At 43.6% G+C, this 131,541-nt stretch overlaps 1 protein-coding gene across 2 annotated transcripts; it reads right to left on the bottom strand.

Moving 5' to 3' along the window:
- Positions 1-19,021: 19,021 nt before the first annotated feature.
- LOC134349094 (CD99 antigen-like protein 2) lies at positions 19,022-100,728 on the bottom strand. Of its 2 annotated transcripts, XM_063052963.1 has the most exons (12): positions 100,464-100,728; positions 46,210-46,272; positions 41,559-41,585; positions 40,249-40,305; positions 38,294-38,332; positions 34,773-34,826; positions 31,819-31,893; positions 28,329-28,352; positions 25,080-25,103; positions 23,029-23,142; positions 22,849-22,911; positions 19,022-20,857 (listed from the first exon to the last, which is right to left on the bottom strand). In XM_063052963.1, the coding sequence occupies exons 1-12, from the start codon at positions 100,522-100,524 to the stop codon at positions 20,814-20,816; spliced, it is 645 nt and encodes a 214-aa protein (XP_062909033.1). In that variant the 5' UTR covers positions 100,525-100,728; the 3' UTR covers positions 19,022-20,813. The 2 variants fall into 2 exon arrangements, with proteins under 2 accessions (XP_062909033.1, XP_062909034.1); XM_063052964.1 differs by lacking the exon at positions 28,329-28,352.
- Between the last annotated feature and the right edge of the window lie 30,813 nt (positions 100,729-131,541).

The following is a 131,541-nucleotide window of genomic DNA, read 5'->3' as shown; positions in this document are numbered from 1 at the left end:
CATTCAACTTCACTTGCCCCATCAGTGAAATGTTCCCACAACCAATGCACTCATCTTCATCTTACGTTTTAAATATTTATTGCTTATTTATTATTATTCTTTTTGTATATGCACAGTTTGTAGTTTTCTGTATTCTAGTTGAGCACCCTAGTTGGGCGGTCTTTCGTTGATTATGTTATAGTTTCTATTCTATAGATTTATTGAGCATGCCCACAAGGAAATGAATCCCAGGGTTGTATATGGTGACATATTTATACTTTGATAATAAAATTTACTTTGAACTTTGGACTTTGAGAAATTAAGTTCAAGACTCAGGAAGTTATTTTTGCAGGTTTATTAAACCTCAGTTATATTGCATTCGGTTCTGGCTGCCCCGTAATGGGAAGGACGTTAAGGCTTTGGAGAGGGTGCAGAGAAGGTTTGCCAGGATGCTGCCTCGATTAGAGGGCAAGTGCTATAATGAGAGGATGGATAAACTTGGGTTGTTTTTATCTGCAGCAGCAGAGGCTGAGGGGAGATCTGATAGAGGTTTATAAGATTATGAGAAGCAGAGATACAGCAGCCAGGCAGCATCTTTTTGTCAGGATTGAAATTTCTGATACAAGATTTAAAGTGAAAGGAGCGAGTTTAAAGGAGATAAAACGTAGAACGTAGAAATCTATAGCACATTACAGGCCCTTCAGCCCACGATGTTGTGCCGATCATGTAACCTACTCTAGAAACTGCCTAGAATTTCCTTACCGCATAGCCCTCTATTTTTCTAAGCTCCGTGTACCTATCTAAGAGGCTGTTAAAAGACACTATTGTATCCGCTTCCACCACCGCCGCTGGCAGTGCATTCCACACACTCACCACTCTCTGTGTGAAAAACTTACCCCTGACACCCCTCGGTACCTATTTCTAAGCACTATGCCCCCTCATGTTAGCCATTTCCGCCCTGGGAGTAAGCCTCTGGCTATCCACATGATCAATGCTCCTCATCATCTTATACACCTCCATCAGGTCACCTGTCATCCTCCGACGGTCCAAGGAGAAAAGACCAAGTTCACTCAACCTATACTCATAAGGTATGCCCTCCAATCCTGGCAACATCCTTGTAAATCTCCTTGGCACTCTCCCTATAGTATCTACATCCTTCCTGTAGTGAGGTGACCAGAATTGAACACTGTCCTCCAAATGGGCTCTGACCAAGGAGTTATATAGCTGTAACATTACCTCATGGCTCTTGAACTCAATCCAATGGATGATGAACGCCAACACACCATATGCCTTCTTAACAGCACTGTCAACCTGCACAGCAACTTTGAGTGTCCTATGGACATGGACCCCAAGATCTCTCAGATCCTCCGCACTGCCAGGAGTCTTACCATTAATATTATATTCTTCAAGTTTGACCTACCGGAATGAACCCCACTTCACACTTCTCTGGGTTGAAGTCCATCTGCCACTTCTCAGCCCAGTTCTGCATCCTATTGATGTCCTGCTGTAACCCCTGACAACCCTCCAGACTATCCACAACACCGCCAACCTTTGTGTCATTAGCAAACTTACTAACCCACCCTTCTACTTCTTCATCCAGGTCATTTATAAAAATCATAAAGAGGAGGGGTCCCAGAACAGATCCCTGTGGAACACCACTGGTCACCAACCTCCATGCAGAATACGAACCATCTACAACCACCTGTGGGCTTTCTGTGGGCAAGCCAATTCTGAATCCACAAAGCAAGGTCTCCTTATTTTCTGAAGGAGCCTGGCATGGGGAACCTTATCAAATGCTTTACTGAAATCCATATACACCACATCCACTGCTCTACCTTCATCAATGTGTTTTGTTACTTCCTCAAAGAATTCAATCAGGTTTGTAAGGCATGACCTGCCCTTGACAAAGACTTGCTGACTATCCTTAATCAGATTATGTCTCTCCAGATGCTCATAAATTCTGCCTCTCAGGATCTTCTCCAACAACTTGCCCACCACTGAAGTCCATACTCATTGATCTATAATTTCCTGGGTTATCTCTAGATATGTGACCATTTTATTTTCACAGGGCTGCTAGTGGAGGGAAACACAATAAAGTTGTTCAAGAGTCTCTTAGGCACGTGAATGTTAATTTGGGCACTTGATTACTAATGTAATTAGTTTGGCAAAACATTATGGGAGAAAGATTCTGTTCCCGTGCTGTACAGTTTTGTGTTCTAGGGAGGCTAAAACACAAGTGGTCAGGAACATGGTCAATTCAATTCAAATGCTCTGAGGTACATGTGCAATGCCCATTTCTGCACTGACATTGAACCCATGAACACTACCTCACTACTTTTTTCATCCATTTACAGTTATTATTATGCGTTGCATTGCAATGTACTGCTGCCACATTACAACAAATTTCACGATGTATCAAAGGCTCAAAGGTTCACTTATTATCGAAGCATATATTCATGTACAACTTTGAGATTCGTCTTCTCCAGATAGCCACGAAACAAAGAAAGAATATGAAAGTCATTCAGAGATAAACATCAAGCCCACCCCCCCCACACAAAAAAGGACGGCACCCCAATTATCAGCCCCCAACCCCCCTCCCCTGCACAAAACGGAACAAGAACATCAACCCCAAACCCCCCTCCTCTCACACAACATAATGGAAAAGGAATGGGTGAATAAACACGGAGTATAAAAGCCATAAGTCTGAACAAGTCTACAGTTCACAAATGCCATAGTCCAACCCATGAATGCAGAACCACGAAACATCCTCTGCCTCACTGAAAGAGAGGAACACCACATGAGGCAGAGGCCTACCCTCCTGCCACAGTGAGCCGCTCAATGATAGGCCACTCGCAGACAAGGCAGTCGCAGTCGGCACTGAGCTAAACTCTCGCTCACCTTCCGATTTCAAACTTCCAGGCTCAACATGCCAGTGATATTAAACCTGATTCTGAAAACCCTACCTGCAGCAACTTCACAGACACGCAGTTACAGACAGCACACAAATTATACAAAAGAAAGACAAAAACAAACCAAGCCAGTCCAAAAAAAAAGGCACAATCAATAGAAAAGTCCAACTTCATGCAAGAGATGGTTCATGGTGTTCCATCACTGAGTTAGGATTAGAGCTATCCAAGTCTGTTCAAGAACCGGATGCTAGTAGGAAAGTACATTAGCTGTTCTTGAATTTGGTGGTGTGGATCTTCAGGCTTCTCGAACTTCTGTCTGATGGTAGCAGTGCAAAGAATACATGTCTAGGACCCTTGATGACAGATGCCACCTTCTGGAGGCAGCACTGTGTTGTCGGTACTGTCAGTGGTAGGAAGAGCTCTGCCCATGATTGCTGGGCTGTCTCTCTGCAATCTCTTGCAATCCTATACGATGGAATTGACGTACCAGGACATAACGCTACCACAAACTTTTGCATTTCTAACTCCCTTTAAACTCAGCAGGTCCTCTGAAAAACTTACTGCACTACTGTGTAACGTAGAATGAAAAAGTGAAATAAAAGTGTGTTTAGTAATAACATTGGTTGGTCTGGAGAATTTGCTTTTTAAGTCCTGAGGATGTTAGCTTATTGAAATCGTAATGGTGAGTTGAAACTGCGAGGATCAGAGCGTTTTATATTCTGCACTCAGTGCTCAGTTTTTAGGTACACCTACTCGTTAATGCAAATATCTAATCAGCCAATCATTTGGCAACAAGCCAATGCATAAAAGCACGCAGACATGGTCAAAAGGTTCACTTGTTGTTCAGACCAAACTTCAGATTGGGGAAGAAATATGATCTAAGAAACTTCGACTGTAGAATGGTTGTTGGTGCTAGACGGGATAGGTCAGAATCTGCTGATCTCCTGGGATCTTCATGCACTACAAACTCTACAGTTTACAGAGAATAGATTCAAATACATTTATTATCAAAGTATGTATGCAGCTCTGAGATTCATCTTCCTGTAGGTAAAAACAAAAAAAAAATCGGGTGAGAAGTATTCTATGGGCAAAAAATGTTTCTTTGACAAGAGAAGTCAGAGGAGAATGGCCAGCAACATACTTAAAATGCTGGAGGAACTCAGCAGGCCAGGCAACATCTATGGAAAAAAGTACAGTCGTCGTTTTGGGCCAAAACCCTTTGGCAGGTCTGGAGAAAATTTGCTGAGGAATAGATTTAAAAGGTGGGGGGAGGGGAGACAGAAACACCAGACAATAGGTCAAACATGGAGGGGGAGGGATGAAGTAAAGAGCTGGGATGTTGATTGGTGAAAGAGACAGAAGGCCATGGAAGAAAGAAAAAGGGGAGGAGCACCAGAGGGAGGCAATGGGCGGGCAAAGAGATAAGATGAGTGAGGGAAAAGGGTTTGGGGGGGGGCATTACCAGAAGTTTGACAAATTGATGTTTATGCCATCAGGCTGGAGGCTACCCAAACGGAATATAAGGTGTTACTCCTCCAACCTAAGTGTGGCCTCATCATGGATATATTGGAATGGGAACAGAAAGTGGAATTAAAATGGGTGGCCACTGCCAATGGTTAGATTGGTTCAAACTGACAGGAAGGCAACAGTAACTCAAATAACCATGCAGAAGAGCATCTCTGAACACACATGTCGAACTTTGAATTGGATGGGCTACAGCTGCAGACGATCACAAACATAGACTCAGTGGCCACTTTATTAGCTACAGGAGGTAACTAATTAAGTGGCTACTGAACATAACCAGAGAATTTGCCTTGATTTTCTATAAGCAACCTTGTGATATTCACTCCCATTAAGTGAAATGCAACCGAATATCAGAAGGAGCATATGGATGGCCAATGTGATACTGATTCATTGTCTTTCCCCATGTGAATTTCTAACCAATTGTTTCCAATTTTCTTTTCTTTTTGAAGGAGCAATCTCATTTCCTGTCAAACAAATTTCTCTCAGTTCTCAAGGAGAGAGAAAAATCAATGGACTATTGGAGAAGTTTGAGTTAATAAACAAACAATCATTGATTTGTTGGCAGGAATAAAACTGATAGATGTTTTCCCTGAGGTAACAGAAAAGGGTAATGAAAGGGAATCAGGTCAGCTAAACTACACTCAGTGGCCACTTTATTAGTTACCTCCTGTACCTAACAAAAAGGCCTCTGGGTGTATGTTCATGATCTTCTGCTGCGGTAGCCCATCCACTTCAAGGTTCAATGTGTTGTGCATTCAGAGATGCTCTTCTGCACATCACTGTGCTGTAATGAGTGGTTGTTTGAGTTAATCTCTCCTCACTGTCAGCTTGAACCGGTCTGGCCATTCTCCTCTGATCTCTCTCATTAACAAGGTGTTTTCACCCGCAGAACTACCACTCACTTGATGCTTTTTGTTTCTTGTACCATTCTCTGTAAACTCTAGAGAGTGTTTGTTGTATGTGAAAATCCCGGGAGATTAGCAGATCCTGAGTTACTCAAACCACCCCATCTGGCACCAACCATCATTCCATGGTCAGTCGCTTAGATCACATTTCTTCCCCATTTTGATGTTTGGTCTGAACATCAGCTGAACCTCTTGACCATGCCTGCATGTGTTTATGCGTTGAGTTTCTGCCAGATGATTGGCTGATTAGATATGTGCATTAACAAGCAGATGTACAGGTACACATAATAAAGTGGCCACTGTGTGTGAACAGATTTTAAAAATATAAATATAAAATGTAAACAAAGTCCTACATTAAAGACTGATGAGTAATTCAAGAAGTGAAATGAATTGGTCATTGGTCACATAGATAAGGAATCAAGGGAGTTGAAAAGATGAAAAAGCAGTGACCCATGTTAGACAGTTATTTTTCACATGGTTAGAAAGTTGTTCTTTTCCCAACAGGTGGTGTTATTTTAATTTATGGTTATGGCTAAATTAGGTAAAATAACAACTCTTAAAAGACTCACACACAAAATGGTGGAGGAACTCAGCAGGTCAGACAGCATCTATGGAAGTGAATAAACAGTTGACTTTCCAGGCTGAAACCCTTCTTCAGGACTGGAAAGGAAGGGGGAAGATGACAGAATAAAAAAGTGGGGGAAGGGGAAGGAAGAGAGCTTGAAGGTGACAGGTGAAGTCAGGTGGGTAGGAAAGGTAAAGTGCTGGTGAGGGAAGTATCTGATAGGAGAGGAGAGTGGACCATAGGAGAAAGGGAAGGGAGGGAACCCAGGGGGAGGTGATAGGCAGATGAGACAAGGTAAGAGGCCGGAGTGGGAAATAGAAGAAGAAGGGAGGGGGAGAATTTTTTTACTGGAAGGAAAAATCGACATTCGTGCCATCAGGTTGGAGGATTCCCAGATGGAATATAAGGTGTTGCTCCTTATATTCTTAACCTCCTAAAATATACTTGAACAAGAATTTGGACTAGAAAGGTTTAGGAAGTGAAAACACTGGCAAATGGGTCTGGGTTGGCTGGGATTGGATTCCTTCTTGCCTGCCAGTGACCTCCCATTTCCAAACCAAAATTTACTTTTGATGCTGCATTTTTGTAACTCCCATCAGGCCCCAGTTAACCATCAACCCTCTGCCTATGTTGATCTTTGGCCCAGAGTACCTTAAAGTTGATCTCTTGCCCCAATTCTTGCATTACTTCACCTCTTGAAAACAGTAACCTCCAGCCCCATAACCCTGCAGGGTCTTCAATTACCACCTGATACCCAGCTTCTCTTCCTGCCCTCCACCCTTCACAGCTATGCGTTCAGCTACCTAATCTCCAGATCAGAGGTTCCCAACCTCTCTTTTGCCATGGAGCTTTACCATTAACCAAGGGGTTTGTAGACCCCAGGTTGGGAACTCCTGCTCTAGACAGAATTTTCTACATCTCCCTCCTCCTTTAAGACAATCATTAACCCCTACAACAGGTGGGATTTCCCAGTGGCCACAGGTTTTAATTCTACTTTCCATTCCCATTCTGACATGTCGGTCCATCGTCTCCTCTACTACCACAATGAGGCCACTCTCAGATTGGAGGAGCACCACCTTATCTTCCATCTGGCCTACTTCCAGCTTGACGGCATGAACATTGAATTCTCTAACGGCCGGTAATTTCTCCCTTTTCCCCCTTTGTTCTTTTTCCATTCCTATTCTGGAGTGAGTGCAGACACACCAAGCAGTGACACACCAGACAAGGTCATATGATTCCAAACTGATCATTACATAATATCTCTCTGGTACAGTACTTCCTACTCCCTTCTCCTTTTCACAACAATGACTTCCTTCTCCCTGCTCCCTTCCCACTTTCAGTCCATAATAAAGACCTGTATCGGAATCAGGTTTATCATCACTCACATATGCCATGAAATTAGGTTTTTATGTGGCAGCAGTACAGTGCAAAACATAAAATTTCTGCAGTACTGTGCAAGTTTTAGGCATCCTAGCTATATGTATGTGCCCAAAACCTTTGCACAGTACTGTATCAATCTATGTACATAAGCTAATCTTATGTATACACAGCGACACGCAATTACTTGTACATTGTACTTCATAGGATTGTTTTATATTTATTGTGTTCTTTATGCTTATTGTGTTTTTTTAAAATTCTGCATCAGATCCAGAGTAACAATCATTTTATTCTCCTTTACACTTGCATGTTGAAGAATGACAATAAACAATCTTGAATCTTGAAATCTGGAATCTAACTATGATTGACCATATTCAGCTGGGATTGATGTTCGAATCTGCGATCATTCTTAAGTCCCCAAATGAGTGAGCTTCCTGGAAGTGCTTCAACTTTTTATTCACCAATATACTTCTGACAAAATCTGTCATACAAAAATAACATTGTTTCTCTCTCTCTCCACAAAGGTTGCTTTTTTTTTACTGATACCTACAATATTTGGCTCTTGAAGTATTGTAGTTTCCCTCCCAATATCAACAATCCTGCCGCAGACCAGAGGAAACTACTTACACATCACGCAGTCCTTTCAGTTTGAAATGAAGTGCTCTTCCTCGCAATCTTGCATCCCTTCAGCAGTTCTGGCTGACTGCGCAACATCATCAATATTGGCACCTCCAGTCTTTATTAAATTGGAAACCTTTCCATCTCTATGACCTTTATGTCATTAAACGTGTTTATATGGTGTTGAGGACCCTTTAAGATCCGAAAGTAACGTGATTGGTTTCTTTTGTTAACAGATGCCCCCTTTAAACCAAAACTCATCTGTGTTGGAATATTAAGTCAAATGTGGGAACATCAAAATGAGAGTGTGAGAACACCAAGTGGAGTTATTGTTTAAATCGAAGCAGCTGATGCAGAGCATTCCATCGCTATGGTAATTGAAGAAAAAAGACATTCTTATCAAATGTGAGGAGTTAGTGTGAAGCTGGTATCTTCAGCAGCTTTATGATTTGTGGGGGGAAAAAAGAGCTGATATAGCATTTTCTCTAGCCAACCATCCCTTAGTAAACGGTATCCTTATGGACATTTGAAAGTTTTTATACATGATGGTTATTTCTGAGGTAAGTATGTCAGTTGGATGCAATTTAAACTTAAACTGGTGAAAAGCTCGTGCGTGTGGTGACTGGCAAGATGATTGTGATGTCAGTGAATACGTCAGAATTGTGATGTCGTTAATCTACATGGAAATGTAAACAAGTTTGACTATGCTCATTGGAGATTAGACCTGCAATAAATACCACGTGGTTAAGTTGGTTTTAGCTCTTTTGTGACACATCATCATCATCATCATCATCAGGTGCCATACCCAGTCTAAGCTTTGACTGCCATGGCCCACACACTCCTGTTTCGGGTCAAGTGGATCAATTCATTGGTATTCATTTCCAGTTCTCTGGCTGCTGTCTCCATCATCATTTGTCTTTGCCTTCCTCTTGCTTTCTTCCCTTCAATCTTTTCCATAATTACCGTGCATTCTAACTCCTCTTTCCTAATCACATGTCCAATAAAGTCACGTTGCCTTTTCATGATCTCATACATTATTTCTCTTTTTGTGCTTGCTCTGTTCATGACATCCTCATTAGATATTCGTTTCGTCCATGATATTCTTTGCATCCTCCTCAGAAACCACATCTCTGCTGCTTCAATTCATTTCCTCATGTTACTAGATATTGTCCAACATTCTGAGCCATATAACATAACTGGATAAATGTAACATTTCAGTACTCTGAGGCGGGTTGTCATGCCTAGTTTAGTGTTGGTCAGTATACTCTACAGAAACAAAATTCCCTAAAAGTGGCGTCACAGGTAGATAAGGTCGTAAAGAGAGCTTTTGGTACATTGGCCTTTATTAATCAAAGTATTGAGTATAAGAGCTGGAATGTTATGATGAGGTTGCATAAGGCATTGGTGAGGCCGAATCTGGAGTATTGTGTTCAGTTTTGGTCACCAAATTACAGGAAGGATATAAATAAAGTTGAAAGAGTGCAGAGAAGGTTTACAAGGATGTTGCCAGGACTTGAGAAACTCAGTTACAGAGAAAGGTTGAATAGGTTAGGACTTTATTCCCTGGAGCGTAGAAGAATGAGGGGAGATTTGATAGAGGTATATAAAATTATGATGGGTATGGATAGAGTGAATGCAAGCAGGCTTTTTCCACTGAGGCAAGGGGAGAAAAAAACCAGAGGACATGGGTTAAGGGTGAGGGGGGAAAAGTTTAAAGGGAACATTAGGGGGGGCTTCTTCACACAGAGAGTGGTGGGAGTATGGAATGAGCTACCAGACGAGGTGGTAAATGCGGGTCCTTTTTTAACATTTAAGAATAAATTGGACAGATACATGGATGGGGGGGGGTGTATGGAGGGATATGGTCCGTGTGCAGGTCAGTGGGACTAGGCAGAAAATGGTTCGGCACAGCCAAGAAGGGCCAAAAGGCCTGTTTCTGTGCTGTAGTTTCTATGGTTCTATGGTTCTTCATTCTCGTAAAGGTGTCTTTTGCCATCCCTATTCTTCTTTTGCTGTCCATGTCGCACCTGCCATCTGATGTCACCCAGCTTCCTAAGTAGCAAGAGTTCTGTACTTGTTTTATGTCTTCCCAGTTTATTCTCAGCCTGCAGATAGGATTCTCCTTTTTTTTGGATATCACCATATATTCTGCCTTTTTGCAATTGATAGATAGACCCACTTTTGAACTTTCTTCAACAACTATATCAATTAATTTTGTAGTTCTTCCTCCGTACTTGCAATTAACACAGTGTCATCCACATATCTAAAATTATTGATGTTTTCACTGCCAACTTTGAATCCCAAGATGTCTCTTATTTTTTATAATATTGTTTCACTGTACACTTAAAAAAAATCAGGGGAGAAAACACACCTTTGTCCAACACCTCTCTTGATTATCATAAACTGACTCACTTCTCCATCTATTCTTACAGTGGCAGTTTGTTCCCAGTACAGATTACTAATTAGGCGAGGTCTTTCAAATCTAGATCTAGAGTTTTCTGTAATACTTCAACTAACTTATTGTGCTTCACTTTATCAAATGCTTTTGTGTAGTCGATAAAACAAACAAACAAATCTTTTTGCACTTGAATAGCTCGTTCTGATAGCTACAAGAAACGCAATATTGATGTTAAGGATACTATCAGAATGAGCTATTGTGCAAAAAGATTTATTTGTTTTTTAGTGACATATACATATTTAATAAGGAGTTGTTTTTATTCAATGTCTTTCATGGTATGTGCCAAAGCACAATGAAGAATAGTTATAGTGTAGGAAACAGAGCATTGATTAATCAATTTGTTTATTTATTCATCCATTTATTTCCCATTTCAATTCAACTTGCCATTTTCATTTGTCACACCATGACCTCCTCTACAGCCAGAATGAGGCTACTTTCAGTTGGAAGAGCATTACCTCATATTCCATCTGGGTAGCTTCCAATCTGATGGCATGAACATCGATTTCTCTAACTTCTGTTAACACTGGACTACAATTTTTCTAAGTGCTGGTTCCTCAAAAATTTTCATGGTTATGGGAGACACATTGAAGTTGAGCACAAATATAATTACGAACCACTAGTGACAAGTAGGATTTTGGAGAAACAAGAAATTAACTTTTATTTAATATAATGTGTTTAATTGCATAACACTGCTGAAACTTTGCAATAGTTTAACTAAGCTAAAATTGTTTTGTTGATGATTTTCATTTGTACTCAGTGTCTGAGGCTTCTCGCTTAAGTGTCCAAATATAATCAGGCAGGATTGATGGATTCCAGTTGCTCTGATACCATTTCTCCATGACCACAATGTCCTGGTGAAACCTTTCACCATGTTCATCGCTGACAGCACCAAGATTTGCAGGAACAAAGTTAAAATGGGAACGCAGAAAACATTCATTAGTGACATGTGCTTCATGGTTTTTTATGCTTGAAACATGTTGTCAACCAGCTGCACGTAGTTTGGTGTTCCATAGCTGCCAATAAAATTTTCAGCAACATCTTTGAATGCCTTCCATGTGATTTTCTCCGGTTCCACTAGAAGTTGCAAATCATTGATGATCTGCTTGATTTATGGACCAACAAAAGTGCCTTCATCAATCTTGACGTTAGTTATTCAGGGTAACATCTGTCTCCTTCACGGAAGATTTTGTACCTGATGACAGCTGATTCCATCCTTGCAGTCTTGAACCCAGTAATTCTGCTTTTGCCTTTGACAAACCCAAGTCTCTGACCAGGTCAACCTCCCAGTGGCCACACATTTTAATTCCACATCCCATTCCCATTCTGACATGTCTATCCACGGCCTCCTCTGCTGTAAAGATGAAGCCACACTCAGGTTGGAGGAACAACACCTTATATTCCGTCTGGGTAGCCTCCAACCTGATGGCATGAACATCGACTTCTCTAACTTCCGCTAATGCCCCACCTCCCCCTCGTACCCCATCTGTTACTTATTTTTATACATACATTCTTTCTCTCACTCTCCTTTTTCTCCCTCTGTCCCTCTGAATATACCCCTTGCCCATCCTCTGGTTCCCCTCCCCCTTGTCTTTCTTCCCGGACCTCCTGTCCCATGATCCTCTCGTATCCCCTTTTGCCTATCACCTGTCCAGCTCTCGGCTCCATCCCTCCCCCTCCTGTCTTCTCCTATCATTTTGGCTCTCCCCCTCCCCCTCCAACTTTCAAATCCCTTACTCACTCTTCCTTCAGTTAGTCCTGACGAAGGGTCTCGGCCTGAAACGTCGACTGCACCTCTTCCTATAGATGCTGCCTGGCCTGCTGCGTTCACCAGCAACTTTGATGTGTGTTGCTTGAATTTCCAGCATCTGCAGAATTCCTGTTGGTTGCACTCAGATTGCGTTATTGGATGAGGTCACTTGTCATAAAGGGTTCAAAATCTGTAACAGTATCAGTGTCATTTTCCTGACTCATACAGCTTCATCCTCATCTGCCTCCTCTAAACTCCATGTCTCTCATGGCTTTGCTACTGAAAGACTATTGTCATGCGGCACAGGTCTCATGGCTGAAGGGAGATTAGGGTATTCAATGGATTTCTGATTTTTAGCAGAGAAACTAGACACACTAGTCAGACAGACGTAACAGTCTGTCAAATGCTCCTTCTTCTCTCACTGCATCATTGTTACAGTGAATGGCATTGACCTCCGAGTACCTCTGATGCAAGATCTCAGATTGACAGTGCGTGTTGCACAACACATGTGAGGAATCCAGGCTTTGTCTTGGTCACAACGCACACATAATGCTGGAGAAACTCAGCAGGCCAGGCAGCATCTATGGAAAAGTGTACAGTTGACATTTTGGGCTGAGACTCTCAACCCAAAGCATCAACTGTACTCTTTTCTGTGGATGCTGCCTGGTCTGCTGAGTTCCTCCAGCATTTTGCATGTGTTGCTTGAATTTCCGGCATCTGTAGATTTTCTCTTGTCTGTTGTTTGTCTTGGCCAACAATCTTATACCCAAAGTAGACCTCATAGGCTTTCTTAATAAGAGGAATCATCCACTTTGGGACTTGCCACAAATATAACAGAAGCTATCGCTGCTGTTACAATATTGGCGAGACATTTTGCTGTCACAAATACTCCTGAAAATGTAATTATTTTATTATTTTTTTTCTTTTTGGCTAAGAAAGAAAAAAAATTATTTTATTATATTGAGTACACACAATATGCTATGCACATCAACGTGATCACAAACTGATATACATGTAAACGTGATGCGTAGAACGGTGTGTGCGTGAACCATTTATAGCCTTTCTGAAACCTATCCTGCCATGCAGTATCTGCCCTGCCAAAGCATACCTGGGCAAGATAGAAAACTTTTCAGCTTACATTGTGGGCAACATCTTAATTGACTTAGATTATGCATTGAAATAACAAATGGCTTAATTAGGAAAGGGAAAAAAGATTATGAGAGAAAACTGGCAGGGAACATAAAAACTGACTGTAAAAGCTTTTATAGATATGTGAAAAGAAAAAGATTGGTTAAGACAAATGTAGGTCCCTTACAGTCAGAAACAGGTAAATTGATCATGGGGAACAAGGACATGGCAGACCAATTGAATAATTACTTTGGTTCTGTCTTCACTAAGGAAGACATAAATAATCTTCCGGAAATACTAGGGGACAGAGGGTCCAGTGAGATGGAGCAACAGAGGGAAATACATGTTAGTAGGGAAGTGGTGTTAGGTAAATTGAAGGGATTAAAGGCAGATAAATCCCCAGGGCCAGATGGTCTGCGCGGTGAAATCATCAGACAAAGTCAGCATAAGGTACACCCAAAAATGTTCAGGAAGCAAAATCTTTGTTGTACTGTGTAATTTATCCCTCTCCCTCCTCTCTTTTTCCATTTCTAATTCTGGTAACTCTCACCTCTTCTCCTCACCTGCCCATCTTTCCCTCTGGTTCCCCTCTTCCTTCCCTTCCTCCCATGGTCTAGTGAACTCTCTTTTCCTATCAGATTTCTTCTTCTTGAACCATTTATCTTTTCCACCTATCATCTCCTAGCTTTTTACTTCATCCTCCACCTCCCCCACTCACTTACTTTACCCCTCACCTGGTCTCACCTATCGCCTGCCAGTTTGTGCTCCTTCCCCTCCACCAGTATTATTCTGGTTTCTTTTCCGTTCATCGCCAGTCTCAGCCTGAAACATGGACTGTTTATTCCTCTCCATAGATACTGCCTGAACTATTGAGTTCCTCCAGCAGTTTTCCTGTGTTCCTCGAGCTTTCCAGCATCTGCAAAATCTCTTCATCTTTACTGGAAGAAAGAGAGGAAAGAGGCAGTTTGGAGGAAGAGGTGGTTGGGATTAAATTGCTCCAGTACCTCGTGCATTATTTCAAAGTTTAATTGAATTAACACTTTGAACAGTACAACACAGTACAGACCCTGTGGTTCATGATATTCTGCCAATCTTTGAACCTACTCCAAGATCAATCTAACCCTTCCCTCCGACACACCTCATCATTTTTCTATCATCCATTTGTCTATCTAAGGGTCATTTAAATGGCCCTAATGTATCTGCTTCTACCACCACTCCTGGCAGAGTATTTCACACACTCACCACTCTTGTGCAGTAAACCTACCTCTGGCATCCCACTATACTTTTCTCCAAAATTGTACCCCCTTTATTACCAATTTACGTCCTGGGGAAAAGTCCACTCCAACTATACCTCTTATCATCTTGTATGTGCTTTCAAGTTATCTCTCATCCTCCTTCTCTCAAAAGGGAAAAACCCTAGCTCACTCAACCTATCTTTATAGGACATGCTCTCTAATCCAGGCAGCATTCTGGTAAATTTCCTCTGCACCTTCTGTAAAGTGTCCACATTCTTTTAATAATGAGGTGACCAGAACTAAATACACCAAGTGTGGTGTAACCATTTTTTATAGACCTGCAACATTACTTGTGGCTCTTGAACTCAATCCCTTGACTAACATTGGCCAACTCACCATATGCATACTTTACCACCTTCTAACGTATGTTGCAACACTGAGGGATTTACAGACCTGGACTCTAAGATCCCTCTTTCTCCACACTGCTAAGAATAGTGCCATTCAAATTCAACTTTCCAAAGTCTATCACTTTGCACTTTTCTCAGTTGAACTCCATCTGCCACCTCTCAGCCCAGCTCTGCATCCTACCAATGTCCTGCTGCAACTTACGACAATCTTCTACACTACCCCAACCTTTGCTATAGCTGGGTCACAAACCAATGGTACAAATACTATTTCCTGTTCTGGGTTCAAGATTTATCAGTATTAGTACTGAAATTTTCACCTTTATTCTTATCTTTCATGATCTGAAAAACATTTCTCCTCCGCCTTTCATAAGATCAAAGACATACGAGAAGGATTAGGACATTTGGCCCATTATGTCTGCTGTTATTCCATCATGGCTGATTTATTATCCCTCACAAACCCATTCTCCTGCCTTCTCCTCCTAACCTTTGACTTCCGTACTAATCAAGAATCTATCAACATCCACTTTAAATGTACCCAATGACTTGACATCCACAGCTATCTGTAGCAATGGATTCCACAGATTCACCCCTCTCTCGCTGAAGAAATTCCTCTTCATTTCTGTTATAAAGGGACATCCTTCTATTCTGAGGCTATGACTTCTGGCCCTAGACTCGTCCACCATGGAAAACATCTGCACCACATCCACTCTATCTAGGCCTTTCAATATTTGATAGGTTTCCATGAGATCCCTCCACTTGTTCTTCTAAATTCCAGCAAACACAGGCCCAGAGCCATCCATCCCTCCTAATAATTTGGCCCTTTCATTCCTGAGATCATTCTCGTAAACCTGCTCTTGTAATGCGAAGGGATAGTTTACTTGCTGGTTGAAAACTGCTTCCGCCTTGCTGTTTGTTGATTGGCCCATTCAAGGGATGGCGCAGCTTTCCCATTGGTTGCCATGTGTGCCACAGCACCTCAGGGCTGTAAGAAGAGTTTGTGTGGGAGATCCATAGGCTTTTCCTTTGTCACCACGGGCTCCTCTTTACACTGAGTTTGTGACACGTGCTGAAGAGCCATTGGGAAAGTGTGCTACAGATATGGGAGGACCCACACACACACACATTGAACTAAGTATCGGTTCAATGTTTAGTTTTGTAGTTGCATAACTTGAGACTTAATGAAATACCTGTTGAGTTTTGAAGTGTTACTGAATATTTTGTGTTGTAGTTTTTGTAACTTAGATATTTGGTCAAATATTAGATGTTTTGTTTGTAAATAAATGGTTAATGTGCTTACTTCATAATTAGTGTCTTCTGCCCCACTTACCAAACTAGTGAACCTGCTTCCTTGTAACAACCCTCTCCAATGCCTGCACATCCTTTCTTAGTTAAGAGGCTCACAATACTCGAAGTGTGGCCTGATCAACTCCCCACCCCTTCTCCATTGCAATTGAATAAAGAAACTTGTCCGCCAATCCCAAGTGTGTAACATAAACTGGAATGTTTCTAAGTCCACTGGTACTGCAAAATTAATTTTGCTCAGAAAAAGTAAAACAATTTGTGTGACTGCCTTCTCAATTATTATGGCTGGAATTTGAATTCTTTAGGTTGAGGGGAAGAAGGGGATCAATGGACGGGAAAATACACCACACTTAAAATAAAGTGAACTTCAGGAGAAAAATATCTCCTTTCTATGACTCATTATCAACAACTCTACAGTTGGCACCGTTTCAATATTTGGTTTCCTGGGCATCCTTATTTTGCACGAGAGAGAACCATTTCTCCTTCATTAACAAAAAGTGTCAGCAGAGGATATACTTCTTACTGCAGTTGGTAAAATTCCACCTTCTCCAGAACATACTGGTGCAATTCTACACTGCCATCTTATCCTTGCATCAGATATTACCCTCTGGTTTGATGCAGCATCCTCTCAGTACTGTATATGAAACCTACAGTGAATCGACCAAGGGTTATTAGTTGCAGTCTACCATTACTACAGGACCCATATGTGTCCAGAACAAAGAAGTGGGCTGGAAATCATTGTGGACACTGGCCACCCGACAAACTGCCTTTTCCAAATGCTCCTTTATGGGAAGTGCTTTAGAGCTATTAAAACAAAAACTTCAAGCCGTCTTAAAAGTTTCTTCTTCCAGGCACTTAATCTAATCAACTATTATTCTAGTTAGCTCCTACACTGCACTGCAGAGTAAACTTTAAACAACTTGTTAAAATGTTGCTTAAATTGTAAATACGTGCTGCTTTTTATGTACTTACATTTTATTCCATTTCTGTACTTTAACCTCTAACTTTTATATGTAATTCTTTATTCTTGATTGTTAAATGTTGTTGATTTTTGTTGCATGGCACACTAACTTTCTTAGGCATCCATTAGTTTTTGCGAGACCATGGATCTGCGCATGGAAAGTCTTCACTCTCCAGGGCGCAGGCCTGGGCAAGGTTGTATGGAAGACCAGCAGTTGCCTATGCTGCAAGTCTCCCCTCTCCACAACACCAATGTTGTCCAAGGGAAAGGCATTAGGACCCAGACAGCTTGGCACCAGTGTCGTCGCAGAGCAATGTGTGATTAAGTGCCTTGCTCAAAGACACAACATGTTGCCTGGGCTGGGGCTCGAACTCACAACCTTCAGGTTGCTAGTCCAATGCCTTAACCACTTGGCCACGTGCCCACACTGACACGACAGCAAATTCCCAATTAATATAAATATATATGGCAAATAAAGTTAATCCTTGAGAAGGTTCAAAGTTCACCATTCACCCAAATTGGAATTAACCCAGAATCCCCAAACATCATCTTCACTCTACCTCCCCCCAATATTTCGATGTTATCAAAATTCTAAAGATTTATAGATTGGACCGTGGACTGATGCTCAAACTAACTATAGTTCAAATTGGTCTCCTTCAGTTTTCTGTGCTTTACCCAATCTTTCCCAATGCCGATGGGTGGCTTGGGGGTTTGATTTTGGTGTCGTTGCTGTTTTCCACGTGGAGTGATGTGTTAGTTTTTTGAGTGTGAGAGACAGGATGGGGATTTGGTGTTCTAGCGGCTGTTTTCTGTTTGGAATGATCTGTTAGTTTTTTGTGTGTGAGAAAGGGGTTTGGCGGTTTGTGGTTTGATGTTCTTGTCGCTGTTTCTCCATGTGGGTGATGTGTTAGTCTTTTTTTGTGTGTAAGGGAGTGCATTGGGGGTTTGCAAGCTTTTTTTTTGTGCAGGTGGGGCTGATGTCTTAATGACTTCCATGATTTTCTTTGTTTCATGGCTATCTGGAGAAGACAAGTTTCAGAGTTGTATATTGCATACATACCTTGATAAAGAGAGAGATGCTGCTTGCATACAACACTCCTTCAATCGACATCTTCTGGGTAGATCATAAACCCATATATTACACTTCTTTTACACCTTTTACATTTGCTTTAGGTCTTGGATGTGATTCTGGAACTGTTGGAGCCTGTGATGTGCAGTTTGGAGACTGTTTGGGGTGTTTTAGACTCTGACAGCATTCCAGGAGGGAGAGACATCATGTGTGAACCTCATGACGAGAATGCTACAGGATAGGGCATTAGCCAATGTTCGACTTAATTTCGCCGATTAAAAGCTTCCATTGTCCGCGATTAAAGCAACAAGGGAAATAGAAACATCTAGGCGAATGCGGAAGGTGAGCGCTGGCTGCCTGACAAGAGCTGCAAATATCGCTCTGCTGCCAGAGAGGGGAGACCATCTTTTGATCACTGGTGGGATCGCCCTGCTGCCACAGAGGGAAAGGCATGCCACTGTGCCCGAATAATGTTACCCAGGTTTTGTGTGTTTTGGATGTGGGCTTGGACTATAGACTTTTTTCAATCTGATAGTTTTTTTATATTCTGCGTTTTACACCCATCTACCTCGTTTTTTGTGTGAGGGGGAAGGTGACTTGGGGGGGTCAATATGCCTGTTCTGTTTTTGTTCATTCATTGTGCGGGGAGGAGGGATTTGGGGGTTGATGGTCATGATGCTGTTCCTTTCTTTCTTGGTTTTGTGGCTATCTGGAGAAGAAGAATTTCAGAGTTGTATTCTTTGATAATAAATGAACCTTTGAACACGGCCAGCTCCTAGCACCAAATCAAAAGGAGAGCCCACAGGAATATCTAAATTCTTCTATTTATGAAGAATCCAACAAATTTACACAATTACCAAAACAGCAAATGCACAGCACTTCAGGTCTTTGAATATACAAAGAGTGGAAATTAGTTCTGTTATATCGGCTAAACATGGAACATAGAACATATGCACACTGAAGAGCTTCTGAAACTCACATCTAGTAAAGGCAACAAAACAGTTCAGAGATCAGTGAGTTTATTGATTGACGCTGCATGGAAACTGGCCCTTCCGCCCATGCTAACCAAGTTGTCTTAACTGAGCTTGTTCCATTTGCCTGTGTTTGGCCCATATGTATCTCAACCTTTCCAATTCCACGTAACGGTGAAAAGTATTTTAAATGTGGCAAGTGTACCCATTCCTACCAATTTCTCTGACAGCTCAGTCCACATTCGCACCACCCTCTGTATGGAAAAGTCTGCCTCTCAGGTTTTTCCCTCCCACTATAAACTGCCCTCTAATTCTACACTCCCCTGTCCTGGGGGGTAAAGACTGTGACAAACCCCTCCCACACCCCCCGCCTCCATCCCCGTCTGTGCCCCTCATGATCTTATAAACATTGAAAATGACCCTTCAGCCTCATCAAGAGTGTCTTCAGTTTTTCCCTGTAACCAAAATCCTCCAGACCCAGCAACATCCTCATGAATCTTTTTTGCATTCTCTCCAGCTTAATCACATCTGTCCTAAGGCAGGACAACCAGAACTACAGAATCACATATTGATGATGCACAGAAGACAGATTTCTCCACTTTTTACAAATATTTTGGCATGACGTTTTAGTATGATTACTCAAATATAAGAAAACATTCTGTAAACTAGACATTACAACAACTCCAGGGTTGTGAACCATACACCCTTCCATTGTGTACACTTGCAATATTCCTCACATCTAAAAATATCTAAAGTCCAACATTTAACAGAAAAGCTCATGCACATCAATTAATCTACAGAAGATGTTTTATACAGTCAAACAATTTTATAATGCACAAGAGATTCTGCAGATGCTGGAAATCCTGAGCACCACACATATAAAATGCTGGATAAACTCAGCAGGTCAGGCAGCATCTACAGAAGGGAATAAACAATCGATGATTTGGGCCGAGATCTTTCATCCGGACTGATGAAGGTCTTAGTATGAAACGTCGACTGTTTATTGCTCTCCGTAGATGCAGCCTCCTCCAAGAGGACCACAGCCTTGTCACAGGTGTTGGAGGCTTGCGTCTCTCAATGGCCCAAGAACTATGTTGCCTGGAGTCAGGCCCTTGTGCTTTAGGCCGTGGTAGGGTCACCCATGCCAAACAGGTCAAAGGGTAAGGGCTAGACTAAGAGTGGTCCACTGGTCCTCCAGGTTTTGGGGTTCAGCTCAGGGCTAACAACCTTGACTGGTCAAAACGTAATTGTCACAGGAACAGCAATGATGAATCCTTCTATACACTGATGGAGGACCTTCATTGCTGCCCTAAATGCCAGTGGTGTAACAGGCAACACGTAAGATTAGATTAGATTATGAGGACACGCAGTCCTCTTTTATTGTCATTTAGTAATGCATGCATTAAGATGCAGCCAGACCTGCTGAGTTCCTTTAGCATTTGTGTGTAACTGTATCAAATTTAGCTGTTTGGGGACATCAAAACCTTTTACAAACATCTTTGAAATCAAATGTGAAAATGAATTCACATTGTTTCAGAACAAGATTCTGAAGTGGAAAGACAAGTGAACAGGAGATAAATCTGTGGTAGGATGTCAAGTGTCTGGTTGGACCACACAGCCATTTACTTTCTGATATTTTCTCCACTGTCAGCCATCTTCTAGGCATTGGTAGCAGGCTGAGACTGCAGAAGAGTGTTATAAGCTGCAGAACACAAAGAAGAAACCAATTAAAGCAGATGTACCAAGTACTGAGGATGAAAACCCTGTTTAGGGCTTCCTATCCCTCAAAACTTCATCAAAAAAGTCATATACTGTATGCAAGCAATGCAAGGAGTATTGTTGGTAAGACAAATGAGCTTCAAGTGTGGGTCAGCACATGGAATTATGATATTGTCACCGCTAGTGAGACTTGGTTGCATGGAGGGGTAGAACTGATGAAGGGTCCTGGCCCAAGACATTGACTCTTTTTATTCCTTTCCACAGATGCTGCCTGACCTGCTGAGTTGCTCCAGCATCCTATGTGTGTTATTCAATATTCCAGGGTTTCATTGTTTTAGACATGATAGAAGGGGTGAACAGTGGCATTACGCATCAGGGGAAGTCATGGCAGTGCTCAGACAGGACAGACTGGAGGACTTATCGCCAAGTCCACATGGGTCAAGGTGAGGAAGAAGAAAGGGATGACTACATTATTGGGGTTATATTATAGACTGCCCAATAGCAGAATTTAAAGGGACTAATTTGCAGAGAGATAGCAGACAATTGCAAGAAAAATAAGCTTGTGATAGAGGTGATTTTAACTTTTCACATATTGATTTGACTGGGACTCGCATGCTATAAAAGGATAGGATGAGATAGTATTTGTCAACTGTGTTCAGAAAAGTTTCCTTAGAGATCCCAACTGGAGAGAGCACTACTGGGTCCATTAGGGAATGAGACAAGGTAGGTGACAAAAGTGTGTGCAAGGGTTCATTTTGGATCTATTAGTATTAGGGTAATTATGAAGGTTGGGACTGGTCCTCGGATTGATATTCTAAATTGAAGAAGGGCCAATTTTGGTGCCAGGTGTGGATTAAGACAGGTTGTTTTCCGGCATAGAGATGCCTTGTAAGTGAAAGGACTTCAAAATTGAACTATTGAGAGCACTGTCTGCATGTTCCTGTTGGAATAAAAGACAATATAACAAGTTTAGATAACCTTGATTTTCAAAACATACTTCAGGCCCTGGTTTGGAATGACATGGAGGGATATGGCAGGTGAAGGCAGCAAGGAGCAAGTGAGGTACTCGAGTGGTATACTTATGAAAGAAATCATGTGTCTCTCTTCAAAAGGAATTCATGAGGGCTAAATAAGGCATGGGGTTGCTCTGGAGACAAGGTGGAATGGAATTCCGAGGGCTTCTACAGATATCTTAAGAACAAAAAGATGGCAACAGACAAAATTGGTCCCTTGAGGTATTTAACACATCCTCAGCCACAAATGAGGTATCAGAGGACAAGAGGATAGCTGATGTTGCTCCATAGCTCAAGAAAGGCTCTAAGAATAAGTCAGGGAATTACAGGCCAGTGAGCGTTACAGTAGAAGTGGGTAAATTATCAGAAGTTATTCTGAGGGGCAGGATATATGAGCATTTGGATAGACAGGGCCTGATATGTGATAGTGAACATGGCTTTGTGCGTGGTAGGTGGTGTCTAAACAATCTTAGTTTTTTTTTTGAAGACGTTATCAGGAATGTTAATGAAGGAAAGGCAGTGGACATTATTTACATGGAATTTAGCAAGGCCTTTGACAAAGTCCTGCATGGAAGGATGGTCCAGAAGCTAGGCATGGCCTTCAGAATGAAGTAGCGAATTACAGTGCATTCATCATTGGCTTTGTGGGAGAGTGGTTGCCTCTCTGACTGGAGGCCTGTGACCAGTGGTGTGCCAGAGGGATTGGTGCTGGGTCCAGTGTTGTTTGTCGTCTTTATCAATAATCGGTATGATAACGTGGCAAACTGTACAGACAAAGGCACACAGGAATTCAGTTTGAAGTTTATAATCAGACCAGTCATGGCCTTATTAAATGGCAGAGGTTCTGGGGGGCTGAATAGTGAATTAGTAGTCCGTGCACAGTGATTTTGAAAGGGGGGGGGAGAAATGGTGGAAGTGCGGGGGGAAGCCCATCATACTCACTGTACAACTGAGTACTTACACTGGGGTTCCTCTTGTTGGCCTTGAGCACTATTTTGCTTCACGTTCTGTTCGCCGGAGCTCCCTGGTGAAATAAAATTCGAGCTGAAGCACTTTCTCAGGCTTAAATTCGTTTTGGGATAATGGATATCGAGAAATCACTTGCACCGAGGGGTTCATCTCCCCGATCCTGTATTCCTACCTGTTAGGCTAAAGCAAAGCTTCTTCTTTTGGTAGAGAATGTAGCTAGACACAGCTCCTACCACGGACAGGAGAACACCACTAATTATACCAGTTAAGGTACCAGTTTTGCTTCCTGTATGTATATATTTTAAAAAAAGAGGAAAACAAATGAGATTTTCTTATATAAAGAAACTATCCCATTCACATTATTACATTACTGGTACAGAATGATTTCCTGTTAAGCAGTCCAACACAAGATGGCAGCAAATGCATGCTTACATGCACAGGTGCATGGAATTGAAAAAGCAAAAATAAACTTCTAGAAATTGAAAACAAACAGGAAATGCTGGGAAAATCAGTCAGACAATATCTGTGGAAAGAAAACAATTGGCATTCTGGGTGAGAGAAAAACTTCTGACAGGTCTGCAGATAGAAAATGTTAAGTTTTGCTTTCCATAGATGCTGCTTGACCTGTTGAGTCTTTTTCCCAACATTTTCTGTTTTTTGTTTCATCGATAACATATACAATGTGTTCTAGTTAACTGGATCATCATTTAATCATAGCAGCTGTTTATTTGGGACAACTCTTAAAGAACAAAAACAAATCAAGAGAATAACAGGGATTCTCTTTACTTGGGACACTACGCCACTTAACTGGAACAGGAGACTGTGGCCAGACAGTTGCTAACTTGCATCAGAAACTGTGCTTGTGTGGCCATTAGGTACTACAATGTGCTTAGGGTGAACAGTTTTTATTTAGAGTCAGTTGTGTGTGCTTGTGTTATGTTATCCATTCGGCCAGACAGGAGATGATTCGAAAAAGTGAGCTTTGATAATTCTATATTTTTAAAATTTCAGAAACTTGCCATGAAAAGATTTGACACTAGCCAAAAAAAATTACCCTACTGGACCAAATTAAAAGCACACTGGATGAATTCCTCCATTAATAACTATTAGGAATTTATACAGTTTTATGGTATAGCAGTAGTATTGGTGATGTTCTAATTTGCTCTGTATTTAAGTTGTTACTCAACTAAATAGTAAATTGTTTTATTTTTACACAATTTTAACTATTTCCACGAAACTTCAGCTAATTGGTAAAGCTGCTTAATTGGGCCAAAATGTACTGATCCCAATTAACCGAATCCACTGTATTTATTGTTTTTTTTAATGCTTATTGTGTTTTTTTATGCTGCATCGGATCTGGAGTAACAATCTTCTTTAAGGCATTCCATTTAAAAAGCTGGTTAACGTCACAACAAATCGATAAACTCAGTACAGCAGCGTGTTGACTCTGCAAACAGCAGATGCCCTTCTCGTCTTCAGATTCACTTCTTTTTAAAATCACATATACACAAAATACATCATTTACATTAACAACCAACACTTAAGGATGTCATGGGGGCAGCCCGCAAGTGTCGACACACACTGCTGGACCAACACAGCATGCCCACAACGTACAGCAGAACACAAGCAAGAAAGCAACAACGGCAAATGAATAGACAGAAGAAATTCTGCAGATGCTGGAAATCCAAAGCAACACACACAAAATGCTGGAGGTACTCAGCAGGCCACACAGCATCTATAGAAATGAGTAAACAGTCAATGTTTAGGGCAGAGACCCTTCAACAGTACTGGAAAGGAAGGGGGAAGACACTAGAATAAAAAGGTGGGGGGGGGAGAAAAGAGGGTGTCTGGAAGGTGATAGGCGAAGCTAGGTGGGTGGGAAAGGTCAAGGACTGGAGAGGAGAGTGGACTATAGGAGAAAGTGAGGGAGGTAGGGACCCAAAGGGAGGTAATAGGCAGGTGAAAAGAGGTAAAAGGTCAGAATGAGGAAACAGCAATACAAGTCCCTTTCCGCACTCACTCACACATACTCCTCCAAACACTGGACAGGCCTCCAGTACTCCAGCAGACTTGCAGAAAGCAAGCCTCTGACTCCCCCAGTGCATTCTCAGACTTGTAGTCCCAGGGCTTTGACCATCGGTATCGACCTATAGGGCTAACCAATGTCTTATCAAAGAACCAATGTTTAAACAACTTTATATAAAGTTATGCTTGTAGCCATACCTTGATCGCTTTCTTGGCTTGAGCCTAGAAACAAAAAAAAGTATTAGATCTTCCCAGGAACGAAAATAAAGGTGGGCAATTAAATTAGTAATAGTTTATTATCATCACATATCAAGATACAGTAGAAAGCTGTATGCCATCCAAAAATAGCATTCCAATCACAATACACCGAACAGTGCAAAAGGAGAAAAAAAAATGATCAGAGAAAAAGACGACTATATGGTTGTACAGTTATACGGAAGATACGGTGCAGTTAGACAACTAAACTGGAAAGTCCATGATAAAATAGACTGAGCAAGTGGTCATGGTAGAACTGACAGTTCCTTGGGAAGACCGGCTGAGGAGGCATTTGAGCGCAAGAAAGCCACGTACCAGGAGCTGGTAGAGCAGTGCCAGGGACAAGGGTGGAGGGCACGATGCCAGCCTACAGAGGTGGGGTGTAGCAGTTTTGCTGGCTGCTCACTGGGCAGAACCTTCTCTCTCTCTCCTTGGCGTTACAGGACAGCAAAGCACAGAGCAGAGACTGCTGAGCAAGCCTCCAGATAGCCATGTGACCCGTGGACCAGTGCTGATGGGACCCAAGCCAGGGCCTGATCATCCCCAGGTGAAAGTGATGTTGAAAGACCAAAACACCCCCCACCCACCTTGGAAGTTTTCATGTTTTATTGTTTTACAACACTGACTCACAGTGGATTTAATTTGGCTTTTTTTTTTGACCCCGATCAACAGAAAAAGACTTGTGTCATTTTAGTGGAAACTGATCTCTACAAAGTGATTAATTAGAAATATAAACACAAAATAAATGATTGCATAAGTATTCACCCCCTTAAAGTCAGTAGTTAGAAGACGCACCTTTGGCAGCAATTACAGCCTTGAGTCTGTGTGGATAGGTATCTATCAGCTTTGCATATCTGGACACTGCAATTTTTACCCATTCTTCTTAACAAAACTACTCAAGCTCTGTTGGATTGCATGGGGATCATGAGTGAACAGCCCCTTTTCAAGTCCAGCAACAAACTCTCAATTGGATTGAGATCTGGACTCTGACTTGGCCACTCCAGAACATTAATTTTGTTGTTTTTAAGACTTTCCTGTCTAGCTTAGGCCATACGCTTGGGGTCTTTGTCTTGCTGGAAAACAAATCTTCCCCTAAGTTGCAGTTCTCTTGCAGACTGCATCAGGTTTTCCTCCAGGATTTCCCTGCATTTTGCTGCATTCATTTTACCCTCTATCTTCACAAGCCTTCCAGGGCCTGCTGCAGTGAAGCATCCTTACAGCATGATGCAGCTACCACCATGCTTCATGGTAGGGTTGGTGTGTTATTGACGATGTACAGTATTTGTCTTACACCAAACATAGCATTTGGTCTGATGGCCAAAAAAAAATCTCAAATTTTAGTTTCATCAGAACACAGAACCTTCTTCCAGCTGTCTTCAGAGTCTCCCACATACCTTCTGGCAAACTCTACCTGAGATTTCATGTGATCCCCCCCCCCCCCAAAACAGTGACTTTCTCTTTACCGCTCTCCCATAAAACTGCAACAGGTGAAGCACCCGGGCAACAGTCATTGTATGTGTAGTCTCTCCCATCTCAGCCACTGAAGCTTGTAACTCCTCCAGAGTTGTCATAAGTCTCTTGGTGGCCTCCCTCACTAGTTCCCTTCTTGCATAGTCGAGTCACTCAGTTTTTGAGAATGGCCTGCTCTAGACAGATTTACAACTGTGCCATATTCTTTCAATTTCTTGATGATTGACTTAATTGTACTCCAAGGGACATTCAGTAATGTGGAACTTTTCTTGTATTCATCTCCTGACTTGTGCTTTTCAATAACCTTTTCATGAAGTTGCTTGGAGTGTTCTTTTGTCTTCATGGTATAGTTTTTGCCAGAATACCTACTCACCAGCTGTTGGACCTTCCAGATACAGGGATATTTTTACTACAATCAATTGAAACACCTTGACTGCACACAGGTGATCTCCATCTAACTAATTTTGTGACTTCTAAAACCAACTGGCTGCACCAGTGATGATTTTGTGTGTCATATTAAAGGGGTGAATACTTATGCAATCAATTATTTTGTGTTTTATAATTGTAATTAATTTATATTACGATGTAGACATTTGTTTTCAACTGGACAAGAAAGTCTTTCTGTTGATCAGTGTCAAAAAAGCCAAATTAAATATTGTGTGATTCAATGATATATTAAAAAAAACATGAAAACTTTCAAGGGGGCTGAATACTTTTTATAGGTACTGTACAGCTAGGGTGCCTAAGATTTGCACAGTACTGTAGTAATTTTATGTATTGTACTGTACTGTGGTCACAAATGAAAACAAATTTCATGATATACGTGAGTGATGATAAAGCCGATTCTGATATGGGTCTCTGTTGTGAACAGAGAGTGGGAAGGGGAATCAGGTTGGGAAAAGGGGGAGACGGAAGGGAGCAGGAAGCACCAGCAAGGCATTTTGTAATGATTAATAAACCCATTGTTTGGAATTAAATGACCTTGCCCAGTGTCTCAGGGCGGGGTGTATCTGCACCCACGCCAACCCCTCGATCCCCCCGCACTCCTTCTCTGCCACCTGTCCACATCCCTCCTGTGACACTCCACCCTCACATTCCCAATATGCTTTCTTTCCACCAGATTTACAAACTCGCTCTCCGCTACATGTTGACAAACACAGTACTGTGCAAAAATCTTAGGCAGCCTAGCTACATATATATGTACCTATGACTTTTGCACAGTACTGTAAACAAAATGAGGGGCATAGATAAGGTTTTCTCCCCTTAGGTTAAGTAGACTCAAACTAGAGGTCATAGTCTTAGGGTACAGGTTAAATATTTTTGGGGGAGCTTCTTCACTCAAGAGCAGTGGAATGAGCTGCCAGCAGAAGTGGTGGATGGGGGGGGGGGAGTACAATTACAATAATTAAGTTTCTTTCTTCCTCTCTGCTTCCATCAGGCAGGAGATACAAAAGCTTTAGAAAACTCTTGACACACTTTCCCCTATGTTCAGTGTCTACAACCAGACAATAGTCACGCTGTGGTGACGCAATGTCATATTAACGTTCATCATGTGACTGATGCAACTCGTGGAAGAGTTCACCTACACACTTCAGCACAATGCTCCAATGTAAACTGGAAAGAAGTGGGAAGGAAATATTTGCAATTCCAGTCATGCAAAATGGGCAGAACAAAGAAGTTTCCATGCTCAATTACAAGCAGTTAATCGAAACAGGTACATACCTCCTGGAGGCCCACCTGAACGGCCTATACAAAAAGAAAGCAAATCCAGTCAAAAAAGATCGACATGAACAGAAGGTTCAACCCAATCTTATTGACTAAACTTTTAAAACTGACAATATCAATCATTATCTCCCTGTTTGAGTATCCTCAACGCTCCAAGAGGACACATTATGGAATGCCAAGTGGTAGAGCCACACATGCAATGCAGCAAGGTCACGGTCATACAGCCATCGAACTCGACAGTACAGAAACAGGCCCTTCGGCCCATCAAGGCCGTGCTCCCCCAGTCCCATCAACCTGCACCCAGACCACAGTCCTCCTCACTCCTTCCATCCATGTACCTATCTGAATTTCTCTTAAATGTTGAAATCAAACCTCCACCCACCACTTGTGCTGGCAGCTTGTTCCATGCTCTCACCACCCTGTAAATAAAATCGTTCCCCCTCATGTTCCACTTAAACATTTCACCTTTAACCCATGACCTCTAGTTCTAGTCTCACCCAACCTCAGTGGATAAAAAAGCTTACTTGCATTTACCCTATCTGCACTGAAATTATCAACATCGGTGTTGACAGCAGAGACAACAGACAATAATAAACCTACAACATTCTTCAATAAACACAAAAGATTCTGCAGATGCTGGCAATCTTGAGCAGCACACACACAAAATTCTAGAGTATCTCAGCAAGTCAGGCAGCAACTATGCCCATCTGCCTTCTGCCCCCTTGCTTTTCAGTCCTGAAGGGTTTTGGGCCAAATCACTGACTGCTTATTCCCTTCATAGACATTGCCTGACTTGCTGAGTTCCTCCAGAATTTTGTGTGTTTTGCTCAACGTTCTTAAATAAACTGATAGACGAATGTCAGAAGATTTTGGTGAGGATAAGGTTTAAAGGGAAGGTTTGATTTGAGCACAGACACCACTCCGAGTTGATTGGAGTGGCACACAAAAGGAGCTGAAGAAATTTAGTGAGTCCGAAGCATCTATGGAAGGAAATGAACAGTTGAAATTGAATCAAGATCCATCATTCTGTCCTATTTAGCCTATGTAGGGCATGGGCGTGGGGTTAGAGACACAAGACTGCAGATGCCAGAACCTGTAGCAATGCTACATTGTGGGATATCTGGCAAAAAGTAAAGCTCACAGTCGGTAGGGGGAGATGTTCAGCTGCCCCATTGGTAAGTGTGAATTATACTTTATCGTCGCCAAAACAATTGATACTAGAACGTACAATCATCACAGCGATATTTGATTCTATGCTTCCCACTCCCTGGATTACAAATATTAAATATTAAAAATAGTAAAAATTAGTAAATATTAAAAATTTAAATTATAAATTATAAATAGAAAATAGAAAAATGGAAAGTAAGGTAGCACAAAAATAACCGAGAGGCAGGTCCGGATATTTGGAGGGTATGGCCCAGATCCGGGTCAGGATCCGTTCAGCAGTCTTAACACAGTTGGAAAGAAGCTGTTCCCAAATCTGGCCGTACGAGTCTTCAAGCTCCTGAACCTTCTCCCAGAGGGAAGAGAGATGAAAAGTCTGTTGGCTGGGTGGGTCGTATCCTTGATTATCCTGGCAGCGCTGCTCCGACAGTGTACAGTGTAAAGTGAGTCCAAGGACGGAAGATTGGTTTGTGTGATGTGCTGCACCGTGTTCACGATCTTCTGCAGCTTCTTTCGGTCTTGGACAGGACAACTTCCATACCAGGTTGTGATGCACCCTAGAAGAATGTGTTCTACGGTGCATCTATAAAGATTAGTGAGGGTTTTAGGGGACAGGCCAAATTTCTTTAGTGTACTCAGGAAGTAAAAGCACTGTTGGGCCTTCTTGGCAGTGAACTCTGCTTGGTTGGACCAAATCAGGTCATTTGTGATATTGAATTAACTGCAAGTTGCATCTAAACCTCCCCAAAATCCAACTGGAAAGAGGAATGGCCCTAGCCAGAGAGCAGAGAATCTGTAGAATTCATTGCCGCAGATGGCTGTGGAGGCCAAATCATTAGGTAAATTTAAAGTGCAGATTGATAAGTTCTCATTTTGGGGGACTTTGGGGTTCATGTTGCATATGTTCCTGGATTCTGGTTACTCTTTTTTTGCTTCTTTAGAGCAGTTTGATTTGGGTGATCAATGCCCTGATCGCACATTGTGTGTTTGATGTTTCCTTGAACGGATTCCATGGGGTTTCTTCGTCTTGTGGCTGCCTGTGGGAGGATGAATCTCGGAGTTGTATTCTGTGTACATACTTTGAATCTTTGGGCATCAAAGGTTACAGGGAGAAGGCTGGAGAATGGAGATGAGAGTGATTGTAAATCAGCTGAGATAGAGTGGAGAGAACTAGTTGTCAGTCAGAATAGAGTCGAGTTCAATTACATGAAGCACTGTCACAAGAAAGTAGCATCCATCAGCAAGAATCCCCACCATCCAGGCCATGGTCTCTTCTTGCCGCTACCATCAGGCAGGAGGTACCCACACTACCAATTTCAGGAATAGTCATTACCCCTCAACCGTCAGGCTCCTGAATCAGCATGTATAACTTCACTCGCAGCACAATTCTGAACCTACAGACTCACTTCCAAGGACTCTTTTCAGCTCGTTTCCTTGATATTATTTTTGTTTCATTTGCACAGTTTGTCTTTTTTCACTGTTTGCCAGTCTTTCTCAAGTCAAGTCTATTGTCATTTAACCGCATATGTGTATATAATGTATTTGAAGACGAGACAACGCTTTTTCGAACCAGACTTTAAAGCACATAACACACGATAACTTTTGAAGGCAAGGATAAAACCTACATATGAATCACACATAAATAACAAACTGAAGTGTATTAATATTAAATATTGTAAGGTACGGAACAGATTAACCAGTGACATTTCGAATGGGATGCGGCTGGGAGCTAAGAAGTCTAATGGCCTGGGGGAGGAAACTGTTTCTCATTCTGACCGTTCTTGTTTTTATGCATCGGAGTCTCCTGCCTGATAGCAGAAAGTCAAAGAGGATGCTGGATGGACAGGTAGGATCCTTAATAATACCAAGGGCCCTGTGCATTCAGCACTTCTGATAAATAACATATGTATGGTTTTTTTATACGTTTTATTGCACAGGTTATTTTTCCTGTAAATGTCTGCTAGAAGACAAATCTCCATGTAGCATAGGGTGACATATACGTACTTCCATAACAAGCTTACTTTTAACTTAATTTTAATTGTAACATTACTGATTCTGATGTACGTCTTCAGTTTACAAAGTTATTTTTCATAATAATGATTAATGTGCTACCAAAGGTATCTACTACTTCACCCGGCCTTTTATTCACAAAACTTACCTATGAAATGTTTTATCAGACAAATCCCTTTCACAGATGAGTATAGATTTTAACCATAGTGTTAGTCAGAATAATCTCTACTTGGAACATCAGCTAATATGTAATTTAGAATGATACAAACTTAGCAGAACTCATTCAGACACAACCAAATAAAGAAAATGTTACCTTTAGAACCAGTCTTGTCAGGTTTATAATTGCCACCAGCTACATCTGCAAGATCATCATCCCCGAACTGATGGCCTGCACAATTAAAGGCAGAAGATGAAGCGCATGCTCTGGAGGCAATAAAAAAATGTTTTCACTGCAAAAAAATGCAAGTACCACTGGGAGACCAGGACATGATGGATGTGAAGAAGATACTTTCTCTTATGTGAGAATCCACAAAATAACAAAAAAAAGTTGTCCATTTCAGGAGTAGGGCAATTTATATTTTCATTGGAGGATCACAAGACCTTGAAACATTCTTCCTCAAAGGGCAACTGAAGCAGAGACTTTAATATAGTATCAGAATTTTTTTGTTTAGATATCTACAATTGGGCCACCGTGATACCATAGTGATTGATATGAAACTATTACAGCTTAGGGCATCAGAGTTTGGAGATCATTGTGTGTACCAGATCATTGTCCATCTTGTGAAGTGCATATGTTTCCTCCAGATGCTCCAGTTTCCTCCCCAATTTCAAATATGCGACTTTTAGTAGGTTAATTGGTAGGTTTAAATGGTAGGTTGCTGGGTGGTGGAATGTCCTGTTCCATGTCCTACCTATATGAAAGCTGGGTAAGAGTGGGAAAGTGAGGGAATGTTGACAGGACTGCACTGCAGAAACAATTGGCTTTTCTCCAAACTCAGGGAAGGAGAAGGAGAAAGAAGATCAGAGTACGTAAACACCCAACATGCTCTACAAGACAGTAATAGGACCATGATCAACTGAGTCTTTGCCTCAACTCCATTTATCCCACTCAGATAAGCGTTCAAACTGAAGCCAATGCCAACCTAGAGCATTCTCAACAGCCGTCCATGGGTCCATAAACCCAATCTTTTGGGGGAAAAAACCTTCTCAACTACAAAATTTCTTCAGATGTACTGTGGAGCTTCTTCCTCTCTGCCGTCAGAATTCTAAACAGACCATGAACTCTATCTCACATTTGCATTAATTTTATTTATACTGTACACTTCTGATTGTAACTTAAAGAAATTTCACGTATTGTGCTGCTATCTCAGATAATAAACATAATAATCAATAGTCAGTAATAATAAATCTGATTCTGATTAGGAGGGGTTGCCAGTAAATACGACACTCCTCTGCTCAAGCTCTACTGATAACCAGTATGACACACACCAAATGCTGGAAGAACTCAGCAGTTCAGGGACCATCTATGGAAATGAAGAAATATTCGAGGTTTCACGCCCAAAACGTCGAATGTGTATTCATTTCCATAAATGCTGTCTGACATGGTGAGTTCCTCCAGCAATTTTGGTGTGTTGGTTGGATTTCCAGTGTCTGCAGGATTTCTCGTGTTTATAATTAACCAGCACAGTTTGTAGATTTTCACTCCCTTCAGAAGGTGTATATGCTTACAAAGTAAAGGACCTGGAGCGGGATGCATTCAGGGCCATCCGGGAGGCTGAGCACTTCACTGATGTGTCTTTTACTCAGGTGGTCACAGCCTGAATTCAGGCCTCAGATAGTAGATCACAAACATGAGAAAGTCTGCAGATGCTGGAAATCCAAAGCAACACACAAAATGCTGGAGGAGCACAGCAGATCAGGCAGCATTTATGGAACAGAGTAAACAACTGACATTTTGGGCTAATACTCTTCTTCATGACTGAGTAGATGGGTAACCACCAGAAGTAATGGGAGTAAGCATTCAATGTAGGGTTCCCCTGTGGCTATTCCCCTCAGCAATAAGTATATCCCTTCGGATACTACTGGGGGATGATCAGATGATCTACAAGGGCACAGCATGCTGACTTTAGCCTACTTTATCATGTACCTACAAGTACCCTGAAACACCATCTTAATAATGAACTCCAACAATTTCCCAACCATGAAGTTCAGGCTAACTGGCTGATAATTTCCTTTATTCATCCTCCCTCTCTTCTTAAAGACTGGAGTGACATTTGCAATTTTCCAGTCCTCCGGAAACATTCCAGAATCTGGTGATTCTTGAAAGATCATTACAAGAGATGCTGCTACTGAACAAGTTCTAATATACACTCACTGGCTACTTTATTAGGTACACCTGTACAGCTGCTCATTGATACAAATATCTAACCAGCCAATCACGTGGCAGCAGCTCAATGCATAAAAAGCATGCCAACATGGTCAAGAGGTCCAGTTGTTGTTCAGAGTGGGAATAAATGTGACCGAACTAACTTTGACTGTGGAATGATTGTTGGTGCCAGACGGGGTGGTTTGAGCATCTCAGAAACTGCTGATCTCTTGGGACTTTCATATTAGATTTTATAGAGAATGGTGCAAAAATTTAAAAAATATCCAGTGAGTGATAGTACCGTGAGCGAAAATGCCTTGCTCATGACAGAGGTCAGAGGAAATAGGCCAGATTAGTTCAAGCTGACAGGAAGGCAACAGTGGCTCAAATTTATTCTTTATTTATTTAGAGATACAGCACAGAACAGGACCTTCCAGCCCTTAGAGCTGCGCTGCCCAGCAACCCACCAATTTAATCCTAGCCTTATCACAGGACAATTTACAATGACCAATTAACATACTAACTGATATGTCTTTGGACTGTGGGAGGAAACCAGAGAACCCAGAGGAAACCCACATATGCTCATGAGAAGGAATGTACAAACTTGCTCGCAGAGGGTACTAGAACTGAACTCTGACACTCTGAGCTTTAATGGCGTTGCATTAACCACTATGCAGCCATGGTGCCCCATCCTTTACACCAGTGCTTTGCGGAAGAGCATCTGTGAATGCACAACACTTCAAACTTTGAAGTGGATAGGCGACAGCAGCAGATGACCAGACTAGGCTCCATCCCTGTGCCAAAAAGTGGCCACTGAGTGTACTGGTCAATACACCCCTAGCATGCTCACAGGTTAGCAGACATTCAGCTCAGTAGCAGAAGGTCAAAAACATGTGGCTTACCTGATCCACCACTGCCTCCTGGCTTATAAGGGGACTTGGTTGGAGTGTACTTGTCTGTCAGAAAAACAAGGTTGCAGATTAATCAAATCCAGTCTCAAGTGCAGATTAAATAGTGCAATTGTCTCATTTTACCCCCAAAAATTGATGAATTAGAAGTTAAAATTGCACCTGCCACTTCACTGAATGTACATTTTAACATACTGTACTCATTTAAATAATAATGTAAAGTATGCCAATTTTTGGAGAAGTACATAGAAAGGAAAGGGTCAGAGCAGGGGGTTCACAGGTAGGGGTTAATGGTATAAAAAGTTGGTTAATGGTAGGGGTCCATGGCATAAAAAGTTTGGGAACCCCTGGTTTAGTGAGCTGGGACTGGCTCAGGAAGACAACCTTGTCTGCATGAATAAGTTCAGCCACGTTCTGTCCAGGATAATTTAATAACTCTACAATTCCAATTATTCCAAATAAATTAATAGTCATAGTCATACTTTATTAATCCCGGGGGAAATTGGTTTTTGTTACAGTTGCTCCATAAATAATAAATAGTAATAGAACCATAAATAGTTAAATAGTAACATGTAAATTATGCCAGTAAATTATGAAATAAGTCCAGGACCAGCCTATTGGCTCAGGGTGTCTGACCCTCCAAGGGAGGAGTTGTAAAGTTTGATGGCCACAGGCAGGAATGACTTCCTATGACGCTCAGTGTTGCATCTCGGTGGAATGAGTCGCTGGCTGAATGTACTCCTGTGCCCACCCAGTACATTATGTAGTGGATGGGAGACATTGACCAAGATGGCATGCAACTTGGACAGCATCCTCTTTTCAGACACCACCGTTGGAGAATCCAGTTCCATCCCCACAACATCACTGGCCTTACGAATGAGTTTGTTGATTCTGTTGGTGTCTGCCACCCTCAGCCTGCTGCCCCAGCACACAACAGCAAACATGATAGCACTGGCCACCACAGACTTGTAGAACATCTTCAGCATCGTCCGGCAGATGTTAAAGGACCTCAGTCTCCTCAGGAAATAGAGATGGCTCTGACCCTTCTTGTAGACAGCCTCAGTGTTCTTTGACCAGTCCAGTTTATTGTCAATTCGTATCCCCAGGTATTTGTAATCCTCCACCATGTCCACACTGACCCCCTGGATGGAAACAGGGGTCACCGGTACCTTAGCTCTCCTCAGGTCTACCACCAGCTCCTTAGTCTTTTTCACATTAAGCTGCAGATAATTCTGCTCACACCATTTGACAAAGTTTCCTACCGTAGCCCTGTACTCAGCCTCATCTCCCTTGCTGATGCATCCAACTATGGCAGAGTCATCTGAAAACTTCTGAAGATGACAAGACTCTGTGCAGTAGTCGAAATCCGAGGTGTAAATGGTGTAGAGAAAGGGAGACAAGGCAGTCCCCTGTGGAGCCCCAGTGCTGCTGATCACTCTGTCGGACACACAGTGTTGCAAGCACACGTACTGTGGTCTGCCAGTCAGGTAATCAAGAATCCATGACACCAGGGAAGCATCCACCTGCATCGCTGTCAGCTTCTCCCTCAGCAGAGCAGGGCGGATGGTGTTGAACGCACTGGAGAAGTCAAAAAACATGACCCTCACAGTGCTCGCTGGCTTGTCCAGGTGGGCGTAGACACGGTTCAGCAGGTAGACAATGGCATCCTCAATTCCAAGTCGGGGCTGTTCCTAAAGCCACATTCAGTGGCCAATATGGAGTTCAAGTTTATTGCCATCTGACTGTACATATATACAACCAAATGAAACAATGTTCCTCCGGACCACAGTGCACCCACCACTCATCACACACAGCACAAAACATTATCACAAATAAGTTAATGAAATATAATTGAAAATGTAGTGCACAGTACAGGTAAACAGCTTGCTGTCCTAGTGACAGGACCTCGGTGGTGACAGGATATTAATTAGTCTCACAGCCCGAAGGAAGAAGCTGTTAGCCAGTCTGACAGTCCTAGTCCTGATGCTCCTGTACCTCCTTCCTGTCGGTAGTGAGTCAAAGAGATTGTGGGATGAATTGCTACCCTTTAACGTTTGTTTCAATCTAAAATCAACATCCCAGTTTACAGTAGTGCAACAATGACCTCCCTCACCTTAAAAAAACTAATTATACGAGAGTTATCACTTTGCCCAATGATTTACAAGTAGTCAGGAATCAATACTGCAAGCTGGTTTAAACCTGGGTAATACCATACTGCAGTAAAACTCAATGCACTAACCAACCCTTCAGAAATCCCAACGGTTCAGCATCTAAAATACAACGTCCACAATTTATGCTCACCAGGTCCTAGTTCCTGTTCTCACCTTATCTGGTTCAGTTGCCCACCCTCCCTTGACACTTTCTGGGTTCCATTTCTCATACTCCCTGTCAATTTATTGGGTTCACTTAAATGTTGTTCTCACACCCCTTCAAAAGGCAAATTAAAAGGGTGCTGGAGTATTAAAACGACATACAATTTAAGACCAGACGACACAGCCTCAGAATAGAGGGACATCCTTTTAGAAAGGCCAGGAGGAGGGGGAATTGTTTGAGCCAGTGTGTATTTAATCTGTGGAATTTGTTGCCACAAGACCATAAGACAAAGGTGCAGAAGTCAGCCATTCGGCCCATCGAGTCTGCTACGCCATTTTATCATGAGCTGATCCATTCTCACATTTAGTCGCACTCCCCTGCCTTCTCACCATAACCTTTGATGCCCTGGCTACTCAGATACCTATCAATCTCTGCCTTAAATACACCCAATGACTTGGCCTCCACTGCCGCCCATGGCAACAAATTCCATAGATTCACCACCCTCTGACTAAAAATATTTCTTCACATCTCTGTTTTTCTGTTCATTTCTGTTTTTTCCCCATTTCTGTTGCGACAGGCAGCTGTGGAGGCCAAGCCATTAGTTGATAGATTGGTGATTAGTCAGGGCATGAAAGGATACGGGGAGAAGGCAGCAGATTGGGGTTGAGAGGATAAATGGGCCAGCCATGATGAAATGGCAGAGCAGATTCAATGGGATATATGGCCCAATTCTACTCCTATATCTTACGATCTTATTATCTGGAAAACGTGCCAATCTGGCACTAATGTCCTACTATGCCAGAAGCTCCACTCTTGTTTTGAGTTTAAGAACAAAGAAATGCCCAGCTCTTTAATGGTGCCCTCCTGCAGAAAAGACACCAGAGATAGATCTTACCAAAGTACCATGCACCTTACACCAGACTGACAATCAAGACATCTCTCACTACCTGGAAGGCAGGGAAAATTGTGCTTTACAATTTACCGGAGTGGGGAAAAGGATCAATGGGGAAGTGGTATTGTCCCATGAGGAATGCCGAAGACACCTGTGGCCTATTTTACCCAGCCATGAAGCTTCACACAGCTAGATTGCCACACCCCAGTGATGTACTGCCCATTTAAAGGGTTTCCCCTGGAGATTAAACAATTTACTGTAGAGGTTAAATAACCACATGTACAAACCAATTTGAAATAGTTGTACCTACCTTCACCGTTAACAGCATCACTCAAATCAAATCCATCAACTGAAAACAAAGAGGAAAAATGAAGTTAACAATGTTTTGGAATGCCCCATCCTTTCTCCCTCCCACCCAAACACAACCAAGTTACCAGTCCACAGCCATACTCCCCTTTGCCCCACTATCCCATCACAACATTTCCAGGACCAGAAACCCTTCAAACATTCTGGACCACAAATTGTTTTTATTGCACTGTGACTTCTAAACCAATGTATTCAAGTTGAGGACTTGAGCATTTAATCAATACTTTTTTTTTACCCATAGTCAGACATAGTTTCAGAAAGGTTGTTCTAGGTCTAATTCTAGTGCACTCCAAATGAACAGCTACTTGGGAAGTGTAGTCATTCAGACAAGTTAATACACAATGTCGTCAGTGTGGGAAGAGTTCACAATTTTTCTATCTGACCAACAGGACAGCCCCCACTCCTCTGGTGTCCTGTACAACCCTTACACTTGAGCCAACATCACTAAACAATGTTTATTCTTTATTGTAATTTGTAGAGGCTTGTTACATCTCCAAGAGTGATACAGAAGGTAATGATGCCATCTCACTGCTCCAGCAACTAGTTCAATTCGGACCTAGTGCGCTCTCACTGTGGAGTTTGCATTATTCCCCCTCCATGTGTATCCCCAGTTGCTCCGGTCTCCTCCTGCATCCCAAAGACCCGCTGGTTGGAAGACTGGCCACTGCATGGGATAATCTGTAAGGGGTCTGTACGTCCTCCCTGTGGAATGCGTAGGTTTTCTCTGGGTGCCCTGGTTTCATCCTACAGTCGAAAGACGTACTGGTTAGTAGGTTAAGTGGTCATTGTAAGTTGTCCCGTGGCTAGGGTTAAATAGGTAGGTTGATGGATGGCATGGTTCAAAGGGCCTACTCTGCACTGTATCGCAATAAATAAATTGGTGGATTAGCCGGAGAATCTGGGTGGTCTATATATGTGCAAAAGAAACTAGGTTGCCAAAAAAACACATAGGGGAGGGTAAATGGAAATTCCTGGAGAACAAACTTAACCAAATGGTTTAATAATGGCTATACTTCATTAGGAGTTTGAAGAGATTTGGTACGTCAACAAATACACTCAAAAACATCTATAGATGTACCATGGAGAGCATTCTGACAGGCTGCATCACTGTCCGGTATGGAGGGGAGCAACTGCAGAGGACCGAAAGAAGCTGCAGAGGGTTGTAAATTTAGTCAGCTACATCTTGGGTACTAGCCTACAAAGTAACCAGGACATTTTCAAGGAGCGGTGTCTCAGAAAAGCAGCGTCCATTAAGAACCTCCAGCACCCAGGGCATGCCCTTTTCTCACTGTTACCATCAGATAGGAGGTACAGAAGCCTGAAGGCACACACTCAGCAATTCAGGAACAGCTTCTTCCCCTCTGCCATACAATTCCTTAATGGACATTGAACCCTTGAACACTACCTCACTTTTTTTTTAACTATTTGGTATTTCTGTTCTTTTGCACAATTTTTCATCTAATTAATATATGCATACTTTATAAAGTATACTGAATAAAATTTACTTATTTATAAATTATTATTTTTTTCTTCTGTACCATATAGCCTACAGTATAATAAGGGACTACTTTATGTTTTAGTAACACATCGTTGAATGCGCTATTAGGCGCATATTGATCTGTACGTGTGTGCCGAGCTCGGTTTCTGCCAGTAAAGAACCATGAACCTTAGCTCCCGTCTCCAACGTTTTTATTAATAGCATTGTTGCGTAACCAGGCCAGATACACAACATCTTCTATACTATGTATTGCATTGAACTGCTGCTGCTAAGTTAACAAAATTTGCGTCACATGCCGATGATAATAACCCTGATTCTGATACGAGTATAAATTATGAGAATTGTAATTACACATCGAAAGCACTACATTGACCAAAATAGCAGAGAGATGAGCAACTCACCATCATCCTGCTTTGGATCAACAGGTTTCTTGTCATCATCAAAATCTAAATCCAATGCTATACACAAAACAGAAAGAGAAAATTAATGAAAGCATCTGAATAAAAGAACCATGCATGCTGAAAAGTCATCTGGTGCACAGGTTACCCCTAGAGTCTGGAGAAAATGGGGGAAGTCAAAGGGAAGAAATGGTTGAAGGTGTGGACCACTTCTGCCAGACACAGCAGGGTGGTGGTGGAGGGGACCTGGTTGGTTCTTTTATTGAGAAAGAAACAGACAACTTCAAAACCTTCTGGATGGGAGAATGGAAATGCATAGGAACTGGATGTTCGCAGTGAAAATGAGACGGTCATCCAGGGAATTGAACGTTATGAGGAGACAGAGCATGAGAAGTGTCACGGATGTAGGTGAGAAAGGACTGAAACAAGGGGGATAGAATGGAATCGATGACACCAGTCTAGTGAGGCAGGAGCAAGCAAAGACAGTGGGCCCACTGGATATCGTGGATCTTGAGTAGGAGGTCGAAGTGAGCAGTATGGGGTAAGGGAACTATGAATCTGGTAGCAGTAGATGGAAATTCACCAGAGTTGATGAGGTCAGTGATGGTGTTGGAGACAGTTTTCTGATGATCCAGAGTGGGATCCTTAAGGGGTAGGTAAGAGGACATGTCTGAGAGTTTTTGCCTGGCCTCAGCAAGGTGCAGGTTAGTCTACTGCACTACAACAGCGCCCCCTTTGTCTAAGGGTTTGATAGCAAGGTTGGGATTAGTGCGGAGAGAGTGGATGGCGGTGTGTTCAGAGGGGCCAAGGTTTGAGGAGGAGAGAGCAGTGTTGAAGTTGAGCAGTTGTTGCTCCAAGCTCACAAATTAACTTGTTAAAAGAATCCAGATTCAGATTTATTTATCACAAGTGTCGTTTGCATTAACAACCAACACACCCAAGGAAATGCTGAGGGACAGCCCACAAGTATTGCCATACACTCCAGCACCCACACAGCATGCCTACAATGCTTGGGCAGGACAATGCAGAACACAACAAGTAACAAAACAAATACATCCCTCTGACCCACACAAAATACACAGTTCTCTAACCCCTGCTTAAGCCTCCAATGAGCTCATAGATTCAATAAGAAAAGGGGTTTGGTTTCTATATACACAAATATTATTTGGATTCCTGCAAAACTTTTAACCTTGATAAAATGCAAGTACATTCTTCAAAACTAATAACAAGAAGTGAAAAGTTTTTTAAAATTAGCTCAGCATACAAAGGGTAATATATTTAAATCTTTAGTGCACAAAAACAGAAATACTTACGAACATCGGGCAATGAAGGTTTTGTAGCTGCAAGGAAAAGAAATAAGTTTTATAATTGTTTCAATTTTATTTTAACCACATATCAAGTGTCCTTCTAAATTGTAGACAACAATGTTTGCATATCAGAAACACACATGGGTGATGCCAAAAGGCTCGATAAACTGATTAGAAAGGCTGGCTCTGTTATAGGAATCAAATTGGACACACTGGAGGCTGTGGTAGAACAAAGGACCCTCCGTAAAATCATACAGAAACATATAGAACAACCAATTTGCCAAAATGGCTGAATTCAGCATACAGTTCTGGAGGGTGCAATGTATTAGACAAGCTGTTCCTCAAGCAACAGTGTGAAGAGGATAAAGACAAAGAAGTATTATTGGGATGGGATTCCAAATCAAAGTGACAGGAGAATTCGGCTATTTTGCCCAGTGACTCTACTGCGTCGTTCCCGCATGGCTGATTTATTATCCCTCTCAATCCCATTCTTCTGCCTTCTCCCCGTAATTTTTGACGCCCTTACTAATCAAGAGTCCATCAACCTCTGCTTTAAATGTAGCCAATGATCTGACCTAAACATCCATCTATTGCAATGAACTCCAGAGATTTATTAAATATAGGAAGAGGAAAAGAAATTCTTCCTCAGTTCTGGTCTAAAGGGACGTCCTTTTCTTCCTGAAGCTGTGAGACTTCTGAACACCTATTACACTTTATGACTGCACCCAGAGCATTATACTGCTATATATTTAACTATATATTGTATATGCTCTTTCTGTCAAATTTGTACATTCACAGAATATAATAATTTTTTCTATTATCTATGAACACTATTATCTGTGCTGTACAAGATCTATGTACTGTGCTTTCCACCTTGGTCCCAGACAAACTTTGTTTCGTTTAGTTGTATACATGTGCACCATTGCATGACAATAAACTTGAACTTGAAATATTCTGAGGCTGTTTCCCTTGGTTCTAGACATACAAACATAGAAAATAGGTGGAGTAGGCCATTCAGCCCTTCGAGCCTGCATCGCCATTCAGTATGATCATGGCTGATCATCCCACTCAGAACCCTGTACCAGCCTTCCCTCCATACCCCCTGATCCCCATAGCCACAAGGGCCATATCTAACTCCCTCTTAAATATAGCCAGTGAACTGGCCTCAACTGTTTCCTGTGGCAGAGAATTCCACAGATTCACCACTCTCTGTGTGAAGAAGTTTTTCCTAATCTCGGTCCTAAAAGGCTTCCCCTTTATCCTCAAACTGTGACCCCTCGTTCTGGACTTCCCCAACATCGGGAACAATCTTCCTGCATCTAGCCTGTCCAATCCCTTTAGGATTTTATACGTTTCAATAAGATCCCCCCTCAGTCTTCTAAATTTCAACGACTGTAAGCCTAGTCGATCTAGTCTTTCATCATATGAAAGTCCTGCCATTCCAGGAATCAATCTGGTGAACCTTCCACTATAGGAAATATCCTCTCCACCCTCACTCTATATTTGGTAGATATCAATGAGTTCCGTTGGGTCATCCTGGTGGAGAGAGTGCAGGGATTTTGCCAAGTAGATACCCAATCTTGTTTGCACTTTGTCCAATGTAGAGTTCATTCACTCTCTTCCGATCTCTAACCCATGCTGACATTCTCTTTCATTCTCTGCCTTCCTCCACTCCCTACCTCCCCCAGCAACTTGCAACAAGTTTCCTTTCTAACTTCTCCACTTCTGACAAAAAAAACTCTAAATTGTTAACATTTTTAACCCTTCTCTCCACAGAATCTGCTGGAAATATTCTTCAAGCACTTTTTTTTCCCTGCTTTCCAGCACCAGCTTTCTGTTTGGCATTTCCTTTGAAAGGGGAGGGGCTCACAGAAGATAGATTTCCTCACACCAAGTTCTCTCACGTTCAGCCACAAAAACCAATCAGCACATGATGAGGGATGAAATTATCTGCCAGCTTCACTTTATTTCTCCCATGTGGTTGCATCTACCGGTTTTTGTTGCCACCCTCTATGACACTGTGTCCAATTGCTATTGGCCTACTTATTCCCTCCCCGTTCTCTGTATCCACCCATCACCCACCAGCAGTCTTAACAACCTCACCCTCTCTGCCTCCCCTACAAGGCTCTAGGTGCACATACCTCTCTCTTTCCATCACATACCACTCATCACCTCTGTCACAGAGTACGCTGGCAAACTGATGAACACAGATCCAGAGGAACAACAGACTCCCATGTAAAGAGAGAAACTGGAATTTATACGTAGGAATTCCAATGTTCGACCGAGTGACACCACGAAGTGAATCATTCTCAACACAAGGGCCCTGCAATTAGTGCTAATCAGGAGTCCACTTCAAATAATCATAGTAAGCAGAAAACCCTGACAAGTCAGAATAAATTTGACAATATTAAACAGAAACCACAAGGGTTTAACGGCTCTAGTTGAGACAACAATTAACAAAACACAGGTGTTCTAGAAACCTCAGATGTCAACACTCTACGGCTCACCACACAGGCCCACAGGACTCATGACAACCTAACAGAGCCTTTCCAGGCATCCTAATGCACAGTTTCAACTCAAAACATCAACAATGCTTTTCCCTTCCACAAATGATGCTCAACCGTGCTGAATTCCTCCTAGTTTGTTGTTCAAGACTCCAGCACCTGCAAGACTGGTCTCTCCAGACATGGTCACATCCTTCCTTCTTGCTTCTGTACACTGGTCCCAACCTGAAACATCGGTCATCCTTTTGCCTCCACAGATACTTCCTGACCACTGAAGCAAAGAATGCCACAGCACAGAACAGGCCGTTTGACCCAACTAGTGCCAAACCATTAAGCTTGCTTAGTCCAATCGACCTACCTCCCAACCATGTACCTATCCAAATATCTCTTAAATGCTGAAATCAAACCTGCCTCCACCACTTCCTCCAGCAGCTTGTTCTACAATCTCTTCACACTCTGAGTGAACAAGTTCCACCTCGTGTTCCTCTTAAACATTTCACCTTCGAGCCATGCCTTCAAGTTCAAGTCTCACCCAAGCTCAGCTGAAAATCCTGTTTGCATTTCCCTATCTATACCCCTCAAAATTTTGTATACCTCTGTCAAATCTCCTCATTCTCCGTTGCCCTAGGGAATAAAATCCTAACCTATTCAACTTTTCCCTATAACTTAGGTCCTCATGTCCTGGAAACAGCCTTGTACATTTTCTCTGCACTCTTTCAGTCTGGTTCCTCCAGAAGTTTGTGTTTTGTGCTCAGATTATAAATAAGGACCTTTAATTTTACTCGAACCCCCACAATTTGTAAATCAAACTCTTTCTACAACTCATCCAAAACAGAGATGAGGAGAAATTCCTTTGGCCAAAGCATGGTGAATCCGTGAAATTCATTGGCACAGATGACTGTGGAGGCCAAGTCATTGGGTATATTTATAATGGAAGTTGATAGGTTTTTGATTAGTAAAGGTGTCAAAAGTTATAAGGAGAAGACAGAAGAATGGGGTTCAGATGGATAATATATCAGCAGTAATGGACTAGTAGAAAAGACTCAATGGGCCAAATAGCCTAGTTCTGTTTCTCTGTCTGTTGGTCTTATATAAAGCTGCAGATTTATCAAATGCATCAATCAAGATATTGAAACAAAAACCCTACCAAATAGTTCTGGTTAACACGCGATGAGGATATATAAATACACAAGAGAAAATATAGGACTGCACAGGACATTCATCAGGATGTTGTCTCAAAGTTGGTGAGAGCAAGTTTGACTTGAAGTTGAGTTGGCTGTTGTGGTGGGACAGAAGGAAGACCTGACTGAGAGGCATAGAAAGATAGACTCAGTGGCCTCTTTATTAGGTACACCTGTTCGTTAATGCAGGTATCTAATCAGCCAGTCATGTGGCAGCAACTCAATGCATAAACGCATGCAAACATGGTCAAGAGATTCTGTTGTTGTTCAGACCAGACATCAGCATGGGGAAGAAAATACGATCTGTTGGTGCCAGACAGGGTAGTTTGCACATCTCAGAAACAGCTGATCTGCTGGGATTTTCACATTATTTAGTTAACAGAGAATGGTGCAAAAAGCAAAAAATACACCCAGTGAGTGAAAATGTCTTGTTAATGACAGAGGTCAGAGGGGAATGGTCAGACTGGTTCAAGCTGACAGAAAGGCAACAGTAACTCAGATAACCATGCATTACAACAGTGGTGTGCAGAACAGCATCTCAAATCTTGAAGTAGAGGAGCTACAGCAGCAGAGTACCATGAACAGATCCTCAGTGGCCACTTTATTAGGTACAAGAGAGATATATAATAGTGGTCACGGAGTGTATCATCTTTATCGCAAGGCAGTTATGCATAAATGTACAAGGCACAGGAACAGGTAAAGAGTACTGGGTTTAGAGGGGATCTGACATAGTCTTTTTCCCCCACCTGGAGGGAGTTTGGAAATTGGAATGTAATGCCCAACAGGATGGTAGAGCAAGGTACTCTCACAACTTGATAAGTACTTGAAATGGAAAGATATTGAAGACCACGGACCAAGAGCTGGCAAATAAGATTAGTATAGATGGGTAAGACAATGATCACCATAGACATGGAGTCAAGGGCCAGTTTCGGTGCTAGATGACTCAATATCGGTAAAGTTATTTATACATACTTGGTGCTTTAGTTGGATCATCATTTAATGCATCTTCTAGGTTTAAACCGAAATTGTCATCGCCTGAGTAATGAAACACAGGATTGAAATTAATTTTCTTCAAAACAATCACTGATATGTTTAATACCAACCGTAGCAACGAAAGAAAACTACGTCATCAGGATTTGCTCTCCGAGTCGTGGAACACTATAGCACGAAAACAGGCCTTTCTGCCCATCTAGTTCATGCTGAATTAAAAGAAGGAATCGGAGACGCATCCACCACTTCTGCTGGAAGCTTGTTCCACACTCTCACCATCCCGAGTGAAGATGTTCTCCCTCATGTTCCCCTTGAACATTTCACCATTCACCCTCACCGGAAAAAGCCTGTTTGTGTTTACCCTAACTACATCCCTCATAATTTTGTATATCAAATCTCCCCTCATTCTCCAACACCCGGGGGAATAATTTGGGATAACTTGTTTGGCATAAATGACCCATTCCTAAATTGTTTAGTACTAATGAAGTCACCATGATAAAAGACAAAAAGAAAACCAATGGGATCTATATTTGGATGTAAATGAAGTAATTAATTCTGCTGTCACTATTACAATCTGGGGATTTTAGGTTATTTTATATGTGAAAAAAAAACAAGTTAGACAAGCAGTGAGCAGGATATGACCATAATACTCTTCTCCTGTCGGTGGGGGATTTGTATATCAAGGAACAGTACAGCTCCAGTAAACATAGGAAATCAGTGGTTCAGCTACTGTTACACATTAGACATCTTTGCTGTCATGATGAAGGGTCTCAGCCCAAAGAATCAACTCCTTATTCCTCTCCAGAGATGCTGCCTGACCTACTGAGCTCCTCCAGCATCTTGAGTGTGTTGCTCTGGATTTACAGCACCTGCAGAATCCCGTGTTTAGACATCTCAGCCGATGGCATGTGTGAGCTCTCCAGTGTTATAGAACATAGGACAGTACAGTACAATTTAGCCCACGATAATCTTCTGACCTCTTTAGTCCTTCCACCCTCCAACCAAAAAGCCTTCCATTTTCTTTTATCCATGTTCTTAAATGTCCCTAATCGTCACGGTAGATGCTCCACGCACCTACTTTTCTTGTTTTAAAAAAAACTATCTCAGGATCTCTCCCTCCTTGATTCCCTTGTTCATTTGCCCCCCTCCACTAATCTCCCTCCTGGCACATATCCCTGCAAGCGACGGAAATGGTACATACACTTGCCCATTCATCTCCTCCCTCACCTCCATTCAGGGCCTCGAACAGTCCTTCTAGGTGAAGTAATATTTCACTTGCGAATCTGTTGGGGGCGTCTATTGTAGCTGGTGCCCCTGTGGGGTTCCCTCTACATTGGAGGTAAACTGGGGGACCGCTTTGTCGAGCACATATGCTCCACCTGGTAAAAGCAGAATGTCCCAGGGAATAACCATTTTAATTCCTATACCCATTTCTACATGTCTTGTCCATGGGCTCCCCTTATGGTATGATGAGGCCACTCTCCGGGTGGAGGAGCAACACCTCATATTCCATTTAGGTATTTAGCACGAATATTGATTTCTCCTTCCGCTAATCTTTTTCTTTTCCCCTCCACCTTTCTTTTTCTTTTTCCCCACTCTGGCTTCGTACCTCTTCTCCTCACCCACCTATCACCTCCCCTTGGTGCCATTCCTTCTTCCCTTTTTCCCAGGATCCTCTCTCCTATCAGATGCCTTCTTCTCCAGCCCTTTCCCTTTCTCACCCACCTGACTTCACCCATCACCTTTTACTGTGCTCTCCCTTTCCCTTTTCACCATCTTTTTATTCTGGATTCTTCCCCCTTCCTTTCCAGTCCTGATGAAAGGTCTCAGCCCAAAACATCCACTGTTTATTCCTTTTCCTAACTGCTGCCTGATCTGATGAGCTCCTGCAGCATTTTGTGTGTGTTACTCGGACATCTCCCCTATGCTTCTCTCCCAACACCTTAAAGTTCTACACACAAAATGCCAGAGGAACTCAGCAAGTCAGGCAGCATCTATGGAAATGAACAATACATTTGTGCCCCCTTGTGCTTATATATGATAAATGACATATTATAAACAGGAGAAACTCAGTCCTTTATCTCATTCACTGTTCATAGAAGCTTGTTGTTCAGACAAAAAAAATCTGTAATGAACATTACTTCATAATAGTGGCAGCAGATTGAATACTTCATTTACAGAATGTTACATGAACATGGTAAGTTCTGTTCATTTCATTAAGGCCAAAAGTTGTGCCACGATCATAGAATGACCCAGAATTCTTCACAGCTCGACGACAATGTTTAGAGAAGTCTCTACCGCAGGGGTTCCCAACCTTTTTTATGCCACAGAGTCTTACCATTAACTGAGGGGTCCATGTTGGGAACCTCTGCTCTACCATAACCAAGGGCAACTGTACAAACTTATTTATTAGGATACAGCACAGAATAGGCCCCTCTGGCCTTGCAAGCCGCAAAGCCCAGCAATCCCCCAGTTTAATCCTAGTCCTATCATGGGACAATTTACAATGACCAATTAACCTACCAACTATTTCATCTTTGGACTGTGGGAGGAAATTGGACCACCGAGGAAACCCACACGGTCATGGGGAGAACATATAAACTCTTTGCAGGCAGCAGCGGAAATTGAAGCTGGGTCACCTGTACTGTAGCGCAATGTGCTAACCACTATGTTACCATGCCACCCAACTTAAGGGCATCTTAAGTAGCATGTACAAAAACTGAGTGCATTTACGATCTCCTTCTTAGCAAGAAACAAAGACAGATGGCATGGATCATACAAAATGTGCTGAAACTCAAGCTTTGTGGATAGATAACAGATGATGGAATAGGTTCAAATTCAAACGATTTTCAAAGTACATTTATTAACAAATTATGTATAAATTATACAACCTTACAGGCAGCCACAAAGCAAGAAATCCAATAGGACCTGTTAAAAAAGACCAACGAGCACCCAAAGCGCAGGGAGAGGCAATAAAAAACACAAATCGTGCAAACAATAGAAGCAAACACAGCATTCAGAATGATAGTGAGTCCATAGACACGAAGCCTGGAGCAGGCCCACAGCCTGAGCCACAACACAGTGGAGATTGGAGCCAACATCACAGAACCAGACTGACCCACACCTCTGGTCCCGACACCCTGCATTTCCAATCCACCCGGCCTGGCGCTTAAATCGTCCAAACGCCACGTTGCTCCCCACACGAGGATCCACATCGATATGCTCTGGGCCTGGACCCCGCCGCCGCCTTAAGGCCCATACCCAAGCTTTCCAAATCGGCCCAGTGCTTAGGTCAATTAGACTAGAAATATTCTTCAAAAACAATACTGCTGAGCAGAAGCCCTCAACCTGTGGCTGCTGAACAAGAGAGAAAAAAAACTTTTCCCCTGAGTTTTGTTTGGACTCCAGACTTTGATTGCTAATTAAGTTTCATATCATGCACACACAAACAGGAAAAGATACAACATTACTGCACAATACAGGCCATTCGACCCAAAATTTTGTGCTGAGCTACCCTTAGATCAATCTTACCCCACCTTCCCACATAGGCACATGGATGATAGTACAATGCAGGGCTATCTAAAGAGAGTTTCTTAAACACCCCCAAATGTATCTAGCTCTACCACCACCCCTGGCAAGGCATTCCACACACCTACCTGTCTAGGTAAAAAAAAACTACCTCTGACATCCTCCATGTACTTTGCTCTGATCAGCTTAAAATTATGCCCCCTCACTTTAGCCATTCCTGCCCTGGGAAAAAAAACGTCTCTGGTTGCCCACTCGATCTATGAATTCTCCATTAAGGGAATAACTCCTTAGGGGAAAATGCATGCTCCACTCGAGTGCTGTTCTCCAATCCAAAGTTGCAATATGGGGTGGGAGGTGCTAGGCAGGTGCTACAACTTTCCTCAGAGTGACCTGCAAGCTAGCAGAGGGAAGGAGTGATAAAGTTTTAAGTGGATTCTCAGATTCCTGTAAATAATGGTTAAGGCTGAGTCTGTGTATTCTGGTTTGAGAATAGCTGCAGCATGTCCGAGCAGCTGCTGTTTGGGGTGAGATAAGGATTAAAAGCTCACAAAAAACCCACAAGAGGATGTCTTCTGGCTTTTCACACCTTTTGGTTTCGACAGGGGGTGGAGACAAGGCAGGACCTTCCTTACACGCCTTTCTTAATTTCAGTAGAGTCTCTTATCTAAATTATTAAGTTCTGCTGTATTTGAGTACCCAGAATGTCTATTGATCTGACTGCCTTACATCCTTGACAGACTCCCTCTCCCCTTCTTCAGCGGCTCATCTGAGACAGTGAATGGCGATGAACTATTCCCGAAGACGTGCTCTTTCATGCAATACTCCGTGATGTCATTTTCCAGGTTGTTGTCTCGATACCAAAGAAATCTCAGGAAATTTCTCTTCCAGCCTGACGACAAAGCAGTGGAACATCTGATATATGTCCACTGTGATGGCAATGGAGTCCTTACAAAAGCAGATAAGTGTCACAATGGCGGGGCATTGGGAGCAAGGGTGGACCCAAATGCAAGACACATCTTGTTTGGTTACTTAGATTTAGTTTATTGTTCGATTCCAAGAGAGCAAAGCAGAAGCAGGAAGAGCGAACAGGATAAGGACTCGGGACTACAACTAGGCTGGGACCAAGGGTCTGGACTTGGACTAGGAATCGGCTCCCAGAACTAGAGGAGACATGAAGAGGCTAGGGTATGGACTCCGAGCCTGAGACTGGGCAAGGACCTAGTACCTCGGTCTTGCCTCGGGCTTGGACCCCAGAACCAGGCATGGACATGACATGGGCTAGGGACAGGAGGAACATGGGAACACAGAGCCTCGGTCTCGGGGGAGCAGGTACATGCAACCATGGACACATACACAGAACAGAGAGCCGGGACCCCTCCTTGGGTACAGGACATAGGGCCGGGACTCATGACCCTCCGCAGGGCAACGGCAAGACGGCCAGACTTACCCCACAGAGGCAAGGACAAGACCAACACGAATGAACACCAGACAGAACCTATCTAGCTCCGGTGATGGAACTAGACCGAAGTGCAGGCAGGGGCTGCAGACGAGGGCTAGAGTCCAGAGGGGCAGAGAAGGGATTCAGACAGGGGGGTAGGACAGGAATCACATACCACTAGGGTCAGGACTTGGAAGTGGTATTTGGATGCCGCAGGGGCCAGGACGTGGTGCTTGGAACCTCCGGGTAGTGGCAAGCTCTAGACTCGGCCCAGGAGCAGTAGACAGCGGCTCCTGATTCTCTCTGGTGGGTTAACTGACGGACCCACCTTGATGAGGAAACTTTGCAGGCTAGCTTTGGCGAGGTAACTGGACAGGGTTGCTCCGGTGAGGAAGGGCGAATTACTGGCACTCGCTTCGGGCGGAGAGTAGGCTTGCTCCGGCCAGATGACATTGGCACGCCGTGACTTTGCAGACGCTCCCGCACCGAACGGCTGAAAGCCGGAGACTATAAACTACCAGTTCAGCCGAGTGTTAATTGCCTCTAATCACCAAAGTCGAGGGACACGGGAAAACAGGGAATCAACAGTCCAGACCGTAACGTAAACAAGGTAAATTTAAAGGGACCCCGATCCAGACCATGACAATAAGTACCCTAAGAAGACTGTTGTTGAGGTCCGGGCCAGTCAGGAGGACCTGATTCAGTGAGACTCCCTTATGTTGAGCACTTGAATCAAAGACCACCCAAATCTGGCCTGGTTTCTTTGGTTGGTAAAACCCCAAAGCAAGGGAGGTCCCAACATTCTTCATCTCTTCCAAGGGGAGGAGCTACCTCTGCATGGCCATTCTGGAATATCTTTTCCATGAATGGGATCAAATGATCCTTCAACTCAGGCTTCTTGTTAAAGGCGCGGCGCAGTGAAGAAAGACGGTCTGCTGCTTGTGACCTGTTGTTGGGAAGGCGAAGTCGTGGCTCTCTGAATGGCAGGGGAGCTACCCAGTTATTCTCCTCATCTTTATAGGCTCCCTGTTCCATAGTCTTCAGAAAGAGTATATCCTCAACTGAAAGGGCCATCTTGTTATCATCTTTTGTCTGTTGAAAGACACTACATCCCAGGTGGTCTCCGTAGTCCTCACATGTGGGACCCTCCACATATGCGGAGAGACCTGGGGCCTTGCTGTTGTACCACTTTCCCTTTACGACATAGCGATTAGGGCACGGTTCAAAGACGGAGTGGCAGCCATTTTCCAGAGTGTTGGTATAGTAGGTGCTCACAGTGGCTGGCTTGTGGAGATTTCCTAGACAGACGTCGCCAACAATTATCCATCCCAAGTCCAGTTTTTGAGCATGGGGGGGGGGGTCATGTGGCCCGTTTATCTGTTTCCGTACTTTATGGATGCTCTTCCGAGCAGGATCATGATGGGAGCCTGAGGGTCGAGCTCTGGGATCTTTTGCGCCAGAGGTTTCAGATGAGCATGATGCAGTGCTGCATCCGGTGTGGGGATTTCAGAGCGATTATTTGAAATCGCACTGCACTCAGTATTGGTAGAGAGAGAATAACCTGCTGGTCCACGGATTCCACCTGAAAGCCATGCACTCTTCTGCCTGCTGTCTCAACCACACGGCTTGAGGGAGTAAGGAGAATTGTGGCCTTTGATATTGAAAAGGTCAAAGAACTCAGACATTACCGATGAGCGATTACTCTGATCGTCCAGTATTGCATATAACCGGATTGCTTTTTCCTGCTGGCCAGCTGGGTAGACTTTCACGAGGCAAATCTTTGAGCACGATCCCCCCACAGACCTGTGTACAGCTTGAGGAAGCAGTAGCTTCTTCAATATTGTTCCCTTTCTCCCGCCATGTGCAGGGATTTGGGCCTTTGAGGACCAAGGAGCAGGTCCAGGGTGCAGGGCTGAGTTGTGACTCTCGCTTCCACATTCAGCACACTTTATGCTGCTGTCACAATTTTTGGCTAGGTGTGCTGATGATGCACAGCATTTGTAGCAGATGCCATGCTGCTTTAAGAAGGCTTTCCTTTCCTATTTTCGATGGACTTCTCCCTAAATCCACGGCATTTTTGGAAGGGGTGCAGTTTATTGTGTAAGGAACATTGTTTAGCAGGATCCACTTTACTCTTGCGTGTTGTGTCAGCCAAAGAGGAGGTGTAAGGAGACACTTCAGTCTTGTGGACTGAGATTGGAGGCCTCTGACTTAAAAGCTCACTTCCCCATCACTGGAGGGTCAGTACTGCCTGGAATGAGAGATCATTTCGCATCTTGGCTTGCTGACAAACGAACCACAAAATAGGCAAACGGTGGAAAGGGAACATTATGCTCTTCCTTGAACTTAAAACCATGTGACAGCCATCTCTCTTGCAAATTATATGGCAGCTTCTGTATGATGGGGTTGATACCACGGGCTGTGTCTAAGTAGGCGAGTCCCAGCAGGTCCCCATCAGATTTAGCGGCTTCAAGCTCCATTAACAAGTCACCTAGCTCTTCTAACTTCCTGTGGTCCTTGATAGAGATCTTAGGGAAGCTATCCACTCTCCTGAACAGCGCACTCTCAATTACCTCTGGCAACCCATAACACTCGTCAAGTCTGTTCCAAGGCACTTTGAGCTCTCTCTGTGGTGATGGCACAGCTCTTATCCTCCTCACATGTTCAGCTGATTCAGTACCTAGCTACTTCACCAAGAGGTCCATCTCTTCACTGTCTGTAAGGTTTAGACCTCGTATGGCATTCAGGAACGATTCTTTCCAAGCCCTGTAACTCTCAGGACGGTCACTAAACTGCAGAAGCCCTGAGGACACAAGTTCGCATCTTGCAAAAAACCTGAAAAAGTTCGACATGCTCTGACTATCAGCAGGGTTAGCCTGTTGGGCCTCTGCATCCTGGTGTGCTTCAGGATGATCTTCATTATTAGATACCTCTGTGTAACTCGTGCGATCCATGGCTCCCCTTGAACTCCGCACCATCTGGGGCTTTCTACCCGAAGGGTGTGACATGTGAGCGTCAGTGTGCCTTAACTGACTTCCAATGAATGAAATACGCTCCTGAGGATGACGGCCATGACTGGGCTCACCATCCTGAATGTGACACTGCACAGTAGCTTTGGGTGCATGCTGTACAACAGTGGCTGGTTGACTAACTGTTAGTGGAGACTCCTTCTAATGTAATGTAGGCTTTGCCTGCTCTTCCACATACTCTTTTGTGCACTCCACTGGATCATGGGTTTGAAGATCAATTTTGGAGCTGAGGTCTTCATTTTGCTCTTCCATGGCTGCCCCCAATGCTTCAGCTCATCTCTCCCGTTGAAGGGCATCAAGTGATGCCTCTAAGAGTGCTCGTTCCATTTTGATTTGGCGTTCCTTTTCTGCAAACGCTGCCTCTGCTTTAGCAGCCTGGGCTTCAGCACGAGCTGAGGCTGCGGCTGCACTGGTGGAGGAGCCATATGATCGTCTGGATGAAGACGAACCTGAGGCACGAGACCTTGTCCGTAGTGACTGAGATCCTGATGATTTTTTTGTCCGACATTTTGAAAAGAGAATTGCCTTCGTATTCCAGAAAGTGTTGTTTTACTACCCTGACCTCTTCACACGCTTTGCATGAATTGACAGGCAGATGAACTCCATCCCCAATTACTACACTGACAAAAGACGTCCCAAATTGATGTTCTTTAATGTAACAACTGGCGGTAGGGTAAAACTGACAGAAAGAAAAACATACAATCAAAAGGTGTCAAAATTCCCATTATGGTAAGTACAAGGCAAGCATTAAGTGTACCACAAATGATACAAAATAATACGCAAGATACTGTATACAAGTTCCAAATATATCGTAAAGATAGGCTACTAGTAAGCAAGATGTTGCTACATACAAAGTATCTTACGCACATTGCTACATACAATGTATCTCATGCACATTTTCTCACTACAGGTTAGCCAGAACATGTGGCCCGCCTGAATATTCCATCTGTATCTTATCTGCACACAAACTGTTCAAATATCTCTGATTTGTGGAAATATGCATATACATCAAAAAATAATAAACCCAAAGATTACTTTTACATACCGACGATGCTTTCAATGACCTGACCGTCAGGATGACATCAGATGAAAAGGCACAAGCTCTCCCTCAACTCTACATGGAGAACTATCTCAACGCCTACTATTGATGTCATCAACTAGAGACACAGATCACATGACCTAAATGACTGCTATACAAAACTACCAGCAAAGGGTGCTAAATGACAAATAAAGTAACTGACTACTAAGGCAGCACACACACCATTACTTAAGTTAAGTAAAGATGATCCAGGAAAAAGAAAACAATTATCGTAGGTTATCAGTATGCTTAAATAAGAATTTGGGTAATGATATTTGGCCTTTGGGAGGAACCTGGGATATAGAGTCATGTGAACGAAAAAGAACTGTGGGAAGAAATGGAAGTTCCTGATTAAAGAATGGAAAGATAAAGCTGATACCAAATGAAATAATACTTTACTGGCCAGATAGAGAAACAAAGAAAACAGGCACAGGCAGATATGGACAGGATTGGCAGTGCCGCGTGCGAGAACTAGGGCAAATACGGGGTCCCGAACCCATGTCTGGCATACCGACCCTGTTTGAGGATAGTGACCGCGATGAGGATGGGACACCCACTGTATCCCCCACCTTATCAGGGGCCGAGTGCACCCAGAGCTCCTGAATCCCAATCCTCCCAGTACTCAGATACGGTGGCCGCTCAGGTAAAACAGCAGTGGCAGGGAAGGGGAGGCTCTCTATACCCTGAGATCCAGTAAGGGAATACCGAGGATTATTCCGAGACAGGGAGGGAAGAATCCAATAAAACCCTAGAGTTAATGGCTCCACAGAGACGGTTGCCCACCCGAATATGGCCCAATCCACGAGCAGCCGAGGAGGGGCAGCCCCCAGTAATTCCTGTGTATGCAACCTGAAAGCCTCAGGAAATGATAACGATCATGAATCAGGCCCCAGATAGAAAAGAAATACCAACACAGTTTGCTCAGTAGGTCTGCAGTACCATCTATACAAATGTATAATGTGACCCTGCAAAATTTATTCCGTCTCTGCTGCGTGATGAGGGGCGGAAATGGAAGGCAGAATCGAGATACCAAATCTATCAGGAGTTATAGGTGGGAATCCATAATAAGAATGAAAAGACAGACCAGATTACAGACAATCGGGAGTGATTTGTGGCCTGCAACGGCATTTTCACGGGAGACCAAGCCTCTAATGATGGGAATCCATTCCACCAGCACCCCCCCCCCGCCACCAATTTAATGCCTTACCAGTTAGGTTAGCCAACACGATTAAAACAAGTGCTATGGATTGGCCTGAAAATGATCAAAATCGAATACAACGAGCTTTGACATATTGTTGAGACCCAGTTTTTGAATCCCGATCAACCTCAGAGGGAACTAATATTAAAGGTGAAAATGTTCAGCAGGAAGAAGGACGCGAGCGGGCTAAATCTGGGGAATCAGAAACGGGAACCGAACAAAGGAACGCACATATTCACGTCCGCAGCCACTGGGGTGTAATCTAGCAGAATGAGACTTGCTCTGTCCGTTGGAAGTCGAGATTCTATGCACGGACAAGGGTATCACCCTGGGACTAGTGAACAACTGACAGCTTCCCCAGTTGCCACCACCCCCCCCCCCAGTAGTGGGCATTTAATTTGGACTCTACTTTGTTTGAACCCCCTCTGCCAGAGGCAGACCCTCATGTGACTCTGTGCTATGACCCTACAGAATGCTCAACTGAGGAAAGCCAGCATTATGCACCCCTCGAGGGACAGGAGTTCCCAGTCTTGGTGAATGGAGAGGTTAAAAGAGGAGAGGGCAGTGCATTACTGGCCGAAGTTCCGGATCTCCTTTGGCGACAGACAGGACTGGTGGTTCCTCATACCACCGTCAGGCTTTGTCCTGGGTTCAAGCCAAAGAGCCTGGGTTCCTTGCCTACACCCTGATGAAACAAACCTCCAGCACCGAGGGAGACTGGTAAGACTTGGCCACGGGCCAACTCCGATACTGGAAGGAGTCAAAGGTGGGGACGGGACACCTGGTAAGACACTCCTTTAAAATTGACCGAACCCAAGACGTTGTACCACATCTCTGGGAAATTTCCGGCCATGAAGTCAGCCGCACCAACTGGCAACCCCCCCGTCCAGATCACCGTGAAAGAAGGACAGACTCTTCCATCCCTTCTGCAATAGCCCCTCAAGCCCGAGGCAATGTTTTATGAGGATGGAAGCACTTTTGTGGATCCAGCAGGGAAATGATGCTCTGACTATGCGATAAGTGACAACTGAACAAGTCCCCTTTGCAGTAGCTGTCTCCACCCAGAAAGCTGAGCTACTTGCTCTGACTCGTGCCTGTATCCTAGCAACAGACTGAAGTGCAGTCTAACAGCATACTTAATTCTGATTTTGAAGAATCCACCACAGAACCAATTCTTTGTAGAAGACCTTAAAAAAAAAACGCTAAGTCATAAATGAAGATGACTTTGAAGAGGGAGTCCACAACTATTTGGAACAAAATAAAAAGAGCCTGAATGAGGGCTTCAGTGGAGGAGCCAAAGGTATAAGCCTAAGCTGGAATCCTCTTTGATTAATGTTTTGAATTTTAAAATGAAAAAGCCTGTGAAAAAGAAATCTCAAACAGTTTAAAGTGTGAACTTTTACATAGACTCCCGTTATGCACTGACTATGGAACTTTGGGGATTCCTGACTTCCTCTGGGGTTCTCCCCCCCCCCCATTAGTAGTGCTACTTTGTAAACAACTTACTCACCACTCTACAGCTACATTGTGTTTTGGCTATTATTAGATGTGCAGCCTATATTGGGGAATCTGATGAGATATCTAAGGGCAGCGCTAGGGCTGATGCAGCAGCTAAACAGACAGCCTTGAATCTCACACTTTTAGTCCCCTTGGGAGCCCAGCAAGCTCTTATTACACAAGATCTAAGGAACGGTATGCCAGACATAGGGGAAATATATAAGATCCATGGGGACGCCCCTGAAGGAGAGCGCAAACTGCAGTCCCAAACGAGTTACCACCTTGAACCTCAGACCAATTTCTGGGTGACCCCTGCAGGATAGGTTTGTGTTCCCTCTGTGTTCTTATCTATCTTGATAGATTATGTAAATAATTGTACACACTTGGGCAAGGAGGGAACGGTTAATATCTTGGTGGCACCCTGATTTCCAGGAAGCAGCTGAAAAGCGAACCACAGCATGTGAAAAAACACAAACGCTGGAAAGGGATGCCCTGTGGTTCTGGAACCAACCCCTTGCCTGGTGGACCTTTTTCTTGTTTACAACTTGATTTTATAGAATTACCTAGAGTACATTGTTGCAAATATTGCTTGGTAATAGTAGATGTATTTAGCAGATAGATAGAGGCTATACCCACTACTGATAATACTGTTGTAAAAATATTACTAAGAGAAGCGATTCCTCATTATGGATTACCTGAATCAACAAGCTCAGACAATGGATCTCATTTTATTGCTAAGATAAATGAGAAAATCTGCAAAGAACTAGCAATAAAACAGCAATTTCATGTTGCTCACCATCCAAGAGCAGCTGGTATAGTGGAACGAGCAAATGGAACCTTAAAGAATAAGCTAACTAAACTTATGCAAGAAACTGGACTAACCTGGCTTAAGGTTTTACCTCTGGCATTGTTCATATGAGAGTTACATCCTCGACTAAAACTATGGAATCATCTATGGAAAGCCTTTGCGTACCCCATGGACACCGGGGTTAACTTGTCCCCTCCCTGATAAAATAGATATGCATACTCTAGGGGAGGAAATGGGAAAATATTTGTGTAAGCTGACCAAAATTTTCCAAAGTTTGCATTCACAGGTTGACCAGGCCAACCAAGAGGACGAGGATCAAGCTGAAGGGGACTATCCCACTGTTAATCCTGGAGACTTTGTCTTGATAAAGAACCGGGACAGAAAGAAATTGGACACTCGGTGGAAAGGACCCTATCAGGTGCTGCTGACCACACCCACGGCCGTGAAGGCGGAAGGGCAACCAAGGTGGATTCATCGAACCAACTGTAAACCCATCATTAAGGAAGTAAGAGAAACGAAGGAGGAGTAATATCATGATGATTGTACTAAGGTTACTTTTTGTACTATGTACCCCAAGTCTCCAAACAAATGCTTTCCTTTCTCTATGCCACACATATGCAAAACAAATAAGGCAGTCGGCTTGTTGGGTATGTGCCAGATTACCCCAGCATGCGGAATCAGGAATGCCCTTGGAAGGAGTACCTTTGAATAGTAGTGAGATGTCATCTGTGAGATTTATGAATTCTTTGAGTAAATCCTCAGACCCATTTTTGGATCAATGGTGGATATCAGTATGTAAAGCAACCCAGAATTGTGGGTGCCCTCTATTTTAAGGGATGCCATTTACGAATACCTACAGAAGTGGCTAAGAGACCTCTTATAGAACATGTCCATACTCTGAGTAAGGTAAATAGGACCTGTTATTGCCCTACTGGAGGAATAGAGGAAACATTTTTGGGAAATAGCTCTTGTACAGAAATTAGGACTGACCCCCCCCCCCCGCCCCCGTACGCAGTTAATGGAACTTATTGGGTATGTGGTAAGAAGGCATCTCTATGGCTCTCAGGGCCTTATGATGACAAGGGAACTATCATGGCAAGAAATTGGACGGGATGTTGCTACTTAGCTTGCATAGTACCCTCTATATATTCATTAGCCAACACTTCTCACCATACTCAGCTAGAACGAAACAGAAGAGGAATTACAGAAAGCGAGAAATTTTGGATGACAGCTTTTCCTTTCTATGGGACAGCCTGAAATTCGCGAGAAGTAATCAAGTTGGCAGCCGCAGTGGAGGAGTTGGTGAATAGCACTGCTGAGGTTTTAACTGATGTCCAGACCCAGATTAATGATTTAACTACTGAAATAGTAGCTCTGAGGATGGTAGTTTTACAGAATAGGATGGCATTGGATTTATTGCTAGCAGAGAAAGGAGGAACATGTGCTGTCATAGGAAAGGAATGCTGTACTTATATTCCAGATGAGACTTCTAATCTCATCTATCTCAGCATATCACTCAGGAAATGCCCAAAATTAAGGGAATTGGAGAAAAGATGCATGGGTTTACCGATGGTAAGGGAACCCATGGCCTTTTAACATTTTTGAAGACTTCTGGGGAATGCTTCTGCACGTAGCTATGATAATAGTTTTAATTATAACCATAGTAATTCTTATAAGATATGTTAGTCCCCTTCTTATAGCTTGTTGTAAATGTGATGGATTACTTTAGGTTATCATGGAATGATAAAAGGAGGGAATGATAAAGTTTTAAGGGGATTCTCAGATTCCTTTAAATTTTGAGTCTGTGTATTCTGGTTTGAGAATAGCTGCAGCATGTCTGAATAGCTGCTCTTTGGGGTGAGATAAGGATTAAAAGCTCACAAAAGCCCACAAGAGGATATCTCCTGGCTTTTTACACCTTTTGGTTTCGACAAGGGGTGCAGATAAGGCAGGACCTTCCTTACATTCCTTTCTTAATAATTTAGATAAGAGACTCTACCGAAATTAAGTTCTGCTCTATTTGAGTAGCCAGAATGTCTATTGATCTGACTGTTCTTTTGTTTTGAGATGTTAAAGGTTCAATCTGTCCTGCTAACATGTACATGCTGAGTGTCCAGACAAGGACATGCAGGATGTGAGAATTAACTATACTCTGCTCTCTGTTTACCTCTGCCTGATGTGATTAAGTATTCTTTGTTTACCTCTGTTTTAGGTGATTAAGTGGCCTTTGTCTCAGACTATCACTGTTGTTGGGCTTTCGTGACAAAGGTGATATAAAAAACTCTATCTCTTGTGCTTCGAGAGAGAGACTTCTGTGGCTGACCCTCTGTGAATGCAGATGGAAGGTTCTTGCTTGTAGCTTGCTACTAATAAAGGTGAAAAAGAATCAACTGTGGTACTTGTTTCATTACATCGGGTTGATCACCGTTGACAGGAGCATCTTACCTCCTTTGGTAGAGATGCATCTATACCATACCACCCTCAGGGGTTACGTGCAAAACACAAAAAATATTCTGGCTTCTCACCCTTCCTTTCCAGTCCTGATGAAGAGTCTCAGCCTGAAATATCGACTGTTTATTCACTTCCATAGATGCTGTCGGACCTTCTAAAATCCCCCAGCATTTTGTGTACATTACTCTCGATTTCCAGCACAGAATCTCATGTTTATACATAAAAAATTTACAAGTTGCAATAAAGAAACAAACTAAATAAATCGTGCAAAAGGGGAAGAGGAAGGTATTGTTCATAGTTTTATGGATCATTCATAAATCTGACGGCAGAGAAGAAAATGTTGTTTCTAAAACATTGAGTGGGCGAACTTAGGCTCCTTTACCTCCTCACTAATGGTAGTAATGAGAAGGCGGCATGTCCTGTATGGTGAGGGTACTTAATGATGGGTATTGCCTTCTTGAGGCACAACCATGTTAAGATGGTGGGGTGGGTTATCCCCATTATGATGATGGCTAAACCTACAACCCTGTGCAGTCTCCTTTGATCCTGTACAGTGGCTCCTCTGTACCAGACAATGATGCAACCAGTCAGAATTCCCTCTATGGTATAGCTTCAGAAATTTTCTAGTCTTTTGTGACATACCTAATCTCCTCAAACTCCTAAAAGCAATGTGTTAAAATGTTGCATCAGCAATGGCGATCATAATGGTGAAGTATTGGTAAAAAGCATTGACCTAGTTTACATGACCCTCAAGGATGATAATCTACTATCAATTATGCATGGGATTGGAGATCATTTGTAATGCACCTGATTGATCATTACCCTTTGACCGAGGAAGCCAATTTAAATCAGAGGGAGTGAGTGGCATCTCTGCAGACAACACTCCACAGCCACAGGATCTGACAGAAACACAGGAGTTTGAGAAGGTTTTAAATGTCGTCAAAGACTATAGCGAGTTTCTACAGATGGACTGTGGAGAGCATTCGAACTGTTGCATCATCATCTGGCCACTGCACAGGATCAGAAAAGGCTGCAGAGAGTTGCAAACTAAGCCCACTCTATCACGGGCACTAGCCTCCTCATGGAAAGGAATATATTTGACGTGTCAGGCGGAGATCTTTCAGGACCGAGGGGTCTCAGTCTCCTCATAAGGCGGCATCCATCATTAAGATGCCCCATCACCCAGGACATGCCCTTTTCTCATTACTACCAGAGATACACACTCAACATTTTAGGAATGGCTTCTTCCCCCTAGCCAGATTTCTAAATGGTCACTGAACCAACCCATGAGCACCACCTCACTATTTTTGCACTACTTATTTAATTATTTTACACACAGTGCATCTCTTATTGTTATTTAGAGTACTCTTCGTATTGCATTATACGGCTGCCACAAAACAACATATTTCACGTCCGAAGTATATCAGTGATAATAAACCTGATTCTGATTGTGAAAACAAGCTGTTCTGAATTGCTATATAGACTGTGCCTGGTATCTATCAGAGCATGCTCTCCAATGCCATTGAACAAGAATACCATTGTTCATGATATGCACAATGAACTACTTTTGGATACTTTTTATCCAGGCTTTGTTAGAACACAGATAGCTGATTAATGGAGACTGTATTTTAGAAATATGAAGCACAAGAATTTAAACATTAAAAACAAACAAGATCCTCAAAACACTGCTTCATCTGTTAAATGTACAGAAACGAAAAGCTGTGGTGTTTTTTTTTTACAAAATAAGTCCCTCATATTCTGGATTAAAGCTACAATAAAATATTTTCCTCCCAACACTTCAATCTCAGAAACAGAAGACTTGCTAGGAGTCAGCAAATGAAACTAAATCAATTTCAGTTATTTATTTCCAGCCCTTTGAGCCACGCTGTCCAGCAATCCCCCAATTTAATCCTACCCTAATCACGAGACAATTTACAATGATCAATTAACCTACTAATCAGTACATCTTTAGACTGTGGGAGGAAACTGGAATAAGACCATAAGACCATAGGACAAAGGAGCAGAAGTAGGCCATTCGGCCCATTGAGTCTGCTCCACCATTTTATCATGAGCTGATCCATTTTCTCCTATTTAGTCCCACTCCCCTGCCTTCTCACCATAACCTTTGATGCCCTGGCTACTCAGATACCTATCAATCTCTGTCTTAAATACACCCAATGACTTGACCTCCACTGCTACCCGTGGCAACAAATTCCATAGATTCACCACCCTCTGACTAAAAAAATTTCTTCGCATTTCTGTTCTGAAAGGGCGCCCTTCAATCCTGAAGTCATGCCCTCTCGTACTAGGCTCCCCCATCATGGGAAACAACTTTGCCACATCCACTCTGTCCATGCCTTTTAACATTCGAAATGTTTCTATGAGGTCTCCCCTCATTCTTCTAAACTCCAAGGAATACAGTCCAAGAGCGGACAAACGCTCCGCATATGTTAACCCTCTCATTCCCGGAATCATTCTAGTGAATCTTCTCTGTATCCTCTCCAACGTCAGCACATCCTTTCTTAAATAAGGAGACCAAAACTGCCCACAGTACTCCAAGTGAGGTCTCACCAGCGCCTTATAGAGCCTCAACATCACATCCCTGCTCCTATACTCTATTCCTCTAGAAATGAATGCCAACATTGCATTCGCCTTCTTCACTACTGACTCAAACTGGAGGTTAACCTTAAGGGTATCCTGTACGAGGACTCCCAAGTCCCGTTGCGTCTCAGAACTTTGAATTCTTTCCCCATTTAAATAATAGTCTGCCCGTTTATTTTTTCTGCCAAAGTGCATAACCATACACTTTCCAACATTGTACTTCATTTGCCACTTCTCTGCCCATTCTTCCAATCTATCCAAGTCTCTCTGCAGACACTCCGTTTCCTCAGCACTACTGGCCCCTCCACCTATCTTCGTATCATCAGCAAACTTAGCCACAAAGCCATCTATTCCATAATCTAAATCGTTGATGTACAATGTAAAAAGAAGCAGCCCCAACACTGATCCCTGCGGAACACCACTGGTAACCGGCAGCCAACCAGAATAGGATCCCTTTATTCCCACTCTCTGTTTCCTGCCAATCAGCCAACGCTCTATCCACGTATGTAACTTTCCCGTAATTCCATGGGCTCTTATCTTGTTAAGTAGCCTCATGTGTGGCACCTTGTCAAAGGCCTTCTGAAAATCCAAATATACAACATCCACTGCATCTCCCTTGTCTAGCCTACTGGTAATTTCCTCAAAAAATTGTAACAGGTTTGTCAGGCAGGATTTTCCTTTAAGGAATCCATGCTGAGTTCTACCTATCTTGTCATATGCCTCCAGGTACTCTGTAACCTCATCCTTGACAATCGACTCCAACAACTTCCCAACCACGGATGTCAAGCTAACAAGTCTATAATTTCCTTTTTGCTTCCTTGCCCCCTTCTTAAATAGCGGAGTGACATTTGCAATCTTCCAGTCCTCCGGAACCATGCCAGGATCTATCGACTTTTGAAAGATCATCGCTAATGCCTCCGCAATCTCCACAGCTACCTCCTTCAGAACACGAGGGTGCATTCCATCTGGTCCAGGAGATTTATCGACCTTTAGCCTATTCAGCTTCCCGAGTACCTTCTCTGTCGTAATTGTGACTGCACACACTTCTCTTCCCTGCCACCCTTGAGTGTCCAGTATCCGGATGTCTTCCTCAGTGAAGACTGATGCAAAATACTTGTTCAGTTCCTCTGCCATCTCCTCATCTCCCATTACAATTTCTCCAGCATCATTTTCTATCGGTTCTATATCTACTCTCACCTGTCTTTTACTCTTTATATACTTGAAAAAGCTTTTTCCCCCAGAGGAAACCCATGCATTCAGGGGGAGAATGTACACTGGCACATGTCAGGGGTGTGTATTTAGCCCACTGTTCTAATCTCTCTACACCCATGACTATGTGGCTCAGCATAGCTCAAACAGCATCTATAAATTTGCCAATGCTACGATTGTTGGTAGAATTTCAGATGGAGATGAGAGGATGTACAGGAGCAAGATATACCAAGCAGTTGAGTGTCGCAGCCATAACCTTGCACTCAACATCGCAAGACCGAAGAGATGATAGTGGACTTCAGAAAAGGTAAGACAAGGGTACACGAACCAATCTTCATAGAGGGATCAGAAGTGGAGCGAGTGAGCAATTTCAAGTTCTCACTCTCTGAGGATCTAACCTGGTCCCAATATGTCAATGCTGCTACAAAGATGGCAAGTCAGCGGCTATATTTCATTAGGAGTTTGAAGAGATTTGGTTTGTCACCCAACACATTGAAAAACTTGTATGGTTGTACTGTAGAGAGCATTCTGACAGGCTGCATCATTGTCTGGTATGCAGGAGGCTACTGCACAGGACTGAAAGCTGCAGACAGTTGTAAAATTAGCCAGCTCCATCACGGAGTACTAGTCTTCGTAGTATCCAAGTCATCTTCAAGCAGCAGTGCTTCAGGAAGGCAACATAGCCCCATAACCCAGGGTTTACCCTCTTATTGTTACTGTCAGGAAGGAGGTACAGAGGCCTGAAGGAACACACTCAGTGAATCAGGAACAGCTTCTTCCCCTCTGCCATCGATTCCTAAATGGACATTGAACCCGCGAACACTATCTCACTTTTTAAAAATATATATTTGTTTTTGCACTGATTTTAAATCTTAATATACATATATACTTACTGTAATTGGTTTACGTATTTATTTTTGTTTATTTCTACATCGTGTATTGCACTGAACTGCTGCTACTAAGTTAACAAATTTCACGACACATGCCAATGTTAACAAACTTGATCCTGATTCCTTACAGGCAGGCTGATGCGGGAATTGAATATAGGTCATTGGTACTGTAAAGCATTGCGCTAACGTGCCGCGCATATAGCATACCCACAACTCACTAACCCTAACCCATTTGTCTTTGGTACATGGGAGGAAACTGGAGCACCCAGAGGTAATCCACGCAGTCATGGGGAGAACGTGCCAACTCCTTACGGACTGCGGTGGCAATTGAACTGATGCTAAAGATGCCACGGTAGAGCGTTGCGCTAACACCATGCTGCTGTGTTGACCTGTACACAAGTTTATAAAATTTGGTTCTAATGAATTGGAAACCAAATTTCTGAAAATCACCATGCTCAACATCTGTCATGTTGTGCATGCAGAGAACTAAAAGAGAACACAAGACTTGTTAACATTTTTCATCAGCTGATTAGCATTTGCCAACATGTGCAAAAAGCCCATCCCTGCCACTACCCGAGTTGCTCCAACACTTCTTGTTGATTGTCAAAGACTTTCAAGTATCAGGAGGAGGGGAGGAGAAGATGCAGCACGCGCGGCCACTCCGAAATGATATCGTATTTGTTAAATAGGTACTGTGCACAATCCTGATTCGATGGAGACAGACATGAGAAGCATGGAGGAACATCTGGAGAAACTTCTGAAATGCCCACTTCGCTGCCGCTGCTACTGTGCGATCAAGGATCTCCGGAGGGGGAGGCCCCAAATCCTCAGCTTTGCCTATTGCCTGTTGCTGGGGCCGGGGTCGAAGCACTCGGAAAAGATGGTGCTCGGTATCGGAGGCTCGAAGTTTTCGGACGGACTCAAGAGTCGGCTGTGGTTGGGTGCTTCCAGGGTGCTGTATCAGCAAGTTTGCAGCGCTGGAAGCTCATGGCAGAAGAGAGTTTCTCTTCCTTCTACCATCTGCGTGAGATTATGGGACTTTCAAGAGACATTGAGATTTTTTTTTTACCGTGCCCATGGTCTGTTCTTTATCAAATTACGGTATTGCTTTGCACTGTTGTAACTATATGTTAAAATTATGCGGTTTTTGTCAGTTTTTTTAGTCTTGGTTTGCCTTGTGTTTCTGTGATATCATTCTGGAGGAACATTGTATCATTTCTTAATGCATGCATTACTAAATGACAATAAAAGAGGACTGCGTGTCCTCATAATCTAATCTAATCTGCAGTCTCTTGTGTCTAACCTGGAAACATCTCAATCTCCGGAATTCACAGCCCATATCACTTTCATCTCAGAGATTACAGAATAGCACCTGTGGATCAATAATTACATCCAGCAAAAGATTGAGATGGCATAATGGATTAATAATCAAAGATTGCAGGATGACAATTACAGAGACAGGAGTTCAAATCCTGCCAAAGTAGCTGAAGAACAACAACATCTAACCAAATCTTGAAGCCTCCATTGGTCAGGGTTGACCATGCATGTTGCGTCCCAGCTGTCTAGATAAGCAAGCCAGAGCAGTACGATATGGAGAGCAAGCTGTTGCCCATGCAGCAGGCTTCTCTTTCCATGCAGTTGATCAACCCAAAGGAATGGCAGAGACCGAAACAGTTTGGCACCAGCAGTGTCACAGGAGTGACCAGTCAGCATTGAACTCAATACTGACTGCCTTAGGGACTCCAACTCTAGATTCTTCCCTTGGGATATATTCCCAAAGCCTTCCCCATGAGCTGGTACAGCCACAAGAATACTTCTTCCAGATGAGCTACCAATTATGCCTGATGAGTCCCATCTGCCCAATTAGCTAAATCACTAGTTTAATAATTTAGCTTCCAGAATATTGCTAATTGCATGGGGGAGGTTGTGTAGAGATGCAGGGCAATAGGAACCAGGGTACCAGAGCAGATAGTGAAGTGGCTGTGGAGACATGTCGTTAACACCACAGACAAAGTCAGGAATTAAAAGTCAAGCATGGTGGAATTATGTTTCGAGTTGCAAATATTTCAATGCAAGAAATATTGTAGGAAAGGTGGATGAACTCAGGGCAAGGATCAACAGCTGGAATTACAATATTATAGCCATTAGTGCGACTTAGCTGCAGGTGGGGCAGGACTGGCAGATCAATATTCCAGGGTTGTGTTGTTTGAGGCGTGATAGAGCAGGAGGGATTAAAGGGGGAGGGACAGAGTTACTAATTAGGGAAAATGTCATGGCAGTGCCCAGTCAGGACAGACTGGAGAACTTGTCTAGTGAGGTTTTATGGGTGGAACTAAGGAATAAGAACAGCACAGCCACATTAATGGGGCTATATTATAGACCACCCAACAGTCTGAGGGATTGAGAAGAACAAACTTGTAGAGAGATCTTAGACCTTTTCAAGAGACACAAAGGTTGTTATTGTAGGTGATTTTAATCTTCCACATATTGACTGGGACTCCTATACTGTAAAACGGCTAGATGAGATAGAGTTTGGTAAAGGTGTTCAGGAAAGTTTCCTTCATCAGAAGTAGAGGTTCCAACTAAAGAGAGTGTGATTCTAGATCTTCTGTTAGGGAATGAGACAGGGCAGGTGACAGAAGTTTGTATAAGGGAACATTTTGCATCCAGTGACCACAATGTCATTAGATTCCAGGTAATTATGGAAGAGAACAGGTCTGGTCTGCGGGTTGGTATTCTAAATTGGAGAAAGGCCAACTTTGATGGTATCAAAAAAAGATATGGCAAGTGTGGATTGGGACAGGCTGTTTTCTGGCAAAGGTGTACTTGGTAAGTGGGAGGCCTTCAAAAGTGAAATTTTGAGAATACAAAGCTTGTATGTGCCAATCAGGATAAAAGGCAAGGATAACAGGTTTAAAGAAATTAGTTTTTGAGAGATATTGAGGCCTTGGTTAAGAAAACAATAACAGATTTAAGCAAGTAGGAACAAATGAGGTACTTGTGGAGGATAAGGAAGGTATGAGAACACAAAGAAATCAGAAGTGCTTAAAGAAGACATGACATTGCTTTAGCAAGACAAGGTGAAGGAGAATTCTAAGGGTTTCTACAGATAAGTAAAGAGCAAAAGGATTACAAGGGACCATATTGGTCCTCTGCAAGATCAGAATAGTAATCTAGTAACTCTTATTCTACATATGGATATGTTATCTTGATTATTTTGATGTATTTTCTCTGTTGTTGATTTTCAATAATAATTAATAAAAAGATTTAAAAAGAAAAAGAAATTGTTGGGGCCCTAGCAGAGATATTTAAATCATCCTTAGGGACAGATGAGGTACCGAAGGATTGGAGGATGGTTAATATTGTTCTGCTGTTAAATAAAGGCTCTAAGAATAAACCAGGAAATTATAGGCCGATGAGCCTGACATCAGTAGTAGGGAAGTTATTGGAAGTGTTACGTACCCCGTAACCGGGTTGCCAAACCAGCAGAAATGGATCACTCAGTTGGAGTCTGGATTACTGGAACTAAGAAAGTTTTATTTAAGAAATAAGCAACACAGTACTCTAATAGTAAGGATATAAATGCAACAGGTTAGCACTGAATAAACACACATGTACACAGAACTAGGATAATAGGATCAATCAAGTTCTATCGCAGTCTAGGGGTAAAATGTTCAATCACAAGTGACAGAGTTCAGTTCGCAGCAATCGTTGTTGTGCCGTTGAAGAGAGAGAGAGCGAATGCTGATATTCGAATTGGATTCAACAGACCTTTGATATTCCTCGCAGTTAGCTTTCGGGCGAGCTCTTTGTAATGTCTTCTGAGGTCACCAACTGTGACCCCTCCGTTTCAGATACGATCGTTCCTCTGCGGTGAACCCGGCACCCAGGCAAGGGTGGACACACACCAGGTTCCCGCCGACCGAATCTTTCCACCCTGTGCGTCTATGGCTGGTCCCACGACCAGCCCTCCAAGACTCCCACCGACTTGTGGGGGCGCACCGCTTCCAGGGTCTCGATACCTCATGGTGTCGTGAGTGGTGTCTTGTGTGGTGTCTTGTGTGGTGTCTGTTGCCTTAGCGAACCCATCCCTTTTTATCCCCCCTGTTGGGGTATCGCCTGTCCATCACTTCAAACAGTTCAGGGTTCAAAAGGAGCCGGTCTTGACAATACCCAGACCGGTGTCTCCTTCCGTTAAACTCTCTCGTTTCTTCATTAACATTTCCAAATGCTGCTCCATTGTCTTACTTATCTCTCTCTCCTGAAGACAGGTGGCAGATCAACTGTTGATCCCACTGGTGATAGCACAGGACAGTCCACATCTTAGTCTATGTGTACTTTCGTCACAGAAGGTATTCTAAGGGACTGGATGAGTATTTGGATAGACACGGACTGATTAAGGATAGTCAACATGGCTTTGTGCGTGGTAGGTCATGTATAACCAATCTTGTAGTTTTTTTGAGGAAGTTGCTAGGAATACAGGTCTATAATTCATTGAAAGTGGCATCACAGATAACTAGTCATAAAGAAAGCTTTTGGCACATTGACCTTCGTAAATCAAAGCACTGAGTTCCAGAATCTGCAGATTTTCTCTTGCTTGTATTGAGTACAAGAGTTGGGATGTTGTGTTGAAGTTGTATAAGACATTGGTGAGGACTAATTTGGAGTATTGTGTGCAGTTTTAGTCACTTACCTATAGGAAAGATGCAAATAAGATTAAAAGAGTAAATTTTCTCTGTACAAGGATTTGCTGAGACTGGAGGACCCGAGTTATAAGGAAAGTCTGAATAGATAGAACTTTATTCCCTAGAACACAGGAGAATAAGGGGAAATTTGACACCTGCACCAAACCAGAGCACTTCATTCCCCTCCTGGTGTCTATGTGGCCATTTACACAACAATATCATTAACAAAAACGCTGGAGACTGGAGTTATGTTAAAAGGGTTCTTTACTAACTGAAACCGAACTGAACACACACATACAGATCAATATGCGCCTAATAGCACATGCTCAATAAGGTATTACTACAACATAAAGTAGTCCTATATTATACAGTAGGCTGTATGGTACCCCTCCCATCTCAAATATCTATCCAAACCTCTCTTAAATCTTGCAGCTGAACCCCTATTTACCACTTCAACTGGCAGTTCATTCCACACTCTCACCTCTGAGTGAAGACATTTCCCCTCAGATTCCCCGTAAATATTTCACCTTAACCTATGACCTCTATTTCTAGTCTCATCCAACCTATGGGGAAAAAAGCTTGCATTACCCTATCCATATCCCTCTTAAACTGTACACCTCTAACAAATCTCCCCTTATTCTCCTGTGATCCAGGGAATAAAGTTCTAAATCAACTTTTCCCTGTAACTCAAGTTCTCAAGTCCTGACACCATCCTTTTAAATTCTCTGCACTGTTTCAATCTTAATGATATTTTTCCTGTAGGCAGGTGACCAAAACTACATTCAATACTCCAAATTCAGCCTGAATGTCTTCTAATGTCTTTTTTTAAGAGACTCCTGGATAGGTACATGAAGCTTAGAAAAATAGAGGGCTATGGGTAACCCGAGGTAATTTCTAAAGTAAGGACATGTTCGGCACAGCTTTGTGGGCCGAAGAACCTGTATTGTGCTGTAGGGTCTCTATAACTTCAGAGTATTGAATACAAGCAGTTGTGTTCTTTTTAAACAAAGGCCAATGTGTCCAAAGCTCTCTTTATGACCCTATCTACCTGTGACATCACTTCCAATAAATTATGGGACTGTGTTCTCATATCCCTTTGTTCTACCACATCCCTCAGTGTTCGACCGCTCACTGTGTATGTCCTACCTGGTTTGTCCTGTCAAAGTTGAGGCCAGATGTGGGAGCAGAGGATAGAGAGAGGCTTATGAGGGATAAGAATAACTGGATAAAGGAGGGGACAGGAAAGATGAACTACGGTGGAAGAAAGCAGCAGCCCAGTTGGATAGTTATGTCTGATGGACAGACACAGGAAGGTGGAAGAAGGGTGAAGTATTTTTCTAAGGAGGGAAGGATAAAGAATGTGAACAGAGGTAATGAGAGAACCTGTGGGGGAGGTGGGGAGGAGGAACTGGGAATGAAAACCAGGGTGTGTGGGTTCCTCAAAAAAAATCAGAAAATTCAAACATTCGTACCGTTGAACTATAAGCTTGTCAATAATAGAACAAAAGGAGTTGTTCTTCTAGCTTTTAGTTGGCCTCACCATGGCAGTGGACGGTACCGACAGGTCAGTGTGGGAACAGGAAGGGGAATAGAAATGACATGTGACCATGAGCTCAGATTGGCTGTGGTGGACAGATCAAGGAGCTGGCACGTGGACATTTCAAACTGCGGTGAAGATCAGTCAATTAATTACCAAAAAGGCAAACAACAGGAATTCTGCAGATGCTGGAAATTCAAGCAACACACATCAAAGTTGCTGAGCAGGCCAGGCAGCATCTCTAGGAAGAGGAACAGTTGACGTTTCAGGCCGAGACCCTTCGTCAGGACTAACTGAACCCTTCAGTCACTAACTCTTCCTTCAGTTAGTCCTGACGAAGGGTCTCGGCTTGAAACATCAACTGTACCTCTTCCTAGAGATGCTGCCTGGCCTGCTGCGTTCACCAGCAACTTTGATGTGTGTTGCTCTAATCACCAAAAAGCACTGCTGTCCCAGAAGTGTCCCTGGAGAAATGTCATCTTGTTAATATTAGTAGAATAATATTTCACATTTATAATGTGCAAGCCTTCCTAAAGAACCATGGTATCTTCTAATCAGAGTAAATCTTGCCTCTCGAGCAAGTAAAAGTGGTCTCTGTTTAGAAACTCTGCTCACTATAGTCCAAACTCAGCTGCTCAAGCTCTAATAGGGTATGCACAATCCCCACGCTACATGTACACACAAGCCATGTCGCCAGGTCCCTGTTAAGATAAAATCCTCTCTTTATCACTGGGTCTGTTAGGAAGCTCAAGAACTAATGGTTACTATACACAGAATGTCCTTCACTGTAGAGCTACAAACGACGAAGCTAATCTCTGATTTAAGCATCAAGTTGTTATTGTGGCATTGGAAATGAGTTACTGCCCCAGCCTATGCTCAGTTTCAATGATTTATTTCATTTACACCGAAACATGCAGGGAAATGTGTCATTTGCGTTAACAACAAACACAGCTCTAGGGCCGGGACCTGTTCTGGCGCCAACACAGCATGGCCACAATGCTTGGCAGAAAACAGAACTCAACAAAACTCAATCCCTACTAAAGAAGGTCAACAGACCATGGGCCTGCTCAATAACCCTATTAACCTGCACAGCAACTTTGAGGGGTCTATGGATGTGGACCCCCAACAGTCCTATGTTCCTGCGCACTGCCAAGAATCCTGCCATGAACCCTATATTCTGCCTTCAAATTCACTCTTCCAAAGTGAATCATTTCACACTTCTCCTGGTCGAACTGCATTTGCCACTTCATAGCCCATCCTGTCAATGTCCCACTGTAACCTTCAGCAACCCTCTACACTAGGGCTTCCACAGACCCCTTGCTTAATGGTGTTGGTCCACGGCATAGAAAAAATGTGGGAAGCCCTGCTCTACACTATACACAACCCTTGTATCATCTGCAACCTTATTAACCCATCCTTCCTCTTCCTCATCCAAGTCATTTATAAAAAACAAAGAGCAGGGGTCCCAAAACAAATCCCTACAGAACACCTCAGCAGAATATGCTCCACCTACGACCACCTTCTGCCTTCTGTGGGATAGCCAATTCCGAATCCACGTGTCGAGTTTCCCTGGTTTCATGCCTCCTGACTTCTTGAATGAGCCTACCATGGGAAACCTTATCAAACACCCCATATACACCGCAGTTTTTTAGGCATGATTTATCTAGTCTATGGTTTTGTTTTTAAATTGCCTGTTCCTTTTCCGTTTTGTTGTGCGAGGGAGGGTGTTTGGGGGTTGATGTTCTGTTAGATTTTTGTTTGGGGGGAGGTCTTGATTTTGGGGAGGGGGTTGATGCTCCTGTTCTATTTTCTGCAGGGGAGGGGTGTTGATGATCAGGATGCCGTTCTTTTTTATACAGAAGGGAGGGGTGGGGTTGATGTTCCTCTTCGAATAACTTTCATGTTTTTTCTTTGTTTCATGGCTAGCTGGAGAAATAGAAATTTCACAGTTGTATATAGATACAAGCTTTGATAATAAATGAACCTCTTGAACCTATTGCTCTACTTTCAATGTGTTTGCCACAATCTCAAATTCAATCAGGCTTGTGATGCATGACCTGCCCTTCACTAAGCATTGTTGACTATCCCTAATCAGAATACCAAAGCAATTGTCGACAGCACGACAACCACATGAGATGCTAAAATCCATCTTGGCTTTCCTGGATTTAACCCTGAACTGGAGAAAGGACACAATTCTCTGTATTATAACCACGTCCTTGAACATTGTTCAAAGTTAAAAGTAAACTTATTATCAAATAGATAGAGTGGATAGCCAGCGCCTCTTCCCCAGGGCACCACTGCTCAATACAAGAGGACCAGGCTTTAAGGTAAGGGGTGGGAAGTTCAAGGGGGATATTAGAGGAAGGTTTTTTACTCAGAGAGTGGTTGGTGCGTGGAATGTACTGCCTGAGTCAGTGGTGGAGGTAGATACACTAGTGAAGTTTAAGAGACTACTAGACAGGTATATGGAGGAACTTAAGGTGGGGGGTTATATGGGAGGCAGGGTTTGAGGGTCAGCACAACATTGTGGGCTGAAGGGCCTGTACTGTGCTGTACTATTCTATGTTCTATGTTCAAAGTACATATACATCACCATATACAATGCGAAGGTTTGTTTTCTTGTGGGCATACTCAGTAAATTCAATAACCATAATAAAATAAATGAAAGACGGCATCCAACAGGATGTACAACCAACATGTAAAAACAACAGACTGTGCAAATACAAAAGTCATTACCAAAAACACATAGTACTGTGCATACACTCACTCCCATGAGCAACAGATCTCAGTTCCACTCCTCTCTACTTCTACTAAGTGGTCTTTCTTATTAGTTTTGTGTGCTTTTGATGCCATTCATTAAACCACTGGAAATACTGTCACCGTATCCAGTGAATTTTGTATCTTTTATGCCTTAAAGACAAAACTAGCTCACAAGAGATTCTGCAGATCCAGGATATCTTGAGCAAAACATACAAAATGCCAGGTGGCATCTACAGAGGGAAGTAAACAAGTCATGTTTCAGCCCAACACGCTTCAGAAAAGTTTAACTATGGATCCCGGGTGTTAACAGAGGACAGCCTTGTTCTCACGGCTACCATCAGGAAGGAGATACAGAAGCCTGAAGGCACACTTCAGCAATTCAGGAACAGCTTCTTCCCCTCTGCGATCAGATCTCTGAATGGACATTGAACCCATGAACACTACCTCAATATTTTTAAAAACGCCAACAACAGGAATTCTGCAGATGCTGGAAATTCAAGCAACACACATCAAAGTTGCTGGTGAACGCAGCAGGCCAGGCAGCATCTCTAGGAAGAGGTACAGTCGACATTTCAGGCCGAGACCCTTCGTCAGGACTCATGAAGGGTCTCGGCCTGAAACATCGACTGCACCTCTTCCTAGAGATGCTGCCTGGCCTGCTGCGTTCACCAGCAACTTTGATGTGTGTTGCCTCAATATTTTTAATTTCTATTTTTACACTACTTGTTTAACTGATCTAGTTAACATATATTTTACTATAATTCAGGGTTTCTTCCTATTATAAACAAGAGAAAATCTGCAGATACTGGAAATTCGAGCAACACACGCAAAATGCTGGAGGAATTCAGCAGAGTAGGCACCATCCATGGAAAAGAGTACAGTTGACATTTCAGCCTGAAACGTCAACTGTGCTCTTTTCCGTGGATGCTGCCTGGCCTGCTGAGTTCGTCCAGCATTTAGTGTGTGTTGCTTTCTTCCTATTATGTACTGCATTGTACTGCTGCTGCAAAGTCAACTAATTTCACAACATATGCCGGTGATATCAAACCTGATTCCAATTCTATAGAATTGTTCCTCTTATTTCAGATCATTGCAAACAGTCTGAGATGACTTACTTAGCTGACATCTGGAACTGAAACTGGTAGATTGCCTTGAGGAAAGGCTGGACAGGCCAATCTAGTTTCTATTGGAATTCAAGGAGTGCAAGCATCCAAAGTTCTCAACACTGTGAATGAGCAAAGAATGAATTTTCTGGTGGGAGAATCTAGACATCAAGGATCACTGTTTAAAAATAAGAAATTATCCAAAGAAGGCATCTTTTTCTCCTCTCATGAGATTTTGGAACTCTTCCCAGCAGTGTAGTAGTGGTTTATTATTGTCACACATACCAAGATACAGTTTAAAGATTGCCTTTCCCACTGTTTTGTGTGTGTGTAATATATATATATTTTTTTTCAATTTATTATATGGTGTGTTGAGCTAGAATAACAATAGATGATTTGATAAAGTCAGGGCTTTACTCTTGGTGGAGCAAAGGAGGATGAAAGGTGAGCTGATAGAGGGGTACAAGATAATAAGATGTATAGATCGAGTGGACAGCCAGTCCTTTTCCCCCAGGGCGCAAATGGATAACACAAAGGAGCATAGTTTTAAGATAATCAGAGGAAAGATCTGGAGGATGTGAAAGGAAGTTATTTATTTATTTTAAACACAGTGGTGAGTGCCTGGGTGGTGGTAGAGACATTTAAGAGACTCTTAGATAGGCACATGGATAATAGAAATATGGAGGTCTATGTAGGAGGGAAGGGTTAGATGGAGCAGGTTAAAAGGTTGGCTCACCATTGTGGGCCCCAAAGGGCCTGTACAGTACTATGTTGTTATGTTCTAATTATAATGCATGATAAAGTGTAAAATCTACCGAAAAAGGTAAATGATAAATCATAGTGAGGTAGATTCTTATGTAAGAAAGGACATACTGGCATTGTAAAGGGCCCAGAGGAGGGTCATGAGAAGTAAAGGGTTAACTTATGAGGAGCATTTATGGTTCTGGGCCTGTACTTGCTGGATTTTATTTTTTGACAGGGAATCTCATTAAGACATGTTAAACATTGAAAGGCTGAGATACAGTGGACGTGGAGAGGATGTTTCCTACAATGGGGAAGACTTGGACCAGGGAGCACAGCCTCAGAATAGAAGGGTGTCCCTTTAGAACAGAGATGAGGAGAAATTTCTTTAGCCAGAGAACCGTGTATCTGTGGAATTCATTGCCACAGACGGCTGTGGAGGCCAAATAATTGGGTATATTTAAAACAGAGGTTGATAGCATCTTGATTAGTAAGGACATCAAAAGTTACAGGGAGAAGGCAGATTGCAGGTGGAATGGTGGAACAGACTCAATGAGCCAAAAGGACTAATTCTGCTCCTATGTCTTATGGTTTCATGGAAATAAGGTGGTGATCTCAGAAGCATGTCTTTTAAGAGCAGGAACTCATGAGAATCAGGTATCAATGTGGGAACAAACTAAGTTGAGAAAAGCACAATCAACAATGGTGGAAGGGACACAATATGGCCCACTCCTGATCATATTGTGTTATAACGCAATTAATATTTACCCACAAAATCAACATTGCTTGGTTGTTATCAGAAGGAAGCAGGTTAGAGCTTGCAATGCACAACTGAAGATTAAAGTCTAGCTTTATTAGTGGCATGTATATTGAAATTATACAGTGAAATAAGTTGTTTGCGTCAATGACCTACAGTCTGAGGATGTGTTGGGTGCAACCCACAAGTGCCGCCATGTTTCAGCACCAACACAGATTGCTAAACCTGATGTGATGTCTTTTGGAATGTGGGAGGAAACCAGAGCACATGGAGGAAACCAACGCAATTATGAGGAGAATGTACAAACTCCTTACAGGCAGTAAGGGAAAGGAATTCAGATTGCTGGTTCCTTTCAACCAGCAATCACCACTCTACCATGCAGCTACAGCTAGCTAAATAACTGCTCTGTTGCTTTATGATTGACTACAGATAGACTTCATTTGTTGTAAATGGTTTGGAACAGGTTAAATATGCAAACCATCACATAAAAGTACTTTTCCTTCAGTGCACATTTTAAATAGCAGCTCCACATAACTAACTTGCACATTCAGAATCTGTGCAGTTAACAATTACCGTCCTTTCAAAAAGGTATTGACCTGTTTTGTTAGTATTCAGGAAGTTATGACTAATTGGCAAAACAGCAATTGTACATATCTACTTCTCTGAAGTTGTTGTTCAAAGTAAATTTATTTTCTAAGTACATTTATGTCCTCCAAGAGGACCACAACCTTGTTGTGGTTTGGAGGCTTGTGTGCCTCAGTGACCCAGGGCCTTGTGCTTTGCCTCTTGGTAGGGTCACCCATGATAAGCAGGTCAAAGGGTAAAGGCCAGACTAAGAGTGGACCACCAGTCCTCCAGGTTCAGAAGTTCAGCTCAGCACTAACAACCTTGATGGTCTAACAAAACTGTTCTGGAAATAACAATGAAGAATCCTTCTACAGTACATCTGAGAGTGATGACATTCCCGAGTCTCCACCGAGGACTTGCATGACTGACAATAGTGAAAACGGAGAGGAAGCTACTGACATGATGAAGGAAGCCCTGAACACCACCAGAGATGGAGAACCTTCATTGCTGCCCTAAATGCCAGCGGCGTAACAGGCAGCAACACACACATACAGTATATGTCACCATATACAACCCTGAGATTCACTCTCTTGCAGGTACTCACAGTAAATCCAAGAAACATAATAGAATCACAGGCAGACTGCACCCAACAGGGTGGACAACCAACCAATATGCAAAAACAACAGAGAAAAAAACCCAGCAATAAATAAATAACAGGAAGAAGAAATGTAGAGTTCTTAGGTTGTGGAGACAGTTCAGTGATGGGGCGAGTGAAGGTGAGTGCAGTTCTCGCCTCTGGTTCAAGAGCCTGATGGTTGAGAGACAACTGCAGACATCCCATCTCTCCTGGAAGTTCCGGGAGTCTCCCGCATATGAATAGTGGCTCCCTGATGCCCGCAAATTATATACAATATCACGGAAATCAATTTTTTTTGAGAGCGAGCGAGCGAAAGCAAGAGAGAGAGCGCAAGCGAGAGCGCACGAGCAAGAGAGAGCGCGAGAAAGCAAGCAAGAGTGCGCGAGAAAGCAAGCAAGAGTGTGCGAGAAAGAGAGAAAGCAAGCGAAAGCACGAGAGAGAGAGCGCGCCATGGCAGAGTGTTCCAAAAAAAATAAAACGTACGTCACCCCAGACTACACTAAAGTGTACCCCTGCCCAATAGGGGTCAAAAATAATGATAGTGTTGTTCGCTGCACTGTTTGCAACAGTTACTTTTCTATTGCCCATGGTGGGTTAAGACTGTAAAAGACACGTTGAGGTGAGTTTAACAGGTGTCATTCGTTCATTAGCATAGCTGACGTTATTTAAACTAGCTGGCCACCTGCTAAGGAGCTACTCTATTGCAGACATTCCACCTCTCCCGGAAGTCTCCCGCAAATTGATGATGCTACCTCTCTGAAATGAGTTTTTGCATGGTGGAATGTCTGCAACTATTCCTGAACTTGGTGGTGTGTGCCCTGAGACTCCTGTATTAGCATAGATACTGAATGGCTTACTCAGGTTACCTTATTGCCATATTTAACAGATGCAATGTTCCAGGCAGCGAGCATCACAAAGCAGCTCTCATGGACCACCAACATCTCCTTGACAGAAGGGAAGGCTTAGCAGCACCTATACCACCTTAGGAGTGTCAAGAGAGCAATTCTGCCCCAAAAGCTCCTGGTAAACCTTTACCGAAGTACAACGGAGAGCATACTGACCTACTTCATGACAGTATGGCACAATAACTGCAACAAGATCGACCAAAAAGCACTTTTGAATGATCAGGACTGCACAGAACATCATTGGGACACAAGTACCAGATATGGAAAGCATCTACAGCTCACGATGTCTACGGCAGGCTCGCAAAATCGTGACGGACTCATCCCAGTAATCACCTGTTCAATCTGATACCGTCCGGCAGGAGGTACAGAAACATCTCTGCATGGACATCCAGACTGAAAAACAGCTTTATTGTCATGCAACTGAACAATATCGTAATTTAGAGTTGTTTGTTTTTAGAATTCAGTTGCAACTAACTCAGATATTATTTTAGATTTAGTGATTTGTGTTTTTAGTAATTGAATTGCCAGTATGTTGTTTTTCACTGAATGGAGGAGCACTGCGATCTCATTGTCGTCAGCAATGACAATAAAACATTAAAAGTTTGAAAACGTGGCAGCAAACAGCAGGAAGAGGATGTGAAGGGCGACTGGTTCAAACGTCCGATAGCAGTGGGGAAGAATGTGTTCCTGAAGCGAAGGACAACAATCTTGTAATACCACAGCCTACAATACTTAAAAGATAAAATACAGCCAGTCATCCTGGCAGTCTTGATACTAAATATAGGACCCAGGTCAGATCCCACTTGGAGTACTGCGCTCAGTTCTAGTCACTCCACTACAGGAAGGATGCGGTAATAATAGAAAGGGTGCAGAGGATGTTGCCTGGATTGGAGAACGTGCCTTATGAGAATAGATTGAGTGAACTTGGCCTTTTTTCCTTGGAGCAAAGGAGGATGATAGGTGACCTGATAGAGTTGTATAAGATGATGAGAGGCATTGATCGTGCAGATAGTCAACAGGCTTTTTCCCAGGGCTGAAATGGCTAGCACAAGAGGGCACAGTTAACTATTAACCATTTATGGTTCTATTACTATTTATTATTTATGGTGCAACTGTAATGAAAACCAATTTCCCCCGGGATCAATAAAGTATGACTATGACTATAACTTCTAAGGTGCTTGGAAACAGGTACAGAGGAGACGTCAGGGATGTTTTTTTTATGCAGAGAGTGGTGAGTACATGGAATGGGCTGCCGGTGACGGTGGTGGAGGTGGTTACGATAGGGTCTTCTAAGAGACTCCTGGATAGGTACATGGAGCTCAGAAAAATAGAGGGCTATGGGTAACACTTGGTAATTTCTCAGGTAGGGACATGTTCCGCACAGCTTTGTGGGCCGAAGGGCCTGTATTGTGCTGTAGGTTTTCTATGTGTCTAATGAAGTAGATATTGAGGATCTAGGATTCAGATTTATCATATGTACAAAATGTACAGTGGGATGTGTTGGTTGCGTTAACAACCAACAAGCTCAAGTTCATTTCGACGGTATATATGTACACCACCAAATGAAACTGTGTTCCTTCAGAGTCCATGGGTCCACAGGCTCTCTGCTGAATGCTACTGGTCCACGGCATCAAAAAAAAGGTTGGGATTCGAGAACCTTTTCTCCAGACCAAGGTGCATAACGCAGTACACAAAGCTCACACACAGCACATAACTTAGTATTTACCACAAATTAATTAACAAAATATATTCCAGAAGATTGATATTCAGCATAAGTTGCATTTATGACACAAGTTAAAAAGTGAACAGTATAATGCGACTGGCCTTTCATATGTGATGAGACCTTCACGGTGGCAGGGAGTTCAGTGGTGTTACAGTCTGCAGCAGGAAGCTGTTTCCCATCCTAACAGACCTTGTCCTGGACACCACCCTACGATGTGCTGGGGGGGCTGCCCACAAGTGTCGTCATGCATAGCATGCCCACAATGTTCAGCAGAACAACACATGCAGCACAAACAACAGCAGCAAAAACAAGCCCACTTTCCCATCTACCCACCCACTCACACACCAGGGACATGAATCGGAAGATGATTCACCAATCCAGTGCACATAAAACATTCCCGGACAAACTGGGAGGTGCAGCCTGCATTCAGAAAACAAATGGGCTCATTAAGGTTCTTCTTAGTTAATGCTTCCTCCAGTTTTGTCTAATCACAGAACAGATGGAGTCCACTGGTCCCATACCTGTGCGAAAATTATGCAACAGAACCTCAAGTGGGAAAAACTACACGATCCAGTATCACACATCAAAGTTGCTGGTGAACGCAGCAGGCCAGGCAGCATCTATAGGAAGAGGTACAGTCGATGTTTCGGGCCAAGACCCTTCGTCAGGACTAACTGAAAGAAGAGCTAGTAAGAGATTTGAAAATGGGAGGGGGAAGGGGGAGATCCAAAATGATAGGAGAAGACAGGAAGGCGAGGGATGGAGCCAAGAGCTGGACAGTTGATTGGCAAAAGGGATATGACAGGATCATGGGACAGGAGGCCCAGGGAGAAAGAAAAGGGGGAGGGGGAAGCCCAGAGGATGGGCAAGGGGTACAGTAAGACCCCCTCCAGTCTTCTCCTATCATTTCGAATCTCCCCCTCCCACTTTCAACACCTTATATTCCGTCTGGGTAGCCTCCAACCTGATGGCGTGAACATTGACTTCTCAAACTTCCGCTAATGCCCCACCTCCCCCTCGTACCCCATCTATTATTTATTTATATACACACACATTCTTTTTCTCTCTCTCCTTTTTCTCCCTCTGTCCCTCTCACTATACCCTTGCCCATCCTCTGGGCTTCCCCCCTCCCCCTTTTCTTTCTCCCTGGGCCTCCTGTCCCATGATCCTCTCATATCCCTTTTGCCAATCAACTGTCCAGCTCTTGGCTCCATCCCTCCCCCTCCTGTCTTCTCCTATCATTTTGGATCTCCCCCTCCTCCTTTCAAATCTCTTACTAGCTCTTCTTTCAGTTAGTCGTGATGAAGGGTCTCGGCCTGAAACGTCGACTGTACCTCTTCCAATAGATGCTGCCTGGCCTGCTGCGTTCACCGGCAACTTTTATGTGTGTTGCTTGAAATTCCAGCATCTGCAGATTTCCTTGTGTTTACGACCTAGTATCAATGCTTTGTAAAAGTACACATCAAGACTTGCCAATAATGACTGTACAGACAACATTCTCAAGCACGAAACGCCCTGGAATGTGCAAATCACCACAGTTCTTCCCAAACAGAACAATGTACATTTTATTTACCTCTAACCCACTGACTCCACCTATTGGAGTTGCATGAATGGAATTCACTACTGTGTGATACTGACATTGTCATTGTAATTTATCCAGAGAGAGAATAGTTGCAGAATGGCACACAGATTTCAGCATAAAGTGTTGAGAACGTGAAGAGGCAGAGGGGATACAGGGTTGGGAAGAGTATGGTCATGAACTTAGGTAAAAGGAATAAAGCCGTAGACTTCTTCCTCTCTGCCATCAAATTTCTGAATGGACATCGAACCCATGAACACTAACTACCGCGCTATTTTCCCCTCTTTTGCCACTATTTATTTAAAGTAACTTTTTAAGTATTATTTCTTACTGCAGCTTCCAGTTTTTATTACTATGTTTAGCAATGTACCACTACCACACAACAACAAATTTCACAATATAGGCCAGTGAAATTAAACCCGATTCTATTTTCTAAAATGGGGAGAAAATTCAAAAATCAGCAGTGCTGATAAACTTGGCAGTCCTTGTATATAATTACCTGAAAGTTAACTTGCAGGTTGAGTTGGTGGTAAAGGCGGCAATGTTAACATTCATTTTGGAGTGAGGGAATACAAGACCAAGGATGTAACGCTGAGGCTTAATAAGGTCGGACCACACTTGAGGGATTGTGAGCAGTTTTGGGCCCCTTATCTAAGAAAGGATGTGCTGGCATCGGGGAGGGTCCAGAGAAGGTTCACAAGAATAATCTCAGGAATGAAAGAGGTAATGTACGAGGAGTGTTTGATGGCTTAGGGGTTGTACTCACTGGAGTTTAGGAGAGTGAAGGGGCGGGGGGGATCTCATTGAAACTTATTGAATATTGAAAGGCCTACATAGAGTGGACATGGAGAGGATGTTTCCAATAGTGGGAGTCAAGGACAAGAGGGCACAGACTCAGAATACAAGGACACTCCTTTAGAACAGAAATGAGCAGGGATTTCTATAGCCACGTGCATTACTCTTTATTCAGACTATTTAGTCCTCTGTATCAACTCTACAAGTCAACAAAATCATGGTTCATCTTTGGCCTTTTCCACACCAACCTAACAGCAAGGATTCCATTAAGATCTTAAATCTATGAAACTTATCTTGTAGGCTCTTAACAACTGAACTTCCACAGCCTTCTTTGATAATTTCCAAAAATTCATTGTCATATAAGAAATTCCTGCTATTTGAATGGATGATTTCCCATTGGCTTGTGATTGTGACCTTTAATTCCAGATGCCGCAGCTAAGGGCAGGTTCAACTCAGCAATAACCACATCAAACACTTGATGATTCTGTACACTTTCATGAAAGCACTGCCTGAATTCTTCTAGTTTCATGAGATCATAGGTCTGACTATTTAACCTTACAAGAAGCTTGTGTTGTTCTTGGAATCAATGTGGTAAACTAATGCCACATTCACTAAGGAGGACATAAATAATCTTCCAGAAATAGTAGGGGACAGAGGGTCCAGTGAGATGGAGGAACTGAGCGAAATACATGTTAGTAGGGAAGTGGTGTTAGGTAAATTGAAGGGATTGAAGGCAGATAAATCCCCAAGGCCAGATGGTCTGCATCCTAGAGTGCTTAAGGAAGTAGCCCAAGAAATAGTGGATGCATTAGTGATAATTTTTCAAAACTCGTTAGATTCTGGTCTAGTTCCTGAGGATTGGAGGGTGGCTAATGTAACCCCACTTTTTAAAAAAGGAGGGAGAGAGAAACCGGGGAATTATAGACCGGTTAGCCTAACGTCAGTGGTGGGGAAACTGCTGGAGTCAGTTATCAAAGATGTGATAACAGCACATTTGGAAAGCGGTGAAATCATCAGACAAAGTCAGCATGGATTTGTGAAAGGAAAATCATGTCTGACTAATCTCATAGAATTTTTTGAGGATGTAACTAGTAGAGTGGATAGGGGAGAACCAGTGGATGTGGTATATTTGGATTTTCAAAAGGCTTTTGACAAGGTCCCACACAGGAGATTAGTGTGCAAACTTAAAGCACACGGTATTGGGGGTAAGGAATTGATGTGGATAGAGAATTGGTTAGCAGACAGGAAGCAAAGAGTGGAAATAAACGGGACCTTTTCAGAATGGCAGGTGGTGACTAGTGGGGTACCGCAAGGTTCAGTGCTGGGACCCCAGTTGTTTACAATATATATTAATGACTTGGATGAGGGAATTAAATGCAGCATCTCCAAGTTTGCGGATGACACGAAGCTGGGTGGCAGTGTTAGCTGTGAGGAGGATGCTAAGAGGATGCAGAGTGACTTGGATAGGTTGGGTGAGTGGGCAAACTCATGGCAGATGCAATTTAATGTGGATAAATGTGAAGTTATCCACTTTGGTGGCAATAATAGGAAAACAGATTATTATCTGAATGGTGGCCGATTAGGAAAAGGGGAGGTGCAACGAGACCTGGGTGTCATTATACACCAGTCATTGAAAGTGGGCATGCAGGTACAGCAGGAAGAGAAAAAGGCGAATGGTATGCTGGTATTTATAGCAAGAGGGTTCGAGTACAGGAGCAGGGAGGTACTACTGCAGTTGTACAAGGCCTTGGTGAGACCACACCTGGAGTATTGTGTGCAGTTTTGGTCCCCTAATCTGAGGAAAGACATCCTTGCCATAGAGGGAGTACAAAGAAGGTTTACCAGATTGATTACTGGGATGGCAGGACTTTCATATGAAGAAAGACTGGATGAACTGGGCTTGCACTCGTTGGAATTTAGAAGATTGAGGGGGGATCTGATTGAAACGTATAAAATCCTGAAGGGATTGGACAGGCTAGATGCAGGAAGATTGTTCCCGATGTTGGGGAAGTCCAGAACGAGGGGTCACAGTTTGAGGATAAAGGGGAAGCCTTTTAGGACCGAGATTAGGAAAAACTTCTTCACACAGAGAGTGGTGAATCCGTGGAATTCTCTGCCACAGGAAACAGTTGAGGCCAGTTCATTGGCTATATTTAAGAGGGAGTTAGATATGGCCCTTGTGGCTACGGGGATCAGGGGGTATGGAGGGAAGACTGGGGCAGGGTTCTGAGTTGGATGATCAGCCATGATCATAATAAACGGTGGTGCAGGCTCGAAGGGCCGAATGGCCTACTCCTGCACCTATTTTCTATGTTTCTATGCTCATTTATTTTTAGGTTGGGAGATGAGGTCTGCACACATCATTTCAGCTGCAGTTTCAGTATATTCAGGGTGATTCAGTTCATTGCTTATAAGACCATAAGATATAGGAGTGGATTCGGGCCATTTGGCCCATCTAATCTGCTATGCTATTCCATCACGGCTGATTTACTTTCTCTCTCAACCCCATTTCCCCACCTTCTCCCCATAATCTTTGATGTCCTGATTAATCTAGAACCTATCAACCTTTGCCTTAAATATACCCAATGAACTGGCCTGCATAGTCTGTGGTAATGATTTCTGCAGGTTCACCAGTTCCAGCTCAAAAAATTCCTCCTCCTCATCTCTGTTCTTAAAGGGCATCCTTCTAGGTGTGCCCTCTAGTCCTAGACTCTCCCACTATAAGAAACATCCTCTCCACAGACATCATCGAGGTCCTTCAACAGTCGATAGTTTTCAGTGACATCCTCCCCCGTCATGTTTCTAAAATCCAATGAGTGCAGGCCCACCATCAAACACTCCTCATACATTAACCCTTTTATTCCCGAGATCATTCTCATGAACCCCCTCTGGATCCTCCCCAATGCCAGCACATCCTTTCTTAGATAAGGGGCTCAAAACTGCAAATGGTACTTCAAATGTGGCCTGACCAATGCCTTATAAAGCCTCAGCATTACATCCATTGCTTTCATATTCTAAATTCTGATAAGGACAACAATGGATGAAATTTCAGAAATTCAAAGGCTATTTGCAACAGGGCTCCATTTTAGGAGCACAGTTTTTCCAAAGCATTTCTCAGATAGCTCAGATTTGTACCTCGGGGCCACAAGGAAGAAATCAGCACATGCTAGAGAGCGATTGCATGGTTGATGGCAAAGAAGAAAGTGATAGAATCCAGCAAGGAATTAAGTTGATTGGTTAAACAAGTATAAAAGTCTGAAAGTTATTCAGCCAACACACACAAAATACCGGAGGCCATGGACTGACATGTCAGAATGGGAAGTGGAATTAAAATGGGTGGCCACTGGGAGTTCCCACTTTTTCTGGTGGACAGAGCACAGCTGTTCAGTGAAGCGGTCACCCTGTCGGGTCTCACTGACATATAGGAGACCTCCTCTACTGTCATGATGAGGCCATGCTCAGGTTGGAAGAGCAACAACTTATATTCCATCTAGGTAGCCTCCAACCTGATAGCATGAAAATCGATTTTGAACTTCTGGTAATGCCTCCCCCCCAACTTCACCATTCCCCATTTCCTTTTCCCTCTCTCACAACTCATCTCCTTACCTGCCCATCATCTCCCTCTGGTGCTCTCACTTTTCTTTCTTCCACAGCCTTCTGCCCTCTCCTATCAGACTCCCCCTTCTCCAGCCCTGTATCTCTTTCACCAATCAACTTGCCAGCTCCTTACTTCACCCCTCCCTCCACCTTCTAACTCTTCACTCCTCATCTTTCTCCCCCTCCAGTCCTGCTGAAGGGTCTCAGCCTGAAACGTCGACTGTTTACTCTTTTCCATAGATGCTGCCTGGCCTGCCGAGTTCCTCCAGCATTGTGTGTGTGTTGCTCGGGTGGAATGGGGCTGGCTTTGCTGCCATTCTCTGCTGTTCCGCAGAGTATTGTGACCCGTGCGAAATTAGCATCAGACTGTGTGGCGACACTTATAAGTGCCCCCCTGCCCCCAGTACATCCTCGGGTTGCATTCGTTGTTAACAGAAATGACACATTTCACTGTATGTTTCAATGTACGTGATAAATAAATGAATCTTAACCTGAGGAGAGTTGATGAACTGATACATGCAGAGGATATTAGCATGCAAGAGCAGACTCTCTCGCCCCCAAGAACGGTTATAAAGGCACACTGGTTAATTGTCCTCACAGACTGAGGCATTGAGTAATAGAGCCAGGGGTTTAAAGTTTAAGGTAAATTTATTTTCAAAGTAGGCAAATGTCTACTTTTTAATGTTGGAACTGTATAAAACATACATTAGATTACAATAAAGGGAGATTGGCTCGATATGTCTCGTATATATTGAAACATGTGGTTTGCACTGAACCAAATCAGCAAGGTTTGCGCTGAACAGCCTACAAGTGTGGCCACACTCCCATTGCCAGCATAACATGCCCACAAATTACAAACGCTAACCCACATCTTTGGAATGTGGGAAGGAACAGAAGCATCCAGAGGAAATGCACTGGGAGGGAATGTACAAACTCCTCACAATAAACGGCCAGAATCAAACTCAGATATTACACACGATGCGGTAAAGCGATTGTGCTAACCACTCCGCCATCCCACCACCCTAAAATTGCAGCACAACATCACAGCTTGAGGGGAGATGTAGCAGACCTCACTGACTGGGCTGCAGACACTGTGACAAATAGACTGCACAGGCATGTCAGGGACACTGACCAGGTGGGTGTCCTTCCCACCCTCTCCCCACCTTCTTTATAGGGCCTCTGTCCCTTCCCTCCAGTCCTGACAAAGGGTTCTGGCCTGAAACATTGACTGATCGTTTCCACGGATGCTGCCCGACCTGCTGAGTTCCTCCAGTGTGTTGTGAGTGTTGCTCTGACCCCAGCATCTGCAGAGTATTTTGTGTTTACACTAACTAGGTCAGTATTTACTAATCATTACTGGCTGCTCCTGTACATAGAATATAGAACAGTATAATACAGGAACAGGCCCTTCGGCCCACAATGCTGTGCCAAATCAGTTAAATTAGTAATCAAACGAACAGCTAAACCTATCCTTTCTTCAAACACTATGTCCCTATTCCTTCCATCTCCCTCACATTCATGCGCCTATCTAAATGTCTCTTAAAAGTCTCTAATCTGTCCGCCTCTCCCACTACCCTAAACACCACATTCCAGGCACCCATCACTCTCTGTAAAATAAAAATGTCCCCACATCTCATTTGGTCTTACCCCCTCTCACCTTAAATACCCTCTGGTATTGGACATTTCAACAGATAAAGAAAGATACTGTCAGTCTACTCTATTCATGCCTCTCACGATCTTATAAACCACTAACAGATCTCCCCTCGTGAAGGAACAGTGAATGCAAACAGCAATTAATCAAGCAGGCAGCGCAGGGTATCAGCTAGTCGAGTTTCTGCCTCTCGGGACCAAATAGCAGGATTCAATGCTGAACTCAGCTGCCGTCTCGGAAGGCCTTGCATATTCTTACTGTGACCCCTGTGACCTCTGCTGCTCCAGATTCCTCTCACATCCTAAAAACATGCAGGTTAACTGGGCACTGTAAATTGCCCCTATTGGTAAAATCTGGAAACCGTTAACAAGCCCAGCAAATTATAGACCAGTGAGTCCTACCTCAGGGGTTGGCAATTTGATGGAGAAGATCCTGACAGGCAGGATTTATGAACATTTGGAGAGGCATAGTATGATTAGGAATGGTCAGCATGGCTTTGTCAAAGGCAGGTCCTGCCTTAGGAGTGTAGGTGCTCGGCGAAGCTGCCTCCTAATCTATGTCGGGTCTCACCGATATACAGGAGGCCATACCAGGAGCACCGGATACAGTAGATGACCCCAACAGACTCACAGGTGAATTGTCAACTCACCTGGGAGGACTGCCTGGGGCCCCTGAATGGTAGAGAGGGGGGAGGTTAGGAGCAAGTGTCACACTTGTTCCGCTTGCAAGGATAAGAGATAGAAGGGAGATCAGTGAGAAGGGACGAATAGGCAAGGGAGTCGTGTGGAAAGCAGAAAAGCAGGAAGTGTGGGGGAGGGAAAGATGTGCTTGGTGGTGGGATCCTGTTGGAGATGGACGTTATGGAGAATTACATGTTGGATGTGAAGGCTGGTGGGGTGGTAGTTGAGGACAAGAGAAACCCTATCCCTGGAGGGGTAGCGGGGGGATGGAGTGAAGGCAGATGCATGCAAAATGGATGAGATGTAGTTGAGGGCAGCATTGATTTTGGAGGAAGGGAAGACCCTTTCTTTGAAGGAGGATGACGTCTCCTTCATTCTGGAATGAAAAGCCTCATCCTGAGAGCAAATGTGGCACAGACGGAGGAATTGAGAGAAGTGGGTGACATTTTTACAAGTGACAGAGTGGGAAGAGGACTCTCTCCCTCTGGCTATCCATCCCATATAATGATGATGGTTCCTTTCAGTCAGTGTGTGGGATTTGATATGTGCGTCCTGGAGTGACTGTACAGGCCGATCCTTGGCAGGCTCTGCTTGCCACATACTTGGCAGGTGAGGCCTGGAGGGGCAGCAGGGCAGAAGCTCTGTTGTGGAGCTTCCTGTGCCTTTCCTCTGTTGCCTCGTTGAGCTTGTTCTCAGCAGCGTCCACACCTTTTCTGATGGCGTTCCTCCGCTGTGAGCAATCTTGAGCCAGATCCTCCCATGTTGATGGGGCAATGTCAGCTTTCTTGAGGCTCTCCTGTACCGTAGTCACTGGCCTCCTCATTTTCGGGTACCACTGGACAGTTGGCCGTACAAGATGTCCTTGGGCAGTCTTCTGTCAGGCATTCTGACAACATGTCCTGCCCAGTGCAGTTGGGCTGACATCAGCAAGGTTGAAACTGCTGGTATTCTGGCTCGAGAGAGGACCTCGGTATTGGAGACCTTGTCTCGCCAGGTGATCTTCATCAGAGAACGTAGGTGACACTGCTGTAGTTGGTCAAGCTGGCGTAAGTGTCTCTGACATGGGCACCATATCTCACATCTGTATAACAAGGTTGATATGACAACAGCCTTGTGTACCTTGCACTTCGTGGCCAACCTGATGCTCTGTGACCAAACTCGATCTTTCAGCTGACCAAAGGCAAAGCAGGCTTTTCTGGTTCTTGACTCAATCTCTACATCCAGAGAAGCTGAGGATGTTATTATGCTTCCCAGGTAGCAAAACTTATTGACAGCATTGAGACGAGTGTCATCAATGAGGACACTTGGTTCTTCGTAGCTTGAGCCAGGAGCCGGTTGGTACAAAACTTCCGTCTTTTTCAGGCTGATTGTCAGTCCGAAGCTTTTGGCTGCACTGGTAAAGTGATTGGTGATCTCCTGTAAGTCTTCGAGAGAGTGGGCAACCAGTGCACAGTCATCAGCAGACTGTAGCTCATGCACCACAATGTCCCTGACTTTTGTTTTTGCTCTCAATCTTATGAGGTTGAGGAGCCTGCCATCAGCCCTCGTTTGTAGGAAGACCCCTGACTTCAGGTCTGATGTGGCATCCTGAAGAACAGCAGCGAAGAATAGTACAAACAGAGTAGGAGCCAGAACACAGCCCTCTTTTACACCGTTTCTGATGGAAAATGGATCCAGGTAACAGCAAGAGTCAGTGGGTTTATAATAGACATCAGTGAATAAGCTGTCTACAGAGACAGGGAGATAGATCGAAAAAGGGGAGGGAGGTGTTGGAAATGGACCAGGTAAATTTGAGCACATGGTGGAAGTTGGAGGCAAAGTTGATGAAGTCGACAAGCTCTGCATGGGTGCAGGAAGCAGCACAAATGCAATCACTGATGTAGTGTAGGAAAAGTGGGGCAATGACACCACTGTAGGCTTGGAACATAGAATGTTCCACATAGCCGACAAAAAGGCAGGCATAGCCGAGACCCATGTCTACACTTTTTGTTTGAAGGAAGTGGCAGGAGCCAAATGAGAAATTATTGAGACGAGGACAAGATCAAAGGCAGAGAAGAGTGGTGGAGGGGAACTGATTAGGGATAGTGTTCAGAAAGAAACGGAGAGATTTGAGGCCTTTCTGGTGGTGGATGGGGGACTGGACATCCATAGGAAAACTCAGATGAGGACCAGGGAACTTGAAATCATTGAGTGGATCCAGAGCATGTGAAGTGTCATGGACGTAGGGTAGAAGGGACTGAGCCAGGAGGGATAAAACTGAGTCAAGGTGTGAGTTCAGTGGGGCAGGAACAAGCAGAAACAATGAGTCTACCTGGACAGGCAGGTTCGTGGATCTTGGGTAGGAGGTAGAAACAGGAGGTGCAGGGTGTAGGAAATATGAGGTTAGTGGCAGTGGAAGGGAGATCCTTTTTTGGGTCATTTGTTGTTTGGCACAGTAGTATAGTACAAGACATGAAAACTATGACAACAAGAAATATACAAAAGATAAATAAATAGTGTGAAAGAGCAAAATAGTGAGGTCATGGTCAAGAAATCTGATGGTAGAGGGGAAGAAGCTGGTCCTAAAATGTTGAGGGTGTGAGGTATTGGAAGGGAATGGCATTTTCAATGAGACAAAGTTTGGAGGCAGATCACAAAGGATGAGGAGAGATTTTTGTCCGTAATTAATAGGGTTGTTAAGGCATTGTCATTCTTTAGTTGAAGGATTGAGCTCATGAGCCACGAAGTAATGCATTGACTCTATAAAACAGAACATACCTGGGAGTATTTTATATTTAGTTCTGCTTGCCTCATTATAAGAGCGTGTGGAAGATCTCAAGAGGATGCCTGGACTAGAGGGCATGTCTTAGGAGGAAAGGTTGAACGAGCTACAGCTTTTGCCTTTGGAGGGAAGGAGGATGAGAGTTGACTTGATGAAGGTGTACAGGGTGTTAAGAGCCATAGATTGAGTGGACAGCCAGAGACAATTTCTCAGGGTGGAAATGGCTTATACGAGGCAAACTTTTAAGGTGATGAGGGAAGTATGGGGGACGGGGGGGTGGTGATGTCAGAGGCAAGTTTCTTTTTAAACAGAGAATGGTGGGTGCATAGAACAGGGGTGGTGGTCGAGGTAGGTATATTAGGGGCGCTTAAGAAATTCATAGATAAACATATGATAATGGAAAGATGGAGTGCTATGTAGGATGGAAGGATTAGATTGACCTTAGAGTGGAGTACTGTGCAAAAGTCTTAGGCACATCTATATAGCAAGGGTAACTAGCACAGGACTGTACTTGCCAATGTGGAGCAGACAGCGGATTTGTTAATCTGGCAGTAGCAAAGGACGTTGGGAATGATGCAGGTGGAGGGTGTGGGACAGGTGGCAGAGTAGTCATCCTAGGGATGGTGGGTTGGGTGTAGACGAACCTAGCCCTGAGACACCAGGCAAGGTCACTTGATTTGAAACAATTGGTTTATTGATCATTACAGAATGTCACTCTGGCACTTCCTGCTCCCTCCCCTCTCCCTTCCACTTTTCCCAACCATGATTTCCCTCTCACTGTCCCAGACATCCCACCCTGCAAAAACTCATTTCAGGGAGGTAGCACCATCAGTTTGCGGGAGACTCCCGGAACTTCCAGGAGAGGTCTGCAATAGAGTAGCTCCTCAGCAACTAACCAGCTAGTTTAAATAACTTTAGCTATGCTAATGAACGAATGACACCTGTTAAACTCAACTCAACATGTCTTTTACAGTCTTAACGCACCATGGGCAATAGAAAAGTCACTGTTGCAAACAGTGCAGTGAGCAACACTGTCATTATTTTTGACCCCTATTAGGCAGGGGTACACTTTATTATAGACTGGGGTGACGTACGTTTTATATTTTCTTTTTTTGGAACACTCTGCCTTGGCGATCTCTCTCTTGCTCACTCACTCTCTTTCTCGCTCGCTCTCAAAAAAAAATCGATTTCTGGGATATTGTATATAATTTGCGGGCATTAGGGAGCCATTATCAATATGCGGGAGAATGCCAGAATTTCCGGGAGAGGTGGGATGTCTGCTGTCCCCTTCCCACCCTTGGTCCACAACAGACACCCAACTATTGAGCAGATCTCCGTGCCGTAGAAAAGCAGCATCCAATCCTCACCACGCAGACCTTGCTATGGCCTTGCTCTTTCCTCGCTGCTGCCATCAGGTGGAAGGTACAGGTGCTTCAGGACTCACACAATCAGGTTTAGGAAAAGTTACTAACCCTCAACCAACAGGCTCTTGAACAAATGGGGATAACTACACTCATTCGGTTTCTGCTCTCACCTTAAGGTCTCTATCTTATTTCATGCTCTCGTTATTTATTACTATTTCAGAATCAGGTTTATTAAGACTGGCATGTGTCATGAAATTTGTTAACTTAGCAGCAGCAGTTCAATGCAATACATAATATAGATGAAGAAGAAGAAAAAATAATAAGTAAATCAATTACAGTATACATATAATGAATAGATTAAAAATCATGCAAAAAGCAGAAACAATATATATTTTAAAAAGTGAGGTAGTTTTCACGGATTCAATGTCCATTTAGGAATCAGATGGCAGAGGGGAAGGAGCTGTTCCTGAATCGCTGAGTGTGTGCCTTCAGGCTTCTGTACCTCCTACCTGATGGTAACAGTGAGAAAAGGGCATGCCCTGGGTGCTGGAGGTCCTTAATAATGGACACTGCCTTTCTGAGACACCGCTCCTTGAAGATGTCCTGGGTACTTTGTAGACTAGTACCCTAGATGGAGCTGACTAAATTTACAATCCTCTGTAGTTTCTTTCGGTCCCATGCAGTAGCCCCCCCCCCCCCGCACCCACCATACCAGACAGTGACGCAGCCTGTCAGAATGCTCTCCATGATATATCTGTGTAAATTTTTGAGTGTATTTGTTAATATGCCAAATCTCTTCAAACTCCTACTGAAGTATAGATGCTGTCTTGCCTTCTCTATAACTACATTGATATGTTGGGACCAGGTTAGGTCCTCGGAGATCTTAACACCCAGGAACTTGAAACTGCTCACTCTCTTCACTTCTGATCCCTCTGTGAGGATTGGTATGTGTTCCTTCTTCTTACCCTTCCTGAAGTCCACAATCAGCTCTTTCGTCTTACTGACATTGAGTGCAAAGTTGTTGTTCTGACACCACTCCACTAGTCTAGCTATAGTTGATGAACAGCATCCTGACATAGGTATTTGTACTGTCCAGGTGGTCTGAGGCTGTGTGAAGAGCCATTGAGATTGCATCTGCCATTGACCTATTGTGGCAATAGGCAAATTGCAGTGGGTTCAGGTCCTTGCTGAGGCAGGAGTTATCAGAATCAGGTTTATCAGCACTCATATGTGTCACGAAACTTATCTTGTTTTTGCAGCAGAACAGTGCAATACATAAAATTACTACAGCACAGTGCCTAGCTATATGCATGTGCCAAAGACCTTTACATATATAAGGGGTTTCTTCTTGTATGTTACTGCGTATATTAATCAAAATGGCTTCTTTGTTATGTTAAATGCTGAGGAAGTTCTCTAGCTAGCAGTTTGTTTGGGTTACATTATTTGATAATAGAGCAAATTAACCAATGGGTGTCCATGTTATTCTTTCTTGGGGTGATATGCTGTGTCATAGGGCTGGGAAACGGGGGTTTTGGCGGGGAGTTGGAGGAGAGACCGGGAGGATGACGGACGTGCTGGGAGTTCTCTGGTCGATCACCGGGTGGTCCCGAGCTGCGAGTCGAGGGGGTCAGAGTGGATTGCAGGGGGAAGAAAGAAGACCCCGAGCTCCAACTGTGTGCATGAAGAAATTGAACTTTGATAAGTCTGGCGCCTTTTTCATGCCCTTTTGTATTGTACCTCTATTAGTCTCATAGTCCTAGTAAGATTTATAAAGTGCAATTTGTAAAACGTACATTGTGTGCTGGCTGATGATTGATGTTTGAAGCTGAGTCAGGTGGCATTTGCACAGCAACCAACGTAACCGGGAGACAAGGTTGGGCTGCGGACGGGGTTTCTCCTAGACAGATACGAGCGTTACACATAGTACTATACAGTACGTTAAAAGGTTAGCACAATTTTGTGGGCTGAAGAGCCTGTACTATGCTGTGATGTTCCACATGTTCTATATCTTTGCTCCCATCATGTTGTGCCTCTTTAGTGACTCTCATGAGAATTCTTTTGGTACAGAGTTTGTATCAAAAGACCAGACATGAGAAACACACACACACACATAGGCTTGGGGAAGACAGACAAGCATTTCAGAGGGTTTAACACATTCAAGGGACGTGGAAAGAAACTGACCTTGGCAAATAAGTCTTGTTTTTCTAGGAAATGACAAGTAAAAAGAGGTTGTTTTCTTTCCCCATGTAGAAAAGTGATTAAATAAATGGTTGCAGATCAGCGATCGTCAGTTGAAGAAGCACATTTATTTCCATTTTAAAGTCATTTAACTTTTGCAGTTGAATTTGAAGAAAATCATCTCTGGATTACTCCTGCAGTAACATAACCACAATGTAAACTGGCATTCCAGACACAGGTAACTGCAGACTCAACAAACTTGCCAACTCCTAATGAACTCTGAAATTCAGTCACAAAACTCCATTCAAATTTGCCAACTACTACATAGCCAAGTTTATGGTGTGTAAGGGAAGGTCAATTAGTCACATGCTGGTCAGGGTCGGGATACACCCTCTGCAGTTAGAACAAAGTTAAAAATGTCAACTGTTTAGTCCCCTCGACAGATGCTGCTTGTCTTGCTGAGTTTGTTTATTATTTTTATTTAGAGATACAGCACGGTAACAGGCCCCTCTGGCCCAATGAGCTCACTCAGCCCAAATGTATGCATCCATGTGGCTAATTAACCTATCAACCCGGATGTGGGAGGAAACCAGAGCCCCCGGAGGAAATCCGCACAGTCACACGGAGAAGGTACAAACTCCTCACAGACAATGGCAGGCATTGAACCCGGGCTGCTAGCACTACACCAGCATACTGCCCCAGCATTTGAGAGTCCCTCCAGCATTTTGTATGTGCAGACATCCCACCCTGCAAAAACTAATTTCAGGGAGGTAGCACCATCAATTTGCGGGAGACTCCTGGAACTTCCGGAAGAGGTGGGTGGTCTGTATGTGTTGCTTAGAGAGAATGGGGAACATTCAAAATGGTGTCAAATTCTCGGCCATCACTGCAGGATCTGGAACTAGAGGGCACAATTTCAGTGGCAGGTGGGGAATACAAGCATTTTTCCCCCTCCGATTATCCCCTAGGGCACCACATTAGCTTAGTGATTATATAATGCTTCACAGTACCAGCAGCCAGGGCTCAATTCCCACTGCTGTCTGTAAGGAGTTTGCATGTTCTCCCCGTGACTGCGTGGGTTTCCTCCAAGTGCTCCTGTCTCCTCCCACAGTCCAAAGTCATACTGGTTGGATAGGTTAATGCTCATTGTAAATTGTCCCGTGATTAGGCGACGGTTAAGTTGGGGGAGTGCTGGGCAGTGCAGCTTGAGGGGCCCAGAAAGGCCTCTTCCATGCTGCACCTCAATAAATAAATGACTCTTTGGAATTCACTGTCACAGAAGTGTCCAAGTTAGAACACTAAGATTGTTCAAGGCATAACTTTTATCTTTTTTACATTCAGAGATACCACGTGGAATACGCCCTTCGGGCCCAACAAGCCATACTACCCAGCAACCCACCTACTTAATTTCCTGCTGAAGGGTCTCGGCCAGAAACGTCGACTGTACTCTTTTCTGTAGATGCTCCCCGGCTTGCTGAGTTCCTCCAGCATTTTGTGTGCGTTGCTTGGAATTCCAGCATCTGCAGATTTTCTCTTGTTTGTCACCCACTTAATCTACAGTGACCAATTATCCTACTAACCAGAACATCTTTGCACTGTGAGAGGAAGCAGAGGAAGCCCACGTGGTCACAGGGAGAACGGGCAAACTCTACACAGATGGCACCGGAAATGAACACCGGCACGCTGTGTAGTAATAGCATCATACGACCAGTTATGCCAGTGTGGTGCATCCCGCCCCACCACAGCAATGGGTTAACATGGGTTACGGTAAATAGGATAGTTGATGGAGAAATTGAGGTTTACCCAAGACCCACTTATCCCATGTCCCTTATAAAGCTCACCTCCAATATTACACTTATGCCCTCTTGATTTTGGCACCTACTATACTTGCGGTGAAAAAAAATGTTTTCATACCTGTACCAGGTCACCCTTCAAGCTCCTACATACCAGCTAATAAAGTCCTGGTCTATGCAACTTCTCCTTGTTAGTCACATCCCCCAATCCCCAACTCCAGGTAGTATGCTGGTAAATCATTCCTGCACTCTTTCTAATTTAGAGACATTTTTTCCTATAACAGGGTGATCAAAATTGCACAGAATACTCCAAGAGGAGTAAAATGACTCAAACTTATTTAGTTATCACATGTATAGTGAAATGTGTCATTTGCATTAACAACCAACACAACCCAAGGGTGTTGGGCAAAGCCCATAGGTGTTGCCACACATTCCAGTGGCAACTTAGCATAGTCATAGTCATACTTTATTGATCCCGGGGGAAATTGGTTTTCGTTACAGTTGCACCATAAATAATAAATAGTAATAGAACCATAAATAGTTAAATAGTAATATGTAAATTATGCCAGTAAATTATGAAATAAGTCCAGGACCAGCCTATTGGCACAGGGTGTCTGACCCTCCAAGCATGCCTGCCGGCTTCAGCAGACCAATCATAAGACCGTAAGACATAGGAGCAGAATTAGGCCATCTGGTCCATCAAGACTGCTCAGCCTTTCAATCATGGCTGATCTTTTATTTCCCCTCCTCCTCAACCCCAAGTTCCCATCCTTCTCTCTGTAACCTTTGATGCCATGTCCAATCATGAACCTATCAGTCCCTGCCTTAAATACACCCAACGACCTGGCCTCTGCAGCTGCATCCAGCAGCAAATTCACCACCCTCTAGCTAAAGAAATTTCTCCGCATCTCTGTTTTGAAAAGGCGCCCCTCTATCCTGAGGATGTGCCCTCTTATCCTAGACTCTCTCACCATGGGAAACATCCTTTGCACATCTACTCTGTCTAGGCCTTTCAACATTTGAATGGTTTCAATGAGATTCCCCCCCCCCACCATCCAAGCAACAGGAAAACAAGCTGCTTCCCACCCTCACACGCACACACGAACAGTCCTCCAACAGCAAGACAGGCTGCCTCCAGGTCCCCGACCTCCAGTCCTTAACCAGGACTCTTAGACGTAGGGCCAGGGAGTTAAAATAGGGTCACAGTCCCAAACACTGGTTCAAAGACAGGGGGTGAAAAATAGATTTTAAGTAACGGCCAAAACACACCGTAGGGGGAATGAGTGTTTTAAAAAGGGTGAGATTAGTGACCTAAACTGATTACCAGCAAGGGTAGGGATAGAGGATGGGAGTCAATCAGGGTTGCAGATACCATAGAGCAGGTGTTCCCAACCTTTTTTAATGCCAAGGACCCCTACCATTAACCCCTGGGAACCCCTGTCCTAGAGGGGGTAAAAACTGTACTTACAGCAAATACAATGGAATATGACCAAACATGAGCTGGATCAGCAAAATGGCCTCATTTTGTACCACAATGCCACACTTTGTTAGGGTATCATTCAAGATCTTTTATTTATGTGCATGTTTACAGTCTATTCAATACTATCAAAGCAGTCAAGCACCTCAGCTCCATCCATAAAAGCAGAATTTCCCAGTGGCCAACCATTTCAATTGCTATCCCCAATCCTGTTCCAGCAAGTCAGTCATCGGCCTTCTCCTCTGCCTTGAAGAGGCCACTCTCGGGTTGGAGGAGCAACACCTCATACTCCGTTTTAGTAGTCTCCAACCTAATGGCATGAACATCATCTCTCCAACATTTTCCCCTCCCCCTTTCCTCTTCTTTATTTCCCCACTCTGGTCTCTTACCTCTTCTCCTCACCTGCCTCTCACCTCCCTCTGGTACCCCTCCTCCTTCCCTTTCTCCCATGATCCACCCTCGCTGATTCCTTTTTTTCCAGCCCTTTACCTTTTCCACCAATCACCCCCCCCCCTCCAGTTTCTTTCTTCATCCTCCTCCCCCACCCACCTAGCTTCATTAACACCGGCCTGCTTGTCCTCCTTCTCCTTCCCCTCCCCCCCCAAAAAAAATTCGTATTCTGCCTTTTTTCCCTTTCCTTTCCAGTCCAGAAGAAGGGTCTCGGTCCGAAAAGTGGACTGTTTATTTACTTCCACAGACGCTGCCTGACCTGAGTTCCTCAAGCTTTATCTCGATTTACTGTTGTATTTCATGAAATCTGTGAGATGTAATAGAGAAATGAGGGCGCGGTAAGGGGGGTATGCATGAAACCCTACAGTTCGATGCATTTCTTCACACCAGATTACAACCCTTCAAAAGCTATTGAGCAAAGCCAATGTCTTATTTTAAAAAAAAGCACATTCACCAACAATAAACACTCTGCCGAGATATCCAGAAGAACCAACACGGAGACTGATTAACTCTTGGGGACGAGAATTTGTTGCATAAGTATCTCACCAACGCCCACAGTTATATTTCGAGTAATATTAAAACTCTGCGTATCTCGCGGGAGGCTAAACCCCAAATTTTACATATCAGACCCAACATGGGACAGGCATTCGCGAGGAGGAATTGGGAAGCCTGCAGCAACGTCGTCTGCAGTTCAGAGGGAGATCCTTCCGAAGTATTAACGCTCAAAGAAAATACTTTCTAGACGCACAACTCATGAGGAAAACCTTACCTTCGATCTTCGCAAAGACAAACGCCAGTCCGATGAATAGGATGCTTCTTAAGCGCAACATAGTTTCCCGAAGTTTGGTCTAACAGGGTAAGTTTTTGCTCTTTCGAATCAGCAGCTTTTAAACTACTTTCCTCAGTAAAAGGCGCTAAACTGCGACACTTTTATCACGGATTAACTGGGCACAAAAATCTCTCACACTTTCTGCGTAAAAAACAACTATTAATAGAGCAACTTGTTGCGTGCCTCCAACTGAGAGGAGGTTCCGCCCGAGAGTGAGTCACTAGCCTGTGCTGATCGATGTGACTGACAGCGCAGCTGTCCAATAACAATCTCCATCTCTATGTTAGCATGCGGGGGCAGGGTGGCATGGAGGCGGGGTCTCTGCCGCCTTCTCCTCCGCCCGCTAACAACCAAGTCCCACCCTGTTTGCTGTGGATTCGTTTCTTCTGCCTGGCTCTTTGCTGAGAAGATGCTTGAAAGTGGGACGCGGACCCAAGGAGCAAACTGCATCGGCAAGTGATCGAAATCCCCATCTGATGAAACCAAAGTACAGTATAGATACCACACAGCTTGTTCAATCATGCAATTCACTCCATCTGCCCATCAAATTCAAGGTAAATTTATAATTAAAATATAGTAATGTTACCATATACTTCCTTGAAATTCATTTTCTTGAAGGCATTTACGGAGAAAAATACAGTAAAATTTGTGAGGGAAAAGATGTACATAAACAGGTAAAAACACTGGATTCTGCAGATGCTGGAAATCTTTTGCAATACACACAAAATACTGGAGGAACTCAAGTCAGGCAGTGTCCATGAACGGAATATACCGTTTTTGTTAAAATCCGATACCCTTCATCAGGACTCATAAAGACTAACAACCAACCAATGTGCACAAAAAGACAACTGTGGAAATTAAAAAATATATATATTACTGAGGAGGTGAGTCATAAAAAGTCCTTGAAAGTGAGTCAGAGAGGATCAGTTCAAAAGTAGTAGTGAGTGAAGTTATCCATGCTGTTTCAGAAGCCTAATGGTTGTAGGGTAATAACTGTTCCTGAACCTGGTGGTGAGAGTCCTGAGGGCTCTGAACCTCCTGCCCAATAGTAGTAGCGAAAAGAAGGCATGGCCTGGATGGGAGAGACTTTGATGATGGATGCTGCTTTCTTGTAAGTGTATTCAATGGTGGGGAGGGCTTATACTTGGCCCTGTAACCCTTAAACTCCTCACACAAGTCAGTATATTTTACCTAAGAGAAGGTTGTGACTTCTCACCTTACTGCACGTTCCACTTTTGCGTTGTAACAGCAATGATTGTCTAAAATCCATCATTAGGCTTAATACTACAAATTAACCACTGGAAAGGCAAAATGAGACATTGGAGGTCTTTTGCAATATACACAAAATGCTGGAGGAGCTCAACATGTCAGGCAGCATCTATGGACGGGAAGGCAGAAGCAGACACTCCCTAGCTATTAAACCCATTTTCATACAGAGAGTCGTCGTGGCTATCCCTCGAGGTTGAAGATGATGGTCTCCGTTCTGTTGATCTACTTATGGGCTCTCAAGTGGCTTATGAGTCCAATCAGCAGGCCAGGCAGCATCTCTAGGAAGAGGTTTGGTACCTCCTCCTAGAGATGCTGCCTGGCCTGCTGCGTTCACCAGCAACTTTGATGTGTGTTGCTTGAATTTCCAGCATCTGCAGAATTCCTCGTGTTTATGAGTCCAATCTTGGCTTTGAAAGTTCTTCCATATTCTGGACAGGTAGTTCCAGATGGCAGATCGGGCTATGGTTGTTGCAGTCTCTCTTTCAATTTTCTTCTCTTTTCTTCTAATTCTGCACATCTGTTGGCTTCGAAAGTTGCTGTTCCTTCTCGGATGACGGCTTGCCAGAGTTTCCTGTTCTTGGCATTAGTTTCCCAATTGTTGATGTCGATGTTGCATTTCTTCATGTTGGCTTTTAAGACATCTTTGAATCTCTTCTGTTGTCCGCCTCTTTTACGTTTGCCTTCTTTAAGCTGGGAGTAGTGAGTGGTAGATAAATGGAATAAGCTATCAGAGTAGGTGTTAGAGGTGGGTACAATTACAACTTCAACCACCACTACTCCAAATGATTCTGTGACCTACAGGCTCACTTTCAAGGACTTTTTATACTTCATTTCCAGCATAATTTTTTATTTGCAAAGCTTTTTTCCTTTTGCACATTGGTTGTTTGTTGGTCTCGAGTTCAAGTTCAAATTTATTGTCATCTGACTGTACGTACAGTATATAGCCAAACAAAACAATGTTCCCCCTTTGGACCACAGTGCACCCATAAAACATATCACACACTGTACATAAAACAAAAGTATTACCACAAATAAATTAATATAATATAATTCAGAATGGATGTACAGCACAGTACAGGTAAACAGTAAACAGTTCAGTGACCAATCTTTGTCTGTATATATGTAGTTTTTCATAAATCTAGTGTATTTATTTTTCCTGTGTAAATTCCTGTAGTACAGTGATTTTCAGCATAGTATATAATAACATAAGAAATAGGAGCAGAAATATGTCATCTGGCCCGTTGAGCCTGCCCCGCCTCTCAATAAGATCATGGCTGATCTGGCCACGGACCAGATACCTGCACCTCCACCTACCTGCCTTTTCCCCATAACCCTTAATTCTCCTACTATGCAAAAATCTATCCAACTTTGTCTTAAATATACTTGCTGAGGTAGCCTCCACTGCTTCATTGGAGAATTCCACAGATTCACCACTCTCTGGGAAAACCAGTTCCTCTTCAGCTCCATCCTAAATCTTCTCCCCCAAATCTTGAGGCTATGCCCCCTAGCTTTGGTCTCACCTACCAGTGGAAGCAACTTTCCTGCCTCTATCTTATCTACCCCTTTCATAATTTTATATGTTTCTCTAAGATCTCCTCTCATTCTTCTGTATTCCAGCGAGTGCAGTCCCAGGCTACTCAAACTCTCCTCATAACCTAACCCCCTCATCTCTGGAATCAACCTGGTGAATCTCCTCTGCACCACCTCCAAAGCCAGTATATTCTCCCTCAAGTAAGGAGATCAGAACCGCACACAGTACCCCAGGTACAGCCTCGCTGGTACCCTGTACATTTGCAGCATAACCTCCCTGTCCTTAAATTCAATATCTCTAGCAATGAAGGCCAATGTTCCATTTGCCTTCTTGATAGCCTGCTGCACCTGCAAACTAACCTTTTGTGATCCACGTGCAAGCACTCCCAAGTCCCTCTGCATAGCAGCATGCCACAATCTTTTACCATTTAGATAATAATCTAATAATCTTCCATTCTTACTTCCAAAGTGATAACATATTTGTGCTTTGCAGATAAATCTACTTTGAACTTTGAACTTGGAACAAGGGGAGGAAAGTTTTGAGACTGGCTCGGGAAGGCACCTTGGACGAGTTGGGCCAAAGGGCCTATTTTAGTTCAGTATAACTGTATAATGCTGTAGCTTTCTTTCAAAGAGCAAATCCCCAATAACCATGATACACCACAACACAGATGCTGTTTGTCACATACACCATTTCAAATACTAGACCATTACATCAACTTTTCCACGGCTGCTTGCTCAGTATTGGCCCTTGACTCTAATTGTGTCCCAATTATTCTTTGTGATTTACTAAGGCAGATGGTGTTGGTATTGGAATTGGCTTATTCTTGTCACATGTACCAAGACATGGTATTTTCATGCCTGTCTTGCATACTGTTCATACAGGTGAAATCATTACACAGTGCATTGGGATAGAACACAATACAAAATAACAGTGCTGAATGAAGTGTAGAATTGACAGAAAATAGTGCAGTGGAGATAAACAATAAAGTGCAAGATCATAATGAGGCAGACTGTGAGGTCAAGAACGCGTACTATCATAAAAGAAGTCCATTCAAGAGTCTGATAACAGCGGATTAAGAACTGCTGTTGAGCCCGTTGGTCGGTGCTTTCAGGCTTTTGTATCTTCTGTCCAACGGGAGAGGCGAGAAGAGGGGATGTCCAGGGTGGGTGGGATCTTTGATTATGCTGGCTGCTTCACTGAGGCAGTGAGAAGTGTAGACAGAGTCCATGGAGGGGAGGTTAGTTTCTGTTATGTGCTGAGCTGTATCCACAACTCTCTTGTAAGTCTCTCATGAACAGACACATGGCAGCTTATGCTAAAGCAATAACGTAAGGCCTCCAACCTGATGGCACGAACATTAATTTCTCTAACTTCTGTTAACACCCCTCCTCCCCTTCTTACCCCACCCCTAATTAATTAATTAATTATTTTTTCTCTCTCTTTCCCTCACAATAACTCCATAAGACCATAAGACAAAGGAGCAGAAGTAGGCCATTGGCCCATCGAGTCTGCTCCGCCATTTTACCATAATAGAAGTCCATTCAAGAGTCCGATAACAGCGGAGTAAGAACTGTCCTTGAGCCTTGCCTGTTCTCCATCTTTGTCTGGTGCTCTCTTCCCACTTTCTTTCTTCCAAGGCCTTCCGTCCCATGATACTCCCCCTTCTTCAGCCGATCAACTTTCCAGCTCTTGGCTTCATCCCTCCCCCTCTTGTCTTCTCCTATCATTTCGGGTCTCCCCCTCCCACTTTCAAATCTCTTACTATCTCTTCTTCAGTTAGTCCTGATGAAGGGTCTCGGCCCGAAACGTCGACTGTACTTCTTCCTACAGATTGCTGCCTGGCCTGCTGCGTTCCACCAGCATTCTGTGTGTGTTGCTTGCAATAATGTATGGAATGTCAATGGACAGAATAAATTACAATTAGATAGTAGTGGATTATGTAACGGGAAAGATTTTGAATAATGTACGTCAACATAGGGAAGCATATGGTCATCCTCTGCACACTTGAAAGACTTTGTAGCTAAGCACAGCTCCATTGCCATATGACACCACTGTTGTTGGATGAATAACAGGCAGTGATTTAGTCAGCGTAGAGGAGCAAGAAACCTGGCCGAGCAGTGCAAGAGCAACTACCTCTCGCTCAACATCAGTAAAACTAAAGAGCTGATTGTTGACTTCACGAAGGGTAAGGAGGGGTGATCATAAACCTTCCTATGGTGGGCGAATGGCATGGAGAGAGTCAGCTGCTTTAAGGTCCAGAACACTAATGTGCCTGGACCCAATCTGGGACCCAGTCACTAGCAAGGCACACCTTTGAAGGTTAAAGACATTCAGCTTATCACCATCACTCTAATAAACTTCTGCAAGCGTGCTGTTGAAAGAAAGCTGACTGGTTGCATCATGATCTGGCATGACACTTGGATCGCGCAGGAATGTAAAGGACTGCAGGGAACGGTGGATTCAGCATAATACATCACGGGCTCAATCCCTCCCAGCACTGATTGTATCAAAAATTCAAAGTAAATTTATTACCAAAGTATGTTAATGTCACCGTATACTACCCTGAGATTCGTTTTCTTGCAGGCATACACAGAACAAAGAAATACAACAGAATCAATGAAAAACTGCACACAAAGACCTATAGATAACCAATGTGCAAAAGAATATAGATTATGAAGACACGCAGTCCTTTTTTATTGTCATTTAGTAATGCATGCATTAAGAAATGATGCAATATTTCCTCCGGTGTGATATCACAAAACACAGGACAGACTAAGACTGAAAAAACTGACAAAACCACATAATTATAACATATAGTTACAACAGTGCAACAATACCATAACTTGATGAAGAAGTCCATGAGCACAGTAAAAGTTCAGTCTCTCAAATGTCCCACATCTCACGCAGACGGGAGAAGGAAGAAAAACTCTCCCTGGCATGCCGACCACAATCCGACTCTGAGTCATCCGAAAACTTCGAGCCTCCAATCAGCTCTCCGACACCGAGTACCGAGCACCATCTCTGTCCAAACGATTTGACCTCAATCTCGGTCGCCAACAGCAGGCAAAGCCGGGGATTTTGAGGCCTACCCTCCGGAAGATTCCGGACCACGCAGTAATGACAGCAGCGAACGAGCGTTTCAGAAATTTCTCCAGATGTTCCTCTGTGCTTTCACGTCCCTCTCCATCAAATCAGAATTGTCCACGGCCCCTATTTAACGGATACGATATCAGTTTTCACCGGAGGGCTGCGCACGCGCGGCGCGCTGCTTCTCTCTCCTCCCGCCGATTTGCAAATACAAACTGTGCAAATACAAAAACAAATAATAACTATAAATAAATGAGTAAATAATTAATATCGAGGACTTGAGCTGCTGAGTCCTTGCAAGAGAGTCCATAGCTTGTGTTCAGTGATCATTACAGAGTTGAGATGAGTGAAGTTATCTGTGCTAGTTCAGGAGCCTGACAGCTGAAGGGTCACAACTGTTTCTGAACCTGGTGGTGTGGGACCTAAGGGTCCAGTACCTCCTTCCAAGGGCAGCAGCAAGAAGACAGCATGGCCTGGACAGTGGTCCTTGATGATGAATGCTGCTTATAATAGTGCTCCTTGTAGATGTGCTTAATAGTGGGGAGGGTTTTTCCTGTGACGGACAGGGCTGTATCCACTTCTTTTCATAGGCTTTTCTGTTCTTGGGCATTGGTGTTTCCATATCAGGCTGTGATGCAACCGGATGTGATACTCTTCACTGTGCATCGATGGTAGTTTGTCAAAGTTTTAGATGACATGCTGAATTTGTGCGAACTTCTAAGAAAGTAGAAACACTACCGTCCCTTCTAAGCAACACTCACAACACGCTGGAGGAACTCAGCAGGCCGGGCAGCATCCATGGAAGAGATCGGTCAATGTTTCGGGCCGGAACCCTTCGTCAGGACTGTAGAGGGAAGGGGCAGAGGCCATATTAAGAAGGTGGGGGGAGGGTGGGAAGAAGAAGGCTGGTAGGTTCCAGGTGAAAAGCCAGTAAGGGGAAAGATAAAGGGGTGGGGGAGGGGAAGCAGGGAGGTGATAGGCAGTAAAGGTGAAGAAAGAGTAGGGGAAAACACAATGGGTAGTAGAAGGAGGTGGAACCATGAGGGAGGTGATAGGCAGCTGGGGGAGGGGGCAGAGTGACATAGGGATAGGGGAAAGGAGGGAGAGGGAATTACCGGAAGTTGGAGAATTCTATGTTCATACCAAGGGGCAGGAGACTACCTAGACGGTATATGAGGTGTTGCTCCTCCAACCCAAGTTTAGCCTCATCATGGCAGTAGAGGAGGCCATGTATGGACATATTGGAATGGGGGTGGGAAGCAGGGTTGAAGTGGGTGGCTACTGGGAGATCCTGTCTGTTTTGGCGGACGAAGCAGAGGTGCTCGACGAAGCGGTCCCTTCTAATGTGCTGGTCTTCTCAAGAAGGTAAGATCGATCATCAAGGATCCCCACCTTCCCGGCCAAACTATCTTCCTGCAACTGCCATTGAATAGGAGCTGTGCTAAGCCACACAGTCATGCATATAGATCGTAGAGCGGGGGGCATTGAAGTGCGCCTGTGCTCATGGCCAGCAAGAAGGAGATGTTGCCACTGATTGAGGTCTGCTGATGAGCAAGTCGGTTCACCATTTTCAGGCGGAGGGAGAGAGGACAAAGTCTTGAAGCTTAAAAAAAAATGAACTTGGGTGGAACGAACAAGAGAAAATCTGCAGATGCTGGAAATCCAAGCAATACACACAAAATGCTGGAGGAACTCAGCAGGCCAAGTAGTATCTATGGAAACGAATAAACAGTAGACGTTTTGGGTCAAGGCCATTCATCTGGACTGGAGATTAAAAGATGAGGTCAGAGAAAGAAGGTTAGGGGGGATGTGGAAGAGGAGGGTGATGACAGGCATTGATCGTGTGAACAGCCAGAGGCTTTTCCCCAGGGCTGAAATGGCTAACACGAGGAGGCATATTTTAAGGTGCCTGGAAATAAATACAAGGGGGATGTCAGAGGTAAGTTTTCCACATAGAGAGTGTTTTTTCACATGGAATGCACTGGCAGCGATGGTGGTAGAGGTGGTTACAATAGGGTCTTTTAAGAGACTCTTAGATAGGTATATAGAGCTTAGAAAAGTAGAGGGCTATGCGCCAGGGAAATTCTAGGCAGTTTCGAGAGTAGGTTCAATGGTCAACACAACATTGTGGGCCGAAGGGCCTGTAATGTGCTGTAGATTTCTATAACCTAATGATGTGCTGGAGGCAGCCCATAAGTGTCGCCACACATTTCCACGCCATCGTAGCATGTCCGCAACTTCAGCAGAACATCAGCAACCAAACAACAACAGCAAAACAAGCCCCTTTCCTCCCTCGCATCCACCCCCGCCCCACACACACACACACTCACTCACACACACACAGCCAGTCCTTCAACTCCAGTCCAGTACAAGCCATCTCTGGGCCTTTAGCCTCTGGTGGACTTGTGGACTAGCAGATAGCGGGCCTCTGACTTCCCCAATAGACTCGCGGACCCACGACTTCCAGACATCTGATTGATCTCCAGACTTTAATCTTCAGTGTCAATCTCAGGAGTTGCTGAAGATGGAATCCCGAAGTCCAGGCCTTGAACTCTGGACTCACTGACTCATGCACCAAGGGTGTCACCGGCACTCGATCCTTGTGTGCCAGACCTCATTCTCACTGGTCTTTGTCCACAGTGCTTGCCAGCCCAATATTCATCCACAGATGTTGAATATCCTTGCAACACACATAAAAAATGCTGGTGAACGCAGCAGGCCAGGCAGCATCTATAGGAAGAGATACAGTTGACGTTTCAGGCCGAGACCCTTCGTCAGGACTGAAGGGACTCAGCCCGAAATGTCGACTGTACCTCTTCCTATAGATGCTGCCTGGCCTGCTGCGTTCACCAGCAATTTTTATGTGTGCTGCAAGGATATTCAACATCTGCAGATTTCCTTGTGTTTGCGTGTTGAATATCCTTCATCCGTTTCATTGACGGCCGAGAGTGGAGTACTAGTATCTGGCCTGACCTCTAACTCCCAACATCCCTGTCCCTACGCTGAGCTCTAACTCCCCTCTCTGCCCCGAAACCATCCCAACGAACCTAAAAAATAAGTGACTCTGAGCCAAGACTCGATCGAGACCTCAGCTCGGTGCCACCTTGACTGAAAAGAGTGTCCAGAGTAGAGTGAGAAGGCAGAGAAATTGCATCTTCTGTTGACCTGGTGGCAGTAGGCAAACTGAAGTGGATTCAGGTGATCTCTGAGGTAGGAATTGATTTGTGTCATAACCAACCTCTCAAAGCATTTAACTACAATCAATGTAAGCGGTACTAATAATAGTCATTGAGGCAGGTCACCATGCTCTTCGCCTTATGATCTCCTTCGAGCAGGGAGGTCAGAGGATAAGTAAAACCAGAAAATGCTACAAGACACTTAGCAAGTCAGACAACATCTCTGGAAACTGATAAAATATTTTAATTTGAAGACCCATCATCAGAAAACTAAGAGTACAAACACAAATCATTTTTAAATTGCAGGGAAAGTGCGGCAGGGATTGAGGGTGAGGCCAAAGTTGCCATAGTGATACTATGTTTACGAAGCTGTCTGACTGATAGACAACTGAAGGATGTAGGAGAGAGAGACAGGAAATACCAAAGTTGCCGAAACTCTTTCAACAGTCGAGGAAGAGTTCAAAGTTCAAAGTAAATTCATCATCAAAATGTACCACAAACTATCTTGGGACTCATTTTCTTGCCGGCACTTGCAGGAAAATAAAGAAATACAATAGAATTAATGAAAGAAATCATATATAAACAAAAACTGACAAACAACCAATGTGCAAAACACAAACTGTGCAAATAAATAAATAAACAGTACGTTTAGCACAACAGTTCTAAATGAGCAAGCATTCATGAGAGAGTAAAAAGTTGGAACCGTTTTCAGTGCAAAGAAGCTGGTTAGCAATTGACAGAAGGGTCTAAGAGACAGAGTCGCAATTTTTTTACACTCAATGGAATCGTCACAGTTTAGAATCTGTGGCCCGAAAGGCCAGTGGAAGAGATTCACTCATTAAAATGTCATTGCTTCAATGAGACCAATATGCAGCGCAATAAGGAAAGGACACGGAATGATTAAAAGCTCATTCAATGAACTAATATGTGAAAGATAAACCACATAGTCTCTTCTACACAGTGGAATCTGCTTATCTGTAAAACAGGAAACGGTTGAGGCACAAGAGACTGCAGGTGCTGGAATCTGGAGCAACTAACAAACAGCATCTGTTAGGGCAGCTGTGGGCAGAGGGAACCCTACAACTAACTCTACCAAGAGCAAAATCAACTTTTTCAAAAGGGATTCTGCAGACGCTGGAAATCCAGAGCAACTCTCACAAAATGCTGGAGGAACTCAGCGGGTCGGGCAGCATCTGTGGAGAGGAATAAAGAGCCAGTGTTCCATGCTGAGACCCTAGTCTACTTAAAGAGCAGAGGAAACGGAGATACGATTCCTTCTTCAGAAAGAAGCAGTGAGTGAAAGACAGTTGTAGTCAATTACAGCCATTTGCAACAGTAAAGGTTTGATTGACAGAGGAATTACCCAATCACTTGCAACTTCAGCTAGGCATAGCACAATCACTACGTGCAACAAACACACAAGTGTGTAGATGGGTTCCACGATAACATAGTGGTTAGCACAACACTATTACAGCTCGAGGCGTTCCAGAGTTCGGAGTAAATTCCAGCGTTCTCTGTAAGAAGTTTGCATATTCTCCCTGTGACACACATCAAAGTTGCTGGTGAACGCAGCAGACCAGGCAGCATCTCTAGGAAGAGGTACAGTCGATGTTTCGGGCCGAGACCCTTCGTCAGGACTAACTGAAAGAAGAGTTAATAAGAGATTGGAAAGGGGAGGGGGAGGGGAGATCCAAAATTATAGGAGAAGACAGGAGGGGGAGGGATGGAGCCAAGAGCTGGACAGTTGATTGGCAAAAAGGATATGAGAGGATCATGGGACAGGAGGCCCAGGGAGAAAGAAAAGGGGGAGGAGGGGAAAAAACCCAGAGCTTGGGCAAGGGGTATAGTGAGAGGGACAAAGGGAGAAAAAGGAGAGAGAGAGAAAGAATGTGTGTATATAAATAAATAACAGATGGGGTACGAGGGGGAGGTGGGGCATTAGCAGAAGTTTGAGAAGTCAATGTTCATGCCCTCAGGTTGGAGGCTACCCAGACAGAATGTAAGGTGTTGTTCCTCCAACCTGAGTGGAGGAGTGGTTCCTCTCATATCCCTTTTGCCAATCACCTGTCCAGCTCTTGGCTCCATCCCTCCCCCTCCTGTCTTCCCCTATCATTTTGGATCTCCCCCTCCCCCTTCCACTTACCAATCTCTTACTAGCTCTTCTTTCGGTTAGTCCTGACGAAGGGTCTCGGCCCGAAACGTCGACTGTACCTCTTCCTAGAGCTGCTGCCTGGCCTGCTGCGTTCACCAGCAACTTTGATGTGTGTTGCTTGAATTTCCAGCATCTGCAGATTTCCTCGTGTTTGCATATTCTCCCTGTGACTACGTGAGCTTCCTCCCACAATCCAAAGGTGTACCGGTCAGCAGGTTAATTGTTTATTGCAAACCGTCTTCTGATTAGGTTAGTGTTAAATAGGTAGGTCGGTGGATGCTGTGGCTCAGGGCTGCAAGGGCCTGTTCTGCACTGTATCTCCAAATAAAATAGTAAAATTTGGGACATTGCTCGCCTCAGGACTTACACCACCAGGTTCAGACCAGTTATTATCCTTCAACCATCAGGCTGTTGAACCAGAAGGAATAAATAGTCAACTTCACTTTTGCCCCATCATTGAACTGTTCCCACAACCTATGGACAAAACTCTACATTTTAATGTTTATTTATTTATTATTATTATATTGTTTTTCTGTTTTTGTATTTGCATAGTTTGTTGTCTTTTGCACACTGGCTGTCCACCCTGTTGGTTCAAAGACGTCTTAAGAGCCAACATGAAGAAATGTAACATCGACGTCAACAATTGGGAAACCAATGCCAAGGACAGGAAACTCTGGTAAGCCATCATCCAAGACGGAATAGCAACTTTTGAAGCCAACAGATGTGCAGAATTAGAAGAAAAGAAAATGGAAAGAGAGGCAGCAACAACCAAAGCCCAATCTGCTATCTGGAACTACCTGTCCTGAATGCGGAAGAACTTTCAAAGCCAAGATCGGACTCATGAGCCACTTGAGAGCCCATAAGTAGGTCAACAGAATGAAGACCATCATCCTCGACCTTGAGGGATAGCCACGACGACAACAATTTTGGTTCTTGAATTTACTGAGTATGCCCTCAGAAAAATGAATCTCAGGATTGTATTTGGTGATATATTTGCCCATAATAGTAAATTTACTGTACTTTGAACTTAGAGCTTTGAAATTTGAATTTGAACTGATTGGGTAATTCCTCGTTTTTACTGCTCTGTAATTTATTATTTTCTCTGCAGTGGCTCGTGGTACACATAGCAACAATTCTCAGTGCACAGTGTTTTTGAGCAGTGGCCTATCAGAGATCCAAAGTGTGTGAGAAGTCGCAGCTCACACAGCTTCACCAGGGGAGGGGGAATTTTCACCAATTGAGCAGAAAAGGCATTGATTCGTAACATTTGGTGTTTTGCACAATGGCCAATCAACATTCAGGATTGATTCGCAATAACAAATTAAAATAAAGCAGGGGCAAGTGGAGCAGCCATTGCTGGAGCGGGCAGAGTTAGAGTGGGGATTTTGAGGCTTTAACTCTTCGAGGCTTGAGTTTGTCGAATGCGTTCAGGAAAGTTTCCTTAATCAGTACGTAGAGAGAGAGTGTGTGATACTTTATCTGCTACTAGGGAATGAGACGGCAGGTGACAGAAGTTTGTGTAGGGAAACACATTGCATCCAGTGATCACAATGACATTAGTTTCAAAGAAAATATGCGAAAAGATAGGCATAGTCTGTGGGTTGAGATTCTTAACCGGAGAAAGGCCAACTTTGTTGGTGTCAGAAAGGATCTGGCAAGTGTGGATAGGTAGGCTGTTTTCTGGCAAAGGTGTAGTTGGTAAGTGAGAGGCCGTCAAAAGTGAAATTTTGAGTACACAAAGCTTGTATGTGCCTGTCAGAATAAAAGGTAAACAGGTGTACGAAATATTCATTCTCAAGAGATACTGAGGCCCTGGTTAAGAAAAAAGGAGGTGCATAGCAGATATAGGCAGGTAGGAATAAATAAGGTGCTTATAGAGTATAAGAAATGCAAAAGAACACTTAAAAAAGAAATCAGGAGGGCAAAACGAAGGCATAAGGTTAGCCATAGCGGACAGGACGAAAGAGAATCTAAGGGATCCTACAGATATGTTCAGAGCAAAGGACTGCAAGGGACAAAATTGGTCCTCTGAAATATCAGACTGGTAATCCATGTCTGGAGCCAAAAGAGTTGGAGGAGATCTTAAATAATTTTTTTTTTGCATCTGTATTTCAGAATCAGAATCAGCATCCGGTTTATTATCACCGGCATTTGACGCGAAATTTGTTAACTTAGCAACAGCATATTTACTCGGGAGATAGACACAGAGTCTATAAAAGTGAGGCAAAGCAGCACCAAATTCACGTACCCTATGCAGATTACAGAGGAGGAGGTGTTTGCTGTCTTGAGGCAAATCAGGGAGGATAAATCCCAAGGGCTTGACAAAATGTTCCCTTGGACCCAGTGGAAGGCAAATGCAGAAATGAGATATTTAAATGGATGGCGGGGGAATCTCATCAAAACCTATCGGATGTTGAAAGGCCTAGATCAGGGGTTCCCAATCTTTTTTTATGCCAGGGAGTTCTTACCATTAACTGAGGGACCTGTGGACCTTAGGTTGGGAATCCCTGGCCTAGATACAGTTTACATGGAGAGGATATTTCCTATAGTGGGCAACACACACACAAAATGCTGGAGGAACTTCTCAATAATCACGCTCTAGGACTTCCTGTTAAATCTCAAAGCTGATTCATTTGAACTGTTTATTCTATACCTCCCTCTGGAGGTCTGCTTTCAAGAGTTCTATGCAAGATCTCAGATTCCTGCTCATGAACAGAATTGCAGGTGTCTGATTTGTCATTGCATGAACAGAGTTTCAATACACAAAAAGGAAGTTGTCCACTTTGTGCTTTAGAGAAATGTCCTCCTTGTCCATCACTTTAATGAACTTCTTGAAGGCTTGGATAAACCTTTCAGCTAACCCATTCACTGCTGGGTGGTGAGAAGCTGACTTGAAATGTCTGATGCCATTTTTCTTCATGAACAGCCGGAATTCTTCCTACGTGTATTGTGGTCCATTGTCACTCACAATTTGTTCTGGTAAGCCATTTATGACAAAGGTAGTCCTCAGAGCGGAGACAGTCTTTGCTGAGCTGGTTGATTTCATTTGTATAACCTCCATCCATTTGGAATGAGAATCCACAGCAAACAGCAGCATGGAGTGTATGAATGGCCCAGCAAAGACAATATGTACTCTTTTCCATGGTGATAAAGAACACTCCCACTCCCATCAGTGTCAAAAAAGCCAAATTAAATCCACTGTGATTCAATGTTGTAAAGCAATAAAACATGAAAACTTCTGGGGTGCGGTGAATACTTTTTATAGGCAGTGTGTCTAGTCCAAAGTTCATGTTTGTATCTTTCCAAATTAGTTCAGTATTTGAACTAATTGCTTTAACTTTACTGATGAAGGAGCACATAATTTAAATTTATCCATGTATAGAAGGTGTGTCAAGGTTTATAACTTGTTTGGTTGCCTGTGATTTGATACCCTATTTTCATACAATTCAGTAAATTAGAGAGCGGGTTTAAAGTTAGACTGAACCATAGTGGGCTACCTTGGAAAATGGTGCTGTTTAGTTTGATAACACGGTTGAACCACCTCACACGTATCTGGGTTGAATTCCATCTACCACTTCTCAGTCCAGTTTTGCATCCTATTGATGACCTACTATAACCTCTGACAGCCCCCCACACTATCCACAACACCCCCAACCTTTGTGTCATCAGCAAATTTACTAACCCATCCCTCCACTTCCTCATCCAGGTAATTTATAAACATCATGAAGAGAAGGGGTCCCAGAACAGATCCCTGAGGCACACCATTGGTCACCGACCTCCATGCAGAATATGACCCATCTATGAACACGCTTTGGCTTTTGTGGGCAAGCCAATTCTGGACCCACAAAGCAAGGTCCCCATGGATCCCATGCCTCCTTACTTTCTCAATAAGCCTTGCATGGAGTTCATCAAATGCCTTGCTGAAATCCATATCCACTACTTCTACTGCTCTATCTTCATCAACGTGTTTAGTCACATCCTCAAAGAATTCAATCAGGCTCATAAGGCACGACCTGCCTTTGACAAAGCCATGCTGACTATTCTTAATCATATTATGCCTCTTCAAATGTTCATAAATCCTGCCTCTCAGGATCTTTTCCATCAACTTACCGACCACTGAAGTAAGACTCACTGGTCTATAATTTGCTGGGCTATCTCTACTCCCTTTCTTGACTAAGGGAACAATATCTGCAAGCCTCCAATCCTCCAGAACCTCTCCCATACCCATTGATGATGCAAAGATCATTGCCAGAGGCTCAGCAATCTCCTCCCTCGTCTCCCACAGTAGCCTGGGGTACATCTCGTCTGATCCCAGAGACTTATCCAACTTGATGCTTTCCAAAAGCTCCAGCACATCCTTTTCCTTAGTATATACATGCCCAAGCTTTTCATTCCACTGTAGGCATCCCTGCAATTGCCAAGATCCTTTTCTGTAGTGAATACTGAAGCAAAGTATCCACTAAGTACCTCAGCTATCCCCTCCAGTTCCATACACACTTTTCCACTGTCACACGTGATTGGTCCTATTCTCTCACATCTTATCCTCTTGCTCTTCACCTACTTGCAGAATGCCTTGGAGTTTTCTTTAATCCTGCTCGCTAAGGCCTTCTCGTGGCCCCTTCTGGCTCTCCTAATTTCTTTCTTAGGCTCTTTCCGACTAGCCTTGTTATCTTCTTGATCTCTATCATTACCTAGTTTTTTTGAACTTTCATAAGCTTTTCTTTCCTTCTTGACTAGGTTTTCAACAGCCTTTGTACACCATGATTCCTGTACCCTACCATCCTTTCCCCGTCTCATTGGAACGTACCTATGCAGAACTCCACGCAAATATTCCCTGAACATTTGCCACATTTCTGCTTTACATTTCCAGGAGAACATCTATTCCCAATTTATGCTTCCAAGTTCCTGACTGATAGCTTCATTTTTCCCCTTACTCCAATTAAACGCTTTCCTAACTTGTTTGTTCCTATCCTTCTCCAATGCTATGGTAAAGGAGATGGAATTGTGATCACTGTCTTCAAAATGCTCTCCCACTGAGAGACCTGACACCTGACCAGATTCATTTCCCAAAACCAGATCAAGCATATTACGATCAAGGAACGTGTCTGTAGCCCGGATATTGAACTTTTTGCTGTTGGACTCCGGCCATATTATTTGCCAAGGGAAATCTTGCATGCAATTGTGGTTGTTGTGTACATCCCTCCCTCTGCCAACCCAACGTCGGCGTGTAACATCATTTACGCCGTCATAGCCAGATTACAAACCCAGCACCCGAGTGCCCTCATTACCATCTCGGGTGACTTCAACCAGGTTACCATGGCTAGAACACTGCCCAACTTCACGCAGTATGTGAGCTGTACAACCAGAGGGGAGAGGACTCTGGATATGATGTACGCTAACGTTAAGGATGCATACAGCTCCTCTCCCTTCCCCCCACTGGGAAGGTCAGATCACAACCTGGTGCATCTAAAACTCTGCTACGTGCCTCTGGTGAAGAGTAAACCTGCAACCTCGAGGACAGTGAGGAAATGGTCGGAGGAGGTTATGAGACGCTCCAGGGTTGTTTTGAGGTGACAGACTGGCAGGCACTCTGTGAGCCACATGGAAAGGATATTGATGGGCTCACAGAATGCATCACTGATTACATTAACTTCTGTGTGGACTGCAATGTTCCGACAAGAACTGTCCTTTGTTATTCAAATAACAAGCCATGGGTGACAAAGGACATTAAGGGCATCCTGAACGCTAAAAAGAGGGTGTTTAGAGATGGAAATAGGGAGGAGCTGAGGGCAATACAGAGGGACCTGAAAGCCCGGATCAGGGAGGCTAAAGACAGGTACAGGAGGAAACTTGAGTGGAAACTCCAGCAAAACAACATGAGAGAGGTCTGGAGGGGGATGAAGACCATCACTGGGTTCTGGCAAACTAGCAACAGAGGAGCTGAAGGCAGTGTGGACAGGGCCAATGAACTTAATCTGTTCTTTAACAGATTTGACATTGTGACCCCTGCCCATCCCCCACATGAGCCATCTGTTGTTGGCCCCCACCCAACACATATTCCACTCTCCCCGCCTACCCCTTCTCATAGTCCCCCACCCTGCTCTCATGACTATACCCCTTCCCCACACGAAACCACCACGGTGGGCTTCACAGCTGAACAGGTGAGAAGACAGCTGAAACGTCTCAACCCAAGCAAGGCTGCAGGACCAGATGGTGTCAGTACCAGGGTGCTCAAAGCCTGTGCCCCTCAGCTATGTGGAGTACTTTGCCATGTATTCAACATTATCCTGAGGCTCCGGAGGGTCCCTGTACTGTGGAAGGCGTCCTGCCTTGTCCCTGTGCCGAAGACGCCGCGCCCCAGCGGCCTCAATGACTACAGACTGGTGGCATTGACCTCCTACATCATGGAAGACCCTGGAGAGACTTGTTCTGGAGCTGCTCCGGCCTATGGTCAGGCCACACTTAGATCCCCTCCAGTTCGCCTACCAGCCCCGACTAGGAGTTGAGGATGCCATTGTCTACTTGCTGAACCGTGTCTACGCCCACCTGGACAAGCCAGCGAGCACTGTGAGGGTCATGTTTTTGACTTCTCCAGTGTGTTCAACACCATCTGCCCTGCTCTGCTGGGGGAGAAGCTGACAGCGATGCAGGTGGATGCTTCCCTGGTATCATGGATTCTTGATTACCTGACTGGCAGACCACAGTACGTGTGCTTGCAACACTGTGTGTCCGACAGAGTGATCAGCAGCACTGGGGCTCCACAGGGGACTGTCTTGTCTCCCTTTCTCTTCACCATTTACACCTCGGACTTCAACTACTGCACAGAGTCTTGTCATCTTCAGAAGTTTTCAGATGACTCTGCCATAGTTGGATGCATCAGCAAGGGAGATGAGGCTGAGTACAGGGCTACGCTAGGAAACTTTGTCACATGGTGTGAGCAGAATTATCTGCAGCTTAATGTGAAAAAGACTAAGGAGCTGGTGGTAGACCTGAGGAGAGCTAAGGTACCGGTGACTCCTGTTTCCATCCAGGGGGTCAGTGTGGACATGGTGGAGGATTACAAATACCTGGGGATACGAATTGACAATAAACTGGACTGGTCAAAGAATACTGAGGCTGTCTACAAGAAGGGTCAGAGCCGTCTCTATTTCCTGAGGAGACTGAGGTCCTTTAACGTCTGCCAGACAATGCTGAGGATGTTCTACGAGTCTGTGGTGGCCAGTGCTGTCATGTTTGCTGTTGTGTGCTGGGGCAGCAGGCTGAGGGTAGTAGATACCAATAGAATCAACAAACTTATTCGTAAGGATGTTGTGGGGATGGAACTGGACTCTATGATGGTGGTGTCTGAAAAGAGGATGCTGTCCAAGTTGCATGCCATCTTGGACAATGTCTCCCATCCTCTACATAATGTACTGGGTGGGCACAGGAGTACATTCAGCCAGAGACTCATTCCTCCGAGATGCAGCGCTGAGCGTCATAGGAAGTCATTCCTGCCTGTGGCCATCAAACTTTACAACTCCTCCCTTGGAAGGTCAGACACCCTGAGCCAATAGGCTGGTCCTGGACTTATTTCATAATTTACTGGCATAATTTACATGTTACTATTTAACTATTTATGATTCTATTACTATTTATTATTTAGGATGCAACTGTAACGAAAACCAATTTCCCCCGGGATCAATAAAGTATGACTGACTATGACTATGACTATGACTAAGTACAGCCTCTCCTCTTGTCGGTTTAACTACATATTGTGTCAGGGAACCTTCCTGAACACACCTAACAAACTTCACCCCATCTAAACCCCTTGGTCCAGGGAAATGCCAATCAATATTTGGGAAATTAAAATCTCCCACCACAACAATCCTGTAATTATTATACCTCTCCAGAATCTGTCTCCTTATTTGCTCCTCCATGTCCCTGTTACTATTGAGTGGTCTATAAAAAACATCCAGTAGAGTTATTGACCCCTTCCTGTTCCTAACTTCCACCCACAGAGACTCCGTAGACAATCCCTCCTTTTCTGCAGCCGTGACACTATCTCTGATCAGCAGTGCCACGCCCCCACCTCTTTTGCCTCCCTCCCTGTCCTTTCTGAAACATCTAAAGCCTGGCACTCTCAGTAACCATTTTTGCCCCTGAGCCATCCAAGTCTCTGTAATGGCTACAACAACATTGCTCCAAGTACTGATCCACACTCTAAGCTCATCTGCTTTGTTCATGATGCTTCTTGCATTAGAATTGACACATCTCAAACCATCGTGTCCCTTCTCTATCACCTGTCTATCCTCCCTCTCGCATTGTCTCTAAGCTTTGTCTATTTGTGAGCCAACCCCCTCTTCCCCCGTCTCTTCAGTTTAGTTCCCACCCCCCAGCAATCCTAGTTTAAACTCACCCCAACAGCCTTAGCAAACCTCCCTGCCAGGATATTTTTCCCCCTGGGATTCAAATGCAACCCATCCTTTTTGTACAGGTCATGCCTGTCCCAAAAGAGGTTCCAATGATCTAGAAATCTGAATCCCTGCCCCCTGCTCCAATCCCTCAGCCACACACTTATCCTCCACATCACTCTATTCCTATACTCGCTGTCATGTGGCATAGGCAGTAATCCCGAGATTACTATCCTTGTGGTCCTGCTTCTCAACTTCCTTCCAAACTCCCTGTAGTCCGTTTTCATGACATCCTCCCTTTTCCTACCTATATTGTTGGTACCAATATGTACCACGACTCCTAGCTGTTCACCTTCCCGCTTCAGGATATCATGGATGCAATCAGAAACATCCTGGAACCTGGCATCTGGGAGGCAAACTACCATTTGTATTTCTTTCCTGCATCCACAGGATCGCCTGTCTGACCCCCCAACTATAGAGTCCCCTATCACTGCTGCCTTCTTCCTTTCCCTGCCCTTCTGAGCCACAGGGCCAGACTCTGTGCCAGAGGCACGACCACTATTGCTTCCCCCAGGTAGGCCGTTCCCCCCTCCCCCCAACAGTACTCAAACAGTAGTTATTATTGCTAAGGGGGACAGCCACAGGGGTACTCTCTAGTACCTGACTCCTGCCCTTCCCTCTCCTGACTGTTACCCACTTATCTGTCTCCCGAGGCCGCGGTGTGACTACCTGCCTTTAGCTCCTCTCTCTCACCTCCCCACTTTCCCTGACCAGATGAAGGTCAACGAGCTGCATCTCCAGTTCCCTAACATGGTCCCTAAAGAGCTGCAACTCGACACACCTGGTGCAGATGTGGCCATCTGGGAGGCTGGGAGTCTCCTAGGCTTTCCACATCTGACAGCTAGTACGGAAGACTGGCCTCACAGACATACTTCATGTTTCTATTCCTCACAGGTAACTTACCTCGCCTCGACCCGTTATTGCCGAAGCCCGAATGAGCCAAAGTCCCACCACTCTGCCTCAAATCACTCCATCAATGATTGCTCCTTTGATGACCACTCTGCTAGGTAGTGTCTCCCATTTATGCCTGAACCTTCCCTTCTATTTAACTCATGATTGGTGCACTGGTGGTAGCCACTGATAGGCCACGTACAATGGACTAACGCTCTCGAGTTCCCTTTTTAAATAACCGCTGCCGACCTGCAAGAAATCCCACTTGGTAAAGCTCTGTTAATGCCGCTGATAGACCGTGCTTTCTGCCAGAATAGATTTAGAATTACAGAATCGGTTTTACTTTACATCCATTCATACCCTTATATGGCATACTTTCTGCCCTCTTGTAAGTACATTGTGGTGATCTAAGTGAATGGTGATTAGTTGTAACATGTATGATACAATTTTATATATGGTTTGTAAACAATAGGACAATGTCTTGGTGGGTCATTTGTGATTACACCTTTAGATAAGAGATATGTATTACCTTCTATCAGAAATTCAGTCATTTTTTCAGGGTTTTTAAGAAATTTGTTGATATGTTTTCACAAGTACGGATGAAGGCAAGTACACTTTTACACTTTTATATGTGAAGTGTGAGTTGGTACACTTTGGAAGGATAAACTCCAAGGCAGAGTACACAGTAAATGGCAGGATACTTCGTAGTGTGGAGGAGCAGAGGGATCTGGGGGTACATGTCCACAGATCCCTGAAAGTTGCCTCACAGGTAGATAGGATAGTTAAGAAAGCTTATGGGGTGTTACCTTTCATAAGTCGAGGGATAGAATTTAAGAATCGCGAGGTAATGGTGCAGCTCTATAAAACTCTGGTTAGGCCACACTTGGAGTACTGTGTCCAGTTCTGTTCGCCTCATATAGGAAGGATGTGGGAGCGTTGGAAAGGGTACAGAGGAGGTTTACCAGGATGCTGCCTGGTTTAGAGAGTATGGATTATGATCAGAGATTAAGGGAGCTAGGGCTTTACTCTCTGGAGAGAAGGAGGATGAGAGGAGACATGATAGCTATTAATAGGAATAGATAGAGTGGATAGCCAGCGCATCTTCCCCAGGGCACCACTGCTCAATACAAGGGGACATGGCTTTAAGGTAGGGGGTGGGAAGTTCAAGGGGGATATTAGAAGAAGGTTTTTTTACTCAGAGAGTGGTTGGTGTGTGGAATACACTGCCTGAGTCAGTGGTGGAGGCAGATACACTCGTGAAATTTAAGAGACTACTAGATAGGTATATGGAGGAATTTAAGGTGGGGGCTGATATGGGAGGCAGGGTTTGAGGGTCAGCACAACAATGTGGGCCGAAGGGCCTGTACTGTGCTGTACTATTCTATGTTCTATGTTCTATATTCTATGCTATATATATATTCTATATTTCGTCCCTCTTCCCTCCGGGAGGAAGTTCAGGAGCTTGAACACTCACACGGCCAGATTTGGGAACACTGTGATAAGACTGCTGAACGGATCCTGACCCGGATCTGGGCCGTATCCTCCAAATATCCGGACCTGCCTCGCGGTTTTTTTGCACGACCTTACTTCCCATTTTTCTATTTTCCATTTATGATTTATAATTTAAATTTTTAATATTTACTAATTTTAACTATTTTTAATATCTTTAATATTTAATATTTGTAATCCAGGGAGTGTGAAACGCAGAATCAAATATCGCTGTGATGATTGTATGTTCTAGTACCAATTGTTTGGTGACAATAAAGTATAAAGTACTAACAATTATGAATATTACAGAGGGGTCAGATTCTGCATGGAAGCCGGTGACCAGTGAAGTGCCTCAGGGATTTGTTCTGGGACCCCTACTCTTTGTGATTTTTATAAATGACCTGGATGAGGAAGTGGAGGGATGGGTTAGTAAATTTGCTGATGACACAAAGGCTGAGGGTGTTGTGGATAGTGTGGAGGGCTGTCAGAGGTTACAACAGGACATTGATAGAATGCAAAACTGGACTGAGAAGTGGCAAATGGAGTTCAACCCAGATAAGTGTGGGGTGGTTCGTTTTGGTAGGTCAAATGTAATGACAGAATATAGCATTAATGGTAAGACTCTTGGCAGTGTGGAGGATCAGAGGGACCTTGGGGTCCGAGTCCATAAGTCACTCAAAGCAGCTACGCAGGTTGACTCTGTGGTTAAGAAGGCATATGGTGCACTGGCCTTCTTCAATCGTGGGACTGAGTTTAAGAGCCAAGAGGTAATGTTGCAAATATATAGGACCCGCGTCAGACCCCACTTGGAGTACTGTGCTTAATTCTGGTCGCCTCACTACAGGAAGGACGTGGAAACCAGGAGATTTACAAAGATATTGCCTGGACTGGGGAGCATGCCTTATGAGAATAGGTTGAGTGAACTCGGCCTTTTTTCCTTGGAGCGACGGAGGATGAGAGGTGACCTGATAGAGGTGTACAAGATATCGAGAAGCATTGATTTTGTGGATAGTCAGAGGCTTTTCCCCAGGGCTGAAATGGCTAGCACGAGAGGGCATGGTGTTAAGGTGCTTCGAAGTACGTACAGAGATGTCAGGGGTAAGTTTTTTACGCAGAGAGTGGTGAGTGCGTGGAATGGGCTGCCAGCGGCGGTGGTGGAGGCGGAAACGATAGGGTCCTTTAAGAGGCTCCTGGATGGCTACATGGAGTGTAGAAAAATAGAGAGCTATGGGTAAAGCCTTGGTAGCTCTAAGGTAAGGACATGTTCGGTACAGCTTTGTGGGCTGAAGGGCCTGTATTGTGCTGTAGGCTTTCTATGTTTCTATGCTTCTATTATCAGTGCCGGTACTTTTCCAGGTGTGGGTATTTTTTATAACCACTTCTAGCACATCCATTGTAACTTCAGGTGTTTGCAAGTCTTCAATTGTGTGAGAGTGCTCTTTTTCCTCCCGAATCCAGCTCGCCTCTTGGTTGTGCATCTCCCTAGTTTCTTTAGCTTTTCTCTTAACCTTCTTGATCGGGTTAACAATTTTATAATCTATTAAGTGGGCTATTTCTGCTCTGAAGGTTTCAATTTTGCTTCTTAATCTGTTATTAGAAACATAGAAACATAGAAACATAGAAAATAGGTGCAGGAGTAGGCCATTCGGCCCTTCGAGCCTGCACCGCCATTTATTATGATCATGGCTGATCATCCAACTCAGAACCCAGCCTTCCCTCCATACCCCCTGACCCCTGTAGCCACAAGGGCCATATCTAACTCCCTCTTAAACATAGCCAATGAACTGGCCTCAACAGTTTGCTGTGGCAGAGAATTCCACAGATTCACCACTCTCTGTGTGAAGAAGTTTTTCCTAATCTCGGTCCTAAAAGGCTTCCCCTCTATCCTCAAACTGTGACCCCTCGTTCTGGACCTCCCCAACATCGGGAACAATCTTCCCGCATCTAGCCTGTCCAATCCCTTTAGGATCTTATACGTTTCAATCAGATCCCCCCTCAATCTTCTAAATTCCAACGAGTACAAGCCCAGTTCATCCAGTCTTTCTTCATATGAAAGACCTGCCATCCCAGGAATCAATCTGGTGAACCTTCTTTGTACTCCCTCTATGGCAAAGATGTCTTTCCTCAGATTAGGGGACCAAAACTGCACACAATACTCCAGGTGTGGTCTCACCAAGGCCTTGTACAACTGCAGTAGTACCTCCCTGCTCCTGTACTCGAATCCTCTCGCTATAAATGCCAGCATACCGTTCGCCTTTTTCACCGCCTGCTGTACCTGCATGCCCACTTTCAATGACTGGTGTATAATGACACCCAGGTCTCGTTGCACCTCCCCTTTTCCTAATCGGCCACCATTCAGATAATATTTAGTATTTAAATTTTTGTATTTGCACCATTTGTCTCTTTTGCACATCGGTTCCTTGTCAGTCTTTGTTTATGTGTAGTTTTTCAATGATTCTATTGTTTTCTTTTGTTCTACTGTGAATGCCCACAAGAAAATAAATTTCAGTGTAGTGTGTTGTTATGGTACGCACCTGACCGCACCAGCCTCCAGGGTTTAGATCAGGGGTCGGCAACCTTTTTGCCTCTGTGGGCCAGATCGCGTATTAATGAGCAGACGGTGGGCCAGATAAATGCCATAAAAAGACATGAAATATGGGAATTATCCATTTAAATACATCTAGTTATGTTCTGCCTCAATTTAATGAATAACGCATGCTAGAAAATCATTTGTGCTTAACCAAGGATGCCAATTAATAATCAAAGAACTCAGTTTAGTTGCAATTTATTTCAATCAAGGCATCTTTTGAATCTATTAAAAGGACACAAAGAATCTTTAAACATAAAATGTATGAACATGATGCATTGAATGGTGGTAAATTAAGTATAATAAAAAATTTTTAATGCAAACTGTCGATAAATCAATGTGAAACTTGATGCTGTTCGTTGCTTGAAAGCTTCTCAATATTGGGTGTCAGACTTGTTGATGCCAAGAGCAAGACATTATCCAGATGGAAATCAGTCAATCTTGTTCTCAAATGGTTCTTGGTGTGTTTCATTTTTGAAAATAATTGCTCACACAGATAATCGCTGCCAAGCAATGATGCCATCTTTTTTGCATGGTCCACTAAGTTAGGGTACTTTCCACTTGGATGAACATATTTTCTATAGAAGTCAAGCACTGACACATCTTCAGAATGAAATTTCGATCTCAATATGTCATCACATTGCATCTCAATCAATTCCATTTGAAAAATTTCTGATGCTGTGTCCACTTCCACATCAAATGGAGTAGCAAACAGCTTGAATTTATTTGCATGCAAGCGAAAATCAGCAAAACAAGACGAAAACTCTTTTCTCAATTCTTGGACCATATTCACAAAAGTGCCTTTACTTTTTTTGAAAAGTAGGAAAATGTGCACAATTTCCTTTTTGAAGCTGGTACTCCCACAATTGCAGCTTTCATTCAAAGGCCACAATATGACCATACATCTCAAGTATCAGCTGATCTTTTTCCTTGAAGTTGTAAATTCAAGTTATTTAAATGAGATGTAATGTCTACAAGAAATGCCAAGATTTCAAGCCAATCAGGATCATGAAAATGTGAAGCATCCTCATTTTTGCTTTCAAGGAATATTGCCATCTCGTCATGCAATGCAATTACTCTTTCCAGCATTGACCCTTGGCTAAGCCAGCATACATTGCAGAAATAAGCCAGGTCCCCATATTCTGCCTCCGTATCCAACAAAAACTGCTGAAACTGGCGATGATACAATCCACGAGATAGGATCAGATTCACTGCCTTCACAACAATGTCCATAACATTCTTTAATTTCAAAGACTTGGCACATAATGCCTCTTGATTGATAATACAATGAATTTTAACCAGTTTCTGTGCAATTCCAAGGTTTTCCAATTGTCGTTGCAGCAATGCGATGATGCCTTTTTTCTGTCCCACCATTGTCGGTGCCTCATCAGTTGTGATGCCAATTAGCTTCGACACATTAAGTTTCATTTCTGACATCGTTTTCAACAAAGCTTCAAAAATGTCTGCTCCAGTAACCATATCCTTCATAGGAATTAATTGAATAAACTCTTCAAAAATTTGAAAAGTTGAGGTCACTCCTCACACAAACACTGCAAGTTGAGCAGTGTCTCTCAAGTCTGTACTCTCATCAAGTGCAATTGAAAAAAATTGCAATTCATTGCAGCCGTCCCTTAAACAACTTTTAACATCTTCTGGCGTTTCTTCAACTCGCCATGTGATCGTTCTTGCTGACAGGCTGATGATGCAAATAAAGATTTCTTTTCAGGACAAACAATATCCACCACTGCCAGTAAACGTTCTTTGACAAACTCTCTATTTGTAAAAGGCTTCATTTTTTCTGCAATACGTTTTGAGACTTCGTAGCTAGCACGGGTATTTCCTTCACTTTCACTTCTTTTCTTGGCAAAAAATGACGTTTGTTTTCCGAAACTGGCCTTCATTCGCTCAACTTCATCTTTACTTGCTTGCCCAGTAAACTTGTTAAAATTTCCTCTATGGCGGGTCTCATAATGTCACCTGATATTTACCACCTTCTTCACAGCAACATTTTCTAGGCAAATGAGACAAACTGGTTTCCCAGCTTGCTTGATGTAGAAGTAATCTAGTGTCCAAGTGTCTTGGAAATTTCGGCACTTAGTTTCTACCTTCCTGCGTTTTGCATTCATTGCCATTGGAATTTTTTTCTTCAATTTTATTTCGAAACGGAGTTATTCAACAAGTATCGTAGCACATGTAAATATCTGGATATTTAGCGGGGATTTCTGGTTAAAACACAGTGACGCTGTTTCTGTTTACAAATTTGAACGATCCCATCTGAAAACCTGTGTGTGCTCGGAGAGTATCTAATACATATTAATAGGGTAGTCTACCTTCCCGTCGTTCGTATATACCAGTGTTTGGTTTGGAACAAAACGGAACCTGGGGCCAGTGTAACAAGATGCCATGCATGCCCATCAGCGTGGTTGCATGAAACACTCAGAATAAGGAAAAATCGCTCGCGGGCCAGATAAGCATAGTATCCTAATATTTGCTCGCAGACCAGTCAAAATAACTTCGCGGGCCATAGGTTGCCTACCCCTGGTTTAGATGCTCTGATTCGCCAGAGAAGGATAGCTGGTGTGGTCCCTTTAAAGATTCTGGCCCACTCTGCTAAATGGCGGCCATGTTTTATACACCAAAGTTTAGATATTTAAAGAGCACCTGAGCTCAGGTTCGGTGCTTAATCATCAGCTCAACTTTAGTTCAGTCTGTAATTGTGCTTAGGATTTTAGTCTCATTGGATTCTCATCTAGTCTGGTCAGATTCTCATCTAGTATCTGGTCAAGAAACCTGTTCTTGTCTCAGTTTCTAGTTGTGTCTTGATTCTAGTCTTGAATACTCCAGCAATTGGGTCATTACCATCCTCACCTAGGCCTCTCGTCACAGTATATAGTGACATATGTGATAGTAAAATTACTTCTAATTTTAAACTTAGATAGAACTTTCCATCTGCATACAGAGTGTGTCTCCATAAGCAGCAATGAAATAATGACCAGTTTTTAAGAATCAGTAGGTGAATATTGGCCAAGACAATCAGAATCAGGTTTATTACCATCGGCATGTGATGTGAAACTTGTTAACTCAGCAGCAGCAGTTGAATGCAATACATAATCTAGCAGAGAGAGAACATAATAATAATAATAATAATAAATAAAGTAAAACCTAATAAATAAACAAGTAAATCAATTACGTATATTGAAAAGATTATTTAAAAATGTGCAAAAACAGAAATACTGTATATTAAAAAAGTGAGGTAGTGTCCAAAGCTTCAAAGTCCATTTAGGAATCGGATGGCAGAGGGGAAGAAGCTGTTCCTGAATCGCTGAGTGTGTGCCTTCAGGCTTCTGTATCTCCTACCTGATGGTAACAGTGAGAAAAGTGCATGCCCTGGGTGCTAGAGGAATTAATAATGGATGCTGCCTTTCTGAGACACCGCTTCCTAAAGATATCCTGGGTACTTTGTAGGCCAGTGCCCAAAATGGAGCTGACTAGATTTACAACTTTCTGCAGCTTCTTTCGGTCCTGTGCAGTAGCCCCTCCATACCAGACAGTGATGAATGCTGGTACAATGCTGTCAGAATGCTCTTCACGGTGCAACTATAGAAGTATTTGAGCGTATTTGTTGACATGCCAAATCACTTCAAACTGCTAATAAAGTATAGCCACTGTCTTGCCTTCTTTATGACTACATCAATATGTTGGGAACAGGTTAGATCCTCAGAGATCTTGACACCCAGGAACTTGAAGCTGCTCACGCTCTCCACTTCCGATCCCCCTAAGAGGATTGGTATGTGTTCCTTCATCTTACCCTTCCTGAAGTCCACAATCAGCTCTTTTGTCTTACTGATATTGAATGCCAGGTTGTTGCTGCAGCACCATTCCACTAGTTGGCATATCTCACTCCTGTACACCCACTCGTCACCACCTGAGATTCTACCAACAATAGTTGTATTGTCAGCAAACTTGTAGATGGTGTTTGAGCTATGCCTGGCCACACAGTCATGTGTATACACAGAGAGTAGAGCAGTGGGTTAAGCACACGCCCCTGAGGTGCGCCAGTATTGATCGTCAGCAAGGAGAACATGTTATCACCAATCCGCACCGACTGTGGTCTTCCGGTTGGGAAGTCCAGGATCCAATTACAGAGGGAGGTACAGAGGCCCAGGTTCTGCAACTTCTCAATCAGGATTGTGGGAATGATGGTATTAAATGCTGAGCTATAGTCGATGAACAGCATCCTTCTGCAGCTTCTTTCGGTCCTGTGCAATAGCCCCTCCATACCAGACAGTAATGAATGCTGGTACAATGCTGTCAGAATGCTCTTGTCTAGGTGGTCTAAAGCCGTGTGGAGAGCCATGGGGGTTGCGTCTGCCGTTGACCTATTGTGGCGGTATGCAAATTGCAATGGGTCCAGGTCCTTGCTGAGGCAGGAGTTCAGTGTACTTAAGACTCCTCGGGACTCCTGAACCACTGTGACCAGAGGTGTGCTGCAGGGATTAGTGCTAGGTACTTTGTTGTTTGTCATCTATATTAAATATCTGGATGATAATGCAGTTAACTGGATCAGGAAGTTTGCAGATGATATCATGATTGGGAGTGTAGTCGATAATGAGGAAAACGATCGAAGCTTGTAGCGGGACCCGGCAGCTGGTGGATGTTGTCTACATGGACTTCAGCAAGGCATTTGACAAGGTCCCACGGGAGGTTGCTTAAGAAGGTTCAGTCACTAGGCATTCATGATAAGATAGTAAATTTGATTAGACATTGTCTTTGTGGGAGAAGTCAGAGAGTGGTAGTAGATTGTAGTAGTAGTAGTGGTTGATTTAAAACCCGGTCGAGACCAGCCTGCAACACAAACATTCGAGGTCAGCCGAGGTGCGACAAGTGAAACGCGTTAGTCAAATATCAGCCAATATAATCAAGGTTTGCTCTAGGGGAGTGGCCTGTCAGGGAGCGGCCTTGTCGAGGGAAGTGGCTTGTGAGAAAAGTGCGAGTCTTTGTCTCGAGAGTCTTCGGCGAGGAGGCTGAGGGAAGAGACTACGCCACAGTTGGAGAGGGTGAGAGGTGGTGAAGAAATGACAGGTCAACTGATTCAGTGTGCTGCTTGCATGACGTGGGAGGTCAGGGATGTTGACGGTGCCTCTGGCTGCTACAAATGTGGAACGTGTGTCCAGGTTCAGCTCCTGAAGGACTGTGTTGAGGCACTGGAGAGGCAATTGGATGACCTCAGGTTCATCCAGGAAACAGAGATTTTTCTGGACAGGACCTGCAGTGAGATCGTTGCACCGAAGATACCGGAAGAGAGAAGAGGGGGTGAAGATGAGGAGGGGATGGATGCTTGGAGTACAGGCGACCCCGGGGGATGTGCCTCTTGAAAACAGGTTCACCCTCTTGGAAGCTGTTGGGACAGAAGACCGTGCCAGTCTGAGAGGCGGACAGGTCTGCGAGTCAAATATTGGCGCTGAAACAAAGCCGAGGAGACAGAGGTCAGGCAGAGCCGTGGTAGTAGGGGACTCCATAGTGAGAGGTACAGATAGGGGTTTCTGCGGCAACAGGAGGAATTTAATGATGGTGTGTTGCCTCCCTGGTGCCAGGATCCAGGACGTCACAGACCGATTGCAGGGCATCCTCAAGGGAGAAGGTGATCAGCCGGAAGTAGTGGTGCATGTCGGCACAAATGACGTCAGGAAGAAGAGGAGAGACATTTTTCAGTGTGACTTCAGAGGACTCGGAAGAAAGCTGAAAAGCAGGACCTCCAGGGTGGTTATCTCTGGTTTGCTTCCAGTTCCTTGTGCTGGTGAGGGCAGGAACAGGGAAATAGGGAATCTGAATGTGTGGCTAAGGAGCTAGTGCGGGAAGCAGGAATTTAGATTCTTGGAGCACTGGGATCTGCTTTGGGGTAAGGATGAATTGTACAGAAGGGACGGGTTGCACCTTAACAGATGGGGGACCAGCGTTCTGGCAGGCAGGTTTGCCACTGCTACACGGGTGTGTTTAAACTAAGTAGTGGGGGGGAGGGGATGAACTGGAAATATAAGAATGGAGTTAAAGGGAAAGAGAGAATAAGAAAAGTTAAGAAAAACAACAGAATTAAAGGGGCAGAAAGCTTAGGAAGGGATCGGAGAGTATGGCCAAGTGAAAAAGGAATCGATGTGAAAGGTGAGGGGAGTAATGAATTAAAAGTATTACATATGAATGCACGGAGTATAAGAAATAAAGTGGATGAGCTTGAAGCTCAGTTGGCAATTGGCAAGTATGATGTTGTGGGAATAACAGAGACATGGCTGCAAGAGGACCAGGGCTGGGAAATGAATATTCAGGGATACATCCTATTGAAAGGACAGACAGGTTGGCAGAGGGGGTGGGGTGGCTCTGCTGGTGAGG

This window comes from Mobula hypostoma, chromosome 7 (assembly GCF_963921235.1).
Source record: "Mobula hypostoma chromosome 7, sMobHyp1.1, whole genome shotgun sequence".
In the NCBI taxonomy this organism is placed as follows: domain Eukaryota; kingdom Metazoa; phylum Chordata; class Chondrichthyes; order Myliobatiformes; family Myliobatidae; genus Mobula; species Mobula hypostoma.
Note: the sequence above shows the minus strand (reverse complement) of the source record. Positions and strands in the feature narration are given on the sequence as shown.

Excerpts from the sequence above, each read along its gene's own strand:
- LOC134349094 (XM_063052963.1), bottom strand. The coding sequence starts at position 100,524 with ATGTTGCGCTTAAGAAGCATCCTATTCATCGGACTGGCGTTTGTCTTT. Across the intron at positions 38,333-40,248 it reads TGATCCAAAGCAGGATGATG|TTGATGGATTTGATTTGAGT; the intron begins GTGAGTTGCTCA and ends CTTTGTTTTCAG. Across the intron at positions 28,353-31,818 it reads TGACAAGACTGGTTCTAAAG|GCCGTTCAGGTGGGCCTCCA; the intron begins GTAACATTTTCT and ends CTTTTTGTATAG.